General features: G+C 36.4%; 4 protein-coding genes and 2 long non-coding RNA genes across 7 annotated transcripts; 2 read left to right on the top strand and 4 right to left on the bottom strand.

The window, feature by feature from the left end:
• Window positions 1-14,399: 14,399 nt before the first annotated feature.
• mst1rb (macrophage stimulating 1 receptor b) lies at window positions 14,400-40,954 on the bottom strand. Its single transcript, XM_065240977.2, has 21 exons — window positions 40,887-40,954; window positions 39,116-40,412; window positions 36,448-36,624; window positions 36,229-36,351; window positions 34,554-34,724; window positions 34,145-34,305; window positions 33,037-33,175; window positions 31,166-31,302; window positions 30,506-30,685; window positions 30,317-30,416; window positions 28,940-29,158; window positions 28,542-28,688; window positions 28,305-28,458; window positions 28,116-28,208; window positions 27,812-28,024; window positions 27,607-27,687; window positions 19,664-19,845; window positions 19,427-19,536; window positions 19,093-19,258; window positions 18,876-19,012; window positions 14,400-15,359 (listed from the first exon to the last, which is right to left on the bottom strand). Exons 2-21 carry the CDS (start codon window positions 40,316-40,318, stop codon window positions 15,128-15,130), a joined length of 4,125 nt encoding a protein of 1,374 aa, XP_065097049.1. The 5' UTR covers window positions 40,319-40,412; window positions 40,887-40,954; the 3' UTR covers window positions 14,400-15,127.
• On the top strand, window positions 20,809-22,790 carry LOC135718754 (uncharacterized). Its single transcript, XR_010520897.2, has 2 exons — window positions 20,809-21,237; window positions 22,270-22,790. It is a non-coding gene; the product is annotated as an uncharacterized lncRNA (long non-coding RNA).
• Window positions 22,216-24,101, bottom strand: LOC141280733 (uncharacterized). The gene is made up of 2 exons (XR_012335064.1): window positions 23,954-24,101; window positions 22,216-23,608 (listed from the first exon to the last, which is right to left on the bottom strand). It is a non-coding gene; the product is annotated as an uncharacterized lncRNA (long non-coding RNA).
• Window positions 40,955-50,756: 9,802 nt separating the features above from the next.
• LOC135719398 (uncharacterized) lies at window positions 50,757-54,260 on the bottom strand. Its single transcript, XM_065242092.1, has 5 exons — window positions 54,158-54,260; window positions 53,826-53,921; window positions 53,594-53,731; window positions 52,023-52,124; window positions 50,757-51,883 (listed from the first exon to the last, which is right to left on the bottom strand). Exons 1-5 carry the CDS (start codon window positions 54,243-54,245, stop codon window positions 51,705-51,707), a joined length of 603 nt encoding a protein of 200 aa, XP_065098164.1. The 5' UTR covers window positions 54,246-54,260; the 3' UTR covers window positions 50,757-51,704.
• Window positions 54,261-56,317: 2,057 nt separating this feature from the next.
• Window positions 56,318-66,439, bottom strand: mon1a (MON1 secretory trafficking family member A). The gene is made up of 6 exons (XM_065240978.1): window positions 66,303-66,439; window positions 65,424-65,649; window positions 61,743-62,156; window positions 60,901-61,666; window positions 60,597-60,744; window positions 56,318-58,617 (listed from the first exon to the last, which is right to left on the bottom strand). The coding sequence occupies exons 2-6, from the start codon at window positions 65,551-65,553 to the stop codon at window positions 58,477-58,479; spliced, it is 1,599 nt and encodes a 532-aa protein (XP_065097050.1). The 5' UTR covers window positions 65,554-65,649; window positions 66,303-66,439; the 3' UTR covers window positions 56,318-58,476.
• Window positions 66,440-66,613: 174 nt separating this feature from the next.
• On the top strand, window positions 66,614-76,333 carry traip (TRAF-interacting protein). 2 transcript variants are annotated; one of them, XM_065240979.2, is made up of 16 exons: window positions 66,614-66,751; window positions 66,888-66,992; window positions 67,174-67,231; window positions 67,314-67,400; window positions 67,488-67,527; window positions 68,133-68,260; window positions 69,085-69,179; window positions 69,310-69,423; window positions 69,767-69,854; window positions 69,955-70,044; window positions 70,430-70,518; window positions 73,422-73,577; window positions 73,661-73,691; window positions 73,778-73,891; window positions 73,977-74,027; window positions 75,642-76,333. In XM_065240979.2, the coding sequence occupies exons 2-16, from the start codon at window positions 66,895-66,897 to the stop codon at window positions 75,786-75,788; spliced, it is 1,386 nt and encodes a 461-aa protein (XP_065097051.1). In that variant the 5' UTR covers window positions 66,614-66,751; window positions 66,888-66,894; the 3' UTR covers window positions 75,789-76,333. The 2 variants fall into 2 exon arrangements, with proteins under 2 accessions (XP_065097051.1, XP_065097052.1); XM_065240980.2 differs by having other exon boundaries at window positions 73,769-73,891; window positions 75,642-76,332.
• Window positions 76,334-110,158: the final 33,825 nt, after the last annotated feature.

The raw sequence follows: 110,158 nt of genomic DNA, 5'->3' as shown, positions 1-110,158 counted from the left end.
AGCTGTTGGGTTTGTCCATATTTGACCCAACTATGAGTTGAAGCAACCCAGCATTTGGGTTGAAATTAACACAGCTTTTGGGTTTGTCCATATTTGACCCAACTATGAGTTGAAGCAACCCACCATTTGTGTCGAAATTAACACAGCTTTTGGGTTTGTCCATATCTGACCTAACTATGAGTTGAAACAACCCAGCATTTGGGTTGAAATTAACACAGCTGTTGGGTTGTCCATATTTGACCGAACTATGAGTCGAAGCAACCCAGCATTTGGGTCGAAATTAACGCAACTGTTGGGTTTGTCCATATCTTACCCAACTATGGCTTGAAGCAACCCAGCATTTGGGTTGAAATTAACACAGCTGTTGGGTCTGTCCATATTTGACTCAACTATGGCTTGAAGCAACCCTGCATTTGTGTTGTAATTAACACAGCTGTTGGGTTTGTCCATATTTGACCGAACTAAGAGTCGAAGCAACCCAGCATTTGGGTTGAAATTAACACAGCTTTTGGGTTTGTCCATATTTGACCAAACTATGAGTCGAAGCAACCCAGCATTTGGGTCGAAATTAACACAACTGTTGGGTTTGTCCATAACTTACCCAACTATGGCTTGAAGCAACCCAGCATTTGGGTTGAAATTAACACAGCTGTTGGGTCTGTCCATATTTGACTCAACTATGGCTTGAAGCAACCCTGCATTTGTGTTGTAATTAACACAGCTGTTGGGTTTGTCCATATTTGATCGAACTAAGAGTCGAAGCAACCCAGCATTTGGGTTGAAATTAACACAGCTTTTGGGTTTGTCCATATTTGACCCAACTATGAGTTGAAGCAACCCAGCATTTGGGTTGAAATTAACGCAACTGTTGGGTTTGTCCATATCTTACCCAACTATGGCTTGAAGCAACCCAGCATTTGGGTTGAAATTAACACAGCTGTTGGGTCTGTCCATATTTGACTCAACTATGGCTTGAAGCAACCCTGCATTTGTGTTGTAATTAACACAGCTGTTGGGTTTGTCCATATTTGACCAAACTAAGAGTCAAAGCAACCCAGCATTTGGGTTGAAATTAACACAGCTGTTGGGTTGTCCATATATGACCCAACTATGAGTTGAAGCAACCCAGCATTTGGGTTGAAATTAACACAGCTTTTGGGTTTGTCCATATTTGACCCAACTATGAGTTGAAGCAACCCAGCATTTGGGTTGAAATTAACACAGCTTTTGGGTTTGTCCATATTTGACCCAACTATGAGTTGAAGCAACCCAGCATTTGTGTCGAAATTAACACAGCTGTTGGGTTTGTCCATATCTGACCTAACTATGAGTTGAAACAACCCAGCATTTGGGTTGAAATTAACACAGCTGTTGGGTTGTCCATATTTGAACGAACTATGAGTCGAAGCAACCCAGCATTTGGGTCGAAATTAACGCAACTGTTGGGTTTGTCCATATCTTACCCAACTATGCCTTGAAGCAACCCAGCATTTGGGTTGAAATTAACACAGCTGTTGGGTCTGTCCATATTTGACTCAACTATGGATTGAAGCAACTCTGCATTTGTGTTGTAATTAACACAGCTGTTGGGTTTGTCCATATTTGACCGAACTAACAGTCGAAGCAACCCAGCATTTGGGTTGAAATTAACACAGCTTTTGGGTTTGTCCATATTTGACCGAACTATGAGTCGAAGCAACCCAGCATTTGGGTCGAAATTAACGCAACTGTTGGGTTTGTCCATATCTTACCCAACTATGGCTTGAAGCAACCCAGCATTTGGGTTGAAATTAACACAGCTGTTGGGTCTGTCCATATTTGACTCAACTATGGCTTGAAGCAACCCTGCATTTGTGTTGTAATTAACACAGCTGTTGGGTTTGTCCATATTTGACCAAACTAAGAGTCAAAGCAACCCAGCATTTGGGTTGAAATTAACACAGCTGTTGGGTTTGTCCATATTTGACCCAACTATGAGTTGAAGCAACCCAGCATTTGGGTTGAAATTAACACAGCTTTTGGGTTTGTCCATATTTGACCGAACTATGAGTCGAAGCAACCCAGCATTTGGGTCGAAATTAACACAGCTGTTGGGTTGTCCATATTTGACCCAACTATGAGTCGAAGCAACCCAGCATTTGGGTTGAAATTAACACAGCTGTTGGGTTTATCCATATTTGACCCAACTATGAGTTGAAGCAACCCAGCATTTGGGTTGAAATTAACACAGCTTTTGGGTTTGTCCATATTTTACCCAACTATGAGTCGATGCAACCCAGCATTTGGGTTGAAATTAACATAGCTTTTGGGTTTGTCCATATTTGACCCAACTATGAGTTGAAGCAACCCAGCATTTGGTTCAAAATTAACACAGATGTTGGGTTTGTCAACATTTGACCCAACTATGAGTTGAAGCAACCCAGCATTTGGGTTGAAATTAACACAGCTTTTGGGTTTGTCCATATTTGACCCAACTATGAGTTGAAGCAACCCAGCATTTGTGTCGAAATTAACACAGCTGTTGGGTTTGTCCATATCTGACCTAACTATGAGTTGAAACAACCCAGCATTTGGGTTGAAATTAACACAGCTGTTGGGTTGTCCATATTTGACCGAACTATGAGTCGAAGCAACCCAGCATTTGGGTCGAAATTAACGCAACTGTTGGGTTTGTCCATATCTTACCCAAGTATGGCTTGAAGCAACCCAGCATTTGGGTTGAAATTAACACAGCTGTTGGGTCTGTCCATATTTGACTCAACTATGGATTGAAGCAACCCTGCATTTGTGTTGTAATTAACACAGCTGTTGGGTTTGTCCATATTTGACCGAACTAACAGTCGAAGCAACCCAGCATTTGGGTTGAAATTAACACAGCTTTTGGGTTTGTCCATATTTGACCGAACTATGAGTCGAAGCAACCCAGCATTTGGGTCGAAATTAACGCAACTGTTGGGTTTGTCCATATCTTACCCAACTATGGCTTGAAGCAACCCAGCATTTGGGTTGAAATTAACACAGCTGTTGGGTCTGTCCATATTTGACTCAACTATGGCTTGAAGCAACCCTGCATTTGTGTTGTAATTAACACAGCTGTTGGGTTTGTCCATATTTGACCAAACTAAGAGTCAAAGCAACCCAGCATTTGGGTTGAAATTAACACAGCTGTTGGGTTTATCCATATTTGACCCAACTATGAGTTGAAGCAACCAAGCATTTGGGTTGAAATTAACACAGCTTTTGGGTTTGTCCATATTTGACCGAACTATGAGTCGAAGCAACCCAGCATTTGGGTTGAAATTAACACAGCTGTTGGGTTGTCCATATTTGACCCTACTATGAGTTGAAGCAACCCAGCATTTGGGTATAAATTAACACAGCTGTTGGGTTTGTCCATATTTGACCCAACTATGAGTTGAAGCAGCCCAGCATTTGGGTTGAAATTAACACAGCTGTTGGGTTTGTCCATATTTGACCCAACTATGAGTTGAAGCAACCCAGCATTTGGGTTGAAATTAACACAGCTGTTGGGTTTGTCCATATTTGACCCAACTATGAGTTGAAGCAACCCAGCATTTGGTTCAAAATTAACACAGATGTTGGGTTTGTCAACATTTGACCCAACTATGAGTTGAAGCAGCCCAGCATTTGGTTTGAATTTAACACAGCTGTTGGGTTTGTCAACATTTGACCCAACTATGAGTTGAAGCAACCCAGCATTTGTGTCGAAATTAACACAGCTGTTGGGTTTGTCCATATTTGACCCAACTATGAGTTAAAACAACCCAGCATTTGGGTTGAAATTAACACAGCTGTTGGGTTGTCCATATTTGACCGAACTATGAGTCGAAGCAACCCAGCATTTGGGTCGAAATTAACGCAACTGTTGGGTTTGTCCATATCTTACCCAACTATGGCTTGAAGCTACCCAGCATTTGTGTTGTAATTAACACAGCTGTTGGGTTTGTCCATATAGACCCTTTTACTGTTTGTACACAATGATGACGTGGCAGCGTATGCGCGCGCATTTAGGCAACGGAAGTATCGTAAGAATCAACAGTGAAGCAACACAAACAGTAAGTTATTTTAAAAAAATTGACTTTATCAACATTTTCAACACAGCTACCAGATCCGTGTACTGTAGTGGAGTGGATAAAAGACGTTAGCAGATGGCCAAATATAAAGTGGCCAGATACATATATACGTATATTAGTATATTATATTAGTGCAACCAAACGCAACAACGGGACATTTTGATGTTGAGAAACCGTTTTAATAAACTTTCTGAGTTGCTACCACGTTAGAACCAATGGGGAATAACACCACTTCTGTTGCCCAAATGCGCGCGCAGGCTATTTGATCACGTGAGCTGTAAAAGGGTCTATTTGACCGAACTAAGAGTCGAAGCAACCCAGCATTTGGGTTGAAATGCATTTTGAGTATATATTTGGACTTTAAAGAAGGGAAGATGTTGTGCAGTGATTGTTTTGGGCTTGAGAATAACATGTTTGCTTTTGCTATTCAAATGCATTTTCCATTTAGGTCTGGATGCGAGTAAAATTGCATGTGTACTGGTTGAGGGATGTGGCGTTATGTAGATTTTCTTTTCTATATTGTCATCATGCATCACACACAGTAAAGACGACCACACTGTAAAAACTTATTAGTTGACACAACAATTTTTACATAACTGTTTTTTAAGTCAAATAATATTTTTAATTTGAATGAACTTAAAAATTTAAGGCAACCAGTTAACTTTCTTTTTTTAAGTTGAAAGAACAAATCTATTTTACAGCGTTAAATTGAATGTTATTATAAAATACTCGTCATTCAAACTTATTTTTCTAAAACCCTATTCAAATTGATCCACAAGGCCATGTTTAAAATAGTAAACTACCCTTACTGTTTCATACTGTAGCTGTAGATTATGTTAAACACTTGAAGAGCATTATTGAGATAATTAAAGTATTGACTTACTTTCTTGTCTTACTTTTAAGTGAAATACAGCCCACCAGATTCGGTTAACATGCTCAAATTATTTTAATATTTAAACAGGTTTTGAAAGCATTTCCTAATGTCCTGAAGATCATTTTTCAAACCCATTTCACTTTTAACACTCATCCAGCATTGAACATTGTGCACAGACTGTTAACATTAAGATGAATCAATCTAAATTGAACCAGTTTCTGCACAGTTCATCGGTGCTTACTGAATAGCTCATGAGACTATAACTGATGAAATTTCTGAACATTTATAAACATCACATTTCACTGCAGCAAGCATTCTTTTGATATACAATCTAAAAAAAATGCTGGGTCAAATGAGGACAATCCCAACTGATGGGTAAAAATACTGTACACTGTCAGATACAAAACCGGTCCCAAGCTGTCACTGGGGCAGTACCCAGGTCCTAATATGTACAATTTAGGTACAGATATACATTTGGTACCAATACGTACCTTTGGGGTACTACTAATAATATTAAAATACGCACTTATTGGTATCATTATCTACCGCTCTGTCCTACTGTCCCTCCTTAAGTTGTATATTTCTCTTAAATCTCTGTCATGTTTTATAAGCAGAACCATCGACAACTCATTCCGATCCGAGCTGTGTCAATCCATCACGCTTCTTGATTTAATCTGGTCTTGCATAATTCAAATTCATTAAGTCAATAGGCATGGAGTAAGTAAAGCTATGCAACATAAATGACTCTAAAATTAAATTTTGCAGCTAAATCTCTAAACCAAGTGATCTGCCTAGACGACACAGTACTGTTGATGCACTTCTGTTAGCATGTTGTTTACAGTACTGGAAGTAACAAAATGCATTGCAACATATAGGGGAATGTCTAATGCACCAGATAGTGTTCTTGTAGCTCAGTTAACATTAGTGCAAAAGGCCATGGGTTCAATCCCAGGGAACACATACTGATTAAAATGTAAATCTTGAATGCACTGTAAGTTGCTTTGAGTAGTTTCTACCAAATGCATTAATGTAGATATAGCTGAGAAAAATGTTAGCTCTTAACAAGATTACAGTCAAAAATAATACAAAACAGACTCATACATTTTGTCCCATAATCTACATTTCCGTCTTACACCCACAGCTGATAATATTATGTACATATTTGAATCAAAAACAAATAGGAAAAAAATGTCATAGTGCTTTTATGAGAGTTTCAATATTACAGAGATGAAGGGTGCACCACTGATATCAGGATCATAGGTGTGCACATTTATTTTCAACATGATTTCATGGCAAGTCGTGTTATAGTCACAAAAAAATGTATTTGTGTCCAAGGCACAAAATTCAGCTTTTTTCCATGCCTTGAGCTCGAATATCTTTTTTTCGTGTCACTCAGCATGAATTTCTATAAATAGTTTTTCGTGTCTGTGGCACAACTTTCTTTTTCGTGTCATTTTATGTATTGTTTTCTCTTTTTTTCATCCTATTTTTAAATCATTGTCACTTGGGGTTAGATTTTGGGTTTGGGTTAGGATGTACTTTTATGTATTTCTACATGTTTTTTTGTTTCAATTTTAAAACTATTCTTGAGTTGGGGTTTGGGTTAGGATGTCTAAAAATGTAACAGAAAGTGATTCTAACCCCAACCCCAAGCGACAGTGGTAGAAAATAGGAAAAAACAATGAGAAATCATAACATAAAATGACACAAAAAAGAAAGTCGTGCCACAGACACAAGAAACTATTTATAGAAATTTGTGCGAGTGTCACAAAAAAGACATTTGTGCTCAAGGCACGAAAAAAGTTGAATTTCATGCCATGGACACAAATAAATTAATCACATTTTTCGTGACTATAACACGACTTTCTGTGAGATCAGTTTATTTGCACATCTTTACTGGATTTGTATTTACCTTCATTAAAAATGTTAAATACAAACTACTATGATATGAACTTTGATTTATTTTTGTACAAAATATGCAGAATTCATATAATCAAAACGGCTATTTTAGAAGCACACTAGGATTAAAGGGATAGTTCACCCAAAAATAAAAATTCTGTCATCATTCACTCACTATCATGTTGTTACAAACCGAAATAAATGTATTTGTTCTGATGAACACGAAGGAAGATATTTTGAGGAATGTTTTTAACTAAACCGATCATGAGCCCCACACACACAAAAAAAAGATTAATTCAATTTACTACATTTTTTACCGAGCCCCTAAGGTGACATTGGAGTAAAAAAATCTAAAGTTTAGTTTAATGTGCTCACGTGAAACTATCACTTGCGCACGTGAATCTATCGCATGAGCACGTGAATCTTATCGTGAAACTTTCATGTGCGCACACGAAACCTTCATGTGCAGAATTTTTTTAAAGTTTAGCGAAACAATCGCTTGCGCACGCAAAAGTTTCACGCAATAGTTTCACGCACGCGATAGTTTCACGTGCGCACGCAAAACTAAACTTTACTTCATTTTTGCTCCATGTACCCTTAGGGGCACATCATTTTATTAAGGTAAGTGGTTGCAATTTATTTAAACTACATTTAAACAAACGTGTTTTTTATGTAGCTTAAATAAATTGATTGCAGCCACTTCCCTTAAAAATATTGAGTAAATTGAATGAATAATCTTTTTCAGTGCATTCACATCTATAGTAGGAAAAAATAATACTATGGAAATAAATGGGGCTCGTCATGAACGGTTTGTTTACAAACATTTTTCATTTTTGGGTGAACTATCTCTTTAAGTCAAGTTGTTATTTGTGATTCACATACACAGGAGCTATAGATTGTGGATCAGAGCTTAGGTACTGTATGTGATCTGTGTGTGTGTGTGTGTGTGTGTGTGTGTGTGTGTGTGTGTGTGTGTGTGTGTGTGTGTGTGTGTGTGTGTGTGTGTGTGTGTGTGTGTGTTGAAACACAAGCCATATAGATCTAAGCTGTATGAAAATGATGAAAAGGGTTTGAAGCTGCAGGTTGAGACTATATAGCAAGATCAGACTCTGTGTACAGCTCGCTCTTCATCTCTGCTCAACCAGTAGGAAATCTCTCTCTCTCTCTCTCTCTCTCTCTCTCTCTCTCTCTCTCTCTCTCTCACACACACACACACACACACACACACACACACACACACACACACACACACACACACACACACACACACACACACACACACACACACACACACAGTGTGCTCATCTCTGCACCAATCAAAGGCTTTTTCTTCTGGGAATTTACGCTTGTTCTTTTCATCTTGTAACAGAGGAAGCGAACAAGGGACAAAGAAGTAAAAAACAACATTTTTATGATGTTTGTTTCCCTCCTGTTTTATTTGTATTGACTTCTGCTGGTTGAATGTTACTTACTATCTCTACACTTGAAGTTGTTTTGTAGTGTTTGTCAGCTTGGTAACAGTGATCTGTCTCTCACTTTTCTCTCTCACACCTCCATAAAAGACACAAACATTCAATCAAAGGATATTTGTAAATTGTAATCACAGAGATATTGTAAACAGCTTGTTGCATATTGTCTTTATACTCTGTTCCAAATTCCTATATACTGAATATAAAGCATGGTGAGTGAATAATTTACTAAAGTAATGACAAATACTTACTGTATATAAAGGGAGAACATTATTACTTTAAAAGTGTATATTTGATTTTGCAGTGAGTAGTTATATAAATAATATTTAAATAAATATATTTTATATAATTTCCTATTTTATACTTTACAATAAGGTAACGACAGCTGATTCAACATTTGCTCCATGACAGAAAGACTTTTACTGACCCCTAGTGTCCATCTGTGGTACTTTAAAACCTTTAGTGATTTAGTGGGCCGCATTTATGAAACTAAAAGCTGTACTGTTTTCATTTAACCTCATAAGAACCGAGCTTTGGTTTGTCTTTTTTTCAGCTATGTGGGTTTAGAAAGCACCAATAAATATAATAACCAAATATTTTTCTTTGAACATGAAGCAGTGTAATTGTCTGTGTTTGTGTACAACAGGTTCCAGTTACACAGAATTAAGTATTATGGTGCAAATAACAAAAAATGTGATGTCCACGTATGTGCACACACCAGGTCTTAGAAGGTTAAAGGATAACTCCGGTATTTAACACTTTAGGTCTCATTTCTGGTTTGTTTTGGATGAACTACAGTGATGGACACAGAAATTTTGACAAAGGGTCGTGTCTTGAGTTTTTGACTTGTTTAGAAACGTCTCTTGACTGCTTCAGAATGGAAGTCAATGTCCATGCACAAACATGTCATTAAAACAACACGTAACGTTCATTTTCAAAACTGTACTACTCACCGAGTGGTGCGTGGTGTTCGTTGATGTTTAAAAACAAGTTGTGAAGCGAAATACAGTTTCTGTCGTGTTTTATTTGGCATTTTGTAAAATTCCATTGATCTCTCTTGTAAGACTCATTGCTCGCTGATATATCACTCCGCCACTGGGAAACAGAAAAGGGTCAGTTTACATGTGGTTGTAGTTTTTTCACTCGGTTTCTCTCAGAAGTAATTTTTCCCATATTTGTAGGGCTGGACCAGAATATTTGAATATTTGTTCCGTGGGTTGACATTCGATTTTCAGTTTTGAGATTCGAATATATATATTAATATTTCACAGCGTTAATGCAGAGCTTTTGCCAAGCAGGAAGTGCGCTTCACGCTCCCGCTCTATAGGTGGCGCAGAGAGACCAACATCCATAGCCAACAGCCACCAAACGCCACCAGTGGAAGAGATCGCCTCAAACGGAAAGCGCGCTTCCTGCTTTGGCATTCACGCTAATCAGGGGCGGGTCTAGAGAATTTTTCATGGGGGGGCCGGACTGGGGCACAGACTTAGAGAGGGGTGGCACATTTAAATACATATAAACAGTGAATTAGTGTAACTTGCCCTACATTGAAGGTAATAATACTGTATACTGTATCCTGATACATTCAGTACATTTAAACCTCCTGATGTGTTTTTGTTTTAACCTCCCTCTGGTCTCTGCATGTAGGCTAATACAAATACCTTGGTTTGCAGAAAAGTCAGTGGACTACTGCTGCATCTTCCTCTCTTCCCTCTCCTCATGCCTTTCTGCTTCTATCTCTCTTTTTTTCTTCAAAATGAAGAAATTCTGAATTTTTTGAGACCTTTTCATTGGTCCTATTGCCTGTATCTGACTGTCTGTCTGTCCCTAAAGAAATAATAATGCATTTTTCTCAGTTACTTTGTCAAGTCATAAACTAATTTATTTCCTAAAGTTGAATGTTGTCCGCATATCATCTTAATAAAGATATTACATTTGGTAGGGATGTTAACCGATGACCGTTTGACCGATGGTTGACCGTATCAACGTTAACCTGTCAAAGTTGTCGGTTGTCGGTTAAAAAAAGGGATCTGTAAATTAGGCTATTATAGACAGTGGACTAAACCCTACTACAGTTAGTCATCTCTTTCTTTCCAAGATCTTTTTGTGTGAAGTGAACAAATCCCTCACACTCAGTTTTTCATAACTGGTCTGTTTGTACTTTATAAACCAATAAAAAAAACATTTGGCGTGAGGTCACTGTTTTTGGTTTCGCATGTTCACAAGGTTTGCGAAAAGTAAATGCTACAGGCTATTTTTTGATAAATTCCTTTATTCGAATAGTAAATAAAATACAGTAAAACAATAATTAAAATTAAAGTCTCTCCTGGTTGTGTTCCAAATTATTAACATTTATGTCTTTTAGGCTAACAGTAAAGTGCAGAGTAAGTTTTGTTTCTGTAAATCCTCAGCCATGATTTTTACCACTTTATTAAGTTTTGCTTTGTAGAAAGCATTTCTTTAAAGTGAATTTCGTTTTGTATAAATTGTATCTTAATTTTAATAAATGTTTCATCAACCAAATGCATGTATTTAATAAATAAAAAGCAAATATAGCAGAGTATATAATTACCGGTCCGTGCATGAAGGCGCTGGCACGGCGCACTTGCATTGCATTGTTAATTAGAACACACCTCATCATAAATAAATAAAACTCAGCGTAGGCCTATATGCCTCATACAAGCATTAAATATATTTGCTGCATTTGTTCTAGAACAAAAACAGTGCGAGACCTGCTTTGGCCGGTGCGTCTTTTACACATTCTGAAGGTGCCCGTTTAATCCATTGGTTTTATCGTGTTGCAGTCTATTAGGCAACATTCCGCATAAGATGGGTTTAGATTTGGAAATACATTACATCTATAATTCAGTGGTAACAGAAAAGGTGATGATGATCATCCTATGTCTTTATTATAACTACCCCAAACTAAAGCGCAGTCTCTCTTCTGAGCTGTCATTTTATTAAATGAGCCGCGGCAATTTTCAAATGAGCTTCACAAACGCCTTTATTTTCAAGTTCAACGCGATCACCTAGTACCTAAACTATTTCAAAACTAAGCACGGCGCCGCGTTTGCGGGACTCATGTTTGGCGCTGTAGGGGATTTAAAAAGTATTGTGAGGTCTGTGTGTGTGTGAGCCGGAGGCAGAGCGCAGAGAGATGCGAGTTGCGAAATTGCAGGCGCGGCTCGAAATGGCTGTTTATTTTAAATAGCATAGCATATTTTAAACTAATAGGCCTATCAGTTAACCGGTTTCAACCGGCCAATGAGGCTCGGTGGCCGGTCAAGAACATTTTTCGTTTTCGCCATCCCTAACATTTGGTTGTATTAAATGGCATATTGCACAGAGCCCCAGTGAGTTAATGTATAGAAAGAAATAATGTTTATGTTGTTTTCTTTAAATATGCTTCTGAGGCTGTGGTCTGTTGCATGAAGCTATTTGAACAACAAACTCTTAATTTTCAAAATTCAGAGTAAGTTTGGAGTCGACAAATCTAGATAAATCCAAACTGGTTTAGATCAGGATCAGATGTTGGACAGTGCTTGGTTTAAACTTTGTGTTTTATCTAGAGTTTGCAAAGCCTGTGCACCTGAAAGTGAAACCTGCTTCATGCAACAGAAAATGTACTTAACAAAAGGAAAACAGTTAATAGCAATGAAAGTTTAGAGGCTGAGGAAATTCTAGACGTTTATTCATAGTCGTATGACATGTTAATGTTTTTGCATGCGCCGAATCAACGCAAAGCTCTCTCCGTGTGTCGACTATTGAGGGCACTTGTTTGTCGTCTTAAATAAACCCATGCACACACAGACGGCGCAGCTTAAACAGTCACTCCACATAAAAACGTTACGTTGTTTTTCATTGATCTATTCCATACACTATGAGATACAATAGCGCAACTCTCCCTAAAGTTTACACATCAATATTTGAAGGATATAGGGAGGATTACGTCTGATTGGAACGGGACCGGACACATTCAACCTGTCTTTGCATACAGCTACTCACTTAGTGCCTTTTTAGTGTTAAATTGCTTAAAAGCACTTGAAGGTTAACATTTTAAAACACGTGTAAATTATAAACTATCCCTGTTTAATCCGCGATCGAATCGCATGCGGGTTGAAACGTGGGTTCTGATCCGTATGGATAAACTGCGATCTAACACACCACTATTTATTACAAACGCAAAGGCAAACGTGACTTTATATATTCTTTTAATGTACCGTTAGGTTGTCTTCAACTTTAGTAATGAGCATTCTCGACAGTAACAGAGAGGAGCTAGCTCTAACTTCCTAATCGCAGGTTTCCACATTTAAGGAAACATATCAAAACTCAGCTCACTCACCTATGACTTTGTTGTCCTTTTTCACTATCTGCATAAAACTCCTTTCTCCGTCCTCTGTGTTTTTCCTTGTTTTTCCTTGCTTTTTATTGGTGCCACCACCGTTCGTTACTATAAGTGTGCGCCTACTAATTGACTCCGATAACAACATGTCACGGTAGAGTGGTTCCTCGGGTCTAGACAATTTTTCATAGGCGGAGCCTCCACAAAAATTTTTATTTTAATATTTTAAGCTAATAAAAAAAATGTAATATAAATAAATCAAAGCCCTGTAAAATATGAAGTTTTATTTTAAGAAAAGCAAAACCACTAGTACATAATTAATACTGACGAGACTGATGGTGTGGGAGGGGGGGGCACTTGGGGTGGCCAATCAAATTGTGGGGGTGGCCCGTGCCCCCCCTGGCCCCCCCCTGGCCCCGCCCCTGACGCTAATAGTGTTGTAAATAACGTTCAGTTTCTTGCAAAAAATTATTGATTTACTTCACAAGACGTCAACATGTCACACGGAGTTATGGGGGATTACTGTTGTATTGGATATATATGCTTTAGCTCTTAAAGTGTGCGGATCGGTTGACTTGCATGACAGAGCACTGGGGTTTCTGCAAATATCTTCTTTATTGTTCTGCTGATGAAAAAACATATTGGATGGTGTAAGTGTTATAAATAAACTTAATTTGGAAAGTATGCTACCGTTTTATTAGTTTGTTGAACTTCGTTCATTTATTTTCGTTGTTTTATTTAAATAGCCTACCCTTTACGTTGTCAGTAATTACTGTGCTGTTAATTTCTGATACGGGAGTGTTTGTTTGTTAGAAAAATGTAAGGCTACCTTATTAAAAGTGCTCTTGTGTTTTGTTTCACTAATGCTGTTCTCGCAGGACGCGTGAGTCGAGACAGGCATGCCGAGTGTGCTAACGCTTCAGACTCAATATAGAGCGGAAGTATATACGCGGTTGTGAGGTATCTGAAAAAATAGTTCCACTATAGCAAATAACACGGTTTGAAATCATACATTGCGCCAATATATTTGTTTTTAATCATCAACGAACACCACGAACTACTCGGTGAGTAGCACAGTTTTGAAAATGAACGTTAAGTGTTGTTTTAATGACATGTTTGTGCATGGTCATTGACTTCCATTCTGAAGCAGTCAAGAGACGCTTCTAAACAAGTCAAAAACTCAAGACACAGCCCATTGTCAAAATTTCTGTGTCCATCACTGTAGTTCATCCAAAACAAACCAGAAATGAGACTCAAAGTGTTAAATACCGGAATTATCCTTTAAGTACTTTGAGAAACGAAGTAATATCATTGTCAAATCATTGCTGCATTGCATTATTTAAAAAAAAAACTGAATCATTGAATAGAAAATATATTAGATGTGGTGTTTTACAGATTTTGTAGGGATACACGAAAACGTGCATTTTTTTCTCTTTTGGTTTAAGGGTACAGTATGATCCATACAAATGTTGGCAGTTGTTAAGATTCACTCGTGAATGATTTTATGAACAATTTTAAGCAATATTTGTGTCCATAAACGAGGGTCTGTTGAGCTCATCTGAAACAAAAAACTATTTTTATTGTGACCCATTATATTGAAATTGAAGCACATGCTTGTCATTTCTTATTACAATGCTGCCGTATAAATACGTAGATAAAAATAAAGTACTGAATTAAATAAGAACCTGAAATCAGATTTTATTCAGAAATGTGCGCTCTAAACTTAATTCCAGTCATATTCATTTCAATAGTTCCCATTACTGAATCACAAAGACTTGTCAATGATACATTCAACTCGACACCATTAAAAAGCTTACTTATCTTTAACATTGTACATTCAATCTTGTACATTCCTGCTCTGTAGTGTCCGTACAAACTGATATAATCACAAACCGAACCAAGTAAAGGGTCACTCATTACAATATAGCTTCACAATAAAGTGGTGCAGAACACAATTTGTATTATTACAGAAAATTGTCATTGTAGAAAAAAGTAATTGTTTCATAAATTAAATATATATCAACTACTCAAGTACTGTAAATACTAACAATAGAAGTGCTTGAAATAAATGCATAAATACTCTTACCTTCATTTTAATGGCATGCACAAGCATCTCATTTGCTAGCTTAATGAGTCAAGACTTCTTCACAAAAAGTAGACTTTGCTATAAGTAGACAATACTATACATACAAGAACAAACAAACAATGAATAAGAGCTTTATCTTGTGTCTTTAATGCTCTAACAGTTTCCTTCAAGTTTTACTTAGTTTGAAATGAAATACTAGCATCTAGTACATAGTGTGGCGTGCATACTGTATACTACCTGCTATTTTAATAAAATATAGTATATGCGACACCACATATTTTACACAACAGTATGCATCGTTGTCACATGACTTCAAGTCAAGTAGTGAAAAAACACATGTTAAAAATTCACCATTGTTGCCAATCAGCTAGAGACGGAGGCCGAATCATCGGCTTCTGATGAATCGTATTCATCAGCAGAGTCTGTTAGGGCGGGGTAAGGGCGTGGTTGGTCCAGGTTAACATAGGTTACCTTCAGACTGATATAGTGCTCCCCTTCCAGGCCTGACAGGATACTGGTGACAGCTGACACTAGGGTGGAGAAAGTTGGTCTCTTGTCAGGGTCTGGGTCCCAACACTGTAACATAATGCTATACCTGCGGATATAGAAATGAGGTTAACACGTCTCTTAGATGATTAATATACAGAGTATTTGCAAATCAGTCTGCAATAATAGTATTTAGTTGTGCAACTGTGGACTTGCATGACCCAGTGAGTCAATATCTGTGTTTCCATTACCCTTCAAATTGTACAAATTGAAATAGCGAATTGAATACGGCAATTAACGATTCTTAATGATTAATGGTAAACAAACTTGGCTTGCTGTCCTTGAAGGGAGCTCTACAGCTGAGCTCTGAACCTTCAGAGAGAGCGAACCTGAGGCCGGGGCTCGAGCCCCAAGTTCAACCCCCCCTTGCAACAGAAATGCACAGAGGAAGAAAGAGAGCAGTGAAGGAGGAGATGGGGAGGAGGAGGGATGCCGGAAAATCTGCAGCTGGACCCGGAGGTCGAAAGGCTGCCTTAAATACGCCCATAATGATGATTGACAGACCTGAATGTTTAGGCTCCTCTCGAAACTACGTTTAGAACTACAAATATCGCAAAAAGTTTTTACACTCAGGTGAGGTGGTTTTCATGCAATTCGAAAAAGGAATATATCGCAAAACTGCAATGAAAACATCTACAGGTCACCTAACGTGCGTAAAAGTCACATGATCATTCTTTAAATATGGTGCGGTATGTTTGGTGGGAGGACAAGACAGACGAGGTGTGTTTGACTTCATGTGGGTCCACAAAAACCAACAAACACATGACATCAAAATACCACATGAGTGATTTGGAGTAGACTGCTTGATGCTTTCGAATCGCTCTTGCGGTATTTTGATGTAATCCGTATATGGTGTTCTGAGTGGCATCATATGAAGTCGAATACACCCGCCGACATGGTTTTTGACTTGATGCCGAAGTATGGTCTACCTTTTACACATATGCAAGGTTACGCGTACAGTGCATGTGACACAATTTTCGTCATCAGAAGAGTGCATGAGTACTGTACACGCACTGTATTGTGTATTGTGCGCGTACAGGAGAATGTAGTATGTAGCCCAGAAAATGCATTGCATTTTGTCGAAATGCATATGCGTCGATCGTCTGTCAAATAAACTATACTTTGGGAAGGCTATGTGGTCGACCGGTTGTATACGTTCGTGTACACGTAAAAAAAAAACAGAGTATACTCTGGACTTTATTGCGAGATAACAAAATGACATTTTAGTCAAATAGCATCAGTTAATGGAAATACTGTCATTTCGTAATAGTTTTTTGTCGACATTTAGAAAATAACGCTAAAGTTTTTGCAATTTTTTATAAACGCAGCTAAAGAGTTCCTGCTTAGAGAAAGAATCACAAACATGCATATACTTTAGGACTAGGGATACATTGATACATTTTTATATATATATATATATATATATATATATATATATATATATATATATATATATATATATATATATATATATATATATATATATATATATATATATATATATATATATATATATATCCTATAATCGGTATCTGCAGATGAAAGCATGTTTCCCACTTTAAAGGAATAGTCGGCCAAAAATGATATCAAACCCATGATTTACTCACCCCCAACCCGTCAGAGATGCATATGTCCATCATTTTCAGACAGACACATTTACAGTTATTTTAGAAAATGTTTTAGATCTTTCAGTTGATCAAATGTAAAGTTACAGGGTCCACACCTTCAAGTCCAAACAATGTGCATCCATCCTTTACAAAATAAACCCAAACGGTTTCACGATGATAAACAAAGGCCGCGCGGTGTTGTCGTAGAAATATCCAAGTTTAAAACTTTATAAACGAAAATATCTAGCTTCCGGTAACGCCGCCATCTTAGACTCCTCTGTATTCAGAAGATTTTTGTTTATAAAGTTTTAAATATGGATATTTCTAAAACAACACTGCACGGATTACCCTCAGAAGGCCTTTGTTTATCTTTGTGAAGCCTTTGGATTTATTTTGTGAAGGATGGATGCACATTTTTTGGACTTTATTTGATTAACTGAAAGATCTAAAACATTTTCTAAAATAACTGATAATGTGTTTGTCTGAAAAATGATGGACATATGCATCTCTGACAGCTTGGGGGTGAGTAAATCATGGGTTTAATATTATTTTTGGCCGAACTGTCCCTTTAAGACATTAACGGACTGTTTCAACAGAATTGTAGTTTGTACACTCTTGGATAATAATTTATATAATAATTCTAATTTGAAACAATGCGTAAAAAGCACAACTAATTGTATTTATCTGTATTGTTTGATGTCATTCTAAGTCAGAGTTCACCAACCACAAGGTCGCGACCCAGTATCGGGTTGTGGACAAGTTGTCACCGGGTCGCAAGAACGTCCTGAAAAAAAAAATTAGTATAATAGCTATGTAATAGCTTAGTTTTGTCTTTTAAGAACCGACTTCAAATAACATCGATCATTTCCATTTTTGTACCGGGTCACGCTCTCTCTCCCTCTCTCTCTCTTTGAGCATATTTCTAAAACACAATGGATCAAATAATTGCAGAGGTATGACTTCATGAATCATTTGCAAATGTACCTCGCAAATCATGTCGTGAAGACACTTAACTCTGTGACATCGCAAATGACTGAAAAGTAATTGCAGGCTTCTGGAAAACAACAGAATTATCTAGGGATCATGGCACCATGATCAAAATAAACTCTTTTACTGCAGTAATAATATTTTAATGGGTACAATTTTAACGTAGGTTTGAAAGGAACCTAAACTGTGCCAAAACGTCAAACATCATTAAAAGCATAAGGTGCCAAACATCATTAAAAGCATAAGGTAAACCCGCCAAAATATGGTTTTACACGTCTACTAAAATAAAGCCTTTATAAATTTTTCTAATGCATGGTTTTTGATCTTTAATTCCGTTAAATACGTTTCGCATTTGAGGAATTTTATTTCACGGCACTTTGTTCGAACAGCAACTCAGAGAAAAACCCCACCCAAAATAAATTCGAGCAATTTTTTACATATAAAATTATAGAAGCATTATAAAATGTTTTGTTTAAGGATTAACCAAAGTTAGTAGGTTACCACCTCCAAACATTTTGCAATGTCACACAGAGAACATCTAGTTTGTTTTGAGGGTTTGTAATATTATCCATCGGCTCCCACTGAAATTGAACTACGATTATGTAAAAATGTAATTGTGAGAAAATGTAAATGATTAACTTGCTCGCTGTTGTGCTTGAAGTGTTGGGAAACAACAATGAACATTCCCAATAACCTTCGGGTTGATCTTTCCATGGCTCTGAATACTGAGTAAGATCTAAACCCAGTGAACCTCAGGTGTAGGAAAAACAGTAAACTGACCGACAGAGAGACTCTGCCATGACTTTTACAACTGTATGAGTAAAAATTCAATTTTTAAACCCCAGCACAACCACTGTCTTCTGTTTTAATGAGATGTATTATAAAAAAATAATAAAATAGAGAAAGTACTGCAGAATGTACACCAACCAAACTTGAATCTAATTCACACTGACACAATTTGGATGACTTACAATGGATCTGGACAGTATTGTGGCTGAGGCAGCCGCCGTCCCTTTAAGAGGTAATGAGTGACATCATAAGGGTCAACTTCGGGATATGGGCTTGCCCCTCTTGTGAGCATCTCCCACATCAGAATTCCAAAAGACCACTACGATAAAAAAAAAGTAGTTGGACAGACCAAACTCATAAATAAATCCTTATATCACTATATTTAACTTTGTATCTTACCACGTCTGATTTGGTTGTGAACTTCTGCGTCTGCAGGCTCTCGATGGCCATCCATTTGACGGGCAGTTTAGCTTTCCTGTGATCCTGGACGCTATAGTACTCCTTCTCTAGCACATCCCGTGCCATACCAAAATCTGCCACCTTCACGGTGTACGATTCATCAAGCCTGAATGTGTAAGAACATCACAACGTTTGAGCTTTGGTATATCCATAGATCCGCCAGCAGATAAAACCTTATTAATAATGTATTTAATATAAACGTGTGCCATACAAGATGACTTCAAAATTCTGCAATTGAAATCAGTGCTAATTCTCAATTAACACTAAAACTCACATGCAGTTGCGTGCTGCCAAATCCCTGTGTACAAACTTCTTTTGGGCCAGATACTCCATTCCTTGAGCGACCTGGAGCCCGAACCCAATCAAATCCTTTACTGTGGGATTCTGAGGTAAGACACACAAGCAGGGATATCATGGGTCTTTCTTTCTATTGTCCCAGGATCTGATTCGTTGGGCAGGGCAAAAATAAAAAACCCAACATTGTGTTTGAGTTTATATTCTAGCTACTGACCCTCTTCTCACAGCGTATAAAGTGTCGTAGGTCTCCGTGTTTCATGTATGGTAAGACCACCAGAGGAAGCCCCTCCTCAGGAAGCAGAATACCCAGCAGAGAGAGAACATTACTGTGATGAAAACCCTTCATCAGAATTCCCTCCTTCAAAAACTGCTCCACCTCCTCCACATCTGTTATTCCTACCAGAGATACAGACAGACAGTGAAATACAATACATTTATATCAGCATACATTTATGATGTACATATTGTGATGCTTTGAACACACAATACGATTTGTCAATGTAAAAATGTGTTTGTTGCGTCATGTGAACCATGTGCTTCGCGTGTTTTGTCCAAATAAGTGCCTGCTGCACACGCGTCGATACTGTTTATGATAAAAGAGACGCTCACGTTCACAAAATAAACGCAAGACACTCCTTTAACAGTAAACTCTGATTACGCATAAGATTATGTGAGTATCTGGCAAACACGAGCGTCTCTTTTATCATAAACCCTTTAAAGGCTCGTACAGACTACATGACTTTAAGGGCGCACTCACATTATCCAAACCAAACCGCGCTCGGGCGCGTTTGACCCCCAAAGCCTGGTTTGTTTGACTAGTGTGATCGCTTCGTTCCGCGCCCGGGCGCGGATTGTTTAATCGCGCCGCGGCCGGGTTGCAGAGGTGGGCCGGAGCGCGGTTCACTTGGGCTCAGGCGCGGAAGGCTGTGGTGTGAGCGCAATCGCGCCTGAGCGCGATTCAAAAGGTGAAGACGTCAGTTGCGCGACCACTCACCTTCATCTGCCTCCGTAAACCTTTTGATGCGCGCAGCGGGATTACGTGAATGTCCGAGCTGCGCACGTGACAGATGAACTAAGCAATATGATGACATGTGAGAGGGCTGTCTGTAATCGCGTACCAAACGACTCCGAATAAAAAAACACAGACTTATCATTACGGTGGGTTCCAGTGTTAAGAGAGCGCTTTACTTCCTGCTTTTTCAAAACAATCGCATCTTAATGACGAAAGCGCGCCCGGACTCGGATCAAGAAGTACAGTGTGAGTGCGTGCACCTGGGGGAGTAGGTAGGGGTGGCAATCGCGCCCAGGCATGGTTTGGTTTGGTTGGGTTGGGATAATGTGAGTGCGCCCTAAAACGTTGGTCCGAACTGTGCGGTTCACACTACATGACTTGCTCTCTGTGAAATCAGGAGTGTTCACGTTGTTGATCAGTTCACACCACACGACATAACGTGACTGCCCCACAACAGGAGGTAACGCACTACACGAGTTGAGAACAACTCTATCACCCGGCGATTCTATCTTGTCCACAAACCACGTTTTGTCACGAAAAATCACGCGATAAAACAAACCGGAAATGACGCGAAACAACACGCGCACCAGTAAACCCACAGAAGAAGAATGAAGACGACGCGCAAAACTTTTGTTTGTATATATAGACTTCAGACAGAAATTCGTGCTGCAAACCGTTTGCGCGATGCAAAGCCGCAAAAGAAAAAAATGAAGAGATGTGTATGTGGAGAAGTGGATCAACACCACACGAGGACAGCAGGGATTTAAGAGTTGGAGGTGAGTACAGCTTGTTTATATAGGAAATATAGCTGCATGCTTATGTTTGGCTATGATCACATTTAAAATATCAACGTGTTGTCTACTGTGTTTAAAAGCTGTGTTTCTTGATTTAATTATCGTTCAAATAGAATAGGACAGGCTTCGCAAAGCATGACTTTGAGAGCGTTTGTCTTTGACCCTGCGATTATGCAACAGGTTTGTGTGATTTCATTTCAAACGAATATGAACTGAATGTTGTCATTACGTTTTTTTTCTGTCTGGGTATGTTTTTGAACTTTTTGGTGTCTATATATCTATCTATATCTACTACTTCATTTAAAAAAAAGAACAGCCATAACATTGTGGACATCAGCAGTTGACTGTCTTTGATAAAAGTATTTTAGTAAAAACTATTATTAGAAACAGGGATATAGTTCCGAAAAGCACAAGTAATATTTATTTTTATGTCTATACATACCTGTATACATTAATTTCATAATTTTATCTGAGCTTACACTATGTGTATATTAAAGTATTTTGTGTATAAACATGAATTATGTTAACACAGCAATAAATATAAAATTACTTCCAAACCTTATATTGTAATATTTGTTATTCTACATGTTGTTTAGTCCCTAGTTTATCTTTATACTTATTTATATGGATTAAGTAAGAAGGGGTCTCATTTATAAAGCATGCGTATGCACAAAACAGTTCTGGAAACATGCGTACGCCAGTTACCACACAAATGTTGTGATCTTTAAAAAAAAAAACTTAATGGGAGAATAGGCTTGCATGGTGGGATCAGAAGATAATTCATGTACGCACACTTGCAGAAAGGGAACATTGCTTTGTCTGTATTTTTTGGCGTATGCCATTTTTGGCTTTTGTGCATACATAGACTTTTAGTAAGGATCCTACACACAGTTTTATAAATGAGACCCAAGGTGTTTGTTCTACATATAACTATGCAAATAAATCCATTGGAAACTGTAGTCTTGAATATATAATAATTTAATCAGTGACATTTGGTGTGTCCTATTGTTTTAGACACCATCAACGGAAGGAGAGTGGCATAGCCGTGGACTTCGAAAGGAAGTGGCAGTTTCCACATTGCTTTGGGGTACTTGCTACCACTCCAGCTGTAGCAGACTGCTGACCAAAACATGGTTGATGGGCAATGGAAGAATCGTGGGACGGGTGCTTTTCAACCGATGAACACCACCTCACATCGCAATTGTATGGCAACAGCAAAAGTGCAACGCAATCTGATGCGGGACTACTTTGTCTCACCAGCGTGTAGTGTTTATTGGCAAGTTCAACACATTTTAAAAGGAACTGATGTAGAGTTATCCCTGCAAACAGCAGATTAAAGCCAGTTATTGTCAGTTTAGGACATTTGTTTTCTTGTGTGTTCTAAAGTCCTGTATTTGTAAAGAACACAATGTGGTTCACTTTTTCATTGTTTTAAGTATTCTGTTTATTGTTGTGTTATTATTCAATTAATTTTAATTGCATACAAATCAAAAGGTGCAGGAATGTAACAAATAAAGGCAATCTGCATGTTGCAATTAAGTGCCTTATACTAACTTTATTTCTTGATCCACACTCATTATTCACAGAACATTAACAATGTTTCTATACTACGGCGCTAAACATCAACATATCTGATCATGCTAAAAATTTATGGGGATTGTGATGATAAGCTCTGGGCATTTTTACTCAATGTGGATTAATCTAACAGCCAATCACACACAATTATATTACGATATTTATATATCACCCAGCCCTTAAAAGGGCTCTACATAGGGATTTTTGTAATGTTTAATTGTGTTAATTTGGTGCACTGCACGTGTTCTAACAATGTATATTTTGTCTGTCCACATAATATACATTCAAATGTACTACATTGTTTTCAAGTTGCACAAACAACAATGCAAGGCTATAAAGCACTATTCATATTGGCGTTTTTTGTAAAATATGACAATGTGTTTTATACTTTTATACTTTGTTGCATTAAATGTATTACTTTCGATAGACCATTTATTTCATGAAACAGCACTGGGAAATTCAATCTAAACCCTTCAACAAGTTTAATCACCTTATTGATAAATGTAATACATAGTAAAGTCAATAGTTTGTAAACAAAAACACATCGGGACCGGACCGCACATGTCATGCATGATATGCATAGGGTAGGTTGGTCAGGTGACAACATTGATCCGCTTCTGTCAGTCTCCTGGGCGTTGTATAGCATCACCATTATGCTTCTTTTGAGATGTGATAAGAGAACTGGGTCTTCAATATTCCTCAATTCCAAAGCCATGGTTCCCAAATGAAGTTAATGTATCCCTAGTTGTTTGTGAGTCCACTTGTGCAACAGTAAAGTCTAAAATCAATAAATAAATGCAATGTTTCCAGTTAATATTTACCTCCACACTTTATTTTATTTGTCTATTCAAACTAAATATGAGAATTTATTCCTTTGTTTACAAGCTCTTTCGACTGGTACAAAAGGCAGATTGTAATGTAACTGAATATCCTCTAATACACAATATATAACAATAAACAGAATTACAGTAAAAAGAATTATACACTTTATAATGTTTTACAGACATATCCCAAAAATAGGATTACGCTAGCTTCTATAATATGCATGTATATGGAAATATGATCAATTAATTTACATTTTACCCTATAACATTTAGATAATGTAATAATAACATTTGCTCACCTGGCTGTTTTACAGCGTTTGCTATTTCTCTCCACCGTTTCTTTTTCTCAGCGCAGTTGTGGTAAATATATGTGAAACGTCATACAGACATTTATGCCTGAGTTCAATGTTTTCTTGGTGACATGCTGCTCATCTTTCCGTGTGACGTCAACCCTCGTCGGATTGGCTGTAGCTCGTGACATCATAGGAGGTCGAGTCGCGCGACAGCTCCAGATATCTAACAAGCTAGATATTTTTCTGGTGTCGGCGACGCGTCTGCGAGCCGTCTGCGAGCGTCTTTGATGCGTTGTTGGCTCTTTCATACCAACAGATTGGCGAACGTCGATCGCCCGCTAATCCCCCGCGATTTGCACCCGATCACACCCCGACCTGTCGGCGAGCGAACGATTTGCAAATCGGGCTTAAATCTGGCTTAAAATCATGTAGTGTGAACTAAGCATTAGACGTGTCTGCAGCAGGCACTTATTTTGACAAAACACGTGATGCACATAGGATCACTCGACGCGCAGAACACATATTTTGAAATGATGAACGACACACATGACTGGCTACATACATGTTGTGACGAATTTCACATCATGCGCCCTCGAAAAAAGAAGTCATCGGCCACCACTGTTTGAACGTCTACTTTAGATGGTAGTAGTTTGAACATGTCTTTTTTAGGTGATGGTAATTTGAACTGATTAACTCTTTCCCCGCCATTGACAAGTTAACTCGTCAATTAAAAGAAAATGCTTCCCTGACAATGACAAGTATTTCCAGCTTTCCGCAATACCGCAATTATCCACCAGGTGGCAACTTGTAAAACTCGTAAGTATCACCCTGGGGCAAACAGCTGTATGTCCGTGTAAGTTTTGTGGATCGCTCTGCATCTGATCTCTATCAAAAGTCCCAAATCATGAAAAAGGCTGGCTGGCAACTTTTTTTTTAAACGCCGGCGGGGAAAGAGTTCAAATGGTGGTAGATTGAACATGTCTGTGTAGATAATTGTAGTTCAAACATGTCTATTTAGATTTAATTGTAGTTTGAACATGTCTTATTTAAATGCTGGTAGTTTAAAGGATTAGTCCATTTTCTTAAAAAAAATCCAGATAATTTACTCACCACCAAGTTATCCAAAATGTTGATGTCTTTCTTTGTTCAGTCGAGAAGAAATTATGTTTTTTGAAGAAAACATTGCAGGATTTTTCTCATTTTAATGGACTTTAATAGAGCCCAACACTTAACACTTAACTCAACACTTAATTTTTTAAAAACAGAGTTTTAAAAGACTCTAAACAATCTCAAACGAGGCATAAGGGTCTTATCTAGCGAAATGATTGTCATTTTTGAAAATAAAAATATGCACTTTTAAACCACAACTTCTCGTCTAGGTCCGGTCCTGTGATGCCCCAGCGCGACCTCACGCAATACGTCATGACGTCAAGAGGTCACAGAGGATGAACGTGAAACTACGCCCCAGTGTTTACAAGTGTGGAGAAAGAGGACCGTTCCTACGTTGTTGTATGTGGAATGATACTAATCAATGTCTTTGTGTCAGTTTATTGTTTAAAATGGTCTGCAAATGTGTGTTTCATATATGAAACACGTGACCTTTCGACGTCATTACACAATTACGTAAGGTCACGCTGCGCATCACAGGACTGGACCTATACGAGAAGTTGTGGTTTGAAAGTGCATATTTTTTTGTTTTTCTTGTCAAAAATTACAATCGTTTCACTAGATAAGACCCTTATGCCTCGTTTGGGATCGTATAGAGTCCTTTGAAACTCCGTTGAAAAAAACTTTTAAAGGGCGTGTTGCAGGTTAACCACCACTGTTGATTAATGGGTACATAAATCACTCAAGATATGTATATCATTTTTAAAATGTCTCAAAAAAGGTCTTAAAGACCCTTGTTTAATGTTTTTGGTATTAACGTTTTTTTTTAAGCAATTTGGCGATGACGTCACGTTGGGTAGAAGTAGATGAAAGCCATATACATAATAGGAAATATATAATGTTGTATACTGCAAAGTTACCCTGCTAATTATTATTTATGATATATGTGGAGATAAATAAAACTTTGCAAATCTGCTGATTCAATCCATTCATTTCCTGACCACCAGGCTAGAGAGTTTTAAACATCCTTAATCCACACTTACTAGTCTATCATATAATATCTAAAATATATTTTTATGTGAAATAAAAGGAAGTTTTGTTATATTGTTTATGCGATCATAACGAATCACACGATCATTTTATACACAGAAGCAGCGGTCAGCAGCTGCAGCGTGCTTATCCGACCGCATACTGCAATAAACAGGCGTTCGGCGGCTTTTTACATCAAAGGATGACAGGCTAGAAACCAATCAAATCACTGATCCCCGTATTTTTATAAATCCTGGACATGATTGGACCGGCCGAACGGGTTGAGCACTTTTATATTTGTTGAGCAGAGAGGCTGCAGTTTGACCAGCGGGCTGCGGGAACCGGCCGCACATCAGACCTACAGACGGTGTTGCTAATATAACTCCCAATGTATAACTATTATCAGACCGGCCAACAGGGAAAGTCCCGACTCTCCCGACTGACACTCCGCTACTGGCTGTAGGGAAATGTGTGCGTTTTGATCGGTGTTTGAGGCTCTTACCCCGCGACCAGATGTGACGACGTGACGCCTCACTCAGCTTCCAGGATTGGAGTCATGCTGCCTGAATTCGTTTGTGCTGAAGATCGCATACACCCATTTCAGCAGAATTATGGTCCCCCTCAAACCAGCACGCACGAGTATGTTAATTTTTTGTTTACTTTCTACACGAAGTTATGCTAACGCTATCTGGCTTTCTGCCTATCTCTCTATACTAGCCCATCTATCTATCTATCTATCTGTCTGTCTGTCTGTCTGTCTGTCTGTCTGTCTGTCTGTCTGTCTGTCTGTCTATCTGTCTGTCTGTCTATCTATCTATCTATCTGTCGTTCTGTCTATCTAGTCTATCTATCTAGTCTATCTATATCTATGTATTTATCTATAATTTGCATTGATATAATCTGAATATTGTACTTTACTCATCTCTCTAGTCACTCTCAATGCTCTTAAGGCAAATTCTCTCCCCAACGTGACGTCATGCAGTGCGTTGAGGGGGAAAGGAGAATCCTTGCAAACGCTGTACTTTTTCGTTTTGTATTCCGTTTTGTGATAACCAACAACATAAAATACAATGGATAACAATTTAAATGTTTATTATCAACAAGCAAATTGCCCAAATTCGTGGAAAAATTTTACCTGCAAAACGCCCTTTAAGTGTTGAGTTAAGTATTAAGTGTTGGGCTCTATTAAAGTCCATTAAAATGAGAAAAATCCTGCAATGTTTTCCTCAAAAAACATAATTTCTTCTCGACTGAACAAAGAAAGACATCAACATTTTGGATGACATGGTGGTGAGTAAATTATCTGGATTTTTTTCAAGAAAATGGACTAATCCTTTAAACATGTCCATTTGGGTGGTTCGGACAAGAACTACTTGTTGACAAGATTTTAAAAAGCTGCTTATCCTGAGAAATAAAAATTTTTATAGACAAGTATGAGTATAAGTATAACAAGTTTGACAGTTTTAACTGCTAGTTAAAGGATTAGGCAGAACAGAGTGTACTTCCATTAAGGAGTTACTTACGGTTTAGTGACTTGACAGCACAGTGGATTTCTCTGTTGTTGTGGTCAGTGAGGTAACCATGATAAACTGTGCCAAAGTGGCCTATGGAAAAAATAACATATTTATACTGACAACTATCTTCGGGTTCGAACCAATTTTCCAAAATATAACCTCATCCCAAACCCTGAATGTGCAAACTGTGATGTATTTCTTGCATTGAACCTACCCTTTCCAATGATATCATGATGATGGACCTTAAGCATGGAGGCTGGGATCAGCACATCCTTCACCTCCTCCAGGAGCTCAGGACGGAAGCTGGTGATGGAGATCTTCTCTGGTGGCATAAGAGGAGTCAGGGTCGTGTCCAGAGAGCCCGTGTAAGCCAGCCCAGGAAACGCCACGGCACCGCCGGGCGCAGTGATGGTTGTTAGAGGAAGTTCTACAAGAACCAAAGAGAAAAATTATGTCCTAATACTTCATGCATTTAGAAACTTTCTGTTATATTTGCTGCTGATATGAAGTTGTCTCACCACGTCTGTAGTCTCCTAAGGGACACAAATCGACACTATTATTACGTGACCGATTGTGGGAGAAATAAGACAGACGATTCTCTGCCAGTGGAGCTGTGATCATAACAAAAAATACATATATAACTTTGTCTTACATTAAGGTATTTACATTAAAGATACTTTAGGTCAACATCCTTTGATCTACCTCACCTTTCTTCTGCTTCCTCAGATGTTTTAGGACAATGAAGGCCAGCACTGCACCAGTCACAAGAGCCGCCAGTATGCCAAGCACAATACCGACCATATAGTGATTACTGACCAAAATCACAGTGCCGACATTGTGGGTGTATCCATTAACTGTGACCTAACATGAGAAAATATTACAGACAGAATGAGGTTGTTTTACACGAGTCAGTTCAAATGACTTTACCATTTCCAAACCATTACCTTTACTGGTAAGCCCTCACTGGGGATGGTGACGTTATTAGGGATCCTGCAAGTGATCTCATTGTCCAGGACTTTAGCACCACAGTCAACATCTCCAACCGTCATTGTGATCGACATGCAGGAGCTCACAAGGTTTAGCTTCTGATGCTATATGATCAGCAAAATCAAGTAAAGAGTCAAAACCATGAATCATGGAATCTCAAGAAGAATCTCAAACATGACCTCTTCATTTTAAAGCCCAACAGGTCTCTGTTTAAAAAGTACATTTCTAAAACTTTAATATTTACATTTGAAATCAAGATTTGTTATATTTTTTAGATGTGTCAACTGACAACCGTACTGTACAGTATGTCTCCGGTTAAAAATGCACCCAGGAAGTAACAGAACTATGCACATACATGTAAAGACACTTCATCGAAGCCAGGGTACAGTTTTAGTATGTGACCCTCTGTCTCGAACGGGATTGGCCGGCCGTACGGGTGGTAGGAGAAGTCTTGTTTCCACAGGCCGAGCACTCCATCCATGTCAAACGAGAGCTCGCCCTCTTCCGTCTCATCACGATGAAAAACTGGGGTGATGCATTCCATTCGGGTGGGCTTGGCTCTTCCTCTACACTCCTTCAGAAAACAACAGTGTGAAAAATGTGTTAAATCAATCAAAAGGGACAAAATATCTGTGATTTACAAGCTCAAATTAAACTGGAAGGCAGTGCTAATCTTTAGACAAAACATTATGAAAAATTACACAATGAAGTTATGAACATCTAAATATTGCTATTGTGAGGTTAGATGAAGTCACCCAACTTTATATGTGTATTAAATATGTAAGGAATAATTGAAGACAGGCCATTGAATTATAAGAAAATAATGCACACCCAAGGTGTTACACTGATGTGCATTATTTTCAAATTATTCAATGGACCGGAGTCAATTATTCCTCTTATACCACTATTACCACAAGCATTGCTCTGGTGCCTATTTTTAAGACATTTAACAAGTTAGGTGTGCGGTTATCAGAAATTAATGCATACCCACGGAACATTTCTAAGCCAATCAGAACCCAACATTCAACAGACCCGTTGTATAAATCAAGTTATTGACAGGTGGACTTATTTTAAATATGTTTTTTAGAAATTCTTACATTTTAAGTTAAATATTATTCTTAAACTCATAATAATGGTCTAAGTTAGGGTATTATTTTGTGGGAAATGTCAGTCTGACATCATTCGACTTCAACTTGTGTAAAGATAAGTATGAAAAGCAACCTGTAGTTTACATTTTAAACAGAGATGGCGATAAAGGGGTAAAAGTTACAAGGTTAATTTTAAATCACACACTTATGCAGTACATTAAGCAGTGTGCATTGAAAATTCTTAAAAAGAAAGTGGAATCCATTCAGCTGATCTCCGGGTCTGGCGGTTCAACTTTAGCATAATTCATTGAATCTGATTAGACTATTAGCATAGAGTTTTTTTCCTATTTAAAACTTCACTTTTCTGTAGTTACACAGTGTAGTTTTCAGGCGCTGCGTAATATCATTGCGCCTGCTGCACCCATGGTACAGCAGCAAAGTTCCTTGTTTATTACGCCGGAATGAGAGTATAGTTCCTAGTCATATCGGCCTAGAAAATCACAAATTTAAATTTTCTGTCTGTCTTAGTACACGGTGTAACTACAGAAGAGTCAAGTTTTAAATAGGAAAGGTATCGAAACTCTTCATTAATCATTACTAAGATGCTGTATATACTGTAAGGAGCAAAAGTTTATAATTCATACAGTTGAAACAGGTTTGAGATGGGATTCTTTGGGTTTAAAATGGATGACAGTTCTGTAGACCGAGTCCAGATTTCGGCCTTCAATGATGATTCTGGACCCACTGCAAAACAGCACAAGAAACCCAATGATATTAGATTTTAATGGCTGTATAAATCAAAGAGAAAGCAGTTTCGTTCTGGATTTCTGTACCTGTCAAAGCTGCAGTCCGGAAGAACCGCAAGAATCTCAGGAGTCTTCTTATAGCGGAAAACTTTAGTGGTCAAGACGCGTGATTTATCAATGTTGACGCGAAGCACCACATCTTTGACCTCGCTCACACGCTGAGAAAGGCATATGATGGAGGACAGGTTTCCTCTGATCACAGAAACACTATAGGGAAATAACATACTATAAACTTACTACAGTGGGACCATAGTGATCATATATAATTGTTTCTCAGTCTCTTTAATAGAATAGATCAAGAAAATACAGGAAATGTGTATATAGTATTAAAAACTGTATAGAAATGTAAACTGATTTGTCAAGTTTTTAGGGTAAACTCCCCTTCAACTTGAGCAATAGCAGGAAACTGCAGGACCTCTTAAACCTAAATACAATTAAATCCTAATTTTAAATAAATTTGTCTTTTTACTTTATTCTGCTCAAAAACGCTCAAGAGGTCACACTAAACACAGACGATGCCAAAAGAAGACATTTAGCCATGATTTTTTTATTTTTTACATATTTCCGGTATATTTTATTTGTATCTTAATAAAATAGATTGAAAAATAAATATGACATTAAAACTTCTAAAACAACAAGTCTGGTGGTGGCGGCCTAAGACTTTCGCACAGTACTGGACACACACACCTTTGGACTGGACATGTTTCCCCATCAAGAGTAACTTTCCTGTTCTTTCCAGAGTCCAGGTATGGACCTGTTATCGTGATTAAAGTTCCTCCATTCACAGGCCCATAGTCAGGCTGAACCTCTGTGATGTTTGGGACCTTACATAACACCAGACACAATGTATGGATTAAAAAAGACTTTCTAACAGACTATTGCTAATACTCACACTGCAAAAAAATTATTTTCAAGAAAAAAAATTCTTAGTATTTTTGTCTTTTTTTCAGTAAAAATATCTAAAATTTCTTAAATTAAGATGCATTTTCTTGATAAGCAAAACGACCCAAGAAAATAAGTCAAATTTAAGTGATTTTGTGCATAAAACAAGCAAAAAAATCTGCCAATGGTAGTGATGGCCAAATGAGGCTTCCTGAACCACTGAGGCTTTCCAGCCCATTGGTTCGCCAAAAGGTTCAGTTACCCGAAGCCTCATGAACAGTGTGCTCTCTAGTGACACCTGCTGTGGAAAGCAATGTATTGCACACAAATCTATTCATTCTGAGCAACCAAATTGTCATGGTGTGGGCTTTATTTATTGCCTGTGTATTAAATAAAGTATTTTACTCTGCTTGTGTTAATTTGTACACACAACTCATACATACACAACTTTGTGTCCAACTATTCAGTAGTTCTTTGGGTTATTGATAACCGTGAATGCCCCGAATGAGTGTAAATAAATTATTATGAGTGCAGTGCTGACTGGGAATGCAATAGTGCAATGCTTATTGAACTGATGGGTGCAATAGTGCAATGCTTATGGGACTGGAAGTGTGAAACAGCAAACTGCAACACGGAAAAGTGTTTACTGGTTTTTATTTAAAACAAAAGTTTTTTTAACAGTATTTGGATTGAAGCGGTTTCTCTTTTTAGAAAGCTCCTCTCAAGCCTTAGAAAACACCCTTTTACTGGGCACTGATGATGCTGGACAACATAAGAAGGTGCAGCTTATATAAATTGGGATATTGGAGCTTCTGTTTGTATCCCAATGGATCCTCAGTCCTCCTAGGCTATCCCTAATAAAGTCTAGTCTTTTTTTAATTATAATAATAATAATAATAACAGCAATACTATATATAATAATAATAAAACTACTACTAATATAGGCTATATATATATCATAATATATATAGCAAAATAATTACGTATTATAGGTATTAGAACTAGATATATGCTAATTTACTCTAATGATCTACTTTCCTAGGCTATGTATAATTTACTCTAATATAATCGTCAGTGTATATAATGTATAATACATACAGGCTATGATATATAATGATAACTATACTACAAACTCACTACAAACTCCACTACGTACAACCAACACCTCAACACCAATGCAAACGTACTGCAAAACCCACAAGAGGCGCGAGTTTCGAACCATTTTTATCCGGAGGCGATACTCAGAGTGAAGCAATGACGTATTCAACAGAAAACGAGGCCTCGTTTGTCATCGTCACGTGATTTTCACGGAAACGATACAAGCCTCGAATCGGGGCTTCATCTGGAACGCCCCTTTTTGCTCGACACAAGCTCCGGAGCTTCGCTTCAGATGTCACATCACTAGCCAATGGGGTAAGCAAAAAAATCTTGAACATTTTCTTAAACACTAAATTCAAGAAAAATTCAGGAAAAATTTTCTTACCCCATTGGCAGACTTATTTTTTTGGGTCGTTTTGCTCATCAAGAAAAGCATCTTAATTTAAGAATTTTTAGATATTTTTACTGAAAAAAGGCAAAAATACTAAGAATTATTTTTCTTGAAAATCATTTTTTGCAGTGCACTGTAGGAAGAAAATTCACATGTGCTTTACTCATAAAATAAATATACTGATTACCACAAAAGTGAATCCAGGCATCTCTGCACTTCCTTCAATTGAGTATCGACCCTCCACTCGACCTTCATGAACTCTGGCTGTGACGTTCAGGGGTTTAAAAAGCGTCTCTGTCGCCCCAGAGCGGATCTTACACACTAAGCTAGGCAGAAATATGAAAGGATATGATGTTAAAATGGATGTTCTTTTAGGAAATTGACAGTTCAGAACATGTTACTGTATACTTCAAACTGCATTTTTATTATTATTTAATATTATGTTTTAAAAAGCACCTTTTATGGCTTTAGATTAAAGGACAAGTTCGGTATTTTACACTTAAAGCCCTGTTTTCAGATTGTTTATGATGAAATAGAACGGTTTTGACTGAAATTTCGACATATGCGGCTGCCCCGAGAATTTTGGGGGGTTTGTGTTTCACCTCCCACCTTTACAATGGGTTTAATGGTGCACTGGAACAATCCTTTCTAAAATGCATTAAACTTTCGTTTACAAAGACGTGAAACTCACCGAGTGGTCAGGGGTGTTCACTGGTATGCTCACACAAAAATCGCTGCAAAAGATGCATTCCAACAGGTTTTATCGTAGTTTTTGCCAACTCCATTGACTTGTATTAGATGTCCTGTGAGGTACGGTATTACTCCGCGCCGGGAACTTTGTTTCTATTCTTGCGATTGGCAAAGGCGGATTAGCGCCACCACCTGGGCTGGAGTGTCTATTATTCAAGCTCTCAGCGGAAGAATGTACGGGTGTGAGGCGTTTGGAAAAATAGGTCCACAAGTTAACAACGAATGCTAAAACAGCTGTTGGAAAGCATCTTTTGCAGCGATTTTTGTGTGATCATATCAGTGAACACCCCTGACCACTCAGTGGGTTTCACGTCTTTGTAAACGAAAGTTTAATGCATTTTAGGAAGGATTGTTCCAGTGCACCATTAAACCCATTGTAGAGGTGTGAGGTGAAACACAAACATCCGAAAATTCTCAGGGCAACCGCATATGTTGAAATTTCAGTCAAAACCATTCTATTTCACCATAAACAATCTGAAAACAGGGCTTTAAGTGTAAAATACCGAACTTGTCCTTTAACTCAAAGAGCAAGAATCAATACGCACTGGGTGCTGTTGCTTTTGTGAGGCTGAACAACACAGGCGGTCTCGCCCAGCTTTACTTCATGGGTTCTGGTGGTGATGACGGGTCTCAAGGGTGACTGAAACTCCCATCCGCACATCGTCATTTCGCTCTGACCATCAGGGGGCGCTGTCTTTGGGAAAAACTACATAACGCATGCAGTTTTCAATTGCCTTGAGGTCCCAAGCTGAACAAAAACTTTACACTGTCCTAACTAATCTCTTAATTTCATAAAGGGTCATAACCGAATCTAATATTGTTGGCGTAAGGTAAACAAGTCATTGTTGGATGACAAAAATCAAGATAGTATTTACGGTTAAATTACACAACAGTTTTTTGGTTGAAATCTTAAACAATAAAGCTGCGAGTGTTTAATGATGTTGGTCATCTCACCTCTGATATTCTAGGTGGGCATGACTCATTTTCCCAGCGAGCCCTGCATTCAGACACCCAGGTACACTGACCGGCACACCATCCACACCCCATGAATTCGGGCGCCGTCAGACACATGGCACACGTGAGGAAGTGACGACAGCCTGGACCTCTCTGAGGAACCTGAATCATCTGTACATTATAAAAAAATGTATTAGCCCACAAGATGAAAGTCTTCTGGAAACATTGTGGCAAACAATGGCCTTGTATTTTGCATATTACACTATGTAGTAACTACCTGTTTTATGTAGTATGCATGTAAAACAGTATACAGTAGAAATGATGAATGTATCAACCCGTACTGTATGATTGTCACGTTAAACATTTTGGGCCCGTTTTTACAGACTAGTCCCAGACTAAAATGAATGTTTGAGCTATCACAACTAAAATCAACTTGCCATGACATATCTTAAAATACATCAATGCCATTGTTTTGTCTCAAGATGGATTTATAACATTTATAAAAACTACTTAAATGTCCAAATTAATCTAAGGTCTAATCCTGGCTTAATCTAAGCCTTGTCTGTGAAACTGCCCCATGGGTTTTTATTTAAAGGGGACATTTCACAATTTTTTTTAAGATGTCAAATAAATCTTTGCTGTCCCCAGGGAACATGTGTAAAGTTCTAGCTCAAAATACCATATAGATTATTATAACATGTTAACATCATCACTTTTTGGATGTGTGCCGTTTTGGGATGTGTCCTTTTAAATGCAAATTAGGTGATATCTGCACTAAATGGCAGTGCCGTGGTTGGATAATACAGATTAAGGGGCGGTATTATCCCCTTATGACATCACGAAGGGAGCCAAATTTCAATGACCTATTTTCTCACATGTTTGCAGAGAATGGTTTACCAAAACTAAGTTACTGGGTTGTTCTTTATCACAATTTCTATGTTGATACAAGCTATGCGGACCCAATTATAGCACTTAAACATGGAAAAAGTCACATTTTCATTATATGTTCCCTTTAACGTGGTGTGTAGTTATCTTGTAAATATGTGGTTTTGTGACAAATTTTTAATTGTTTTATCAAACAACGGGTCAAAAACATCACACTTGAAAATTACTGTAGGTTACTTTTGCATTTACTGTAGTAAATGGTAGCATACTGTAAGTACTATACTTTGTTCATGCATACTACAGTGTTCAGTAGTAAATTAGTTAAATATTGTGCATTGATAAAGTTATACTGAAGTAAGTATTGTAGTATACTTTAATATTTACTATTGTAAGTTTCATAACTGTAGTATGTAAGAATTTTACTTTACTATAGTAAATACTACAGTACAGTATTTTTTTATGTGGGTGGTATTGCTTTTAAATAATTAGTCACATTGAAATGCCCGGTCAAGCATGTTGCATTGTGGGATACGAAGTGTATTCTGTTGTCTATTGAATATTTTGGCAATTGTAGTAGAAAATTCATTCCCAACTTCTATCTATGCACTATATTCTTCACACAGTACCCCTACCCAATTCAGAATGTGGTAAGCAGTTTTCTCTTCCAAAAAAATATAACTTTACTTTTAAAAGTATACTTACTGCAGTTGGCAACAGTAATAAATGTATGGTAACGTGTTATTGTGACCATAGCTTTGTCTGCTTACAGAATATCTTTCTAGAAATTTACCTTATTTCCGACCACAAATAGCAGATGTTCTGGTGGGAGAACTGCTGCGGTCGAAGACACTTTCTGGTTCTCCACCAGAGAGTAATTGGCAAAGATGACGGGGCTGGACCTTCTCAAAACAAGCTGGGATGTGAAAGAAACAGAAAACCAAATCCACAAACCTTGTGTTGATAAAGAAATCAATAAAACCAGCACAGTCAGCGGATGTCTTTATGATACCTGCAGTAATCGGCCATCTGATGTGCCTATATGAGCCACGGTCTTGTTCTCGATGCTGGTGACCAGCAGTGATGTAAGCAGAACGCCTCTCATCTGTCTGTTAAAGAGATCCACTCTGTAGTACGGCTGAGACACAAGGGTGGGCTGATCTCTGCAGGTCATATTGTGCTCCATGCTCTGATCACAAATATACAAGAATTATTTCAGTATGTCTATTTCTGGATGTCTTCTGCTTCAGATACATTTAAGGCATATGCTTTTTCCAAAATGACTTTCAGTGCAATAAAACTTATACTTTTATCAGTATGTGTAAACCCATGACCTTTTGCATTGTTAAAGGGAAACTCCACTTTTTTAAAAAAAAATATATATATTAAATTTCCAGCTCCCATAGAGTTAAACATTTGATTTTTACAGTTTTGGAATCCTTTCAGCTGATCTCCAGGTCTGGCGCTGCCACTTTTAGCATAGCTTAGCATAATTCATTGAATCTGATTAGACCATTAGCATCGCGCTTAAAAATAAAAGAGTTTTGATATTTTTCCTATTTAAAACTATTTCTCTTCTGTAGCATAGTGTACTAAGACAGACAGAAAATGGAAAGTTGTGATTTTCTAGGCAGATATGTCTAGGAACTATACTCTCATTCTGGCGTAATAATCAAGGACTTTGCTGCTGTAACATGGCTGCACCAGGCGTAGTGATATTACGCACTGCCCGAAAATAGTCCCCTGCTATTGAAAGTTACTAAGGGGACTATTTTCAGCTGCTGCGTACTATCATTGGGCCTCCTGGAAGCACCAGACCCAGAGATCAGCTGAATGGATTCCAAAAGGGTAACAATCTAATGTTTAACTCTAGGGGAGCTGGAAAATGAGTATATTTAAAAAAAAAATTTGGAGTGTCCCGTTAAAGCAATGCTCTACCAACACTCCTATCTTTTAGCTTTCACTTCTATCAAGATTGCTTCCAAACAAGTAACTTTATATCTTCCTTAAGGGATCTACATGAGATTTATATTTGCAAAACATTTAATACATCCTATCTTTAAAAATTGGCTATAGCTATGTTTTTTTACAGTAAAACCTCTTCTCATTTCCTGTAAAAATGTCAAATGGCAAATCATCCATTTTAACAAACGTATCCAGAATATGTGATGTGGTGTGTGTTTCTAAAAACTCTAATTTTCTGCTATCCCTGTCATTTCCAATAAACACTGACCTCATGGAAATTCCTTCACTCTTACAGTAACTACACAAACACACACACACACACACACACACACACACACACACACACACACACCATACACACACTCACTTGTGCACACTCCTTCTGTAAACATTGGTTTTATATCATTAACCAAACACACCCACATTACAAAGATTTGTAGCCTAAAATGAAGATCATCTATTGTGGTGAGATGTTTAGTCTTGCATCAAACCAGTTTCTTTTTTCATTTCTAACATCATCATTTTAGTATTATAGGAATATAAAACCACCTAAATATGTATTTTTTGTACATTTTGGCAAACACTTTCCTCCAAATGTATACAAGGTATACATTTTAATCAGCATGCGTGTTCCCTGGGTTCAAACCCAAGACCCTTAGGGCTGCGCTGCAAACTTATTTCTATTCCTCTGAACTATACAGGAGATATATTTTTAACAAATATGTCAATTTTTATTGAGTCACAGATAGAATATGAACTCAGTACCCTACTACATCATTCTACATTTATGCATTTGGCAAACACTTTTATCCAAAGTGCACCCAAGCTATACATTTTATCAGTGTAAGTTTCCTTCAAACTTATCAAAGTGGTCCCCCTGCTAGCCAGAAAAAGTTCTTCTAGACCAGTGTTTCTCAACAAGGGGGCCGGGGCCCACAGGGTGGCCTCGGCAGATTTCCAAAGGCTCTCAAGATGACTTAACATTATTGAAAATAAGAGAAAACGAGCATTAAAATGAGCTAAAGCAAGTAGAAATTAAGATGTTTCTTATTGCCATTTTAGCAGGGAATATCTGCCTAGTCATTCCGAGCTCTAGTTTACTTTATTTGGAAAATATTGAGTAAGTGGGGGTACTTCAAATATTGATGTGGGCAACAAGGGGGCCTTGAAGTGATAAAGGTTGAGAAGCACTGTTCTAGACCAGTTGCGTTGCAAATGCATGTCGTTTACCCTATTTAAAAACCTACATGGAAGTTAACAAAGCTTAAAATAATACTAACACAGTCTAAATAAGGTGGAGTTAATTTTGAGGATCTTGCTATGATTCAGTAGGTACATGGGTTTCTGTAATGCAAAAGATGTTTGATGATAAAACCAGAAAGAGCTCTGCTACTCATACAACTTAAGACAGATGAATACAGTGTCCGAAAAAATTGTCAAAAATGGTCCCTAGCTGTCACTGGAGCGGTACCATTTTTAAAAGTACACCTTTGCACATAAATAGTTCATATTATTACCTCAAAGGTACATATTGATACCAAATGTATACGTATCTGTACCTAAATGGTTAATATTTTTTTAACTGTTAAGTCTAAGGGACAGCTAGGGACCATTTTTCAACCATTTTTTCAGAAGATATCAGTGTAGTTGAACAATATCCACTTACAGTGGAAGTCTATATAAAATACATTTAAAAAAGCTGTAAAGGCACTGACCTCATGCGGACAGCTTTCACATGGCTGAAAATGACAAAGGCCTCTAGAAAGTTGCTCTGGTCCAGATTTGCAGCAGTCCTCGACTCCATCATCTATTGCCGTGTTAACCGTATCCATGGGAAACGCACAGAGTGCCGAGTCATGTTCAGGAACTCCAGAGTCATCAGTCACAGCAAACACACCATACAGAATATCATCTTCTTCCTCAGCACCCAACTCGTCAGCCAACTCTCTCCCGGCCTTGCCAAAGTGAGCTGCTTGGACGACGTTGTAGACCACATCTTTAAAAGGCTCACTGCCGTTGCTTCTCCTTCTCCGTTTGGGTTCAAAGCGGCACTCTAAAACAATCTCCCGGTAACGTCGCATCTCCCATTCGTGGCGTGGCAGACGGCCTAGTCTCGTTTGGTAGGGCGAAGAATCCACGTCGGTTTTCTCTCGTTGAACGGAAAGAAAGTAGACGAAATCCTGTGTGTAGAAGCTGTAGATGTAGTCGATGTTGTAAGTCTGTTGCAGACCATGCAATACTGTCAACCCCCTGACATCGGTGTAGAATCCGTCCTCGGTCGCAACCGGACGTCGTACGGAAATAGACATGCGACCGTATCTTTGCGTCACGCTGTCGTTTACAGTCGCCGCGACAAAAAAGTACACCGTTTGCCCTTCTTCCACCATGGAGACTTTGGTTCCCAAAGGGCTAGCGATACAATCCGGGCAGAAATCTGGAGAGTTGAACTTTTTCCTGAACAAACACTTGGAGGGCCCAGGTGGCTCTCCATTCTCATGGAGTTGGTGGAAGTAACAAACGCCATACTGAGAACTTCCACATGAGTATAAGTACATAAGAAACGTGTCTAGTAGCAAGACCTCACTATCTGTGTTCTCGTGTAGGGGATCTCTTTCAATATCACACAAATCACATATCTCACATTTTGGGCTACCCACAGGCCCCGTATGAACGGTCCATAGCTTACCCAGAGTTCTGTTTACTGCCTCAATTATGTTTTGAGAGCCCACGTAGACCTCTTGGAAAAGGGGATTGGTCACTATGTTCTGGATGGGGTTTTGGGTCTGAAAGTAGGGCATGGGGTATGGTACCGAGAAGTCTATGGCAATGGGGGCTGTTGGGGGGCACGTGTCTAACGCAGAGGACATTAAAGCCTGTATCCAGACACATGTCAACAGATGAGTGGCCCAATGGACCATGTCCGATCCAGGGTGAAAAATACCAGGAGTGAGTTGTGGTTACCTCCAGCACATGTCTATTGATGAAGATATCCCAAGAAGCAGATCGAGGCGCCTGAAAGCAGATGAACCACAATAGAAGGTTCATTAAAGTATTAATATTTAATTACATAGAAATACTGCTGCTGGTGATGTATTCATTTAGTATTTATTATTGGGTGCGATGGCTCACAAACATGCCCATCTAGAATCAGCAGACTTTAATGCATTTACTATACAGATATGGGAGAAAATCTGTGAATTTTGCAGAAAACTTTCATACATTGTACAATGTGTTAAAGCATAGTTTAGTGGAAGCAACAACATTTTTTTTGATTTGATGTAATGACTATAAAGAATTTTGGCACTTGACATTATTAAGGGCACAGTATGTAGGATTTCACCACTAGAGGTTGCATTTTCAAAACAATAACAAAGGTGATGAAGGGGAGTTGAACAATCGAAGATGTTATCACCATCCAGAGACAAATGGAGTTCGCTAATTAAGTTTGCATGAACAGATAAGCTTAATGAATAAATGTTTTATTACCTGTACGCAGTGCTCAAATTTAGAGGGGGCTGGGGTGGTCTCGGACCTCCAATAAGCATTGAAGAACCCCCTATAAAGCACAAAAATATTAATTTGTTTATTTTAATTCTACATGAATTTTTATTAAAATACTACATGAATTTAAAATTCTCGTGCTGTGCTGCCACTAAGTGATATTGTCTAATATTTGTCAAATTTTGCAAAAAAACTAATTCGAAACATTTCTGTCTGAAATAAATGTAAACCTTCAAGGGCGCCTTACGCTGTTTTCTAGAGGAATTGACAGATTGATCGATTGTTAGGATTGGTTTATGGCTGCTTAAAAAAAGTCTTCTCATACTATTATTTCACATTAATTTGGTTAGGGTTTGAGTTAAGGGTTATTTGGGGTTTCTTTGATTAAAACGTTGATCCAGGACCAACAAAAATACTCACTTTGTAAAATTACGGCAACCCCACACTGCAAAAAAATGACTTTCTTAGCTAGTATTTTTGTCTTGTTTTCAGTACAAATATAAAAAAATTCTTAAATCAAGAAGCATTTTCTTAAAGAGCAAAGCGACCTTAGAAAATAAGTCTGTTTTTAGAAAAAATATCATATTTAAGTGAATTTGTGCTTAAAACAAGCAAAATAATATGCCAATGGGGTAAGGAAAAATATCTTTAAATAAGTTTTTTCTTAAAAACTTTTTCCCACCATTGACAAGTTGGTTACCTCGTCAATTAAGAGAAAATGCTTCAGTTTTTCCCGGCAATCCGTATATCAACTACTATCCATTAGGTGGCGCTCTTACCCAACTTATAAAACCCGGAGGTATTCGCTTAGGGCAAACAGTTCAAACTCTGTGTATGTTTTGAGGATCGCTTTTACGGAACATCCACATGGGGCATAAGCGTTAACGTTTAACGGAAGGCGTCTGAAGTGTGGCCAACAGCCAATCACAGTGGCCAGTACACATGCTCCGGTCTTCCATAAACGTAATTGACTGGCTCTGCTTAGGTTATTTGCATAAGGCAATCTGATTGGCTGACGCACGCGTTGCCGCTTGAAAAGTTGAGAAATGTTCAACTTCTGCTGCTATCAACGGCAATGAGGCAGCGCCGACGTATCCACAATTCATTTCGGCCATGCATGACGTCACCCATTAAAAGTGAATGGGAAGCTTCAAAGCTTACGCCTCCTGTGAATGCACCGTTAATCTAATCTACATCAAAAGTCCTTCACAAAAATGGAATTATTTAAGCTTTTTGCTTAAAATTTGGTATTTTGAAGAAACCTACCCGTATTTAAGAGGTGATAAAAAGAGAGCAAATGAATGTAGGATGAAAGCAATTTTTTTAAAGTGGAAGGTCTGTTCTTTCATTTGATATATTGTATGTTTATATATTTTCTAGAAGGCATTAAACTTGTGAAAATTATAAAAAGTGGCAACTTTTTAGGCTGGCAGGGAAAGAGTTAATTCAAGAAAAATTGGCAGATATTTTTTTTGCTTGGTTTTAGAATTTTTTGATATTTGTACAGAAAACAAGACAAAATAAGATGGTAATATTTTGCATTAATAACGGGGGGCTTAGCTACCCCCATAATCTGTGACATAATTGGAACAATGCCTGTACATTTGTTCACATTGCTTAGGCCATCAAAATAAATGCTGCCTGCCACTGTAGATGCTGTATAACAATTTCCGCATTTGTTCACATGTGTTGCCATAGTTTCCATAAGCAGAAACCGAGGATAGCGCAGGTATTACTTCACTGAAAGGCGACAAGGGATGAGACATTACTTAAAACAGTATTTTTTCTGGATTTGCAAATTCTTGGGAACTTTTGGGATAATGTAAGTACATACCTTTATTACAAAAATCTTACATATTGTGGCTTTAAATTTAACACTAAGGTTTAAGCTTAGTTTATGTACGTTTTGTCTGTGCCTCTGCTTTTAGGCCATGTCTCGGTAATAAAAAGAAATGCAATTAAACTAAATAAATATTTTATATAAAAAAAAAAACAGCAAGTAGACTTAGTTCACATGTGGTAGTGTGAGTCATTTATTAACAAAGTTCATCACCATGTTCTAGACTAAAGCCCCTCAATTGGCATTCTTCTCACAACCTTGTCGTGATTTCTCAAGCAAAAAGCGTTAGTGGACTGTTGTGCTTTTCAGCCAGGCATCTTTTTAACCGACAAATGAACTATTTGCGGTTCAAACGCGTGCCACAGCATTTCACCTTTGCATTAAATACATGTCACGGGCTAAATGTACAGAATTTATATATCTTTAAGGAAGCAAACATATCACAAGTTACAAAACTATACATACTGTAAACAGAATGCCACACAAAATCAATAATACACAGAATAGCACATGGGGTTTATATTTAAACATGAACAAAAGAAGTGTTTATAACTAGCAAGAACATGAGCATACATAAATAAACTGACCAGCACATGGTTAATATATTAAAGCATTTTTGTTACTTTCCATTCTAGCAAGACATCTATTCATTCAGGGTAAGTAAACATTTGCTATTGAAAACACTACAAACATTACAAATAATAGTTAATGTGAAGTAATAAAAACAAATGTAATACTGGAGCTTAGATGTCTAGAATAAATATATGAGGATCTTGCAAAATACAGCATACTTTGCTATGTTATATTCATTATGAAACTGGTTACATGCATATTTGCTGACTGACTCACACACTCCCCCCTAAATATGAGGTGCAAAATTGCTTGCTCCAAATTGTACGAAACATAAACCCAAATCAAATCTTGCAGATATATCTTAATAAGAAGTTCATTGGTTGCTTTTTAAAAGGATGCTGCAGTGTTGGATGGATTTGGACCACAAATATAATAATGGTGAGATACAGGTAAAAGTTTCATTAAGACGTCTTGGATAGTGGATTCAACTTATGTTTAAAACTTTTTATGCTATCTGGTCACGAAATTAATTATTTAGTAGTGAACATAGCTTATTGTTTTCTTCACTTTTAAATATAATTTACTGTATATGCCTGATAATTGTAAGTGATAGATCTATAATTTAATAATGGAATAAAGTGAATAAATTATAAGCTTGAAACCTAACTTATATGAAGCAACTGTAAGGAAGTTTCTGGCGAAAACCTTGACAAAAACTAATTTCAAAACCGTTTCAAAAAGTTTATGCTTTATTAATTTGTCGTTTATAATATTTAGTATCACAGAAAATTCAAGCTATGAAAAGTTACTTACCTGTTTTTGACGATAATAAACCCGTGATTTATTGATCTTAGGCTGTACAGATATCAATCACTGCATCTCGTTCACCATACACATCCACAAGAAAACAGTAATAAAACAGATGACATTTCAAAATCGAGTTTCACAATATATCTATATATCTTTATCTTCAATGAACAAGATAAATTAAAAAGAAACTTTGGAAAAATCTTAAGAAACTGTCGAGTTGTTGGATGAGCGCTTGCTTCGTTTGAGCATAAGCGGCACTGACCGAGTCCAACAAGCCACGCCCTCTACCATTAGAGCCAATCAGAGACGACATCAACTATGGCGAAGAAATAGCTCATGAATATTACTTACGTGATGCTACGTCAAGTTCCGCAAGGTAAAAGAATGATAGAAAATAAGGAAAAAAAGAATGAAATATCAAATAAGACTTCAAAAAGTTATTTATTAGACAATTGTAGAAGTGTTTGCAAGACTCATTTGGTCTTACATAGTCTAAATATTATAAGGACATTCAACCAATATAAACATATTATAGGGGAAGTAACATGCAGAAATTAAACCAGTTGTTTTGTCCTTTACTAATATCTGACATACTGTGGCTGAGGATGTGGCTACAGTGTCCATGCAGTTGAGAAAATTGTACTGCATTATACAACTTTACAATGTAAACAATTTACATATGCATTTTGAAGATGCTTTTATTCAAAGTCGACATTCAAGTTATACATTTTATTAGCATTCCTGCTCCCTCATAATTGACTCATTAAGGCTACTGAGTTACAGAAATGTGTTTAGATATTTCCAATGTATGCATGCTGTAGTATTGAAGTCCTGAATAAAATACAACTTGTTTGTGTAAATCACATTGTTAAATATTTACTAGAAAATCCAAAGTCTTAAAAGCTGTTTGAACACTTGTAGTGTCTTAGCACGACCAGGATACTTATTATAATTTATTATACCCTTTGTATTTGGTTTAAGGTAAAGATGTTAACATGTTGTGCACCTTACTTCAATCAGTCACTCTTAAAGGGACACTTCACCCATTTGCATTAAGCTTTGTATAGTTAGAACCCCAGTCATGCTTTTGAATAGTCATGCCTCATTTCCTCAGTTGCGGCTGAGACAGGAGAAATACAGATTTCAGTGTTGCACTTCCTTCTTTCAATGATGTAAAAATCATCATTTTGCATCATTGAAAGAAGGAAGTCCAATATCTTTGTTGAGGGGGTGAGACTACAAACACCCCTTTTCTCTGTCAAATAGGCACCAAATTCTAAATGTATGTTACATTTCCACTACAAATATAACACACTTTCAATAAAGATTAATGTTTCTATGGGTGAAATGCTCCTTTAAAAAAAAAGATGTTTCAGTCATTAAAACAACTATTTTTGACTGTATGGTTCCATGAAGAACCTTTATACCCAGATTAAATAAAAAAAATATTCTTTGGACTATAAAAAAGGTATGGAACATTTTTTCTTTTGACTTAATTGTTGTTTGAGGAACCAAAAATTGTATCACTCTTCTATGGAGTGAAAAAAACATGATATAATAAACATTTTCAGTGGATAAAATGCAGAAAACACAGTGAAAGTTAATGTGTTATTTATTTATTGTAAACTAAATTAAGTTTGAAGAAATTGTAAAATGGCATTAGAGAAATGAAAAGGCATCTGCAGGGTCTGGTTACGGATCAGCACTCTCAAGTTACCTTCAGGGCTAATGTTAGGGTTTGGTTTGTGTATTTTCCAGTTTCTGGCAACATATTTAGAATGCAAATCGATAGCCAGACACCACACAAAATATAGTATCACAACATATATACAAAACACAACACTTTATCCAAAGATATAGGCCTACCAAAGATATGGCCGACTTTAACATTTCTCTTTCCAGTTTTGGTCTCTACAAGCCAACTCTTGTCCACTAGTGTTGCATATCTACAAATACATGTAATATTAATGTGATGCATTTATATAACTCTTTTAGATTTAAAGTTGTACACTTGATTATGCAAAGGAAGGTCTTTAAAACAAAGTTTGGAAGAAAGAATTACACTAAATTATCCTGAAATTGCCCAACTTTAAAGTGCTTTACATCAACAAAAAGAGCATTTGGATTAAATAATAAAACTCTTGCACAACCCTCAAGAACTCAGATCAGAAGGATGTAAAGAAGTGGAGCCAGCAGCAGCAGCAGCACCAAACTCTGGGTCGAACTCTGGGCATCATTACACAGGTCTTCGGAGCAACATTTAATGTCAGCCATCGATGTTGCAGCAGAGACAGTACAGTTGCTACAGCCTTTGACTTTAAATGATAAAACTAAAAGAGATAGAAGGAAAGACAGAGTTGGTTGAGAGTTTAAAATCATGCAGTAAGAAAAAGCAACTATTCATGCATTGTAAAATCTGATTTAAGAGTGTAAATAGGTTTTTAATGAATCACATTTTGCACTGAAACATTGCTTCTGATCACCGCTACAAACCACCGTCTTTGAGCAGTTTGTGTCTGTGGCACCACACGTGTAACACTTGGTTGCATTTGTAGACCCCTGTAATGTAGCTGTACGGATGAACAGAGCCCAAAATTATTAACTTTCATCTTAATACTTTTAATAAAAAAACTTTTTAACAAAGCTTTAAATAAACAAGAACCATGAACTTAGTTAAGATCAATACAAACAATGAAATGAATCCAGCATCACATACTGTACCTTTGAAGCAGAATAGAGTGATAAAAATCAGAGAGATGTACAGTGCCATAGCTGATCCAGATGAATTAAGAGCAACTGATGTAGACGATCATTATATACCTGAATAAAAGGGTGTGGTTTACATTACATATACAGTAATGTTTGAGGGCCTTTAGCTAAAGATCTTTACATATCTACAGTTGGTATCATCTATTTAGCTGTATTTATATTATAATGCATATGAATATATTTATTTATTTCTTCACTCTAAAAAATGCTGGGTTGTTTTTAACCTAGGGCTGGGTCACTATTGGACAGAACACACTGCTGGGTTAAAATGAACCAACTGCTGTTTTAACCCAATTGCTGGGTTATTGTCAATCAACCATGTTGAAACAACCCAGCAGTTGGGTCATTTTAGCCCAGGAGTGTGTTCTGTTTAATAGTGACCCAGCCCTGGGTTAAAAACAACCCAGCATTTTTTTTGTTCCTTCTTTCGTTCTTTCTGTCACACAATACCATCTATCACTCTATCCTATTAACAATATTCTTTTTCTCACTAACTGTTAAAAACTGTCTCCAAGTTCAAGCTTCTTTAAACTTGTTATACTATTTAGTACTATTTTAGACTAGGCTTTCTCAAGCCAACATACACAAAGTTTATTTCATTGTTTTTTTTAATATTCTTCTAATATTCTTTCAGAAAAATAATAAACTCATTACAACTGTGGAATAACTGAAATGTAACTTCTGTGTGACTAAAGAGAATTTAAACATCTTTAAAGTTGGTCTCCTTTGCCAAAAAATTTACTGAAATGTTCTCCTGTCATTATATTGAGTAGTTTTTTCAGGTTTCACTCTGAGATGTTTTTGAAACAATATTGAAGAGTTCACATCTATTCTGGGCTCTTATGTGATGCTCTTTTTTATTATTTAGCCCATATCATGTATTTCAAAAACTTTTTTTAACAAAAGAAACTAATATTTTGGCACAGATGCCTATAAGTATAAGTTAAATCTTAAACAATGTAAACGACGTAAACAATGTCACTCAATGAATTATGTTATAATAACATTAGAGGGGTAAAGTTGTGATATTATCTGTCTGCTGGGTTTCTTAGTTATTTAATCATTGTTGTTGTAATATTACTAACATTGCAAACCGAACAGTAGGGTTTGAGGAAATAAATCTAGGGGTTGAGGACATCTACTCGTTTTGCATAAAATGCAGGATGATATTTTCAAAATATGTTCTTCACAGACTGTCATTTGTTTGAAAAATGCTGTGGTGAGAAAATATTTTTCCCTCATTTGTTATTCAATGGGACAGCATGCACTTTTAGAAAGGATGTGTTATTTTTTTACAAATTTTTGTGCGTTAAGCTTTTAAAACATTATGTGTATTTTTAACACATTATGTGTCATTTTGTGTTGATTTTGGGTTAAAATATAACACAAGTTGTGTTAAAAGTAACACAAAATGTGATGTTTCAATAATAACACAGAAATGGGTGGATTCTGGGACAACGCATTTAGATGAGTGTGCGAAACTTGTACGATTAATTTACATGGCAAACACTATTATATAATAAGCAATGTTAATATGTTTAATGCATACATTTTATGACTATGCATGTTTCCTGAAAGCTTGAAAGTGTCTTATTACATGATGCATCTCATCTTTTAAAAAAATTAAATAGTGAAAATTAATCTGAAGCTACAGAAATGCATGATACTTCATCAGGAAATTTTTATGAACAAATTAGCCCATACAAAATGTTACCAGGCCCGGCATCAAGGGGGCAGGCCTCGGCTCCGCTTTTGCGACCAAGGCAAAGAGCAAAGCCAATGTCAAAGGTGAGTATAGATGACATCTGCATATATGTAGTTCAATATTATAAAAAAACTTTACATACTGTGATGCAGGAGAAATATAAGACACTTTCCTACACTGCAAATTATCCCTTGTTTATCTACAGTTCTTAACACCCACTGAAGATAAACTTTAAAACCATAAAATGTTTGGTCATATTATGTTTATTTAATGGAAGCATATTGTGGATGTTGCTGCATTAGAGGAAAATGCAGTCATGCAAATAGTAAAGGCAGTCAGTACACAGATGTGGACAATTACACTGCTTCATGTTCAATGAAAAATATTTGGTTATTATATTTATTAGTTCTTGCTATCCCCAAAATAGCTGGAAGAAATCTGAAAAAAGACAAACCAAAGCTTGGGTCAAGGATAATGTATATATAATCTTTTTCTTTCTTTCTTTCTTTCTTTCTTTCTTTCTTTCTTTCTTTCTTTCTTTCTTTCTTTCTTTAAAACTCATCAAAACTGTTAAATAACTTACATGTAACTTCGGTGTGACTACAGAGAATTTAAAAAAAATTAAATGATGTTGAATGTAAACATCTTCAAAGGCCCTTTTGCTGAAAAATTTGCTGAAATGTTCTCATGTCATTATATTAAGCAGTTTCTTCAGGTTTCACCCTGAGATGGTTTTTAAACAATATTAAGATAATGAAAAACAATATTTTTTCTACATGTTTTTGGTGGGGTCAATCTTAAATAGAAACAATTAGAATGAATAATTTTATGATAACAAAAGTTATTTCGAAAACATGCATATTTGTGCAAATCAGAGGGGTAAAGATAATAATATCTGTGTCTGATGGGTTCAATTAGGCCACTTAAATGTTAATTTAGAATTTTTTCATTATTTTACTTTATACATCATTATTTGTGATACATATAACAAGTATTTGTGTTCCCAAACATAAAAACAAGTCAGAACAACAATACAGAAGAGTTTGAGGATATAGGGGATGGAGGACATAATCTTGTTTAGCATAAAATCCATTTTTAAAATACATCATTTACAGACATTACAGTCATTTGTTTGAAAAATGCTAACATTAAAAAAAATGTGTCATTTGTTCTAAGACCGCATGTGAGACTTGCATGATTAATTTGCAAGGCAAACACTTTTATATAATAAGCAATGTTCAATATATGTTTAACGCATACATTTTATAAGTATGCTTGTTTCCTGAAAGTTTAAAAATCTAATTTTACAAATGAAATAGTGAAAATATATCTGAAGCCACAGAAACTGGCATTAAACGAACATCACAGCTATCAAGGTTTGCTCAAAAGGAGTATTATCGAAATTCTTGTTGACATTTTCTAAAGGAGCTGTAAAAAAAGTCAGTAGAAATTGCAGCTGGGTTGCCGGTAACTTACCGTAGATTTAAATGTATGTTATTTACTGGCAACATTTTGTTCAAAGTTAAATGAACATTAAACATTTACAAGTCTTTGTCTTTACAGAGTAAAACTAAAAAGACAGCATCAAGCTAAACATTCTGGGAAACAAAATCTGAAGCAAAAAACAGAAAAAGTTTGATGATGATAAATTTATTTAACTTTGAACAAACTCTTGCTAGTTAATAACATAAATTTAAATCTACGGTAAATTACTGGCAGCTGCAATAACATTGTAATTTCTACAGAATTTTTTTTACAGTAATGGCTTTTCTCTTATAATTCAGAATGAATCCTAGTGGACTCAAACAATAATCAAACAATAATTTATTTTCCAAGATCATGTAGAAAAAACAGAATTATAATTTTTGTGTATCCTGGGATATTTTAAATCTGTAATGTTATTTGTACAAATGTGTAATTGTACACTGAAAAAAAAAGATTCATTTAATTTACTCAAATTTTTTAAGGTAAGTGGTCGCAATCAATTTATTTAAGCTACATTAAAAAAAATAGAAATACAAAACAAAACCAAAAACTTTCTTGTATTTTTTAATCTTCAGTACATTTTCAGATATGTACTTGTGTCATATCAAGCAGCTTATTTAGGTCTTAAAATAATATTAAAAAAATATTATTTTTAAATATTTATATATTTTGTTAACAAAATAGTTTTTAAAATTTGACGTACACATCACACACCAGGTCCTCTATTCAACTTAAACAATAAAATATGTTTTTGCCAGAAGTAAACAGTAAGCAACAATTAAACACTACAAGTAAGTTACTGTAAGTAAGTTCATAATTTATTGTGAACTAATTTTAGTATATGGAGAAATGCACACAATGAAGTGAGAAAAATGTAACGGGTCTGTGGTTGTAGACCTGCACTCTCAGTCCCCTTCATTAAGCCCTAATGTCAGAATTTTGGATACAGTTTCAGGCAACATATTGAGAGGACAAATCTGCACCCAGACCATTTTAACCCCCCCCCCCCCCTTGTAAGGGTTTTCTGTTGAGTGCATGATAATAATATCACAATATTCTATGTTGATGCAATCTTTAAAAACATTAAAGTCATTACTCAAATATAATCACCTGCAACATTTCCCTTTAAACGATTTGCTTTAGCAAAACTCTAGCCTACATATCTACAAGTTACTACATGTTATCTTATCAGATCTTATTATTATCTTATCAGATGTTATAAGAAATACAATTCAGTTAAAAATGAAGACTTTTAAAACAAAGTTTAAAAAAAGATACTCTTAATTATCCTGAAATGGTACAGCTTCAAGCTTAAAATATCTCTTTAAAATAAAGGTTCACAGTGCCATAGTAGAAGAACCATTTTTTGCCTGAATGATTCCACAAGGAACCATGAAGGTTCTTTGTAGTGAAAATGTATATATAAATATATATATATATATATATAAAGGTATGAAAGAAATGGTTCTTCTTTAAACCATTTAACAAAATGGTTCTTTGAGGACGAAATGGTTCTCCTACAGCATTACTGTGAAGAAAATTTTAAGTACCTTAATTTTTTTAAAGTGTATAAACTCTACTTAAAAAAAAACTTACAGAGTGCCCTAAACTAGAACAGATCTCAGATCATAAATATGTAAAAAAGTGGGGGCAGCAGTAGCACCAAACTCAAGGTCAAGCTCTGTGCATCATTACATAGGTTTCCTGTGCAACATGTAACATTATCATAGTTAGACCACTGTGTTTTAGGAACCTCGCAGCTGCTTACACATCCTTTGTAAGTGGTGTTTGTTGATAGGTCTGAGAGAAATAAAAGAGAGAGTTGATTGAGAGAAGTGACTTGAATAAGAAAAGCAACTCCATATTATCTCTATACCCTATACATGTTCATCCATAGTAAAATCTGATTTAAGATTGTAAATAGTATTTAATGAATTACCTGTTCCACTGAAGCAGTTTTTCTCATTATCTGTACAATTCAAAGTCTTTGAGCAGTCTTTGTCAATACAGGTGTAGCACGTCTTCATATTGGGAGATAGCACTGTAAACCCAAATGTTGTCTTTACTTACACAAGTAGACATTAGGCTATTTACAATTTTGTGGTATGACCTATATTTCTTAGTGCAGTTAACTTTTTAAGCTTAAAAATCCATTAACCAAAAACGTAAGTGAACCTAAACTTATTAACACAAAATTCTGTGATGAATACACTGTAAAAAGATTCCGTAGAAATTACAGTATTACTGGCAGCTGGATGCCAGTAACTTACTGTAAATTTAAATTTATGTTATTTACTGACAACAGTTTGTTCAAAGTTAAATGAACATTAAACATTAACAAGTCTTTGTCTTACAGAATAAAAATATAAAATAACAGCCTCATGCAAAGCATTCTGGGAACCAAAAATCCTCATCAACCTTTTTCTGGGTTTTTCCTTCAGATTTTGTTTCCCAGAATGCTTTGCTTGAGGCTGTTATTTTAGTTTTATTCTGTAAAGATACAGACTTGCTAATGTTTAATTTTCATTTAACTTTGAACAAACTGTTGCAGGTAATTAACATACATTTAAATCTACAGTAAGTTACTGGCATCCAGCTGCCAGTAATACTGTAAATTCTACGGAATCTTTTTACAGTGTACACATAAGCATTTGCTCCTGAATATTTTGATTATTTAAAGAATAAAAATGAATGATGCACTAAATAGTTGTTAATAGAAAGTTTATAGAGGTTTCAGCACTGTTTGGTGTTGTTTTGTCGTAAATGATGCTTTGGTATACATGAGCTCTGTTCAACATGTCAAAAATAAGGAATCTCTATGAGGGATCAAGTTACAAAATGTTCAAAAATAAAAAGTACAAAAGGTGTTGCAGCTTCATCAATTCTTAACTAAATTCAACTAAATAAATTCAAATGAAATTAGACTGACTAATTGATATTACAAAAAACATTAAATTTTACACCAACTTGGAATTTAGGGGTGGTTTCCCAGACAAGGATTAGCTTAAGCCAGGACTAGGCTTTAGTTTAATTAGGAAATATAAAGTTTTAACAAACATGCCTTACTTAAAACATTGCTTGTGTGCATTTTGAGGCAAGACAAAGGGCACAGATGTATTTAAGGTATGTCAGTGCAAGTTGTTTTCACTTTGGACAGCTCTTGCATTTATTTTAGTCTAGGACTAGTCTAATCCCTGTCCGGGAAACCGCCCCAAAATGTCCAGCTCTTATATAAAGCTTAATGCACTTTTTCTGGACAGGGATTAGACTTCAAGTAAAGTTAATCTATCTGAGTTTACAGTGCTGTAATGTGCCTGTACAGAAGAACAAAACCTTTACCTAATTTACTAACATTCAGCTTGAATACTGTAATACACTGCACAAAACAGTGTTAAAACACTACTGATGGCAGTTTAATGTGGGTTAAAGTCAATGTAAGATAAATAAATTGTTTATAAAAATGAATTTCATGTAGGCAGAACCTGGGAATGTCATGGATGTGTGTAGTACCTGGTGCGCTCTGATTGTTGCATTTTTCTGTATCACAGCATTGGACATTTATTCTGATGTTTCCATAACTGATGCCTGAATTGCAGGCAGAACTAACACAACCCCTACTGATAGTAGTAGCAGGTTGATTTGGGGTACCTGCAATAAACAAAATGATAAAAATAAGATTCACAAGTAAACCCCTTCAAGGCAAAACAAACAAATAACAAAACTTGCTAAATGTTATTCTTACTGTCATATTTAAAAGTGGAGACACAACTGGCAGTGGAGCTACAGTTCTGTGCGCAGTTTGTTGGCTCTGTACAGTTATAACAGCTGAGTGTCAGTGCTGAAAGATAATGAAAAATACACACAAAGATTTAGAGACAGTCATATATTAGCATTTAAAATAATCTTGATTATATATAGACAAATGACTATCTAATTGTGTATAAAAGCATCTTTAATAAATCTATATCCAATATAATAATACACATCTTTATTAAATTGTGTTCAATAAAATTTAAGTTAAACAAGAACCAAGAATTAGTTCAAATCAATACAAACAATAAAATAAACCCATACCTTTGGAGCAGAATAAAGTGATGAGAATCAGAGAGATGTGCAGTGCCATGGCTGATCCAGATGAAGAGTAAATGATGTAGACGATCATTATATACCTGACTAAGAGGTGTGGTTTACATTACATATGCAGCTTTGTTTGAAGACATTTAGATAAAGATTTTTATATGATTACATCATATATTTAGCAAAAGTTACATAATTCATACATAAAGAGAAATTATGTTTTGTCCACCAATAAATATTTAACCTCTGCCAAAAGATAAGATTACATCTTTGCTGAAAACATCACTTGTACATTTTTCTACCAATAAGATTATTGACTTGTTGACAGCATGTGTAAGTAAATGTTGAAGCGTATAGTCTTAAAATATTTAGTTAGATACTTCATCAAAATTACCCAAGGGGCCCTGAGACAAATTCACTCTTCATTTCATAACTCACAAATCAGTTTTTTTTTACTTTATTCAAAAGTTATGTAGGAAATTGAGATGCAGGGTCAACTTTGTAATTTTGTAAAACAAAATATTTTCTCAAAGATTTTACTTATCACTGTAAAAAATTTGCTGTAATTATGCAGCTGGTTGCCAGTTACTTACCGTAGAAGATAAATACTGAAAATAATTCATGTTCGTTTAACTTTGAACAAACTGTTGCCAGTAAATAACACTATAGTTGCCAGTAATACCCAGTAATACTGTAATTTCTACAGATTTTTTTATAGTGAAGTAAACTAGACTCATTTCTCCAATCTGATCAAAAGTGGTTTTGCTGGTCAAATGAACAAATTAAATAATGTAACAATAACAGTCATTTCTGTATTTGAAACAGAATGTCTACAGTACACAAAGAGGTTTCGTGACAAAGAATATTCTTTGTATGTACACATTTATGCAAATCTATGTAAACAAGTTCTTTACAGACTGCTTTGTACACATTGTATTCAACTGTACAAAGCAATGCTTAATGCGCTAAAGCATGCATTTTACCTTTGGTATGTCCTATGTCTTAACTTAATAAATAAATAAATCGTAAGCCATGAAAAGATAGATATTCAGATTATGGTCAGAGTATTAACCTCTTTGAAATATCCTAAAGTCCAAACTTTTCTATTATCATTCAGGATCAATAAATGAACTCAAACAACAGTCCTCTATTTTAAAAGTTCCTTTTAAAAAACAATTATTTTATAATTATTTGTATCCAGTATACTGTAAAAAAATTCTTTACAGCCTTCACATTTTTTGTTGAATCGACTTAGAGTCATTTTAACTTACTATTATTTATCTTGACTAGAGACGAGTTGTTAAAACTTATAAAATATATTTAAAAGAAGTCAACTTTATTTTATATGTTGTACACTGTAAAAAATCTTTTTGTTTAATTAACTCGGATTTACAAGTCATTTCAACTTACTATTATTTATCTTGACTAGAGATGAGTTGTTATAACTACAGGTGAGTTGTTTTAACTTATAAATTTAAGTTGACTTTTCTCAACTATATTTTATAAGTTGTGTCAACTCATCTCTGTTGACAAGACTTGTAAATCTGAGTTGATTTAAGAAAAAAATGTAAGGCAGCAAATAATTTTTTTACAGTGTAGCAACTCATCACATTTGACTTCACCCATTGCATATTCTGTTGATTTGCATAATTCTGTCTCACATTAGTTTTCTTTTCATTTGCATTAGGGACAGCAATACCAATAGCAAAAACAAAAAAGCTCATAGACAAATGCTGGGTTAAATCCACATTGCCTACTGTATTCTCTGTTTTTTTATTCGTAAAAACAAAGAATAGAGTAAGCAGTCCTGCTACAGAGTATCATAAATTTCTACATTTTGAGGACAAATCTATTATTACAATAAAGTTTGTAGTACATCCTAGTACAAAATACTTTTTGAGCCAGGAGTTTCCATTTGAAAATTGTTAAAGATTTGTTTAGGATTCATAAGATAAGGTCCATAATCTGTATACAGAACATCATATGCATTCATACAGTTTTTTATTTGAAGAATAATTCAAAAAATGAAACATAAAAATGTCTCGTCATAAATGCATTTAAAATTGCTTTAATTGTTTTTGTTTGCAGAGTCAAATTTGTTTAAAAGAATTCATTTGACAGATAATTCATTTGAGCTAGTAATGGACAGATAGTGAATGTCATTATAAGTTTCATCATAAGTGCCAATATATTTAAATATGTGTCCTCTATTATGCCATTCCAACCAATGGATAACATGAACCGAGTACATAATTGGTTCTTGTTACACGCAAGTTTCACTTATTCAATTAAATCAAAGAGTAAAGTGTGCAATTTTACACAAAATCTGTTTGAGCTGAATCATTATATGGTTTAACAAATGTCATACATTTGTAATGGGAACATCTCTTCCTCCAAACAATGATAGACATATAGGGAGGGTTCGGAAACATTAGCAATTCTGTTTGGTGCTAGTCTTGCAGAAATAACACTTCACATTTAAAGCATTAGTAACAATTCAACAATCAAGTGCATCTACCTAAAAAAACTTTTAAAAAAATGACATAATAAAAAAAGTTAGATTATTTTGAAGGCAGTCAGTCAAGAAACCCAATGAAATGAAAGCTATACATTGACAATATACAAAAAAAATGCATGTGTACTTTAAACAGTTGTCAGTCGTATCCCTTAAGTGCTGGGTTTAAATCAGGAGTGGGGAACCCTGGGTCCTGGAGGGCCACTGCCCTGCAAAGTTTAGTTACAACCCTAATCAAATACACCTGAATTTCATTTCCAAGTAATCCTGAAGACTTTCATTAGATTTTTCTGGTGTGTTTAATTATGGTTGGAACTAAACTGTGCAGGGCAGTGGCCCTCCAGGACCCAGGGTTCCCCACCCCTGGTTCAAATGGTGCTTGTACATTCAAATGCCTGCTTACAGAAATATAGTCAGTTTGGTTATCAAAGAAACACTTTTAGTCCACTCAACATGATGCACTTGGAATGTAACCAATCCTATTTAGAAGCATAAACTTAACCTTTAAGCTTTGTTGTGACAAAGTGCTCCTAAATCACTTCTTGATTTAAAGAAATGTAAAGGACAACTGCAATCTCAAAAAAGGAACAGCTCACCAAAAAAAAAAAAAAACTGGTTATTTACTCACCATCAGGTTATTCCAAAATCTGCATGCTTTTTTTATTCTGTGGTACAAAAGGAGACCATTTACTTTAGTTGACATGCACTGTCAAAAAAATTGGTTGAAGCTGTCACTAAGGCAGTACCCCTTAAAAAGGATCTTATTATGTACCAATTAAAGGGACAGTTCACTCAAAAATGAAAAATCTGTCATCATTTACTCACTTTCATGTTGTTACAAAACTGTATTAATTTTTTTGTTCTGATGAACACAAGATATTTTGAGAATATTTTAAATAAAACCAATCATGAGCCCCATTCACTTCCATAGTAGGAAGAAAGAATACTATGGAAGTTAATGGGGCTCATGATCAGTTTGGTTTTAAACATCTCAAAATATCTTCATTTGTGGTCATCAGAACAAAAAAAGTGTATACAGGTTTGTAACAACATGAGAGTGAATAAATGATAACAGAATTTTAATTGTTCCCTTTGAATACATGTATTTATACATTTGGTACCAATATGCATCTCTTGGGTACTAATATGAACATTTGGGTACAAATGTGCGATTTTTGAAAGGGTACCACCCCAGTGAAAACTAGGGACCATAAAAGTAACAACTTCTAAATTCATGCAGGTTAAAAACAATATTTTTTAATCTCAGGGTGAGCTACACCTTTAATGCATAGGTAATATTTGTAAACCTTAAGCTACCATAAAGTTAGAAAAGAAACTATATCAAGTTGAAACAGTGACAGGTCTAGTATATAAATTAAAAAAGCAGAGGTCAAACAATTTTAGTTTAGATTCAACAGCGTTATGAAATGTAAGATAGATTGTTAGTGCTAATTCTATCATCTCTAATGTACAACAGGGCCACACTTAAAGGCAGCCCAATACAGCTTGTTAGACCAAGACAAACTTTCTTCTTGATACCCGCTGCAACCATTTCACCAGTTCACTATCATGTGTGGCCCTGAAAACAGCAATCAACCATAAGTAATCCCTAAATATCCCCAGCATTCTTTAGTATCTTAATTCATTTGTTTGTTCATTCATCAGTTAATTCATTTATTAAATTGCTTATTAATTTTATCATTCATTCATTTGTTTGTTCAAGTACGGCCGCAGAATTTGGCCCTCTGACAGTCTGGGCTCAGATATTTGCCAGTGTTTTCAACGTCAGGCCCAAACTGGATCAGTAGGTTAATGGACTGAGTACAAACAGACGATCTTCCTCCTTTCTGATCCACTTCAGCAGTTTATTGACAGCAGATACGGCGAGTGCCTTTGTTCCCAGAGGACTAAAGCAGAGGTAGAGCTCAAAGCCACTTGTTACCTATTAAACACGTGAGGTTTGATGAATCAACCAATAAGAAAGCAGCAGTAGCATTTATGTTTGCTTAAAGGAATAGTCTACCCTTTTGCCATATTAAACTATGTTATTACCTCAACCTAGACAAATTAATACATACCTATCTTTTTTCAATGCCTCCACTGTACAGCGCGTTGTGAATGTGTTAGCATTTAGCCTAGCCCCATTCATTCCTATGGTACCAAAAAAAATTTTTATTTTGTGGCACCATACTTACGTGTATAACTCCTCATGTAACAGTCTTTAAATAGGGAAAACACGAAAGTGTTTGGTGGCTTCCCTGTTTGGTACCATAGGAAGGAATGGGGCTAGGCTAAATGCTAACACATTCACAATGCGCTGTACAGTGCACTCATTGAAAAAAGATAGGTATGTATTCATTCGTCTAAGTTGAGGTAATAACATAGTTTAATATGGCAAAAGGGTAGACTATTCCTTTAAAGGATCAGTTGACAGACAACCAATGTTTCTGACATCAATTCCACATCCTAGCGTTGATTAAATGATGACAAAAACCTCTCTTGGTGCAACTTATTCTTTAAAGGATTTGTCCATGTTCTTAAAAAAAATCTTAATAATTTACTCACCACCACGTCATCCAAAATGTTGAAGAAATTATGTTTTTTTGAGGAAAACATTCCAGGATTTTTCTCATTTTAATGGACTTTAATGGACCCCAACACTTAACAGTTTTAATGCAGTTTAAAATTGCGGTTTCAACGCAGCTTCAAAGGACTCTAAACGATCCCAAAATAGGCCTAAGGGTCTTATCTAGCGAAACAATCTAGCGAAAGAAAAATAAAAAATATGCACTTTTAAACCACAACTTCTCTTCTTCCTCCGGCTGTTTAACCTCACGTAATTGTGTGATGACGTAGAAAGGTCACGTGTTACATATATGAAACGCACATTTGCGGACCATTTTAAACAATAAACTGACACAAAGACATTAATTATTATCATTCCACATACAACAACGTCGGAACGGTCCTCTTTCTCCACACTTGTAAACAATTTGTTTCGCATACATCATCTGTGACCTCTTGACGTGATGACGTATTACGTGAGGTCACGCTGGCGCGTCACAGGACGGGAGATAGACAAGAATACATATTTTGTTTTTTTCTTGCCAAAAATGACAATCGTTTCGCTAGATTAAGACCCTTATGCCTCGTTTGAGATCGTTTACAGTCCTTCGAAAGTGCAATTTTAAACTGCATTAAAACTGTTAAGTGTTGGGGTCCATTAAAGTCCATTAAAATGAGAAAAATCCTGGAATGTTTTCCTCAAAAAATTTATTTCTTCTTGACTAAACAAAGACATAAACAACTTGGATGACATGGGGGTGAGTAAATTATCGGGATTTTTTATGAATGTGGAATATTCCTTTAAAAAACACAATTCTTGTTAATGCCTATTTGTTAGAGCTGGGCAAAAAAAATCGCCTGTGATTCTCATGTGTGTCTCATCAGTAAAGCTGGTTCGGTGATTAGTAGTAGTAAATTGCCATCACCTGCTTTCAAATGGAGCGGCATTTACTACACAGAGCCGTATTTCACCAAGAAGCTGGGCAAAATCACGTAATCTTTTACGATTATGAACGCGAATTTGCCTAGCTTTCGGTGAAATACGGCTCTGTTTAGTAAATGCCGCTCCATCTGTAAGCAGGTGAAAGCTGTTTACTATTAATCACCGAACCGGCTTTACTGATGAGTCACGCATAAGAATCGTAGAATCGCAGACGATTTTGACGCAAGCTCTGCTATTTATGCAATCAGGATCGTTTAAAATTTACAAATACAACTACAACATCACACAAAACTGACAAATAAACACATCATATGTAAATACACAGTTAATCCATGCATACATATACTGTAAGTAACAAAATCGTTGAATGGTATCTATGAATATCAATCTATTGCACATTACAGAATGCTCACCAAGGCATAAAGGTTTTCAGTCTCTCCGCAGCGATATATATTGCGCAGAGGACGTGTGGGGTGATGCAGGCAGCTGTGCAAGTACTGGTACAATCCAATCAACCTCTCATGCTCATTGTCTTCTTGATACGGCACTGGAAGGTCAGGGCTACAAAACAAAAGATATGAAAGAATGAAAAAAGCAATGACTGTGACACATTAAGACAAATGACAAAATAATTGGGTGAACTATTTCTTTAACGGGGTCTCCCAAGACTATAATTGTGCCCTTTATCTGTTCATGATAACGACTAGACTCTCTTACCTTGTGTAGAGTCCGGAGCTTTTAGATTTGTAGACAAAGTGCCGAAGCTCGGGGATGCCGACTTGCGAGACGGGATAACTGGGCGTGCTCAGCGCCTCCCGCAGGGACTGATAGGCACTGCGTTTGCGCAACCGCTCGAGGAACCTCTTCTTGCAGTCTGAGAGGTTAAAGAAGTCCTCGCGATCTGTGGACACCAGGATCAGACAGAGATCTGATTCTGGTTTCAGATAGGAAATATGGGCATGGAAAAAACCAGCTGGGTTGAACTTAGGCAGACATATGGGCGTCCATCCCTCTCCCTCTCGGAAAGACGACGAGGACCCAACAAGATTGAAGAGCAAGTGCAGGTCCATGTGGTGCAGAAATTGGTCCTTTTTGCGCACCAGGGTTACCAGCCTGTTTCCTGCTAGAAGGATAGAAAACACCAAGTTCTTGGATTTAGCAGCCTGCAAGCTGGAAGAGACTACGTCACGAGTCGAGCCGGCCATAGGCAGACACATGACCGCGCTCAGCAGCAGGCCCGGATCTCGGTCCAGGAGTCGCAGAAGGTTGTCGGTGAGATGCTCGGACCCGGCCAGCAGACGACGCAGGTCGTAGCTTTGCCTGTGCTGGAAGACGTGGTTGAGCTGCGTGAGAGTGAGCAGGCTGACGATCTGAAAGTAGACGTAATGAAGTTCTCGTGTCAGCTCGCGGTCGGTGCAGCTCGTGCGAGAGACTCCGACAAGGATGAGAGGACTCTTACGCAGGAACACCACCCTGTAGCCATCTGAAAGTTACATTTAAGCATTATTTAATGGCATATAGAGTGATTTTATAAACATTTTAATGATACTGCATCTCACCTGCATGAATGGACCGTATGATGTTCTTTTTATCTTCAACGAAGGACATGAGCAACATCATGACTCCCATGATGCTGGAGAGAGCCTCCTCCGCGCCATAACGCGTGTAGATGGGTTTGCCCGCCTCGCTCAGCACAAATAAATGCTTCCTGTGACTACGCCAAGTTTCGCTCGTCACATCCTCGTCTTTCGCCTTGTTGCTGCTCAGCACTTCCTCCTTCGTCTCAGCCTCAGAGCTTCCTTTCTGCGTCTCCTCCTCACCTCCTTCTACTGCCTCCACCTGAGCGTTCTGCACCTCTGCTGACATCGCCAGAGGCGAGTCGCCTGTCTCTGCTGACCTTTCATTTGTGTTGGGTTCGGTCAGGTCCTCAAAAGACTGGGCATGGACGAACATGGCCCCCTCCTGCCCAGCGCCTATCAAAGGAGGGTAAAAATTATAAGTGCTGGTGTGAAAGTCATATGGCGCTTTTTCATTGCATAGTACCATAGTAAACAGGTTTGGTTTGGGTCAGGTCAGGTCAGGTCAGCTCACTTTGGCTTGGTTAGCTTTATCATTGAGTTTAGTGGGAGGAATTATAGGCGTGTCATTATATTTGCGCTGTCTACTGCTGTGACATCATACAAGTGAGAGCATTGTTGTACATTCCCATACATTCATTTATTTCTCAGTCCACCAAAAAATTACCATTGACCATCACAAATAGATATTTGCACATCGCATTTATCACTACCTCTGTCTCACATGACAGTTTCTGTACAAACACTGGTGCCATTAAGTCATTTAAGTTGCATTTAAGCATATAGGCGGAAGTGAGCGTTGCAACTTTTATGGTGTTCCTGATTCTTAACCTGTGGATGTATTTCATCGATAAATTGGAGTTTGGGAACTTACAACCAAGCACATATGACAACAGGTTTACTCGAGACAGCGCAAGCTAGCATGAAGGTAAAGCTAATCTTTTACATTATAGCGATGACGCTGGTAGTGAGGATTCTCTTAGACGAATTAGTGATCTACAATGTTTTCGAGTCATGTTTTGGTATCAGCTCAAGTCCCTTGGAACCCCGACCGAGGTGGTACTAAAAAAAGTATTGGGTACTACATACTGCAACAAGTGGAAAAGCTAACAAGTAAGCTGACCTAAACTAAACTGTAGGGTACTATGCAATTGAAAAGCGCCAATAATGCCACAAATACTGCTCAACTGATAGAGCACTGCGATAGTAATGCAAAGGGTCGTGGGTTTGATTTTCAGTTAACAAACATAAAAAATGTATATTCAACTTTTAACCCTATTAGACCAAATGTGTTGTCGCGGATATATTCTACAAAGCTCTAATCATTTGACTGTAACTCTCCAAAAATAATCAAATTGCTCCTAAAATTAGACAAACAGCGCTTTTTCATAATATATAGTTTATTACGGAAATTTCTTGGTTTCTCTTTTACCAATCACTGCTGTTTTCTGGAAAGTAGATTTGAGTCAATGGAGTGAAACCGCTAGAAAGCAGTGGTGGGTAATAATATTAATTTTCTGAAATAACAAGTAAAGTAACGCATTACTTTATAAATGTGCACATTAATATTTGAGTTACTTTTTTTTAAAGTAATGCGAGTTACTTTTCAGTTTAATTAATTCAATATAAAATAAAATAATGTACTGAATTTAACTGAACATATTAACGTTGAATTACGCACTATGTGCGCCTGAGTGGGAACAGTTTGAGTCAGAAACAGAGATGGCAGGCCAGAGCTTGACATTTTTGCGATCATAAAACACCTGCAAGGCCTGAAAGAGATCAAGCCTCAGCCAAGTAAGGAAAAGTAATGCAAAAGTAACTAAAAAGTAATGTAAGCATTACTTTCCAAAAGTAACTAAGTAACGCAATTAGTTACTTTTTTGGGGAGTAACTTAATATTGTAATGCATTACTTTTAAAAGTAACTTTCCTCACCACTGCACCTAAGTGAAAACTCTGTACATCCGTGACAATAAAATGACTTGTATGTATGCATGTGCTACAGTATACTTTTTGCATTTCTTGATTCTTCTGATCATAAGGTTTTTTATTATATTTAAATAAAAACATTACAATTTATTTCAGTTTTTTTTATCTATAGTCTATTTACAAAATCACAACACACAGGAATGATCAATGATTGTAATTTATTGAAAGCCAGTTGTTTTTTGAAAAACATGAAACCTTGCACTTGATGATACCACATTGTGATAAAAGTTGACAGTCAAAAAAAAAAAAAAACACAAAATGTGTGCAAACAACATACTTTTGCCTTAGGTTCTAAAGGGTTAATGCATTATAAGGAGCTTTGGATAAAAGTGTCTGTGAGAGATGCATAAATGTTAATGTGAATAACAAACTAAATTTACACTTAGTTTCAAATCTTGTATATGTTTCTATTTACGCCTCTGTGCCCTAAAATAGCTCAGATCAGATCAGCATACAGTATTAACAAATGTAGGTATTCATGAATTTAACACTAAGAATTCCAAATCTTAAATTGCAAGGGAAAACTGATATATCCATTTACAACATGCATTAACTTAAAATGGCTTACAATGCGTTTAACGTAATTTAAGACCAAGATTCCTACAAAATGCAGTAGCCACTGGCATAGACGGGTTTTTTTGGGCAAATATTTTCTTGTAACTTTCACATCACTATGAAACCTGTCTGTGGCTGTGCTGCGACAAAACCTCAACTTCTGTGTAAAATTTATTAACACGAGTAAACTAGCACTGGTCACCAACCACTTACACTACCAGTCATACTCTAGGACACACCAACTTAATCTTTATTTTACACTATTATTTCACAAAACAACTATATAACACATAATAGTAAGGTCATCAAAATTATAAAATATCTAAAATGGAAATATGGCTGCTGTTTCAAATAATTTATTAAAAAAGACACTCATACATATCAGGCCTCAATGCTAAGGATATTTTCTACTGTCCCATTCAGGTCAGTGGTTCTGATTTTTACTTGCCCTACCAAAAATTTCACTAGCCCTTCACAAAAAGCACTTATTAAATTAAATTATTGTTTTTGAGCCATGAACTTAATAAAGGTTATGATACCACAAACTACTAGCCTAACTTAAAGGCAGGGTGCACGATTTTTAAAAAACACTTTGGGAAAGAGAGTCAGGCTGACTACCAAAACACACTTGCAGCCAATCAGCGGTAAGGTCCAGATTCTTTAGGGGCGTGTTTGTTTAGGTGATTTCAAAGTTAACATTGGCTATCAGAGATCATGCACCCCGCCTTTAAGGAAATTTCTATATTTTGTTAAAAAGTCAGCAATAGTTGTCTGTCAGTCTTAGGAATCTAACCAGCGACCTTTGGGTCACAAGCCCAACTCTCTAACCACTAAGCCACAACTGCCCTAATAGGCCACTTATTTAAGCACTAACAAAAGAAAACACAATGGGTGCATAAGGTGTGGTTTGTTTGTAAAATGCAGAAGGCATATGTATTAAATGTATTAAACTAACCAGTGTCTAAAACTAATATATCCAAGGATTCTTAAAAATTGTGGCAGCCTCACTGATTTTATAAAGAAAATGCTACAATAATACAGTTTTAGACAACCCCACACGCATTCTGCATCTAATCACTTTAAAGTTGTATAATTGAGATGGGTTAATAAAACTCACCTGGCTCTGTCCCCTCCACCAGGCCAGGGGTCGGACTTTCCGACCGGTCTTGTCGGAGTCGTTCCGCTGGTGCCAGGTTGCCATTTTTAACTTCCCAAACTGCACCCTTATTATGAACATCTGCTGCCATTCTGGCACACTGGGCACAAGAGAAAGCCGGCGAAAGAGAGGGCACAGTGTCCTGTCCTACCAGACAGTGCTAGGAACAAGAGTCTCCGCATGAGCCCTACAGCAACAAGACAGTAATGACAGTAAATGTAGTGCCAAGGAACTTCCACCAAGGAACTGAAATTAAAGCCACTGCTGTGAAATAAACATATTAAAATAGGACCAATTCACAGGGGTTAGAAAAGTCATTGTTTTAAAGATAAAGATGGCTAGAAAACATTTGGAAACGGTGTTAGAAGTTCATTTAATATTTACAATATATTTAGGGGATCTATTGAAAGTAAAAAATGTGAAGTTTTCATGTCAAATTCGTCAGATCGATAGCAATAAATCCTAATCATGTAATAAAATATGATTCAATACGTCAAAGGTAAGATAACTGATTTTAAAATATATTTTAAATACCTATAACTTTTTATCCCAATCCTGATTCATTTCTGATCCTAGTATGCAGCATCTTATAAATCTAAAGCATCTCAGTCAACAGTGTAAACAAAGTGCAGATATTCATAAAACGTATTTAAAAATGAAGAGGTGTGGATTTGATCATGTAACGATATGTGTAAATTGGTCGGCTAACGCACTAGCCACAATGCTAAGCTAAACCATTACAAACTGTTGAATTTACAGTGAACCTTTTGTTTCGGCGCCACATTTAATTTTATCACGTCAGACGTAATTCCTAATAACATAATTAAATGTTTACTATACCTTAAACAGTCCTCATTCAAAACATTGTAAGTTGACTTTCCTGGGTCAAAATTCAAGTCAGAACTGTCACAGAGTTCATCAAATGCATCATGGGAAATGTAGTTTTAATCATTCGTAAAATGCAGTTTTTGAATGATTATTAAACGTTGCTTCGGTATATATTGTATTGAAGTTTTAAATATAAAATATATGTGAACAATTAAGTCCTTAATATACCGAGATTAGTGTTTTTCTTGTAAAATGTCAGTTTATTTCAAGCTTATTTACGTAAGCCTCTCAGTGCGGAGTCGTATATTGATGACGCAACCGTCAGGAGGCGGAGTCATTACGTTTGAACTAAGCGCGGCGCTTCACTGTGCCTGTTAGCTTAAAAAAAATAACATGATTTCGGGATTTTAATAAATATTTTGTGGGCGAAAAGACATCTCGATTGTTTAGACATCAGCTGGGTAAGTAAAAACAGCACATGGAAGTGTAAACGGGTTGTATAGAGTTGTATAGAACGTCACAAATAAACACAACACGAAACCTGGCCGATTTTTACTCGAAAAAGTGTAATATATGCAATATGGTTTATTATTATAGATCAACGATGCCCATTCGAGCATATTGTACGATCTGCTCGGATTTTTTTGATAACTCCAAAGATGTGGCTGCTATTCACTGTGGTCACACATTTCATTACGCCTGGTGAGTGTTTCTTCTGCCATCTTTGTTTATGTAACATAGCAGCTTTCATAACATTAACCAAATCTATTACATTAGTTATTGATTATAGCTGATTAATGTGCATTTAATGTCTTCAATAAACGGCTGATCTGTTTAACATGTCAGTAATAATGACACAAAGCTTTAATGTCCTTTAAAATAGTCTTCTTCAGTGGTTTCAGTCAGCTCCAAGCAAAACCTGCCCACAATGCAGAAAACAGGTAAACCATCAGCTCGATTGTGTGATCTTACTGAAATGTAGATCTTCAAATGAATTAAAAACCTCATTGTTTTTGTTTTCAGGTCAGCACAAGACACATTATCAACAAGCTGTTTTTTGACATAGCCCCAGAGGATGATGGGATACCAGTAGACCCAGAAAGTTTACAGGTGATAAACCCCTGCTATTTATTTAATTCTGTTTTAATAATCTTTAAAAACAGCATTGTCAGCATTGGCTTGTTTTTATTGTTTCAGAATGAGGTGGCCCGAATGAAAGCAATTTTGTGTGAAAAAGGTAAGAACAGAAATCTCTTAAAGGTGAAATGCTTTTATTTGTAAAGAAACTTTGGATAAAAGCATCTGCCTGCCACGTGAATACATTTAAATAGTTTTTTTTATCTTGACCTTATCATTATGTAAGCTTATTTAGTCAAATATAAGGTACGTATGCTTGAGTATTACCCAAAATAATAATTAGCTTGATTAGAGTTATACTGGAAGTACTATGCAATATTAGGGATTATTATAAAAACAACTAAATTTGATTAACCAAATTTGTTTCCTGATTTCCTTTAGCATGTGGGTGATTATATAATTCCAGGTACATTTGATGCACATTTTATAGGAAATACTACATTAGCCTGTAACTTTTGGTCTGTGAAATCAGTACCAAATTATTAGTCATAATAACCATTTAAAAAAAAATGACTTTGGACACCGAATCTATATAGCTGCTTTAAAGCAAATAGTGCTTTAATCTAAAAAAAATACCCAGACAAAACCATATTGATTTACAAGATTCTATAAAAAGTGTAGCGTTTTTGTATCAGTACATCCCTGCTGGACTTATTGTTCTATTGTTTAATCATATTGTGTGTTTGCATGTATTTTGTATTTAAGAAAAAGAATGGAGAGACAAGCAAAAGTCAGTAGATGCTCTAAAAGAGACCATTCAGCGGCAGAAGAAAGACCTGGACAGATTTAAGAAAGACATTGGAGACAAAGAGATGTTGTGTTCTGTTCTCCGGGTATGTGTCTTTCTGATTTATAACACCTCAACATTATGGTTAACATTTATTTGAATGGATATTTGTTGTATCTGTAATACACATTGGTCCCATACACACTGCATATTAATTCGGTTGTCACTTCACCTTTTAATGCTTAATCCTGTTCTGTACACACACAATTCAGTAATTTACTGGACTGAAAAAGTCTTCTGTATGCGAGAATGACAGAGGCATGAGCGTTTGCTGACTAGTGTTGCCAGATCTTGCACTAAAAAAACAGCGAACAAGAAAAATCCAATAATAATCTGAAATCCAAATGCTTTATCTTAAAGGTCAAAATATTGGGACCGACACCTTCACACTTTATTAGCATCAAAATCTTGATGGTTTCATGAGCCAAAAGCCTTTACGGTTACGCGGCAAAAAGGTATGTACGTACAAAAAAGACAGGGACCTGGCAACACTACAAGACAGCCCGAGGTTTACTGTTAAATTAATTTGGTCAAAGCTGTGAGTGATAAACACGGGAGAACGTTGCTGTGGTTATCTCTGTGTCAATCATCACATTTTCAGGAGTGAGTCTTGTTCCGTACAGACATTTAACGAACATTTGGGGATTCGCTCCACATTTAAATGCATTTGTCACTCCCGAAAGTTTGTAGTGTGTATGAGGCCATTTTACAGTATTCACATGTAGTAAAATGCTGGTACGTTTTCTCCCCACAATATTTACAAAATGATACAGATAAAAAATATAAAAGAGATCAAAGAATGTCAGATTAAATTTAAGCTATGGAAATGTACAACCCAATAAATAGTTTTTATCATGTGTAATATTATAGAAACAGATGAATTTCTTGGAGAGTCAGAATAATGAATGCCAGGCAGCCAAAGAGGAAGCCAAACGTCTCAGAGTCAAAATGAAAACCTATGAGAGGTACAGTATCATGTCTATGATGGGATGTTTTTGTTTGTGTGAGAGAGATTGAGCATATGTGTACCTTTATATTGAGATGCAAGTGTAGCTGACTTGTTCACATGTTTTCTTGTGTGATTGTGTCCTGTAGTTTAGATGTGGTCTTACAGGGTCAGAGGTCAGATGTGGAGGCCATGATCACTGACATGGGCGTCGGTCAGTCGGCGGTTGAGCAGCTGTCCATATACTGCATCTCCCTTAAAAAGTAAGATCCACTTCCCTTCCCTACGGTCAACAAAACACACAGGCACACTATTGTCTGTTTGGGTATTTTGCATATTCACAGCATTTTAAACCCACATGTGTTTTGCTTCCTCTAACTTATTGAAATTTTGCATCATGCAAATGCCATCTTTCCAACCCCTCACATTCCCATTTTTGGTTTTGTAACATCATGAGTTCAATTCCTAGGAAACATTTTATAGCTATGGCAATTAGTCTCAATTTATGTAAGACGCACTGGTGAGAAAAGCATCAGAAAATATGTGTTCATGTATATTCAGAGCCAACATAAAAAACCTTTTCTCAAACTTAAATGTTTTCCTCAGGGAATATGACAACTTGAAGGGAAGCCTAAAGTCATCAAATGAGATGTGTGAGAAGTTAAAAAGGGAACTGATCTCCACTAATAGCAAGGTTCATTTCTTGTTTCCAAAAAGATATTCATTACAATATCCTGTTTGAGTCTTCATTACAACCTGTTTATTTACTCATACGTCTCTATTTTTTGGCACAGTTGCAGAGAGCCACATCAGAAACAAACCGAACAAATGAGGACATGAAGGCACTTCAGAGAGATCTGTCCAATGCAGACAAAGAGATCACTGTGAGCATTTTACCTAATATATACAAACTTTTATTTTATATAGATTTTTTTAAGATATACATTTCTGGCACAAGTTATCAGATATCTTCCCTGCAAATAGAGTAAGTGACCCTGTCTGTGAAATCCAGACTAAAGTCTCATAATTGAGATCACCTTGCTATTAAAGATATCAATGTTATATTTTCACAAAAATGTTCTTTACATTATATAGGATGATTTTTAAATCACAAAAATTAAATCACATTTTTATCGCAGGCAGGGTCATGTGTACATGTTATGATAAAGAATGGTGGTGACAAAGTTAGAACATTTCTAGCAGCAGCCACTAGGTGGTGTAATTTCCCCGTAACTGTTACCTTGTGATTTGATATGGATGTTTTGGCAGAGCTTGAAGAAGAAGGTTGAAATCCTCCAGCGGACGTTGAGCACACCAAGCCGCACTAATGAAGCCATTAGCAGACTGGTGTTTGAAAGGTGTGATATATTTTACTCTATTTTTACTCCTTTGCTAAAGATGTTCATATATCAAAACAAAACGTGGCTTAGTTGGTAGAACTCAGTGTTAGCAGTCTCAAAGGTCATGGGTTTAATTCCCATGGAAAATGCATGCATATGATAAAAAAAGTGTATATTGAAATGCATTGCAAGTTATTTTGGATAAAAGCATCTGCCCAATGCATCAATGTGACCCTGATAAAACCAGTCAATGAGGGTCAATGTTTTAAAATTGAGATTTATACATCATCTAAAGGCTGAATAAATAAGCTTTTAATTGTTAGGATAGGACAATATTGGCCAAACTATTTGAATATCTGTAATCTGAAGGTGCAAAATATTAAAGGATTAGTCAATTTTCTTTAAAAAAATCCAGATAATTTACTCACCACCATGTCATCCAAAATGTTGATGTCTTTCTTTGTTCAGTCGAGAAGAAATTGTTTTTTTGAGTAAACATTCCAGGATTTTTCTAATTTTACTGGACTTTAATGGACCCCAACACATAACAGTTTTAGTGCAGTTTAAAATTGCAGTTTCAAAGGACTCTAAATGTTCTCAAACGAGGCAAAAGGGTCTTCTCTAGCGAAACGATTGTCATTTTTGGCAAGAAAAATAAAAATTATGCACTTTTAAACCACAACTTTTCATCTATCTCCAGTCCAGTGACGTGCCAACGCGACCTCACGTAATACATAATCACGTCAAGAGGTCACAGATGACGTATGTGAAACTATGCCCCAGTGTTTACAAGTCTGGAGAAAGAGGACCGTTCCAACGTTGTTGTATGTGGAATGATACTAATTAATGTCTTTGTGTCAGTTTATTGTTTAAAATGGTCCGCAAATGTGCGTTTCATATATGTAACTAGAGTTGTTCCGATTCCGATACCAGTATCGGAAATACGGCCGATACCACAAAAAATTCTGGCATCGGAATCGGCGAGTACTTGACCCCATGAACCGATCCGATACCATTTTCTTAATAAACGCAGTTATGCAAAGCGAAACTCATTTCTTCTTCGCTGCTCTGAATGCGAACACCAGGAAGTTACCACATGCGTGACGCAACCATTGTTTACTTAGAGCGGCGAAGGAATGAAAGCATGCAGCCGTATGTCCGCTGTTTGTTAGTATTTCAGACTAATAAAACATCGACATGTCTCAACGGAATCCGCGCCCGCAGATTTCCGCGGAGAACTCAACGGATTTAATGCGCGTGATTGACAAGCAAACATACCCCGCGCTTGAGCGCGTATGTGAGTGACCAGTACTGTAATTGACAACAAGAACACATACATAGCCTCGCACGTTTGTGAGCAGCATTGATAAGTACATAAACCCTGCGTGTGCTGTTTGCTGTGATTGTTTTTAATGACAAGAGCATGAACCGTTTGATATATGAGATGAAATAAAACTTACCACTGAGTTTTACCGCAGATCTTACTTGTCTCTGTCGTCTATGTGACGCGACAGTCAGCACATCATCATTTCATATCAGTTAACAAGACGAATGCTCTTATGTTTAAGATAAAGTTTACATTGCGTTGTAAAAATGATGAAATTATCTTCATACGTGCTTAATTCATAATAAGAACGTATTAACACAAGCTTTTTATTCTGCTATAATATATATTATAGATAATATATGTCATTTTAGGCTACAAACTATAATTCTATCTTGACATGCACATTATCTGGTTTATGTTGGTCCAGTTTAATTCAGAGGACTCATTGGTTTGGTGTATTCATTTTAATTTTAAGCCTTTAAAAAGTAATTATTTTGGATGAAATGTTGTAATATTTAATAGCCTAAATGCTTTAATTTAAAACCATCCTGCAGAATTCCGCAGATTTTTTACAATTATTCCTAAAACTAAAATACCCTTTCAGTTAACAGTGTTCGATTTGTGGCTGATTTTCTCATAGGAAAAATAAATATTATTGTCAAATGTCTTTCAGATAATACAAATACTGTGGTTCATTGTATGTATTTGTTCATGTTTTATACAGGAATAAGTCTGAAGCACACCATAAAACAGTTATATCCATTCATACAGGGCTAGTAGTATGTACAGCTGTATATTATACAGAAACACACGTAGGTATCGGATCGGTACTCGGTATCGGCCGATACCCTGAGCCCAGGTATCGGAATCGGTATCGGGAAGAGAAAAATGGTATCGGAACATCTCTATATGTAACACGTGACCTTTCCACGTCATTATGCAATTACGCGAGGTCGCGCTGGCGCATCACACGAACAGAGGAAGACAAGAATTTGTGGTTTAGAAGTGCATATGTTTTATTTTTCTTGCAAAAAATGACAATCGTTTTGCTAAGACCCTTATGTCTCGTTTGAGTTCGTTAAGAGTCCTTTGAAGCTGCATTAAAACTGTTAAGTGTTGGGGTCCATTAAAGTCCATTAAAATGAGAAAAATCTTGGAATGTTTTCCTCAAAAAACATAATTTCTCCTCGACTGAACAAAGAAAGACATCAACATTTTGGATGACATGGTGGTGAGTAAATATTCAGTTTTTTTTTTTTTAAGAAAATGGCTAATACTTTAAAAAATCGCCTTTTAAAGATGTCAAAATGAAATCCTTAGCAACACATATTACTAATGACAAATATATTTTGTATATATTTATTATAGGACAACCACACAATATCTTCATGAAACAAGATCTTTACATTATATTCAAATTATTTTTTGCCATTTAAAAAAAAATCTAGAATTTTTGACCCATTCAATGTATTTTGGGCTATTGCTACAAATATACCCGTGCGACTTATGACTGGTTTTGTGGTCTAGGGTCACAAATCTAAATGTAATCCACTAATCCAAAAAATGATAAGCTTTATTATTGTTCTTTTTTTAGCCCCGCCCCTTTGGAGTTTAAGCGTCCGGGTCACGGTCAGTTTTCAGACTCTCAGGAAATTGACCTAAACTTGACCTTTGACATTAACACACCTGAGCAGGTGGAGAAGAAACCCATTGTGGTTCCGTCAAAAAAGATGCGTCTCGACCCTTCGAAGTGAGTTTTGACTTTGTATTATTATTAACAAACATTATTTTCCTGATTTTTGTAAATATTAATTGGTTGTTGTTTATGCACAGTTCTTCTTCTGAAAACACAGTCGGACTTAAGGTAAGTTCACAATCAAAATGTTTTCTTTTGAAAATATGGCATTAGATGGGTAAAGGGTGTAATGTTTATGTTTACAGTCCTCTCAGAATTCCTCTCGTGTCAAAGATGATGATATGATGATGGGACCCATGTTGAGAAACTCGCTGCTCTTCAGAAAGAATGCGTTTGGAAGCATGCTGGACCCAAGCAAATTTGGCACTGTGAGTTTTTTTTCTTTTCAAAGCTCTTGTCTCGTTTTGATCTATAGGCAAAAACACACATGCATCCCGTTGCTCTATTCATCAGGTAAGGACCGGATATGACGGACTTGGTGGAAGAGCTAAATTTATCCAGCCTGTATCCTTATACATTTACATGTTGTGCATTTGACTGATGCTTTTATGCAAAGCGACTTACAGTGCATATCTTTCCTGGTGTTTCCTGGAAATCAAACCCATGATCTTTGCTGCGGGAACACCAAAATATATTTATATATTTGAGTCAGTGACTTGACGTTAATTATTTTGTGTCCGTATGGTTCAATTAAATGTAAAAGGGTTAAAATGTAAAAATAAATTTGCAGATTACTTGCATACATTCTCTTTTTTGAGGACCAAGTCTAAAATTTCTGGTTTTATTTCATTTTGAAAGAATATTTGGGGGATAATTGCAAAAATGTCATGTGGTGTAACCGATCTGTGTCAATTGGTGTAACTAGTATTTTTTTAAATGAAAATATAAATATATTCATAAAAAATGTGGAATAAAAATAATCATCTAGTTTAGTGTAATATTTTTTTTTTTACATATATTTTTACATAATTTGTCAAAGATTATTTAGAAAACAGAGCTGTTTTCAGCATATGTCAAGACAAATATTTAAAAAAAATGCATTAAGATTTTTCTAGACGCATTTAGAAATCACTAATAAAATGATATTTCAATTTTTTTTAATGTTTTTTTTTATGATTATTATGCTTCCATGCCATCAAGGTGGATAAAATATTTAATATTTCTCATTCTTTGGCGCAATTGGCCATTACACCATTTGACATTTTCAGGTTCTTTTAGTCTTAACTTTCAATAAAAACGGTGCAAATGTAATTTTTTTATTGCATATAATTAACATAAATACAATATTTGCATTGAAATAAACCTGATGCATGCTTTTAAAACAAGTTTTTTTTTTTTGATTTTTTTTTTTTTTTTAATTTCTCATTCTGCCAAACCGTTTTTGTCACTGACCCATTTACATGTTTCAGTTTAATATCTCTAAACATGCTTTCTGTTTAGGATGAGATAAATATACATGCGTTATGTATGTGACAAATAAGAGGAGCCAGTTTCTGAGAGGCAATATACTTTTTAGGATTTCTCTGAATTAAAATAAATAAAGAAGGGATGGCTCTTCTTCATAGAGCATAAAATAGTTATTAGATTTTAATTTTCATGTATCCATATATGAAGATTTAGAATTTTAAAAGTGGCACTTGTCTGACTATGAAAATCACGCTTGAAATATATTAAAAATCCATATTATTCCCTGTGTAGCGTAGGATGACGTCAAAAATAATTTTATTTAATCACGTGTTTAAAAACTGTTTTGAATGCTTATATCTTCTGTATGCGAATTTGCATAGTTGTGTTTGACACATGAAAACTTTAACAATATATCTTACAAGGTAGTACAATTGAACTTTACTCTCATTTGAAATGCGTCCGCACATTAAGTCCTTGAATTTGAGGGTTTTGGACCTGAAAAGTTCTTGAAAGGTCCTCAACCCTGTATAACCCAAGAACCCTTCTCTTAGCATCAATTAACATTGGCCATATTTAAATTTGAAGTTAACTAAGGTGTGGAAACCCTGATTATGGTAAAAACCTTTGGTAAAATCTTAATTTTTATAATGTTAAGGTTAAATTTTTATCAAGTCTTTAGTAGTATTTCCTTAACTGCACTATGTACACCAGTCTCCTTTATCTGACATTCGACCCCTTGCCATGAAGCCCAAAAGGAAGAAGGTGTCCAGGCCTGTTTCAAGCAAGCCCACCTCCAGTCTGACCACCCTGGATGGTTTCTTGGAGTGCAACATCTTATCTTCAGATAGTGTGCCATAAAGCCTGCTAAATTCAAAGAAGCAAAGAAACTGCATAGAAAGGAGATCTAGCTCTTGTGTGTGAGTCTGCTGTACTGGATCCACAGAGTCATTTATTAGCAGAATGTGCTTTATGACTTTAGTGTTTGTCAAAAATGTTTAGTAGAAACTGATTATTTCTGATGAATATCCAGTACAATGTGCAGCTGTGCTTAGGAAACCACAAGCTTTTAGTCTTTAGTTATTTGTATGTTGATTTAAATATCATGTACTCTTGTGTATATTTATGTGTTGTTGTTTTCAAAACTCGTCTTTGTACAGACACTGGCACAATGGCGCCACCAGGTAGTGAGCGTTGCTGGTTTGTCACGTCATTACAAAATCCATTAGACAGAAAAGCTTTTTATTTATTAGTCATCAATGGCGATGGCTTGGCAAATTTAAGTGGAGTCCAGTTTCTATATATTTTGGGTCTTATTTGGTTTTCCCAAAATGTATGGAATCGTTTTATTTAGTTTGTTTTTCATCATTTGTCTCTGTACAGATGTATATAATAAAGAAACAATAAACTGCTTCTGTTTTAATGCTATTTGCAACTTCATCCAATTACTTAAATAATATAAGGTTAAATGCTCATTTTCCTGCTCCCCTAGGGTAAACGATTTGATTTTTACTGTTTTGGACTCCTTCTGCTGATCTCCGGGTCTGGCGGTAAAACTTTAAGCATAGCTTAGCATTATTCATTGAATCTGATTAGACCATCGCACTAAAAAATAACCAAAGAGTTTCGATATTTTTCCTATTTAAAAATCAACTCTTCTGTAGTTACATCGTGTACTAAGACCAACAGACAATAAAAAGTTGTGATTTTCTAGGCAGATATGGCTAGGAACTATACTCTCATTCTTGCATAATAATCAAGGACTTGGTATTACGCCGCAATGATATTACGCCGCAGCAGAAAATAGTCCCCTTAGTATCTATCAATAGCAGTGGACTATTTTCGGGGCACTATGTAATATCACTGCGCCTCCTGCAGCCATGTTACGGCAGCAAAGTCCTTGATTATTACGCAAGAATGAGAGTATAGTTCCTAGCCATATCTGCCTAGAAAATTGCAACTTTTAATTTTTCGTCAGTCTTAGTACACGATGTCACTACAGAAGAGTCAAGTTATAAATAGGAAAAATATCGAAACTCTTTGGTTATTTTTACAGCGATGCTATGGTCTAAATAGATTCAATGAATTATGCTAAGCTATTGTAAGACAATTTCCTAAATAAGATAGCACCTCCCCAAAGGACACTGCATGGGGGCAAAGTGAGTGCGCGAGAAAAGCCTCTCTCCACGATTCACAGTGGACTTCCCACTGAGACACATTTGGGTTTCAAAGACACACCTTTAGGGTGTCATACATTTGTATTCTTTTCTCTAAAAGCAAACTGTATATGAAATGCTACATGCCCAAAGAATCTAAAATTTGTATCTTATTTGTTTTCTATTGAAATGTCTCATCGCAAGTGGTTACAGGTCTCACTCATATAACAACAGAATTCAATGTTAAAGTATATGTGAAACTTCATTCAATGTTGATAGACACCTCCCATTCTAAGCATAAACCAATCACCCACTGTATAGAGATTAAGGACAGCCCTTAGTTCTACAACAACCAATCAGTACAAAATTCCTATATGCTTTGTTCTCTGGTTATTTAAGGAGATGTGTAGAAGATTTAGGCGGGACTTTCAATATCGAGAAATGCACCCCCATGATGCTGTCCTGGCACAGCATCATGTATTTTTATTTTACTTTGAGGAATCTGTAACCAGATCTTCATCTCCTTACCAGGTATGCAATGGTTTTTCGTTTGTTTCGTATTTGAATTGGAATGTAAATTGGCTTCTGAATTATGTGCTACCTACCTGGTTAATAAATTGTGTTTGGATTATTCTGTGTTGCTACGAAAGTTATTGACATGATTAGTAAATTACGATGTATCCTTGTTACCGCAATGTCTGAAAATCAGGCTAGTATTACGGACCAAAATCCCAGACTAGATGGCATAGTAGTACATCAGCGGAGGATTTTGGAGATCCGACTAGCACTTGGCGTTAGTTTAAGTTAAATTAGATGCGTGGAGGCTAATTTCCTGTTTAGAGTAACAAGTAAATGTTGTCTGACCACTCTAAATCAGATGAGCCTCAGCCTCTGGTTATTTCAATATTAATCTATCTAAGTTGCATATTAAATTATGACACGATTATACAAAGCTATCATTGGAGAAGACGGTCAGTTTGTTTTATGATAGTGGTCGTGAGCCTCTGGTTAGAAATAAATATTGTAATAATTAAGTTGCACCTCTATGGGGACTAAATAAAGTATGTTCAGAGATGAGCACGCGTAAAAGGCGGCCTTCTGAACATATGGTCAAACCTCTAGCAGCGACCAAGCCTGATTCGGTTGTGATCGTGGGCCCGCATGATTATTAAATATTAATAAACGGCCGGTGCGTGAGTCCAAAGCGACATGAGTAGCCGAATGAACGGATGCAATAACAAGTAGGGCTAAACAAGAATAACCAAACATCCACCCAAATTCTGTAACTGTTAAAAGTAATTATCAATCCGATTTATATTAACATTATCTTGGAGTCAGATAATAATACAAAATTACATAAATGCCAAAACGTCATCTGCAAAGCTCCGGAAAAGACCGAACGCGCTATCAATCCTTCCCATGCGGTTTGGACTTCGCCATTTGGGCCAAACAGATGGATGGGGGATAAATATAAATTTCACCCCCTTACAAAGTGGTGATTCCCGGGACGTGATATTCAACCAGTGAGAAAATCTTATCAAAATGTACAAAGTACGACTGATTAGATCCCTGGAGAATAAGAGTCTTTTCATGGAGCTAAAGGTTTGATCTTCTTCTATTTCTTCAGCTGATGTGGTAAGTCAATCTTTTCTTTGCCTTTTAAAAATGTTTAAGGGAATGTTTTAAACATCCCACATTTATGAAATAGGTTGTAAATATACCTAATGTTAGACTGGAAATCAAATCCGGTGGGGCCTTTAAGAATGAAATGAAACCACATTATTAGGAAATGCTGTGTGATGTTAAATGAAGAATGAATTGCTTTGCTCTGTTAAGATCTTTTGTTAACATGCCTACGGAAAACAAAAGATTGTCTTAAATTGGAGTTAAATCATCCAAAATTTGCTCTGATCCTCAAACAAGGAAAACATCTAGAATCTAAATTTAAATCACCAAATTCTACACAATTGTTTATGTTGTGACAGTAAATGCACAACCTGGAAAGAGTGCCAAAATAACTTTTAACAATTGAAAAATGATGTTGGATGATTTAAACTACAATGCAATGAATGTGTTTGCATGTGAAAGGAGGACTTGGACAATTGAAATGTGAGAAGCACACAGATAGTAAGGTTTTTAAATGCTGCAAACACCAGTGTAAAATCTATATTTGATGAATTAAGGTAATATTGTAATCAAGCTGGAGAATGAAGGAAATGTATGAATGATTGAAGGCAGTGTTGTTGGATTTAAAAATCCCCAATGCATAGAGGTGTAATTGAATGCTGGACATTAAGCAAGTAGGAAGCATGTAGGGAAATGATTTAAATGAGTTGTTGTGAGTGAGCCTTCTAAAAGATCACTCTGGGTTGAATGAGGATAGAATGGAATTAGTAAGTCATATTACAATTATAACTCCTAAATCATGCAGTATTCCTCCATGAATGAGATACAATTAAGCAAAACTTAAAATTGTTGCAAGAAAATGTAATGTTGTTCCAGGCCAATAAAACACAAATGGTCTTATCTCTCACTGTGAGAAACCCAACTGAGATCAAAAGGGGCTTAACCCCCGCTCAGATAGCGGGCTATCAATTGTTCTCAAGAGAGAACATTGTTTTAAAGAGAGACACTTGTATTTAAGAGGAATACATTAGCATGAACCATTGAACATCTGTGCCTCACACCAGTCTGTCCAGGGCTTTGAAACCTTTTCACATTCAAATACATTGATAAAGGAACATCTTGCAAACTAAAAACATCAATCTGGTAATCCTTAAGAGATCAGTAATGAATGTATTTTTAATTAATACTATTTTTAATATAATGTAATCTACATTGTACTCAAGTTGCAATATACATTATATTATAATGGCCAAACAGGCCTCAGATGGTAAATATTGTGGTGTATTACATGTATGTATACTATATGAAATAACTTACACAGGCCAAACTCACAGAATTGGTTCACTACACAGTGTGTCAAGGAGCGGAGCACGCTGTCACGTGTTGCCATGTTTTAACACTGAAAAATTACATGACACTCGTGATGACAGTGAACCAAATCTCCTTCATTGGAAATCCCTAACCCATTTTTTAATCCAATACAGAGGTCTATTTTAATCATTTGGTAACTAAACCTATGATAAATGCTGAACACATCAAACAAAAGAGTCCTTTTGGGTCAGAGATCTGAAGCAGTCAAAGGTGTGATGAGCTGAGGAATTGCCCACAGGTCTGACTGAACTGAGCAACTTAAAATGAAGCCACTTGAGCTTATGGAAAAGTTCTCCAGCAGAAATGGAGTTTGAATGCTCACAGCAGACAGCAAGGGTTTAGATGCTTTCACAGCTTAAAGTAATATGCTGTCGGACTACACTGCAATAGCAGTAGTCAATAAAAAATAAAAATAAAAACTCTGACCAAAGGATGTAAAGCTAATTTAATCTCTGAAAATAAATTTGCAAAATAATATGACAATGGTACATCTATTCCCTAATGACTGATCACCAAAAGGAGAAATTGTACCGCATGTCTTAATGCAAATTGCATAAAGGGTTAAAAACTAAATTGCTTCTCTGTTTGTCTTTTTATCAGGTTGAAAGCTGTAAATCCTGGCCAGAGATGTCTGGCCACATCAAAGACAGCGAACCCTGCAGAAAAAACAATCTAGAAAACTGAGGATGGGTGTGAAGACATTCAAAGGCCATTTTACACCTCACTACACTATACCATCATGAATAGACATGGCCTCAAAATTTGCAACACTAATTGTTAGAGATAAAATCCACCCATCTTCCAGACAAACACTGACTGTACAGCACACACATTGACTAAAACAATCTCGTAACACATCTGGTATAGACGTAAAGACTATCCAGACATAAACACTACACACCACACAACATATTCCAAACTTAACACTACATTTAAAATCAACATTCTCCTGTTACACAACAGAGACATCTAATCTAACACATATGCTAAAGTGATATCATTCACACCCATATTACCAAAACTACAACATTCATAAGAAACTTACATGGCAAAGTCACACTTTGATGATTATGTTTCTAATTGCAATAACAAACTTACTGTCTTAATCTCAAATCAATAATCTGACTGTTGTTGTCATAAGTGGGGACCAGTGGCGCCCTGATGCTCAACTTATCACTAAACAACAGCACAAACAATTTTCAAGAATCAATCAAACCATTTACATCTCAACTCCTTATATCAAATGTGACTTAGCCGACATATCAGATACACACCTATATAAGTATTCACATATCTCTACACTCATACACCTACTTATACACGCAAACACATTGAAATCTGAGATTCTAAATCTTCAAATATATGGACTATACATACACATTCACATACAGATGCATATACACATAGGCACATACCTGCACATATAGAAATCTAACATGAGATTCTGAATCTTCAATTGTGCTCATGGACTCAACATGTTCTGAACATATACTAAGTTAATCTTAGACCTACAAGGTGCTTATATTAGAAAATTCAGAGTTCCCTCAACATTCATTATAAATGTGTGCATGGTATGATTACAACATTATGTGCTTATTATTATTATTATTATTATTATTATTATTATTATTATATATGGTCTACCATGCCCATACCTAAATCTATTGTAGCAATATTTTACTATCACGTTTATTGATACACCCTATGAGATGCATTACCAAATTTTACTTTAATATGTTCCGTTATTTTTTTTACATGACCCAATATATGCATACCTGAATGTTATTTAACACTTTCTGGTTTTTATTTTCTTTTATTTTCACAATCTATAATATGCATACCTGAAGAAGGTTATTTTTACATTTTCTGGGTTTATTTTCATACAATCTATAATATGCATACCTGAAGATCATTTTAACCATTCCTGGGTTTTATTTTCATACAATCTGTAACATGCATATCTCAAGGTTATTTTAACATTTTATTTTCTGGGTTTTATTTTATAATATGCATACCTCAATGTTATGCCTTGTTATTTTAACCTGATCTTTTGCATCTTCTTCTTCAATATCCAGAGACCAAGTACATTTAAATTCAACTAAACTCCAAATACAACAGTGGGAAAGAACATTGGTAATTTTATAGATCAGATATATTTGACCTGGTGAGACCGTACCACTTGCACTTTCCACATCAAGGTATCATGTGCTATGTTTTTTATTTATTTTATTTATGGTTTACCCTATGAATCTCTTGATAATGTTGCTGAGTCTATCAGTATTGATCAATGTTCAATCAATGAATGGTCCTTAAGATGTGCAGGTGTTTCACACAGTGATGTATTGTCAATGACATGATCCCCACCTGACGATGTCTGAAATCAGAGGAGATCACCGTTCAGAGGTGACAACTTTCTTCAAAGGGACAGAACGTCTAAAAACAGGTGGTTTTTTCGCAAAAGAATGGGACATTCATTGAACAAAGCACAGAGGCCTTGGTTGACACACTGAACTTGAACACAACGAACACTACAGAGATTGGACACCACCAAGAGCTAACATCTTACTGTATGTTGATCTCATCGGGACTGTTATGTTCTCCGATATGATCAAGCGGCGGAGCTGTAAGACAATTTCCTAAATAAGATAGCACCTCCCCAAAGGACACTGCATGGGGGCAAAGTGAGTGCGCGAGAAAAGCCTCTCTCCACGATTCACAGTGGACTTCCCACTGAGACACATTTGGGTTTCAAAGACACACCTTTAGGGTGTCATACATTTGTATTCTTTTCTCTAAAAGCAAACTGTATATGAAATGCTACATGCCCAAAGAATCTAAAATTTGTATCTTATTTGTTTTCTATTGAAATGTCTCATCGCAAGTGGTTACAGGTCTCACTCATATAACAACAGAATTCAATGTTAAAGTATATGTGAAACTTCATTCAATGTTGATAGACACCTCCCATTCTAAGCATAAACCAATCACCCACTGTATAGAGATTAAGGACAGCCCTTAGTTCTACAACAACCAATCAGTACAAAATTCCTATATGCTTTGTTCTCTGGTTATTTAAGGAGATGTGTAGAAGATTTAGGCGGGACTTTCAATATCGAGAAATGCACCCCCATGATGCTGTCCTGGCACAGCATCATGTATTTTTATTTTACTTTGAGGAATCTGTAACCAGATCTTCATCTCCTTACCAGGTATGCAATGGTTTTTCGTTTGTTTCGTATTTGAATTGGAATGTAAATTGGCTTCTGAATTATGTGCTACCTACCTGGTTAATAAATTGTGTTTGGATTATTCTGTGTTGCTACGAAAGTTATTGACATGATTAGTAAATTACGATGTATCCTTGTTACCGCAATGTCTGAAAATCAGGCTAGTATTACGGACCAAAATCCCAGACTAGATGGCATAGTAGTACATCAGCGGAGGATTTTGGAGATCCGACTAGCACTTGGCGTTAGTTTAAGTTAAATTAGATGCGTGGAGGCTAATTTCCTGTTTAGAGTAACAAGTAAATGTTGTCTGACCACTCTAAATCAGATGAGCCTCAGCCTCTGGTTATTTCAATATTAATCTATCTAAGTTGCATATTAAATTATGACACGATTATACAAAGCTATCATTGGAGAAGACGGTCAGTTTGTTTTATGATAGTGGTCGTGAGCCTCTGGTTAGAAATAAATATTGTAATAATTAAGTTGCACCTCTATGGGGACTAAATAAAGTATGTTCAGAGATGAGCACGCGTAAAAGGCGGCCTTCTGAACATATGGTCAAACCTCTAGCAGCGACCAAGCCTGATTCGGTTGTGATCGTGGGCCCGCATGATTATTAAATATTAATAAACGGCCGGTGCGTGAGTCCAAAGCGACATGAGTAGCCGAATGAACGGATGCAATAACAAGTAGGGCTAAACAAGAATAACCAAACATCCACCCAAATTCTGTAACTGTTAAAAGTAATTATCAATCCGATTTATATTAACATTATCTTGGAGTCAGATAATAATACAAAATTACATAAATGCCAAAACGTCATCTGCAAAGCTCCGGAAAAGACCGAACGCGCTATCAATCCTTCCCATGCGGTTTGGACTTCGCCATTTGGGCCAAACAGATGGATGGGGGATAAATATAAATTTCACCCCCTTACACTATGCTAAAATTTGTACAGCCAGACCCGGAGATCAGCTGAATGGATTCCAAAACGGTAAAAATCAAATGTTTAACTCTAGTGGAGCTGGAAAATGAGCATATTTTCAAAAAAAGTGTCCCTTTAACTAAATAATACTGAAACTTTATAAGAGTTTAAGCCATTTGGCTATATATGCAACAGTAAGTAGAACTGGTTTGCATTGACTGAGGTCAATGTTACTTCGTTTATTTTAAAGTTTTGTACACTAGCAGTTGCTGTTCACTATTAAGGCCGATAGGGGGAGCTAAGAGTCTATATATTCGTAAAACAAGATGGGAATTTTGTGTTTTGGGTTCATTAAACAAATAATAAAGTGACAATTAAAAGAAACGAGTAATTAATAAATAGGTGTTTTTTTTATAAAAAAAATAATATTTTAGTAAGTCACCAACAAACATATGTATATATATATATATATATATATATTATATATATATATATATATAAATGCACCATTACATTTAACTGATTCATAATTTTCTATTACTATTTTCACAAGATGTTACCCAAGCAGATTTCAATCCAATACCAAAAATAATCCTATTCAGTATTTATTGTTATTAATGTAAAGGCAATGCATAAAGGTCACAGTAAAGATGTATTGATTTCCTGTTGATAATAATAGCAGTCTCAGTTTTTTCACGCCATCATAATTTTTAATGTTACTTGGTTTATTTTAAAGTTTAGTACACTTGCAGTTGCTGTTCACTATTAAGGACGATAGGGGGAGCTAAGAGTCTATATATTCGTAAAACGATATGGGATTTTTGTGTTTTGGCTTCATTAAACTGAAATATTAATAAAGTAAAAATTAAAAGAAACGAGAAATTAGTAAATTAGGTGTTTTTTGAAATAAAAAATAATTTTTAAGTAAGTCACCAACAAAAATATATATGAAAATGCATTTATTACATTTAACTGATTCATAATTTTCTATTACTATTTTTACAAGATGATACCCAAGCAGATCTCAACCCAATACCAAAAATAATCCTATTTAGTATTTATTGTTATTAATGTAAAGCCAATGCATAAATGTCACAGTAAAGATGTATTGATTTCCTGTGGAGAATAATTTCAATCTCATCTTTAGTTCTGGCACTCCAGCATCATTTCATGCCTGTAAGCCTTTCGTGTATTTGGCCTTCTCGAGGTAAGATAGGCTCACATGTTTTTAATTTCTGTTGTGTGTGGATGACCTGCTGAAGGTTGTTCATTTTCTGTCAGGGTTTTATCAGACAGAGGCCTGGGATTTATTTACCCGACACAAAGGGAATCTGTTATTGATGGCATGATTACGGATGTTAAAAGCCTCTTATGGAGCAGGTAATTGTGTCCTGTATGTTATTATTTTGCCAAAGCCTCTTGTGGTCCTTTCTGAGTCCCCATCATTCTCTCGGAGGTACACGGATGCATTGATTTTCATTCATTTCTAGTCTGTAAATCTTAAAATAAATGACTTTCTCTGTGCAAGCTTTAATGGCTTAGGAACGCTACATTTGAGCTAATTTATTGAAATACAGTTTTCGTCCTTCATGAACATTACATTTATATATTTACGCATAAGGCAGACGCTTTTATCCAAAATTATTTCCGGTGCATTCAAGGTATGCATTTTATCGGTGTATAAGCTTTTAAGATGCTAATGCTTTTTGATTTTCCAGTTTTTTTTATGCTGGTTTTGATGCCAAAATCTGCAGAATGGACTTAAAAATAACAGCAGTGTTAAACTGGTCTAGCCATGCTGTCATACCGCTGGATTTTCCTTATCAATACACTGTAGATGTAAAATGTTTAGTCCTTCTGTATCCCTACACAAAATTTCTTGTCTTCAGAAACACATTTTCCAGTGAACTTGCTTTATAAAAACCAGCTGGGTTAACTCGTGGACCGTAATTGTTTTCATTAGCTTAATGAAGCCTTGGAAGATAAGATACGAGGTCTTTTTCTGGACCATGCAGCTCATGGGAAAGCAGAACTGACAGCATGCATGTGAACCATACAATATTCAAATTGACCTCCTGGTCTCATCTTAGTGCTTTGACCTTCTTACAACACTCGGGAAAAGGATTAAGAAGAACCTAGTATGGCTTTTCTCATACGTACCCTAAAACAGAGCATATTTACTGTCATATCTGCTAATGAGTTAAGTTGCTCTGGCCGTGACCGCTTCCTGTTCAGGGCTACAGCTGGGGCAGAAATATAAACATCTGCGGCTGATTTGGGCGCCCTGTTCCTCTGGGCTGTTTTAAAGCAGATCCAGGAGTGTTTACACTGAGCCTGTGGGGGAATGGACGGCCAGACAAGCATGTGAACTATACAGCAAATGGGCAGAGGTACAGCAGAAGAGGGTCTCTGCTAACCCCCCCCCCCCCCAAAATTTCCCACTTCCTCCTTTCTAAGTTCATGTCACTATATATATATATATAGGAACGCTACATAAAGGATTATTAGGAACACCATACTAATACTGTGTTTGACCCCCTTTCACCTTCAGAACTGCCTTAATTCTACGTGGCATTGATTTAACAAGGTGCTGAAAGCATTCTTTAGAAATGTTGGCCCATATTGATAGGATAGCATCTTGCAGTGGATGGAGATTTGTGGGATGCACATCCAGGGCACGAAGCTCCTGTTCCACCACATCCCAAAGATGCTCTATTGGGTTGAGATCTGGTGACTGTGGGGGCCATTTTAGTACAGTGAACTCATTGTCACGTTCAAGAAACCAATTTGAAATGATTTGAGCATTGTGACATGGTGCATTATCCTGCTGGAAGTAGCCATCGGAGGATGGGTACATGGTGGTCATAAAGGGATGGACATGGTCAGAAACAATGCTCAGGTAGGCTGTGGCATTTAAACGATGCCCAATTGGCACAAAGGGGCCTAAAGTGTGCCAAGAAAACATCCCCCATACCATTACACCACCACCAGTGGTATCAAGGCATGATGGATCCATGTTCTCATTCTGTTTACGCCAAATTCTGACTCTACCATCTGAATGTCTCAACAGAAATCGAGACTCATCAGACCAGGCACCATTTTTCCAGTCTTCAACTGTCCAATTTTGGTGAGCTCGTGCAAATTGTAGCTTCTTTTTCCTATTTGTAGTGGAGATGAGTGGTACCCAGTGGGGTCTTGCCGTTGTAGCCCATCCGCCTGAAGGTTGTGCATGTTGTGGTTACTGGTATCGAACCCACATCCTTTGTGCATTACTCTGCCAACTGAGCTACAGGGAGTTTGGTTTCAGATTTTAAACTGCAGGTTGATTTAGCATCCCCTGAGTCTTTGCTAAGATCTTGTTTCATCCGAACAAATCCTTTATCACCCCTCAACGCCAATGGGGGTGATGCTTAAAAGTGTTGTAAGTCATAGGGATTTTTAAAAGTAGCCTACACCTATAGTAACAGGTCTTGCTGTGCTCAGGCTAAAATTGCATCATTTCAGACTTCTACAGCAAAACCATGTGGTTGAGGATGTGTGCACATTTACATTCCTCTTTTCTGAAGGATTTTGAAACTGGGATCTACTAGGGAAAAGTCTGAGATACACATACATTTATAACTATACAAATAGTGATTGTCTAGGTTCAGGAAAAAACAACTCCAACCAAACAAGAAAGCATCTCTATCAATAGTGTGTCTGTTAAAAATCATCAGGACTTTCTCATGAGATAAAACCTCTGTATGGGGGTGACAGGAAAAGCAAAACAGAAAAACCAAAAAGGGCAGTGTGAACGTTTCGCTCGCTGTTCGCTTTCTCTACATCTATTCATGGATTCATGAATCTCACATCCTGTGTCAGTTTATTTTTTACCATGGGAAGAGAGAATAACCCCTATTAAAAATGAAGCGTTGTAAACAGGAAAGACTCCCGTTGAGCTACTGTGAGCTTTCTGTAATAAAATGATAAGCTGTGAATTCGACATCAGTGCTGTCTTTAGAGATATTTGGGGTTTGTTGTGGACACTCTGTTATTGTGTCATTGTAATCTATTCTGTTCATTTCAATCTGGATAGTTTTTTTGTACGGTACTGTCTTCTCATTATTAAGAAAAGTTTCATAAATGTTATCAGTATGAGGATTATTACAGAAATCTGTGAAATAAATTTCATCTAAAAATGTAGGACATTTCATTTGTAACAGAGGAATTTCCTAGAAGGGGTTGAGGCTAAAAAAAACTTTCAAAGAAAAGGAAGACTTTTCCCAGGAATTTGAACTTTGCCAAGGACTTTCTTTTGTTTTCCTATGCAAAAATGTTTGCTAAAAACTGCAAACTAACATAAACTTTTGTTTCACTACAATAAATAAAATTTTGGTATCACATTACAAAAAGGTTGTTTTTGTTTACATTAGTAAATTTATTAGCTAACATGAACTAACAACAAGCAATACAGATTTTCTGCATTTGTTAACCTTTGCCAATGTTAGTTAATGTAGTTCAATGGGCATTAACTGTTAATACAACCTTACTCCACTTTCCTCTTCCATCTTTACTTGCATTGTTTCCTTTCTTTCAAGTCCTTCTGAACTTACAGCGGGGTGACTCTGTATAACAGATATACTGTATGTCACACCCAGGTAAAGATTGCCCAATGCTCTTATCTAGGAACAGCCTCCTGTTAATTCCTCAGACCGGCTAAGCTGGTCTCAGATCAGTGCATGAACTGCATGGTAAATGTCACAGGTCATGTGTAAGCTGTCCTGACCGTGACTCATACGCTGCTGATAAAACAGTTTTGTATTATATTTTGACCTGGATGCCTTGTGATGATTTCTTTAATGCTTTGACCTTTAACTGAGACAGTGCTTATGTTTATTTAACTGATCTTGGGTTTTGTGAAAAGGTCAGGAGAAAGAAATCCATACTTTAAAAAAGAGACAGTAAAACTCGGTTTGATTGTTTGGGAAAGACTAAAGCTAATATAATCATATTAACACTGATCAATAGGCAGCCTGTTGTAATGATTTGATCAGGATTATTTGCAAAGCTGGTCTGATGCTTAATGCATTATTTATTATTAATCACAAAAGAAAAAAAAAGTTTTGCAGACCCATATGATTTTTTAGATTTACACTTATGCATGTGAATTGCTTGAATTGCCATTGTTGTAGTAGTTGATATTTGAGATAATTTTCCGAAGGTTTCGAAATTGTCTCGTTGCTGTACACATACAGCTGTACTAATGTAAATACTAAAATAAAAATCCATACAGAACTTCGCATTTAGAAACAACAAATAACTTTTTTTCTGTGTATTATTTAATTATACCTTTTTAGATATAGGATTAGGTTGATCTTTCAGATTATTAAGGACTGTTGGTCTGGTCTTGAACTTGACTCAGTTATGCCCTGCTTTGGTCTTATGCTAGTTTAGGAGGTCTTAACTACAGATGTTATTGTAGAAATATACAAAGGAATATTTATTATTAGTGCTGCCAACATGTCAGATAATATGGAAGTTATCATTAATGATGTGAAAATTTGGGCTGTCAGTGAAAATTTAATAGACGTCTCTGACCAAAGCCCAAAAATAAATGAAATTAAATAAATAGATGAAACCAAACATCTTGTAATCACTATTGACTTTGCTTACATGCATGACTTTGCTTTTGGGGAAAACTAAATTTTTAAATGACAAAATTCAAGAAGTGGGTTATATTTTCATATTTGGCTGGAAGTGGGTTAATCATAGCCAGATTATATCAAGCTTAATTAACACTTTATGGTGAAATGATGGCTATTGCTTGCTGGTTCTAGACTACTAATGTGACTGCATCCCATGTATGACTACGTCATACTGCCTTTAAAAACCTAAAAAAAACTGCTTGCCCGTTGCCATGAGGATGCATCCATGAAAACTTACAAGAAAACAAGTTGACCCTCCCTTGTTCTGCAACACAATGGTGGTTACTCCTAAAAAGCCATTAGACTCTGGCCTTTAGGTTTGTACAACCACCCCACCTCTCACATGACCAGATTCATGTCTGGGCCTGTCGTCTTGATGATATAATAGAAAGATTTGCAATTAAAAAACAGAGACAACAGGTTTAGAGTAATTCACGTGACTCAAGTCTGACTGTTCCATCAGGCTGTGTTATTGTTTAAACTGTGATATTTCAAATAAAAATATTTGCTTCCTCACAATCTGGGCAGTGGAGGTGTTGTTCATCATAGACAGGAAATAATGTAAGAACTGGATAAGTCGACTTTTCTAGCTCTTCAGGTCTTGACAAATGAGCTTGTTATATAGTTCACTTTTGTAAATTCTAGACAAAGGGTGACTACTTTAAAAATGTGTATGTTTTTAATTTATCGCACCATTATTCCCAAAGTTGCATTTGTGTTATTCCACAGATGGGAAATTTCATGCAACATTATTATGTAAAAAAACGTTTTTAACCATATTGCAATCTCAGATGTCCATTTGGTGGTTTTTAATATTAATGCAAAGTCTCTGTTACAGTTTTTTAAAACCCCTGTGGCACTGTGCCTTGAGCGGGACACAAAAGTTTACTTCAATATTTTGCATATAAATTTTTATATATCGTGACAAACTATGTATCACTGGAAAGGTCTAAGCCTCTAGAATACATACAGTGTTGTATACAATAAATATATGTAAGGAGAGTAATTGATTCATTTATGAAAAGAGTGCGCCTCAAAACATTTATATCTAAATGTCACTGTCCCGCCAGGGGGGCGCCTACGTTTACTTCAGTGTTTTGCATGAGAATTCTCATGCAATCATGACAAACTATATATCATTTGAAAGCTCTAAGAGTTTAGTTTTCATTTATCATCACCATTTTTTGGTATGGGAATGACATAGTGAGAGCCATTTTCTAAAATGCCACAGGTCCACAGGTGGGCCCACTCTGTTATTAACACTAATACCCTATCCTAAACCTAAAAATCTTGACAAACTATATATTATTGGAAAGCTCTAAGAGTGTATAGCTTTGATATTTCATCACTATTTGGGGAAAATTATGACGTACTAGGTCACGGGCCCACAGTAGGCAAATTGTTTTTTACATTTATACACTGTAAGCCCATACAGGTTGATTGAACTTAAAACATTTATGGAAACTCGTTGCCCTAAAAAAGTTGATTTTGCCTGGTTGAAATAACAATTAATTTTAACTTTAATGTACTTAATGTTTTAATTTCTTCCAATATTCCTGCACTCTTAACCCAGTTTAGATGACATTACTAGAAATGTGTGAGGAAACCTGTTGCATATAACTTTAGTTTTTATCACTTTGTATTACTTTTGATGTTAGTGTATAAATGGTATTTTAACAAAACTTAATGACTGATTTTAAGTCAATCATTGAATAAATGTGATTCCCCACAGAAACACACAAAAATGTGTTTTAACATACATTGTAAGTACAGTGGAGAGAAATACAATAAAATGTTTTGAACAGGGTTCATGTACGGAAACACTGATCACCTGAACGGTGACTTCACAAAATTATAATTTACAACAAAACAACATCAATAATATAAGAGCTTGAACCTATATGACATTTTATTAACAAATATTTGAATAGAGAAAGTTCTTATCAGTTTTTAATTTGTGAAAAAGCAGAAAATAATCAAAATATTCAAGCGCAAAGGATTATGGGTATTCCTCACAATATGAACTAATAATTTTAAGTTCATTTTACTTGAATGTTTTAGTTTAATAGATTTTGTAAGGTTAACAGTTAAATCAACAAATCAATTTAAGCTTTGGCTTCAAAACAGAAAATATTAATGATTTTTCCTTGATTGTTTGAGTAAAGACAATTTCTGGGTTAACAGTGTATAACACTAAACCTAAAAAAACATGAGATATATATTACTGGAAAGCTCTCAGAATGTAGTTTTTATATTTTAAGATCATCTGATGATAGAAATAATGTAGTGTCAGTTTTTTCATTACTTGTCCTTCCTCCCATAGGAATGCATATTATTTATTATTTATTTATAACACTTATATGCTATTCTAAATCTTCAAAAATGTTGACAAACCTTTTTGCATTAATAACAATGCAGTGACGGTAATTTATTAATTTGTGACAAGAGTATGCAGCAAACCGTTGACACCTAGTGGCCGTTGTTGGTAAAACCACTAAAAGTGTGACACAAACAATTTTTTGTGATTTTAACTTGAAATTTGGATCACAACTACTTGATACATGTTTACATTATTATTTTTGTGAAACATTTACATTTTTATATTTTTATTTATAAAATTAATATGTTATTGAATTATTTTTATTTTTTTAAATAAATTTAAACTGCTATTGCAATTTTTTTATTTAAAATTTTCACCTCCAGGCACTTCTGTAAAAAACCTTTAAGTGTCTTCTAGAAAATGCCAGAGTTATATTAATTTGAAGGTGTACAACACATTTTCACCCCCACTTAAAAGGGATTTATGCCAGTTAAGGGTTAAGGCATATTTTTTATTATTGTCCATAGTTAAGTAACTGTAAATTTCGATATTGTCACATCTATAACAGAGAAATGTCACGTTCATAACAATGTTTCTTCCTCATATTTGTCCTTTCTCGATTTATTGGATTCCTGTTGTCTCCCAAAAACTTGTAGCCTTTTTTCACATCCATAATGAATTTCCCCTAATTTAAAATAAAAAATTGTAACACTAATATTTTTCAGATGTCTCTCTCTCTCTCTCTCTCTCTCTCTCTCTCTCTCTCTCATCAATCACACATTTTGTGTGCTTTTTGTTGTTTCTTTCTGTTTTTCATCTTTCAGTCCATTACTGTGCAACACACTGATGTGTGTGTCTTATTTTGTAAGTGAAAAAAAACTGAATAGAATAACAGAATAAAGGGGAATGAGGTAAGAGGAGGGGGCGTCCAGTAAAAACACCATACACACATTTTCTGAAAAACCCCTTGAACACTGTCTTCACCCTGCGGTTAGATGACACTACAGCCTTACTGTTCTTTAAAAGAAACACCACACACCCTCCAGCAGGAGTTTGCTCTGAGTGGCGGTCCTATTGTTCAAACTTCTCCTTTTACCCCAAACTGAAGCTGACGAACGAATCAAGGGCTGAGCAAAGGAACAGAGATGACGGACTGCATAGTAAATGCATGACTTCAGAGCGGAGGCGTTAGCTTGGCAAATGCATCACTGACCTCAGTACCTGCACAGGTAGCCAAACGCTGAACAAAATGAGCGCACTGGGATTCAACAGGTGTCCGATTTCCCAAAACACACAACCAAAGCCAGCAAATAACCCCCTGGCTTTAGTAGTCACTTCACTGAGTTCTTCAAACACGCTCACATGCACGCTCGCAAGAGAGTGACCTCATCCACAATATTTCATCTGTACACTGTCAACAAAATATGGTCCCTAGCTGTGACTGAGGCAGGTGTCCTGATTTAGGTGCAGACATGTATACATTTGGTATCAATATATAGGCTACTTTTGAGATAGGGGAGAGCAGGGGCGAAAGTACAATTTTTCAGAAATAAATTAATTTTAAAGGATAATGTTATAGACAGCGATATATTTTTACTTTTTCAATAACTCACAAGTGTGGTCTATGTAAAAAAAAAAAAATTCAGTATAATTTCCCTTTAAACATAAGTATTGAATTGTTACTTTCGACCCCACCTGCAGGGATTAAGGGCGATTTATAGTCGTGCGTAGGTCCTACGGCGTAGGCTATCCGTAGCCTGTGCGTAGCTCTTCGTAGCCTGACGCGCACCTCACAAAATTTCTAACAGCGCGTCGGCTCTACGCGGACCGTAAGCGCTGTGATTGGTCCACCCAAACCCCTCCCGTCAAGTAAAAAAAACTGCGTCATAGGTATTTCCGTTTGAGACGGTGAAAACAAAGATGAGCCAAGTTGAGGAGTGATTTAACTCAAACTGAAACATAAGTCGCTGTTTATTTACTTCCATCATTGCTGGTCTTCTCAAATTATACACAACAAGTTGCTATTTCTTCTTCGTTTGTGGGTTAACTTGCTTAGCTTCTTCTTCTGTGACAACTTCTGCTGCTACTGTGGTTACACGCGTGATTACTGCCAACCAGCGGTTTCGCGTGTCTTTGCACGTCGACGCGGACGGCGACGCACAAGTATAAATGAAAACCGACGCGGAACCTACGCCGTCGCTGCTACGCCGTAGGACCTACGCACGACTATAAATCGCCCTTTAAAGTAACACACAGGTGGATCAAAAGTAACACAACAAAACAAGATTGATTTTTGTGTTACACTTGTTTTATTAAATATATATGACTAGAACCTCTTTAATATGTAACTGCAAACATATTTTGTCATTTATCTTTGTAAAAAAATGAAATTAAATTTTCATTAAAATTTCAGTTTTATCAAATGTGCAAACTTAAATTGTTGAGAATAATTTTTTTTAACAGTTTGAACACTATGAAAATGAAATTAAATCAAATTAGAATAATATAAAGTTTCAACATATACAACAGTATTAGCATTGGGACAAAAGTAACAAGTGTTACTTTCGTCCAGACAGGATCTCCTCCCATTTAAACCTGATTTACTTTTATTTTGAAAAACTCTGGCGAAAGTACCATATTTCAGAAAAACTTAATTTTAAAGGATAATGTTATAGACAGCAATATATTTTTGCTGTGGTCAATAACTCACAAGTGTGGTCTATGTAAAAAAAAAGACCAGTATAATTTCCCTTTAAACATAATTACAGTGCATTGAAAATGCGCTGTACTGTTCTTACTGGGCTTTTTATTATTATTATTATTATTATTCTTCCAACCAAATTTCCGCAATTAATACGGCTCGAACCGCTTAACTTAGAAACTTCATTCAAACTCTCAAACGTGCGGACTATTCGGGAATAGTGTGCTATGACTTTTATAAGCGATCGGGGGTACGGTCTTTGCCCCAGGGGCGAAAAAGCAGCCGAAAAATCCCATTGACTTAACATGGAGACAAACTTTGACGAGTCGTAGCTCAGACCTAGAATTTCACAGAAACTTGTGACTTGCCACATTTGAAGAGGCTGGCAGGCTCTGTAAGAACATACCTCACAATGGGGTGTAAGTTGTACCCCTGGGGTGTAAGAGGTCCCCAAATTTCCCCATAGACTTATAATGGGGCAGGAATCATGCCCATATAAGGAACTAAAAACGTCCCGGATGGGATATCTTTGCAGCGCAGTGTCATAGAAACATGGGGGTGGGCTCATTTTACTCAGGCATCCAATCAGTCCCTTAGGATCCTTATTGAGCTATCAAGCCACGCCCCTAGCAACCATTTTGGGCACCCTAGCAACATCTCCCATAGACTGCAATTATAAAATGCCCAGATGGATATCTTTGCAGCACAGTGTCACAGAGACATGGGGGTGGGCTCATTTTACTCAGGCATCCAATCAGTCTCTCACCATCCTTATTGAGGTATTAAGCCACGCCCCTAGCAACCAAATATGAGCAGCCTAGCAACATAATAAACAAAGCCTTATATCTCTGGATCCGGACATCATAGAGACATGGGGGTTGGGTCTTTGGGTCATATTAGCTTCATGCTAGCTTCATGCTAAGTCATGCTAGCTTCGTGCTAGTTTCATGCTAGCTTTATGCTAATTTCATAATAAATCTTGCTAACTTAATGCTAAATCATGCTAGCTTCATGTTAAATCTTGTTAGCTTCATGCTAAATCATGCTAGCTTCATGCTAATCATGCTAGCATCATCTTAATCATGCTAGCATCATGCTAATAATGCTAGGATCATGCTAATTTCATGCTAAATTCATGCTAACTTCATGGTAATCATGCTAGCATCATGCTAGCTTCATGCAAATTATGCTAGCTTCATGCTAATCATGCTAGCATCGTGCTAGCTTCATGCTAATCATGCTAGCATCGTGCTAGCTTCATGCTAATCATGCTAGCATCGTGCTAGCTTCATGCTAATCATGCTAGCATCGTGCTAGCTTCATGCTAATCATGCTAGCATCGTGCTAGCTTCATGCTAATCATGCTAGCATCGTGCTAGCTTCATGCTAATCATGCTAGCATCGTGCTAGCTTCATGCTAATCATGCTAGCATCGTGCTAGCTTCATGCTAATCATGCTAGCATCGTGCTAGCTTCATGCTAATCATGCTAGCATCGTGCTAGCTTCATGCTAATCATGCTAGCATCGTGCTAGCTTCATGCTAATCATATTAGCATCGTGCTAGCTTCATGCTAATCATGCTAGCATCGTGCTAGCTTCATGCTAATCATGCTAGCATCGTGCTAGCTTCATGCTAATCATGCTAGCATCGTGCTAGCTTCATGCTAATCATGCTAGCATCGTGCTAGCTTCATGCTAATCATGCTAGCTTCATGCTAATCATGCTAGCATCGTGCTAGCTTCATGCTAGCTTCATGCTAATCATGCTAGCATCGTGCTAGCTTCATGCTTATCATGCTAGCATCGTGTTAGCTTCATGCTAATCATGCTAGCTTTATGCTAATCATGCTAGCATCATGCTAATCATGCTAGCTTCATGCTAGCTTCATGCTAATCATGCTAGCATCATGCTAACGTCATGCTGAATCATGCTAATCATGCTAGCATCATATTTCATCATGATAACTTTTTTAAATCATGCTAGCTTCACACTAAAACATGTCAACAGCCAGGTAAACTACTAGACTCAATTTCTTTTACATTTCTGTCAATCAACTTTTTGCATTTTCATGCACTGGTAATTCCTTGGGAATTGCATATCTAGTTGTTACTTTCGACCCCACCTGCAGGGATGAAAGTAACACAACAAAACAAGATTGATTTTTGTCTTACACTTGTTTTATTAAATATATATGACTATGACCTTGTTAATATGTAACTGCAAACATATTTTGTCATTTATCTTTGTAAAAAAAAAATGAAATTACATTTTCATTTAAATTTCAGTTTTATCAAATGTTTCAAAAGCAACCAACAGTGCAAACTTAAATTGTTGAGAATAAATTTTTTTATGAAAATTTGATTAAATCAAATTAGAATAATATAAAGTTTTAACATATACAACAGTATTAGCAGTGGGACAAAGGTAACAAGTTTAACAAGGATTTACTTTTATTTTGAAAAACTCTGAGAAGTGAAACTTTAGGATCTGTTACAGCACTTAATAACCTGTGGATAGATAACAAATGAAACGAAAGAAGACTTTAAGAATTTACTTATGGTTGAAAGCACCTTTCTGGATCTACATGCGGGAAACGGTGAGTAAATAATGCAATATTTGTCATGTCTGTCAAGGGTTTGCATGTTAAAGATGCTGTCATAGTTTGGGATGCAAATGTTTTCAGGTCTCGGAGAAAATCGCTTTGTTACTTTCGCCCCGTGTTACTTTTCATTTTCATTCATTTGTTTTTAAAATATATACATTTTGTTTATCGGTATGTGCATTTCCTGGAATCAAACCCATGACCTTTTCTTAGCAATCCATTAAGCCACAAGAACACTAAAAGCCATACAAACACAGCAAATGGGGACGGATGCTGTTAAAGGTGCCATTTGTAATAATTGAGGTAAAAGATTTAAAAAAATTAGCTACACGCATCAAAAGAATGAGAAGAAATAAGGGCAAAGATGTCATTAAAAAAATGACAAGGTATAGTGCTGCAGAAATATCAATCTGAATTAGCATGCTAAATTACTAGCTACAGCCCGACTGGTGTTGTAATACCAGTTTCGACCATGGGAGGCGGTATGCGGGCCAAACTGCAATACACGAATAAGTCGCATGTGTGGGAGTACAGCCCTCTACTACTACCGCTGCGTCCGTAAACTAAGGCCATGTTTACATTAGAGCATTTGCGTTTTAAAACAGCATTTTAAAATGAAAACGATCCTCGTTTATACTGGCATTTTAAAAAGAATCTTCATCCACACTATACACCACCATAAACCCATGAAACATGACCAATCATGTAACTGGGCATGCGCATAAAAGTGTAAAATAACTTATTACTCTAATAATAGCTTACCTTTGCGCTTTTACGCAGCCTAGGGGTGTGCGATATTTGACAAAAAGTCATACCTGGGTCCTTTGCTGGCAACTATAACAGACACTATTTTTGAACCTATAAAAATGTGTTTGGGAAAGTCTTATACTGTTCTATCTCCCCCCTACAACATATTAATATGATTAATAGGTTAATTTTGATTTTATAACTAAACAGAAAGGTCTTTATGATTTAAAAAGAAAGCATTCAAGTGAACAGTACTAACAGTAGCGAACTTGAAGCAAAAATAAATTTTAGCAAATGCAAACTTCAATCAAACATAGTAAGAGGTGAAGTATTGCTTTAGCCTACCAGAAATGCTTATTGCATTAATTTTTAAAAGTGTGCGAGGTCCGTGCACGTCCTCCGCTAGCAACACAGAATAGCTAAAAGCGCAAGCGCCTAAACGAGCATTATATTAATGACGTTGAGTTTATTGTTTTTATTAATTTATATTCACAAAACTTATCAACAAAACATCGATTAAAATTAAGAGACAAATTATCTGAAACGAAATTCATTTTAAAGTAGCAAACAAAACTTAAATTAAACTCAAAAATAGTGTCTGACCCATTACAATTCTCCCTTCATATTGGCCTTTACAACGCCTATATGGCGTTTAAAATGACAGTCTATCTTTCGTAAGCTAACTAAATTTAAACAAAACATAAACACATTAAACCCAACAATACTCGAACATTAATATAAAACAGACATTATGTATAAGGATACATGTTAAAACAATCCGATATAGCGTTTATAATAGCTGGTTGGTAGATGTTTACTATTTTTGGCAAAACCCCCGTTGCAAACCAACATTTACATGAATAAAATAATTTTTACTTTGAAAATGATGCGTTGTCAGGTTAACATCAGCTGTTCGTTTACATAAGACTCCGTCTACGTTCATTTACACTCAGAGACACGTCTGAGTTCTCAAACTAAAACAGGGTCTTCAGCGTTTGCGAACGAATCCGTTTATGAGGGTCAAAAACGGTGATGTAGTGTAGATGAAAGGCGTAAACGTAGCAAAAGTAACGCGTTTTAAAGGATAAACGCATTAATGTAAACATAGCCTAAGGCAGCTGACTTGTTGGCTTAAGATTCATGAAGGCACTTTACCACTACCACAAACATTTGCTGCAGGGAACAACGCGCTCGGAATCACAAATAAAATATGATAAATAAAGTAACCGAACTAGAGTAAATACTGGCACTGCTTTTCATCGCTGGAGACAATAATGGACATTTCTTTTCGATTGGTAAGTAAGATGCTGTTAGTATTTCGCTAGAAGTTCACTTATAATAGGCATTGCGAAAACCTATGCTCAGCTTGTACATGAACTAAGGCTTTGTGCAGTAAATGTGGCTCCATCTGAAAGCAGCTGATGGCGATTCACTTTTAATCAAGAAACCGGCTTCACTGACGAGAAGCGCAATGACTATCGCATGCAAATTATTGCGTATCCTTAGCTGTTAGCGTTTAATAGTAAGCTCTACCCACGGATCCGATCCGGTTTTCACCCATTATCTACCAAGCTGATGCTAAAATGTAACATTAGCTAAGAAGCTTGAAATGTCTTCGATTATAATGAACACCAAATGGACGCACGAAACATAGCGGAAAACATTGCAATTTTAATGAGACCGAATGTTTTTTTTTGTGACTAATGATAACTTAGTTTCTAATGTAAATCAAACTTGATATATAAATTTGCAGCTGCTAAATTAAAATAGACCAACTCACTTTTCTGGAGGTATACTGCCCCCGTCTGTTTGGAGTGTGGAGTATGAATTGATTTTTTTTTGGGCGGACATGTTAAATGGTCCCTTTAAGCTTGTAGCAAATGACAAAAAATTTTTTTTTTGTTATATTCCAAGTTGTCTAAAGCCAAGTGATATCTCTATGACAGACTGAAGTGTAACTAAAATGTATTTATTTATGTACATTAAAGATGCAGAATAAGCAAATTTCTGTTTAATAGACAATCCCTCACACACATACCGCTGTTGTGAAACGTCAGAAAACTGCTTATTTACGTCAGAATGTCAACTGCTTATTTAAAGATGTGAATAAAACAATATTTTTTGTATATATTGTATTTCACTGTAATTATGCAGCTGGTTGCCAGTAACTTACTGTAGAAGATAAAGACTGAAAATGTTTCATGTTCATTTAACTTTGAACAAACTGTTGCCAGTAAATAACATAAATGTAAAACCTACAGTAAGTTACTGGCAGCTAGTTGCCAGTAATACCCAGTAATACTGTAATTTCTACAGAAATGTTTTACAGTGTACTATTGTATTGTAATGTATTGTACAATATGTTGTATCGGGACAGTAAGTGTGCGCCCCTGAAATAACAAAATCTATAGCTAAAGGCGATGCAATGATGGAGGTTAAAATACACACAGGCCCTCACAAGTACTGTATAACTAGACTTGTATGCGCTCATACACATTCAAAAACAAACAAGCACGTTCCTCTAAGGAAAAGGAGGTGAAAACAAGAAGACACCACTCCCCTAAAGACTTAATATGTGTGTGTCTGTGCACACCTGCCCTGCAGCCATGAATAGTCTTGAATGAGATTTGGCAGAGAGCCCCTTAGATATTCATTCAGCATGAATCAGAGAGTGTGTGCACGCGTGTGTGTGTGTGTGTGTGGTAAACAGGGAGCATTAGTGTCGACTGAACTTAGTTTCAGTGGAAGCGTCTGAACACGCTGAAGGGAAACCACCCCCTCATGTTTTTATCATTTCTGTCTGCAGCGTGTGAGGCATTATGCTGTTTATTCTGACACAGGTTTCATCCTAACTTAAGATGGGTTGGTATGTATGGTCGGGTTGCGTTTTTCGCGCTTTCGTGTGTCTTGTGAATAGTATGCCATACAGACCCGTTTGCCACTGAACCTGCATTAACGACGACAGTGGGGCTTCCGGCCTTAGTCAAACGGGTTAGCACGTATAGTCGGGTTGCGATGTTTTTGGCGTTTTCTCCTGGTCCTGTAAATGGTGTACAATATAGACCCGTTTGCCACTGAACCTGCATTAACGACGACAGTGGGGCTTTAGGCCTTAGTCAAACGGGTCGTCAGGTTTCATTTTCTCTTAAAGATCGGAAGGTGACCTTTATTTACCATATATACCCTCGCATTGGGCCCCCAATTTGCTAAATCCTCAACTGTGGATAATATAATTATGCCGCAATAGTTAGTCTGTCTGGAACTAAGCTGAGTTAAACCACATCACTGTGTGACACTTCAATACATATGAACGGCCGCTACGCTAATACGATTTTGTTTTTCTCTCCCTGTCTCGTCCTCGACCCGAGGACAACGAGACAAACAGACCCAGTCCCGGTAGATGTGAAAGTCGGCACACCTCTGATCTACTGGCCGTCCTTCAACGTTATGCCCAGCTGATGCCTGACCAACGATCACCGGCAGAACCGCTTAATCTCCTCCAAATCTCCTTAACCGTTCTCCCAAGGGTTTTTCCCTCCTAGGACTTATTTTTCCTCGGATAAAAGCCCGGGGTTTTTTTTTCTCCTAGGGGGTTTTTCACCCCGGGGAGGCAGCCTTTTTGGGCTTTACCTAGCTTCCTCTTCTATACGTTGCTTTAGTAATACGTGCACTTATAATATTGAGTCATAGCCGCAGCAAATTTAACTGCTCATGCTATCATGTATTTTGTTGTGCTATCTGTCGTTTTTCTGTGCTTTTCACTGCTTCTATTTATGTAAAGCTGCTTTGAAACAATTGACTTTTGTGAAAAGCGCTATATAAATAAAATTGAATTGAATTGAATTAAGAGAATACTGATCCTGAGCCGGCCATTTAATTCCATATCCTTACGGGAACATTGTCAGTGTAATTCAGTGTAGATAGATTACAATGAATACAATAAATTTTTTTTTTTAAATATGTAAGTGCTGTTGGCCTGTCAGAAAAATGATGACTTGATGCTAGAGGGTTTGGGTGGGTACTTACTAACCCACCCGCCAAATCTCTATGTTATTCATATCACTAGACAAGGCCTTAACTGAACACTTGCCCCAAATGTGAGTGAAAATTGGCACTGGCAAGTATATGAAACGGTGTCACATTGGCCGGTAAAATTTTTATAAACTCTAGGCACAGAACAGACTTTGTTGATTTCATGCACCGCTGCACAGGCCAATCGGTAAAAATGACATGAACTGTAAAAAAGATTTGTTGGTACTTAAAAAAGTAAGTGTTTGTGTTTGAGTTAATTCAACTTAAAAATATTAGTTAACAAATGTGAAGTCAACTTACATTTTTAAGTTGAATTAACTCAAAATTTTAAGGCAGCATGAACACATATTTAAAGGGGACATATCATGAAAATCAGAAATTTTCCATGTTTAAATCATATAATTGTGTCCACAGTGCTTCTATCATCCAAGAAAATGTTTAAAAAAATCACATTTTTGATTATTTTTTCTTTAAAATGCAGTAAATCCATGACAAGTTTTTTTTCCAAAATGCTATAAATCTATTAAATCAATATATAAATGTGCATTCATCTTTGCCATGTTATATTCATTTAGTTGACTAGTGGTATACACTGATTAAAAAAAACATTAATGGCATTAATCAAAACACTTATTTTGTATATTAAGAACACTGTCATTGCTGCAGTCATCCTTGGGATGTCGTCTCTGAACTTTTTTGACAGCGATCGGCTGTAAAATGTTTTGGTCCTGCTCGATTTTCATTGACTTTGAGTAAAATAATAGAAAGGTTTTCATAAGATCCCCTGGGGTCAATGTGTTAGCATGACAGAAACTTCATCCTGTCGTGTGAGAATAAGCAACAGCCGACATTTTTCCGTCGCCTGAGTGGCTTACGTTTTTTTCCCTGCCACGAAAAACCTCCGTCAGGTTTATCAATGCCATCAAAAGTATTATTTTGTTTTTGTTTGTTTGTTGATCACGAAGTACGAAGTAGATGAGGAAAACTAGGATTCTGTGTGTATTCAACGCGCCGCCATTAATGTTTACTATGCGTGGAATGGTGCACTGTGATTGGTTAAGCGGATTTATTTCATTCTGCAGAAAAGAAGGACTGACGTTGACGTAATTTGGGAAAAAGGGAGAAAAAATTACAGAATAACATGGCGGATATCGGATTTTGCGTAAAATTAAGAATTTACTTTTTAATACTGACCTAATAAAATACTGATTTTGGTGGTAACTATTTTTTTTTAAATGCCGTTTATCACGATTTGGAACCAAACTCTTCATTTCTTCATGAAGTTCAGAAGAAACATCAGAGTAAAGTAAGTATTGATATTCAAATGAGCCATAATCATAATGAACCATTGAGCATCTTGAGCAAACTTTGAGCTGTTACATTTTTTTCTTTTTTTCGATTTGGCAAACATCTTCACCACACAAAAAAAGTCCTTGACGTTTCACTCCCTGCTGCTGCCACACTGAGCATGAACTGTTTTCTCTTCCCTGTAGAATTGAAAAACGAGGTATCCACAGATATTGTGGCACGCAAAAAACAGCCGGTTATAATAATTACTATGATTAATCAGAGAGTAAACACACGCAGGCGGCTCATTATGTCTCTCACAGAGGGTCCGTGATGACAGCCGGGTTCTGTTGGGCAGAGCTCAGCTTGAAGACGAATGAATGAAGGGGCTTCCTCGGCGGCACGGAGATGAATGGACGCTCATTTGTATTTAGTCATTATCTGCATGTCCGAAACGAGAGAAAGCAAAGGAAGACAAAGGATCTTGGGTAGACATCAGTCGCAGGGTGACAGACAGACTGTGCTGTGATAAATCTTCTGAGCGATTTTAGTCGTGGAACTTGGAAAGAGATTACAGTGGACGTCTGAAGAAAACCGAAGAAAACAGGCCTGTCTCCTGTGGGAAGCAAATGTATGAGTCTGTGTACACCAGGCCCTACAGAGATGTCAGATAGTCTGTCAGCTGTGTCTGCCGGGGTCCTGGCTGGCTCGCGGTCCTCATGGGAAGACGGCCGAGTGTGTGTTTATGCGTGTGTGTATACCTTTCCTGCGTGTTTTAAAGTGGGTTTCTGCTTGTTTCCGGTGTGTGATGAGACCCAGACCTCAAGGTCAGACAGGCAGCCCAATTCTGGAGAAATCCCAGCATTACTACAGTCCTAAAATAACATTCATCCAGGGAGCAAACCCGGCAGGGTTTACAGTTCACCACAGTGGATCTTTTCACAAACAGCCAAGCCAGGTGGAGGGAAGTCATAATCTATGTCTGTGTGTGTGCGTTCGACTCCTTCACACACTCCTTTGGCAGACGTATGAAGGTCGGGCAGTGCTCCAGTGAGAACACGCATATCAAACAGAGCCAAGGCAAAGACACACATACATCACTCAAACAAAAACATGTTGCTCACTTTTTAAACTAGACCGGTACGATTTCATGCACTTATGCACTGCAAAAAATTATTTTCAAGAAAAAAGTTTTAGTATTTTTGTAGTCTTGTTTTCAGTAAATATATCTGAAAATTCTTTAGATGCTTTTTCTTGATGAGCAACATGACCCAAGAAAATAAGTCAAATTTAAGTGATTTTGTGCATAAAAAAGCAAAAAAAATCTGCCAATGGAGTAAGCTAAAAAATCTTTAAAAAAAATTCAAAAAAAATTTGCTTCAGGGTTTCAAGGACTTTCCAAATCCAATACCCTCAAATTCAAGGACTAAATGTGGGACACATTTCAAGTGAGAGCAAGGTTACATTGTGTTACCTTTTTAGATACATTGTTACAGTTCCCTTTCAAGGGAACTCGCGCTGCATCACTGTGGTGACACTTTGGGGACGCCTCCAGGGGTAAATTTGTTTATATCAAATTCAACAAACGGTGAGGCTTAACTACAAAGACAGGGTTACGCGGGAGCCAGTAAGTATATAGTATATATCTGAAATATTGCCAAAGACGGCGTTACAGGGACGCAGGAAGTATGGCAAGGGAGACGCAGCGTCTCGTTCCCTTCTCAGGGAACAACAGTTACATATGTAACCCGAGACGTTTTCATGTGTCAAAAACAAATATGCAAAAAAGCATTTTGGTATGAATCAACATTTGCATACAGAAGATATAAGCATTTCAAGCAAACAGTTTAGCACGTGTGCTTAAAAAGTCTAGAATTTTTATGATATTATCCTACACTACACAGGAAATAATATGGATTTTTTTCCAGAAAACTTCTTGCATAAAATAGATTCAAGCACTTTCAATGACTTGTATCTATGTATGTATATTTTTCAAAAACTTCCCAGGGCCTTGAATTTTTTTCCCAGATTCACAAACTTTCAAGGATTTCAAGGACCCGTGGGAAACCTGTAATTCTTAATACGTCACTTTACGTCGTAATAAGGTTATTTTTTGAGGACAGTCTTAAAATTATGTAATTTTTCTCCAGATCACTAAACCTTCATTTAATAAAAATAAGAGTAATAAGAATATTTTTTCATATAACAGAATCATAAAAGTATTATAGAAGTGCTACATATGACTTATGCATTATAGTTCAAGTCTTTTGAAGTAATAATGTAAACATGACATGTTAATATCCTATTAAATCTATTCTAACTTATATATTTTTTATTTGTGTTAAAATACAATATAATCATGTTGAAAACTTTTTCCAGTTCAAGCATGTTAAAGATTTTTTAATTATCTGAGTTTACATTGAGATGAATGTGACGGGGTTAAGGACCGCTATCAGATTTAATTAAACACAGTACTCCATCACGAACACTGAGTGACAAAAGGTTGAAGGCAAAAGTGTGGCTGAAGGTCTGATAAAGATGCTTTGATGAAGATCACACCACCAATCAAACACAGAGGGTTACTGGTTAAACTTGTCAAAAACCCAAAGCTCCTTGTTGAAGTGATCATCATGCAGGGGGGCAACCAAAGTGTCTTTGTTAGAGACCCTATCACCTCTTGCCCCCTCGAGCAATTGTAACCCCTCTCTGCGACCCCCGGTGACCCCTGAACCAGTGGCAGTCGCTTGACTGACGCTCATCTGGGATAAATTACAACATCTTTAAGCTGTACCGCGGCAGACGGCCTGTGTTAATGAGACACATGAGCCAAGTCTCATTTCTGTGATAGATTTACTGTATATGATGGATTTCTATGGTAAAATATTTTTAACAATAATCATGAAGAGTTAGCGCCAGATGAGGATAAGAAATATAAACTTTTTCAGTACTTGTGTGGGGGGTGAACGAGTGTTCTTGAGGGAGGAAAGGGAAGGATTATATTGGCTTTCATGTGAAGGCCATGCTGATAGTGTAATCCGTCTATTGTGGATCCAGCTTCTGTGAAAAACAGTCCATCTGTTTAACTGTTTGTATGTCTATGTTTTTGCAAAGACAATGTAAAAGAGAGTCCAAGCAAACCAAACACTGACTTTTATTTTAAAAAATACACACTTTTAAACACACAGAATAGGTTTATTGCAGATGCAGGCACCTTTTGGCACTACGCATTTTTGCAGGAGCGCTCTGAGCACATGAAGTTGAAAAAGTCAACTCTAAATTTGTGCACCTCTCACCCTCGATCATAGTCAGAGCACATGTCCTCTTTTTAAAGTTTCTGCAAATATGATGGTTAACAGCAAATTAAAGTTTAAAGAGCCCTCGCGCTTCAATCCTTGACTGACAGTACAGCTGACTAGTAGTGGCTAGTAACTAACATCAAAAAAACGCAGCGAACTGCTCTTTTCTAGTCAATCAAATAAAGGCAGTGTGGTCCACCTCACAGTTTTAACCGATACAACGATAAAAACGAATTCTGTGTGATCGGGCGCTAATGCTGTCTTCCCGTGCAATATCTGATAATTGATAATTCCCACTTCTCAAGTCGTGATTATGAGCTTCTTGTGTTCAGATGCATTTTTTGTTGGAAAAAATGGAGGATGCCAGGTTCATACGTTTGTGTGTCTTGGGAAAGCGTTATTTAAACATAACGGGGCAGTTTCCTAGATAAATCCAGGACTAGGCCTTAGTTACATTCTAACATTTAGGTAGTTTTTTACAAAACATATTTTACCAAAAACATTACAGGTGTGGGCAACCAACAGCTGATCAAACATGCATTTTTTACCACAAAAAAAATTGTTTTACTACATTAACCATGGTTTAACTATGTTTTTTGAAAACCATGGTTGGCAAAACCATGGTTATTTTATGGTTACCATTTGTTTACTACAGTAACCATGGTTTTTCGGTTTTAACTGTAGTAAAACCATGGTAAATTTTCATAAGGGGGGACCATTATGTACTACTTTAACGACAAGACAAAGGTAAAAACTAATAAGGCATACCTGCCGCAGCAGAAATCCTACTACCATCTGCCAAGTTTGATCCATACGGCAAAAAAAAAAAATATATATATATAGAAATATTTTTCAAAATATACAAAAAATGGCCGTAAATATATTTGCTGAAATATATTTTGGAATATGTCTACAAATATATATTTTTATTGATATATTTTTGGCAATTTTTTGTATATTTTGGAATATATTTAAAACAAAACTAAGCTTTAAAAATATATTTAGCCCTCCATATACAGTATTTCAATCCAAGGAAATATAGTCATGTTGCAATGGAAGAAAAACTTTATTTATGTTACGAACATGTAAACAGTTTTAAAAAGGTTATATATTCTTAACTTCAAAAATACTTATTTTTTAGCAATTATTTAGCATATATTTCAAATATATTTAGGCAAAGAATAAATTTTTGCCATAATGGATGTAAACTTAGAAATGTATTTGCTTGCCCTTTAAATACATTTTTAAATGTTGTTGACAAATGAAGGTTAAAACTTAATATTTTTAAAAATTCAAAAATAAGCATTAAGCATTACTTTCAACAAAATGCATTTAACATATATTTAAAATATATTTTTGGCCAGAGAAATTGTTTTTTTTTTTTTTTTGCAATATGGGGACGCCCGTCCATCTTGAGAATTTGGGTATCAAATTATTTCTGAACCCTTTCACGAAGGGAAACCTGACATCAGAAGGCGTTTATCTGCAATATTTACGTGGGAAACTCATATTTACAATAATTCCGATAGCATGTGAAGGCATTAGAATAAAGACCACAAGAAACTATGGTTTTATAATGTTTTTTGCACATGATACAATTCTAATACCATTGTTTTTTGGGAGGGGGTATATACAATTTTACCATGATTACTACATACAGGTGCAGACGTAATACCTGCATGCTAATGCTGATTTTGCATTTTGACTTTAGTTTAAGTTATTTAAACAAGCTTTAATTAGCTTGAAGGCTTTTTGGTTGGTACACCAACTCACTTGCATCCTTTTTTGGGCACCAGAATCCAAAGAACACATATTACCCACCTATGCAATTTTTTGTAAACATATACTGACTCAAGTCATTTTTGTGATTTCCTATTTTCTACATAAAATCCTCCTCATCAATTAAAAACAAACTTTGATGCCCATAATCTCAAAATTAGATTATGAAACTCACTTATGAGGGTCACATGTATAATGCATTTTACACATACTTTTTTGATTTTCCAAAACTGGTCAAATTTTATATTAAACAACCATAAATACGATGTCACCCAAAACTCATTACTTGTGATAAAAGGAAGAACGCACCTCTGTGCTCTCAGGTAGTAGATTTAGGGGCCATATGGGGTTTAGTCTGTCCCTGTATTTAGTTACCCTATGGCTGTAATTCATGTCTTCCTTCCTTTGTGTTGGCCTGGTGTACCTGAGCTACTACACAGATGGAGGAGTGGAAAGACATAAGACCTGCGTTCAGATGAGTGCTGATGTCATAAGACTAACCAGATATAACTGATGTACGATTTCCTCCGCTGACAATTGTGACCCGGTCTGTGAAAAGGTTTTTTAGTGATTTACTGTTTTCCATATAAAATCATCCTACATGTAAAGAACAGTCTGTGAAAATATAACTTGATATATTTAATATTAACCGAGTAAGGTAAAGACTGAAATCAAACCTAATCTTATAGTTATACAATATGACCTGGATTTCAGACTGGGTAAGAGCAGGGAACACACATATAAATGTATAGCTTGCATGCACAAAAAGTTTCTTTAGATATGCCAAGTGCATAAACAAAATGTAAATGTAGATGATCAATGTAGATGGTTTTCAGAGAGCTCATGCTCATTTAGGCATGAAGCACGTGTTTGACAATGCTGACATTGCAAGATGTAGATAAGCTCACAAACTGTTTACTGGACCTAAAACACTTTTCAGATGTTCCTGGCAACTTTTCGTTTTTGTAAATGGTCACAGCGGTGTGTGTTAGATTAATGAGGCAGAGAAACACGGCTGTTGGCACGGCGCTGGAGCAAAGTAACTCTGCTCTCAGATTACAAGCACGGCTACCTGATCTGCACCAGTGCACAGACCCTCAACACAGTATACGGCTTTTCTACCTTATATTGACCACAAGACCTACGGTGATGTTTTTTTGCACATTTATGCTTATAATTTGAAACATTTTTCATGTGTAGCATCATGCACACACAGTAAATTATATAACAGAAGTGAAATGGATATCACCAGGAGTTCCCACTACAGATATGTATTGTTGAGATTATACAGACTTTGGCGTACTGTAAGGTCTTCTTTGTGTTGCTCAAACTGAACAGGTCGGTTCATGCCAGCGTTAAAAAAAAACTATAAATGAAACCAATTATAGTGCAATATGTGACGTCTTACTGTTGGGATCAAAACATCATAAGCACAATGTTAGTGTTTTTTTGTGCATTGCTAATGCATTCACA

The sequence above is a fragment of the Paramisgurnus dabryanus genome, chromosome 14 (assembly GCF_030506205.2).
Source record: "Paramisgurnus dabryanus chromosome 14, PD_genome_1.1, whole genome shotgun sequence".
Lineage (NCBI taxonomy): Eukaryota > Metazoa > Chordata > Actinopteri > Cypriniformes > Cobitidae > Paramisgurnus > Paramisgurnus dabryanus.
Note: the sequence above shows the minus strand (reverse complement) of the source record. Positions and strands in the feature narration are given on the sequence as shown.

Bases quoted from the DNA above. Each gene is read 5' to 3' on its own strand.
- mst1rb (XM_065240977.2), bottom strand. From the start codon at position 40,318: ATGGTCCATTGGGCCACTCATCTGTTGACATGTGTCTGGATACAGGCT. The intron at 28,209-28,304 runs GTGAGGTAGATC...TTATGATCACAG, and splicing joins TCTGAGGAAGCAGAAGAAAG to CTCCACTGGCAGAGAATCGT. The intron at 19,846-27,606 runs GTAAGTAACTCC...TATCTCTGGTAG, and splicing joins TGCTGTCAAGTCACTAAACC to GAATAACAGATGTGGAGGAG.
- LOC135719398 (XM_065242092.1), bottom strand. From the start codon at position 54,245: ATGATCGTCTACATCATTTACTCTTCATCTGGATCAGCCATGGCACTG. The intron at 53,922-54,157 runs GTATGGGTTTAT...ATTATCTTTCAG, and splicing joins CACTTTATTCTGCTCCAAAG to CACTGACACTCAGCTGTTAT. The intron at 53,732-53,825 runs GTAAGAATAACA...TGTTTATTGCAG, and splicing joins CTCCACTTTTAAATATGACA to GTACCCCAAATCAACCTGCT.
- mon1a (XM_065240978.1), bottom strand. From the start codon at position 65,553: ATGGCAGCAGATGTTCATAATAAGGGTGCAGTTTGGGAAGTTAAAAAT. The intron at 62,157-65,423 runs GTGAGTTTTATT...CTCCTTTGATAG, and splicing joins GGTGGAGGGGACAGAGCCAG to GCGCTGGGCAGGAGGGGGCC. The intron at 61,667-61,742 runs GTGAGATGCAGT...TGTAACTTTCAG, and splicing joins CATACGGTCCATTCATGCAG to ATGGCTACAGGGTGGTGTTC.
- traip (XM_065240980.2), top strand. From the start codon at position 66,895: ATGCCCATTCGAGCATATTGTACGATCTGCTCGGATTTTTTTGATAAC. The intron at 66,993-67,173 runs GTGAGTGTTTCT...CCTTTAAAATAG, and splicing joins CACACATTTCATTACGCCTG to TCTTCTTCAGTGGTTTCAGT. The intron at 67,232-67,313 runs GTAAACCATCAG...TTTTGTTTTCAG, and splicing joins GCCCACAATGCAGAAAACAG to GTCAGCACAAGACACATTAT.